Source organism: Lactuca virosa, chromosome 4 (genome assembly GCF_052849685.1).
Source record: "Lactuca virosa cultivar CGN04683 chromosome 4, Lactuca_virosa_CGN04683_v6, whole genome shotgun sequence".
NCBI lineage: Eukaryota > Viridiplantae > Streptophyta > Magnoliopsida > Asterales > Asteraceae > Lactuca > Lactuca virosa.
This window is the reverse complement of record NC_136429.1, coordinates 528,125,402-528,269,580: the sequence shown is the minus strand read 5'-3', so window position 1 is coordinate 528,269,580 and position 144,179 is coordinate 528,125,402. Positions and strand designations below refer to the sequence as shown.

The window sequence follows — 144,179 nt, the reverse complement described above, 5'->3', positions numbered from 1 at the left end:
ATCTATTCGATTATAGCAATGTAGTACATATACAAACCAACTTTTACTATTGTAATTGGGTTGATATTCATGGTATAATGTCCTAATAAAAAAATTGAAATGCAATGCTATAATTTGATAGATTTTTTTAGAGTAAAGTGCCCTAATAAGAACAAAACAACTAAAGTACAATGTTGTAATAGAAAGAAATATAATACACACGTAAATAAAAGTATGTTACTATTTCTTGGGTTTAGTCCTTGGAGAAAATATCATCAACAATGAGTGTCAAACAGTGGAAGTCAATGTTTGAGTTGATACATGGTTTAAGAAAATCGTTTGACTATTTATCAAACGTTTAAATTATTTTTCATGAAGGCACAATAGAATAATCTTGTGGACCCAAATAAATACCACTAATTTACTTGTAAACTTGATAATGAGCAAAAGAATATATTACAGTTTTCATCGGATATTTATAAAAGAGATTCTTGCAAACATGTAAATTCTTCAATGTTGGAATAAAAAAATAAAATTTCTATTCATTTATTGCAATATACCATTTTCATTTAATGTGTCTCATCTACTTGAAGTAAGGGACAAAGAAGATGCTATTATGTCTTATTTATTATTATTTATTTAAAGAGAGGATAAAAACTAGATGGGATGGACCTACACCATATTTAAGAGAATGAGTAATGAATAATGTAATTTAAGATGTGGTATTAAAGGAAGTTCGTCTAAGAATTTTAAAAGAACTTATTTATTGTTCATTGAGTAAATTACAATTTTGGTCCATGTACTTGGTTGTTCTTTGAGTAAATTGTAATTTTGGCCCCGAGGATAGTTGTGTTTTGCAATTTTGGTCCTAAAAATGTTTTCTCTTATAATTGTGGCCTTATTTTCATATTTTATTAAATTTTGGTCTATGTTCCAAGTAAAATGACTATATCACCCTTTATATTTTTTATAAGTTTTCATTATCAAATTAACTATTAATTCCACCTGGAAATGGGAATATGGTTGAAGTTTATGGTTTCCTACGAGGATTAGGAGGAAGATGAAGAAAATGAAAGAGGCAAGGGTATATTGGTAAATTTTATAAAGTTATACAGCTTGCTTGTTATCTCTTAACTTAAATGATCCGGATGTCAAAAGAATGTTACGAAAGCATGACATAAGGACCAGAATTATAATCTTATTTTTGGACCTAAAGAAAAAAAACAGCGAAGCACAGGGACCAAATTTGTAATTTACTCTAATATTTTTGCAAACACAATGGTGTTTAGAAATACATACCATAATGGAGCAAGGTCCATAGACAAGTCAAGAAACGGATACGGCCACCTGGAAATAAGAGAAAATTGATATAATTATAAGAGTAATTTACAAATTTGGTCCCTATACTTTACTCAAAATCACAAGTTTGGTCCATTTTTCAAAATCTTCCCGAAGTTTGTATTTTGTTTTGAATTCGGTCCCTATGTTTTACACAAAATCTGAAGTCTAGTCCAATTTAAGACTTGCATATCATTGTCAGATGGACTAAATTTGTAACGATATGCAAACTTAAGGACGACTTCGAGAAGTTTTCAAAAACCAGACAAAACTTTCCATTTTGAGTAAAGCACGGGGACTAAATTTGTAATTTAATCTAAGTTTGAGATAGAATGGCATACCAAGTATTGACGAAGGCATGGACAACCCATTCAAAGATTACGTAAAAGGCAGTAAGGAAGATAAAGTATGAAATTCTGTGCCAAGGGAACCGCTGAAAGGAGGGATTTTATAAGATTTAAAAAAAAAAATAAAAAAAAAATAAAAAATTAAACATAAGAAAAAAGTAAAGAAAATTACCGAGCTATTCAAGGCTGTGTCTCCAAGGAGGAAAACAAGGTTAAGTGAGTGTGCAAGAACTGTCAACTGTCAGACCAGATAAAAAAACATACAAAATGCCTTAATAATAGAAAAACTGAAAGTACAATATTGTAATAAAAAAGAAATGAAAGTAGAATGCTATAATAAACAAATAAGTGAAAGTATGTTGCTATATCTTGCATTTAGCCCTGATAATAATGGACAACTATGTAATTTTTCACTTGGAAAATTTTTAGAATATTTTTTTGCAATTTTATAGAGACATTGAAAAGGGAAGAATTACTTCTTCAAGGTATGTCACGTGTGAGAAATTAGTAAAAACACCAAACAACAAAAATGTTTGGTAACACCAATATTTTATGTATTTTTTTATCTTGTAATGTAGATGACATGGTGTTGCTTTTTTACAGTGAAATCAATATGGTGTTGACAAACTTTTTTAGAAATCAGAAGGAAAAGAAAAGGATAAAAATTGTGGTCTATTGGGTTGATGCTAAAAGTCAAATTGTCAACACATAGTTTAATCTATAAACCAATTTTGTGAACAATATCAAAATCAAGTTTTCAACAGAGTTTGGTTATTTCTGAAAAATGGTTGCAAACTGTTCTTCAATTCAGTTCACATTTTTATAAACATAAAATAGAAAGCAAAGACAAAAGTGTTACCAAATAATAAATAACTCAAAAATAAAAATAAAAATGAACATTGAGAAGTGTAAGTACTTACAAAATTCATTGGATAATCTACAAGGGTAAGAAATGGGACGATCACAATCCAATAAACAAAATCTGTTAGCATCACTGCCCCTGCAGTCATCTGTGTAACATAAACAAGTAAATATCAAAAAGCAAGAAATAACAACATACTTTTTATTTATTTGTGTATCATAAGATCCTACTTTTATTTCTTTTTATTAGAGCACTCTACTTGCAGTATTTTTCTAATTAAGGCGTTGTAACTTGAAGTTTGAAAAAACTACCTATCTTTTCCATTTAGGACATTATACTTTGAAAAATCTACCTGATTATAGCATTAAACTTCCAAATCTTTTTCTTTAAGGACACCAAACTTAGAAAAATCCACCCAATTATAGCAGCATAAACTGCTTTGATGACATTTCTACAATTGTGCAGAATTTTCAAAGTACACACTTGTAATGGGAATAAATGAAAGTGGGACGCTATAAAAACAAATCACTGAAGCACTTTAATGATTGGAACAGGTTCACGTTCATCTACGTATTTAGGAAAACATAGAGAAAATGTATCTTATTCTTTTTATAAAAAATCAAAAGTTTTAAATGGTTTATGTACCTGGAAAACAATTTGAAATACATAGCCCCAAAATTCAGCACTTAGCAAGAAACAACTTCCTTCCTGCTGATTTGATGCACTTTCCAAATCTTGATGATTGAGAGGGGCATAAATTGCTTGCTGTTCATTACCATATAAGCTATAAGCAGTAAACATCTTGTTGTACCGAAACAATCCGTAGACTGAAAACACTGATCCAAACTGCAAAACAACTTGAGGACATTTGTAAGAACAGATAGGTTAAAATTCATGAACTTCATGTAAATTGAAGTTATAAAAAAAAATGTATGTTTTTTAATGTTATGTGATATAAGTATATAACTTTAAAAAGCAAGAACTTAAGATGAGAAAAAGATATACCGCAAAATAGAAGATAACCAGTGTAAAAGTCCACCTATTCAGAAGACAAAAGAAAAAATTTAGAACCTCCACCACAAGAAAACCTAAATGCAAGAAATAGAAATGTACTTTCATTAATTTATTTATTATAGCATCATACTCTCATTTTTTTCTATTATAGAGTTGTAGTTCAAAATTTCTACACAATTATAGCAGTGTCATCCAAATACAAAGTACATGCTATAATCGGGTGGGTTTTTCAAAGTAAAATGTATTAATAAGAAAGAAAAATCAAAAGTATAATGTTGTAATAGAAAGAAATGAAAGTAAGATGCTATAATACACAAATATATAGGTACTGATTGAAAAAAGAAGATAATGACTTACTGAGTATAATAGTAAAATAAGTCAGTCCCTTGTTGAACAACATCAGCAGTGCAAGCGGTTAAAAGCAAACAAAATGAAATGATTCTGAAAGCCAGTAACCAAGCAGGGTGTATCTCCTTCACACATGGCATCCATGCTTCACATTCATACAAAGAACAAGCCTTTTTTTGTTGGTTTCCCTCTTTGTAAGTTTCTGAATCACGTGAGTTGTCATACTTCCAAATCAGAAAGAATGCTAAAATTATGGAACCAAAGACACATATTGAACATAACAAGAATCTCCAGTTCATCCAGTAATCCAGGCTAGTAGTATCAATTTGTGAAGGAAGATCCATCCTGTAAAAACACATGAAGCTATGCTAAAGTTCATATAATGCTTAACTCCTAGCAACAATCAGCTTTGATTGTTTGGGTAAAAGTGATTATGATTCTCATTTCTGGTTATTTTAAGGTCAAAATAATCAGATGCTGAGTTTCAGGTAAGATTTTACCACCTATCGCAAGCTCTAATCAAGTTTTTGTTATCTTCTGATTCTTTGAGTTACAATTATCACTTTCAAGCGATTCCTAATTTAACCAGATTTTAGAACGGGATCACGATACTAAAAAATTCAATTCTGAGATCGACAAATTGAGAAACAGAAATCTAGCAGTTGACCATATATTCCGAGTCAAATGAAAAGAACACACAAACAGAGCGAAAGTAGTTGCATTAATTGATTTTCCGAGTTTTGTATAAACCTAAAACAAGCATGGCTGAAATCACACATCCAAACCAGTGCCGAACTCAAATAGAAATCAAAACAAACAGACAAACGTCAGATTCTGAAGGATATGAAATATAAATCAACATATATACGAAATCCAGTTGAAGTCATACACTAAAATGCCAGTAGAATACTCGAATTAAACTCAAACAAACAGAGGAATGGCAATTTCTACGAGCTATGAATTAAGACAGATATGCGATTGAAAACACACATAGAAATCAAAACAGCCAAACGAACGGTAGTTTCTACGAGGCACGAGCTATGAAATATGAATCAAGATATATACACAACTTCGCTTAAATCATACACTAAAAACCAGAGAAAACTCACATAGAAATCAAAACAAACAGATGAACGGCAGTTTCTACGATGAAATAATCCAGAGATACATATGAGATGATTTGTCATTGCAGAAGTAGCTGTGAAATTGTCAATAGAAAACTTACCTTTTTTTCCGGTTCTTACGACGGAGAAGATCTAAGATGTTGATGTGGGAAATGCTATGCGGAATCTGAATGGCGTCTCATGATTATTGATTTATTTTTGAAGGAAAAGAGAAAATCTCGGGGATGCTGTAGTCAACGTCTCAGTGAGTGGACTTGTGGCCACAGTCCATTTGGATGCAAGGATTCAGGCCATACACTCGACACGATTGGTTTTGGTTTGGAGTTTGGACCCCACTTACCATCTTTTTTTTCTTTTTTTTTTCTATAAAATAGCATACCATATATATAGTTTTATTTAATAAATATATTTTCAAAATCATATATTTAAAATATATTTTTATTAATAAATTTATCAGACCAATAATTAAGATACATTTAAGATTTAGATAATTGTTTATATATTCATTAAATGCAATTTGCTTAAATGTTACTTAAAAGGTAACCATGTTAGCTACATGCCATATGAGTTTGTTTCATAAAACTAAATTATTTAGTATTACAACTAAATTATTTAGTATCTAAATGAGTTTAATCTATTATAATCTTAAGAGGAAATGGAGTTGGAACCATTTAGATGTCGTTTCTTTAAATCGGTTAGCATTAAATGTGTTTGATACAACATTTGTATCATCTCTAAATAATTAATAAACTCTATTTTCTTATAATCATTCAGACATTCAAATATTGCATCAAACACGTTGAATGTTAACATATTCGGATGTGATATTTAAATGGGTTTAGAGGTTATCAAACCCCTCTCCTCAATGTGTATGGGTTGAGATGTCAATTTAATAATTTTTAGATTAAAATACTACCAGGTGGTTAAATGTATTACAAACATGAATATTCAATTTTAAAGTATTTGCAATATAAGATTTTAATTGTAATAATAAGGCTAAGAGTAAGGTATGTAGTTGCACAACTAATTGGAGCAAATATTATATTATCTCATAATCGTTAATCTTAATATGTTTTATTGTAATTAATGATTTAATTTTGGATATCATGATAATACATTAGAAAACATATTTTCAAGTACTCTCTTAATGTTACTAATGATTTAGCGGTCCCAAACATTATCCTGAAAGTTCTAAATAATTCTTCGATTTGTGAAAGAATGTTTCACATGGATATCATGTATTAGTTGATTTTTATATGTTGAATATCGTAGTTTTTGTGTGAAAATGGTGCAACCATTAAATAAATCGAAATATTTTTGGTTTTTGGAAGACATGCATTATAACCTAAAAATGCCTATTTTCCAAAAGTGTACATAACATATTTATTAAAGAATGATGACTTTTAAATTTGACTTTAAAGGTCTGACACGATAACCTTAAGGACCTATTTTCCAAGCTTTGATGGTGAATTTGCATACCTGCCTTATGTCCTCTTATGAGGAGGATCGATATGATTTTTACTATTGTGTAGGTTCGTTTAAGCCGATGTTTTGCACTTAGAAACCCATTTCAATTTATATAGAAAAATTGCTACAGTTTAGTATTCTTTCTATAAATTAGAGGCACTCAATGGGGTAATGTGCAACGATTTTGAGAGCATTATAAAAGTTTTAGGTTGATTTCTTAGTGTTTTATTCCCTTTAAGCATCATTTTTTCTTTTCATTAGGTGTTTGGGAAAATGTTGTAATCATGTTAGACTTACCTTAGGGTATTAATAGGAACATGTTAGATCCAAACCGATTTGAGGTCCAAAGCAAAAGTAAATATGTAACACCCATAAAAATCATGTCAAATTTGAACTTTTAAAAACATTTCAAAACCATTAAATCATTACAACTTGTTTTCAAAATGTTTAATATCAGAGTTTTCCCAGAAACATAAACAAAACATGAGGAGCTGTACGATCACGCATTCGCCTTGCCGCGATCCCCTGATGTACCTGAAACAATAAACTGAAACTGTAAGCCCGAAAGCTTAGTGAGTTCCCCCAAAATACCCATACCACAACCATACACATATAATCATAAACAGCATACTATGGGTCCAGTCAACCATCGGGTTGGAATACCCCAGGCTCACAACCAACAGGTTGGAATGCCAACATACTATGAGTCCAATCATCCTCGGGATGGAATACCCCAGGCCCACAACCAACAGGTTGGAATGCCCACATAATATGAGTCTGATCATCCTCGGGATGGAATACTCACGGCCCACAACCAACAGGTTGGAATGCCCAGTTCTATTGGCCTCCGCACAAAGCAGATAAGCCTCAACCACCAAACAAACATGTGCACATATAACAGATAATCACATAACAGTCTATAGACAAACAAACCGATCTAACAGATCTTAGCCACATAACACATAATACCATCCTATCTACCAGGATACCGATCTAACAGATCATACTAGCATAACATAACTAGATAACAATCCAAAGGGTCGACCTTGGTGCCTTAGACCCTTGAGTATAGTGAGGATAACTCACCTCGCAACTGTCGAATCGAAAGATAAGCTCAAACTCTCGGATCACCGCCACAAACTCCACCACCTATATTCGCCACACAACTATGTTCATAAATTCCCAAAATGCCCTAGAAGTCAAATAGTCAACCCTTGGTCAAAGTCAAAGTCAACGGTCAAGGTCAACAGTCCATGTTGACCCGACTGGTCGAGTGCAGTCACCGACTCGTCGAGTCCTTCCAGAATTCGAGTAATCGTGAATTCCCCCACTGACTCGTCGAGTTTCCCTACAACTCGCCGAGTTCATGCGTGTCCAATGTCGGGAAAACCCTAGTTGACTCGCCGAGTCACCCCACTGACTCGCCGAGTCCATGCAGAATTCTTGCACGACAATCTTCATCGGACTCGCCGATTTGACCATGCAACTCGCCGAGTCCCTTCAGTCATTCATCCATTCAGATGCTTTTTAAGCCATGTTAAGGTTCCATATTGCAGATCCAATTCTCCAAGGCATGTTTATCACGTAAAGTTGCAAACTTTACGTGCATGCAAGGTTCTAAAGACTCTAAATGAAAAATCCAAGCTTGTAATGGGGTTTTACACCTAGGGAGAGTTTCATACTTGCAAAAACTGGAAGCTTTATGGCATTAGAGACCCTAGAGAGCTCAGAACTGAAGTTGCAACTTCAGATCTTAGCTCATACACAAGAAAAGCTTCCTAATATGCTAGAAAAGCCCAAAACTTCACCCAAATGAGATCTAGAAGGAAATGAGGTCAAGATAACGACTTGATACCTTCAATTGATGCTAACTGAGGTAGATTTCTGATTCCCACATGTTCCTTGCTTCTAGTCACTTGTTCTCCAGGTTCTTCTCACCAAGAATCCTCTTCCAAAGCTTAAAACACACAAATGGAGCACACACACGTATTAGGGTTTGCTGAGCTCTCAAGGGACTGTAAGGAGGCCATAGGAGGCTAATGATCCCTTAAATAGGGTGCAAAACCCCGGAAATTAGGGTTTCATCATCCAACTCCTACTTGTCGAGTCCTATCTTGGACTCGGCGAGTAGGTCACTTAAACACGTGGACCAACCCGCTGCTACTCGACGAGTCAGGGCAACCAACTCGTCGAGTAGACATTGAAATCATGAAAATTTATAACCATAAATCAATATCTGAGAATCGGGGCGTTACAATTCTCCCCTACTTGAACTAGACTTCGTCCTCGAAGTCTGTCGCGGTGAACAACTCCGGATAGTGCTCCCGCATCTCTGCCTCCGGCTCCCACGTCCACTCGGACCATCTTCGGTGCTCCCACTGTACCTTTACCAAAGGTATCTCCTTGTTCCGTAGAACCTTCACTTTCCTTTCCAGAATGGCCACGGGCCTCTCAACATAATTCAGGCACTCATCGACCTGAATGTCATCCAATGATACCACCGCCTCCTGATCCGTAATGCACTTTCACAATTGCGAAACGTGAAAAGTGTTGTGGATCTGACTGAGCTCCTCCGGTAGCTCTAGTCTGTAAGCCACCTTGCCAACCCTGGCAATAATCCCGATGATCCAACATATCGGAAACCCAACTTCCCTTGTCCTGAAGCGAACCCTTTATGTGCTGACAGGATAATGCATCCTTCAGTTCCCGAAACGACTCACGTGAACAACCGACTAACAAATACGAACTCTCATACCTGTTCCAATCAGCCTCGGGCTGGAATACCAGGCATGTCTACGACGGGTCCAGTCATCCCTAGGATGGAATACCCTCGTATCACACACATGTTTGGCCCAGTCAACCCTCGTGTTGGAATACCAAACATATCATGTCCAATCAATCATAGGGTCCGGTCATCCTCAGGATGGAATAACCTAGATTGGAATACATCTATGAACATAACTCGGGTCTACTCATAACTTGAGATCCAAGGATATATCCTTGCGTCTCATCCACCATCCTCTGATTCATCAGAACCGAGTGCAACTACCCCGAATCTCAATAATACATCCAATCCGAACGCGCTCCTACAAGAGACATAACCAACACAATCTCTATGCCCACAGCCTATGACTGGAATACCCTTACATGGTCCTCATCATAGGTTTAGATTGCCTCTGAGCCCATAGCATGAGTCTGGTATGCCCTCTCCGGCCCTCAACTCATGACTGGAATGCTCCCGATAACCTATCGACACTGCTGTCGTCACTTCAGATGTCCAGCACTCCATCCTGGAGGTACTCACCTCCTCCATTGCCCAAGAAGGCCTAATCAATGTCCTTCACAACACCAACAAGTGTCACAGTGCTGAAACCTCACCCTGCTCTATCCACTTGCAGAACAAGTTGCTACCCCATAACACTTATATACTCAGAGCATGATCATATAACTAACAAAACCCATACAAAGTCTTCAGCATACTCATCATAATGTTCAATACTTGGGGACAGACCTACTGATTGCTATAGCATAGCATCATACTCAATACCCGCACATAGATCTACTAACACATAAAGACTCTTCAGCATGAATAAGAAACCTGAAAATAAACGAATCCCTTGCAATATGATCATATTTACTCGATCTGAAACCTAAAGTCTCGAGATGGTCTTGCTCCTTGACAGACCTCTCTAACCAAATCATATTGTTGAGCCCAGCCGCTTGTCTCTTATATAACTATTCAACTCCTGATATCTGGGGGTTCCAACATCTAGATACTTCTCATACGCTTGAAGACCCAACTCGTCAATACCGCCCTAACCACGGAAACTATCTGAACACTGGTCTTCCTGAAGCGAGATGATGCCACATGGATGCTTTCCAAAATCTACCGAGACCTCCCAGGTCTCAAATCGTTCACCAATCGTCTGACATACCGGGTTCCGACCCGATAGCAGAGCTAAAGGACTCCCACATAGTTGCCTCACACGACTTTCGAACGAAATCCTTCACTGGAACTAGTTGCCACCAGTTATCATGTCACTGCGACCCTAACAACCTTCTGATCCAACCGATCGGATCCATGCGTCGAATCCCGTCGTTACCAAATCCACGGCTGAAAGTGATTGCTACATGACCAGTTGTAGCCTCACATCACAAGCAACCTTAAGCAATCCATTGCTTCCTTGATCTCATAACTGTAATGACGTTCCTACAGCCTTATCACTGGCTTAACCAGGTCTAGTCCCTCTGGGGAAACCCATAAACCAATCCGTGGATTTCATATCCTCACTGCTACACCCGAACTGTTGGGTACTATTGTCCATTCCGCGTCCTAACAACGCACTCATGCTATCTACCAACCTAGTGAATGCTGCGTCTACACCCACAGACTTACATCACTCTAGCACGTATCTGCTAACCTTGTGAATGCTACGGCTATACTCGCAGACTTACAACACTTCTCACACCATCTGCCAACCTGGTGAATGCTACGGCTACACCCGCAGACTTACAACACTTCTAGCACTATCTGCTGCTAGCGAATGCTACGGCTACCCCCCTGCAGTCTTACAACACTTTCCATACTACCTGATCGCTAGTGAATGCTACGACTACCCCCCGCAATCTTACAACACTTCCCATACTACCTGATCGCTAGTGAATGCTACGGCTACCCCCCGTAGTCTTACAACACTTTCGCACCTCAATACCTTTGTGAATGTGATGAAATCCATATAAACGATCAACATTAATTTGGGGCCCCCAAACTAGTTGGGTCGTGGGAGGTCGCCTAGGTTTCTCCACTTACGGACCAGTCCTTAATAGGAAATTTAGAGGTGCATACGGTTCCAATATATTTTGTCATTGATTTTAATGTCACAGCACACTTATTGTAATTTAAATTAACACAAATATCGAATGGGAATTTTAATTGTGATCTACATGTTGGATGGTGAGGCGTGCACACTTATATATAAGTTGAATTCGATCTAGAACACGACGAAATAAAGGGTTCAAGGGGCTTCCTTGCGAGGTCCAAGGGGAAATTACTAAAAGACTTCTACATAAAAAAAATTACCTGAATTGTACTAGAAACATGATAAGAAGGAATCAAGGTTGAATAAATAGGTAAATTTGGGTCTCCTTGGGACAACTCAAGCTTTATAACGACAAAGTTGCCATACTGTCTTGGCAGCCTAAGTGGTCTTGACAGCTTGGAGGCAATGTTTCTGTCTGGGTAGCTTTGACAAGTGGCTGAAGTTGTTTCACTGTTTTTTTTCATGAACCCTTTTATAACTACATATTTCATAGCTTTCGTTGATTTTATCCATTTTTCGGATTGATGGTCACATATGCTCATGTTTCCCTTATTTAGAACTCTCTTTTGAAATCTTGCAATCCATATATTCTGTGGAAACATTACTTTATGTTTTGTGCATAAAATAGAAATTGTTCCTTAAGGATTATTTGAAATGGATTTTCTCAATAACCCATAAATAAATGATCAAACAATATTGAAATTGAACATACATGGTCCTTAAAAAATTCCATATTTTTTATTACGAAACCTTGTTTTCGCACTTTTTCTAATATATTTATACCAGCCTCATATATTGCTATTCACTTTCATGTTGATTTGGATCCTCCTTCAATAAAGATATAGTCATCTTCTCAAATGGATGTACAATATCAGGTTGATGGCGGAATCATGTAAATCTTTAATTTGTATGGTTGGTATTTATTTCAGTTGGTTAATTTTGTTAGTTACATTCACCTTAACTTCTCTTTGATCTTGTGCTCGTTGGGAAGCATACAATAGTTGTGTTGTAAGTAGACGCATTCTTGAAGAGTTACCATTCTTGATTGTCTGAAAGGAATAATTTTGTATGTGTGACAACTGGAAAATTTTAAATCACGCAATGTCTAAATCTTAACCGAATATAAGTGAAACCACATTGTAACTTTGTTGCATTTTATTATCTATAGCCATGAGGGCATGTTTATAAGTTTATAATTGTGTGTATATATAGAAACCCATGTTGATTTAAGTTAATATAAGTCAACATAAGTCAAAAGGTTAAGTCTAAAACCATAAATATATATTCTACTTTGAGTTTTCGGTTTTGTGGGGACCAAGACCACAAGTGTGACCGAAATCTCTTCATGGTGGAATCTAGGACCGAAATCTCTTCATGGTGGAAGATAGGACCGAAATCTCAATTGTGTTCACCTTTTAGACCGAAATCAACCCCCCATGTGAAGTATAGGACCGAAGACACTCCAAGAACCAAGCCATAGGACTGAAAACACTTTGTTTAAGGCTCATTAAGGCCGAAATCTACTTCTATGTGTGTGTGTGTGTGTATATATATATATATATATATATATATATATATATACAAAACCGAAATCAAGCCTCACAATTCACTTTTCACACCGAAATCCTTCCCAAATTTTCTCTCAAAACTCATCCATAAACAGCATATCTTCATAAGATTTTACCCAGATTCCTTCAAATCTCCTTATTTCCTCAAGAACATTCATATCCATCTTCAAATCTTCAAGTTTTCACCAAGAACACCTTCAAAAATCCTTAGGAATTTTTGTAAGTATTTCTTACATAATTTAGTGTTGTCTAACACTTTAAATTATTATTTCGCTAATTTAAATACGATATCGGGTATAATTATTATTAGGATACGAATATTCCCACGATTCCTAACCCGAGAATCATCGTTATCACTTTGGATCCAAACGAGGACACACATTCGAGGTGAGTTCATACCCCTACTTTTACATGTTTTAGGGGGAGGGGGGGGGGGAATACAAGTACAATACAAGGAAATCTTGTGTAAAGATTTAAAATATTTCAAACTGTTTCTAACTATTTCAAACTGTTTCAAACCATTTTAAACTATTTCAAACTACATCAAACTATTTTGATTATTTCAACTTTTGTTTCTCCCAATATATATATATATATATATATATATATATATATATATATATATATATATATATATATATATATATATAAGATTTAACAGGCTTAGGACTGGTGTTTCCGTCTTACTTCATGTTCCTTGTTTGGTTGTGGGCTTAGGGTAGAATCATTTGTCCGACTGCCTTTTCAATCTTAATTATATATGTCATATATATATATATATATATATATATATATATATATATATATATGAGTATAAAACTTATTTTTATAAAACTTTAACCCTTTTGTAACATGTTGAGCAAAAGGGTATTTTCTCAAATATTTTATTGACGTTTATACAAATTGTTAAATTACAAAGGTTTTTCATTACATACAGACGATACATATAGGCTATAATAGGTATAGTTTATGGAACTTACATACTATTTTACTAAGTCGGGAAACAATACAAAAACAAACATATAAACTATAATAGGTATAGTTTATGAGACATATCATTATACTAGACAAGGATACAGTAAAAAAATAATTATATTAAAGTATAATTATTTACACTACGATTACACTATGAAAGGAAACATACATACAGTTTATTCATTACAAAAATGACTTTTCATTATTCTACACGTAACCGTCAATATAGCTTTGTGAGACAAACTTCAAGTACTTATCTAAGTACCAACGAAAGCCCTGAAATTATAACCAGAGTCTCCTGGAGGGAGAGTGTGACACTTGTGTATAGATCTATACGGGACTGACAATCCCGCACCTTAACTGTTAGCTACAGTTAAGCCGGCAGGCCTGGGGTGATAAATGTCGTACCAATTCTGACGCCTAAAGAACGTCGTTTCAGGCCATCTTAGGTCATCAAGCATGGTTATAATAACTCACAATTTGGTAATAACAATACGATTAGTATACGAATACATAATAACTTCAAATAGTTTTATTTAATATTAAAACTACAATACAATATTTTACAGTACAGCTGGTGAATCCAGGAACTTAAAAGGATTACATACAAATACAATTACAAAATACTATTTTCTATTACAGTGCAACTTACATTTCTGATAGGACCATTATTGTTCATTCTATGATTACTTAGCGTATACATTATAGTTATATAAAATGAAGATCTGATAGGCATTCGAATGTGTGATTTCCACCTTATTTCATGTTCCTTGTTTGGTTGTGGGCTTAGGGCAGAACCACTCATTCGACTGTCCGTTCGGTCATAATTATGTATATAACTTGTATACACTAAGTGATCATAGAAGGAACTAATAAGGGTTTACACTACTTACATAAATTCATACTTCGTATTACAAATTTTAAACATAAGAAAACTTGTACATTTTTGGTCTTAAGGTCTAAGACTACATTTCATTTACAAAAGAAAATATTGGATTTTCTGAAGAAACACACTAACATTCTAAAGGAACAAAGGACATACCTTTTTATATAAAATGTTTATGAACTCACCAACTTAAATGTTGATACACTTTCAAAACCACTTGTATTCTCAGGGAACCAGTAGACAGGTATATACACAGGTTTTGAGAAGACTGGGCATAGTAGCGTCACGTCTTAGTTTTTGCTATATACTTTTGGAGTCAAACATACAATGATTCGAACACAATGTAAACACTACTTTATCAATATGATGGTTGTTGCTTTGATTACTATTATTCAATTGTTGTGATACTGTACATGACGTCATCCACCCGAACGTTTCTATCGTTCTGGTTTGGGGGTGTGACAGTATGCATCATGAATCAGATGACATGATAGATAAAAAATATTTATATTGAATCATACGGTTATAAATATATGATAAAATCATTACAATCATCAATTTTTTTTTCGCAAGTTAATATTGCAATTACCAACGGAAATGAATCAACATGAGATTGGAGTGATGTTGAATTGTTGATGGAGAAACTATTTAAGGAACGTAAAATGATCCATGTTTTCAACTTCCGGAAAAAAAACATTTAATATTAAATCATCATGTGTAAGAAATAACTTTTTGAGAAACTATAAAATTGCTCATCATGGTTTGCTAAATATTGTGCATAAGATTCAAAAAGTTCCCAACTTACTAGTCCAAAACACAAAACGTTTTGAGAATTAGGTCATGCTAAACTTAAATGAATGTTATATCCTTTAATTTATTTATTCATTGTTAATATTTACTTTACTATTTTAATAAATTAAAAGATTAGACACGGTTCCACAACACCAACCCATCTCTCTTTCTCTTGTTCTCTCCGCCTCTCTTTCTCATTCTGTTTAAGTTTCATGAACTTCATATTTTATGATAATCCATAAATCTATAAATCTATATCATTAATTATAGAAGAAGAATTGCAAGGAACCATTCAAACATACATTTTCCTTTGCTATAAATTGTTTTTTCAGATCCTTTGAGAGGTGTGGTGATAAAGCAATCATATGAAGATTTTTTTTTTTGGGGTTTTATGCTATAAAATCAATTGATGCCAAAATGGGATATTATAAATATATACAAAAACCAAATTGTCATGTGTGAGTACATTATACTATAGCTAAAAGTACAACCTGCAATGCACGGTATACACGTGTTTAATGCGGAAAGTTGAAGTTTATTCTTTCAAATTTGTATAATTCGTCACTTGCAGCCCCTACTTTGTATAATCTATCACTTGCAACCCTCTATTTTGTAAAATGATACTTTCCCTTTACTTTTTAAAATATCACTTTTACCCCCCTCCACCTTCAACTTTGTAAAATGTCACTTTCAATCATTAGTTTTCTAAACTTTCGTGCTTATCCCGTGGTATTATGATTTTCTCTCCTCTACTTTGTAGAATGTATTTTCCGCCCCTTTTTGTTAATGCACAATATACAAGTATGTCAATGCGTAAAGTGCAACTTTAATCCCTTAACTTTGTATAAGCGGTTACTTGCAACTCCTCTATTTTGTAAAATAACATTTTCAATCGTTTTACTTTTAAAAATAATACTTTCAACCCCTCCACCTTCAACTTTGTAAAATATCACTTTCACCCTTTCATCTTTTTTTCCATCAACTTTGTATAATCCGCCATTTGCAACCCCTATATTTTTTGTAAAATGATATCTTCTATCCCTTTACTTTTTAAAATATCACTTTCACCCCTTTTCACCTTCAACTTTGTAACCCTTTCATTTTTTAAACTTTTGTGTTTACCCCTCATCCCGGTAGTGTGTGTGTGTGTATATATATATATATATATATATATATATATATATATATTCGCTCATCTACTTTCCTATTACACAACAAAAACACATTAAAAAAGTCGGGTTCAATTACTAATTAATTATATGTTGGAACATGGAAAGGGTTATAGCCTTATAGGTGTGGTCAAGAAGAAGATAAAATTATATTCTTAAGAACATATAGAAAAATAAAACAAAATTGATACCCCACCGTTTTACCATTCCCTGCAAAACCCAAATGAAACTGATAACTCAGTTGTTTTTACTAACTTTAGCATGCATTTGATTTTAGTTTTAGCATTTTTTATATTTTTTTTATTTAAATTATTTATTGTTTTGGATACTTTACTTGTTTAAGCTAATTTTCTGTAGGTTTGTACAAGCGAGATTATATTTTTGAGCACCGTTGAAGCCATATTGAATGTCTTGCAATCACAACTGAAGTCCCATAGCAAAATCCATTAACGAGAAGAAAAACAAAGGGATATAAAGAAAATGTTGGATTTTAGCAGCACGGTGCGATTTTTTTCTAGCAATCATACTGAGGGGCAAACGAGGGGCAAACGTTGTCCGATTAACCAGCAATTTTATGGGTGTCTTCTCAATAGGTTGATCTTTGATCCGTTCGAATAAAGAACTTATGTGGATTACATTTGTTGTAGTTTTTGGCCTTATGAACAGCAGTGGCAGACGGCTATCCAGCAGCACAATTTGGCAGCCCATTTAATATATAATTGCAGCCCATTTCCATAAATTAAAAAGCACACTTTTGGCGACTTTAGTTGGAAACGAACGCAGGAAAATAAATTCCAAACTATGATAGCCCAATTTTCAATTAAAAGGCACATATGACTTGTTTTTTAGGATAGAGAAACGCAAAGAGCAAAAAATGAGAAATGACATTTTTTTATCACACATGCATAGAGAGAAGAGGGGGGGGGGGGGGGACGGGCTTCCCAAAAAGCCAGCCCGGGGCCCCATTCCTCCCGGAAGAACTGGACGACCAAATACAAGCACTGACTTCAAAAAAGAGATAGCCTGCCTCTCTCTCCTTTCTTGCAGCTACGAACCCCCCGAAAACAAGATTGAGACAGAGTCAGCCAAAAAATGTGAGCGCTCCTGCACTATACGACTTTTTTGCGTCGCCCTATCTTGCTGGAGGCCTCTCAGAGAAAAAAGTGCTAGTTGTAGCGCGCTAGCGCGCATTTGACTAAAAACATGGAAAGTAAAGGCTCTGGGCAACGAGTGGGGGGGAGGCTTGACTTGAAGCATTGTACAAGTGCTTAAGGCTCCTTCGGGCCATGGCCACAACTATCATATAAGGCAAGGCTTGGAAGCAGCATCTCAGCGGCGGGATTGAATACCCGGATCGAATCAGAGTTCACGCCGCCCGCCCTGAACAAATAGGAGGCGTGGGCCACAGGTCGCACATAAGCCGCCTAAAGTGCTTACGTAGCCGGTCACCGTTTGGCTAAGATCCTTGATGACTGATTCATAAACCACTCTAGCTTGATTTCAGTCTAAAAAACGTTGTCATTTATGGACGGTTTATCAGGATACAACCAAAGACAGTTGGCCGAGGTGAATCGATGACCTGACTGAAGCCATTCCTAGCAACCATTACTTTCGAAAGAGTCTGTCTTTACTTTACCAGCTTCTCTAAGATATCAATCACTAAACTAAACAAAGTAGCAAAAATCATAAGAGAAGAAAAGTTCACAGAAGGTTGAGAAGTAGTACGCCCGGTGGGGGGGGGGGGGTGTTCCTCCTTCCTTTTCTTTTATTTGTGGAACTATCTTTATTGATTATTGATATCATCTTTATATTATTATTTTGATGTTGTTATTATCATTTTATTGTTAACTACCTTTTAGATTAGATTATATTATATTTTGTATTAATACCTTGATTTTATTAATGGAGTTTTTGGAACAAAAAAAAAATAAGATTTCAAAAAGATTTCATCATCTTTGTTTCACAATCGGTATTGATGTATCTTTCTATATTTTTATTATTATGAGTATTTATTCATTATTTTTAATTTTCTAAATCTTTATTATTATGAATATTTAATCTTTATTTATAATATTGGATGAAATAGAACAATTAATTGATAATGAATAATCTTACAAGGGTTTTAATTGATTTTTTCACGAATGTAACTTCTATTTGAATTTTTAAGTTAAGTGTTTTTATTTCTAGAGTTTAAATGTTTGAATGACAGTAGTTAGTTGTTTTCTTGATTACGTAATAAATCTTCAAAATAGTTAGTAACAAATGGTTTTTATGAATGTTTTCATCTCATTTTAAATCATGAAATTATGTTCTCCAATATTGTAATGTAAGCTTTTGACTCCTTTTTGGATTTGGTGATTCTCAAATCATAATGCTACTCAACTTTTTGCGACCAAATGTTTATTCATTGGGTAAATAGCATAAAAGACACTCAGTTTACACCAAAATTCTAATTTGACACTGTGTTTTTTTTCTCAAATTTGACACTGTGTTTTCCAATATGTTACAATTCTGACCACTTGACCGGTCAACAATGTTACATGCTGACGTGGCATGATAACGTGTCAGTTTTGATGACGTGACATACTGACGTGTCAAAATTGATTTTTTTTCCACAAAAAACACTAAGTTTTCATTTTTTTCGATTTTGTCACTAACTTTAATTTTTTCTTTCAATTTTGACACTACGTTTTTTTGTTCCAAATCGAACATCATTTTTTTCAATTTTATTCAATGTTGACAATTTTTTATTTGAAACCGAACAAATATTTTTTTTTAATATATTTAAACCGTATAAATACGTTTTTTTCAATTAAAAACCATAATTTTGTATAAATACAAGTTTTTTTTTATATTCTAACCATAATTTTATGTATAAATATGTGTTATATAAAAACCGTATTTTATATTAAATACGCAACTTTAAAATGAGTTTGGAGATTTGGAGGCGTGTAGTCGATCAAAAGCCGGATGTCAAGTTTGCAACCCGTGAAATTTTTTACATCTTATTAGAAGCTTATGGTTAGTTTGATTCTCATGATATAACTAAGGCATATTTATATATTATGTTTTGAATGTAAAAAAAACAAAAAAAATTGTATTTAAATAAAAATATGGTTTTTAAATGAAAAAAATATATTTATATGGTTTAAAATGTATTAAAAAGATATTTATACAGTTTCTAATGAAAAATTGTCAACATTGAACAAAATTGGAAAAAATGATGTTTGATTTGGAACAAAAAAACATAGTGTCAAAATTAAAAGAAAAAATTAAACTTAGTGTCAAAATCGGAAAAAAGTGAAAACTTTGTTTTTTATGGAAAAAAAATTCAATTTTGATACGTCAACATGTCATGTCAGCATGTCACGTCATCATGTCACATCAGCATGTAACCGGGTTAACCGGTCAAGTTGTCAGAATTGTAACAAATTGGGAAACACAGTGTCAAATTTGAGACAAAAAAAAAACATAGTGTCAAATTAAAATTTTGATGTAAACTGAGTGTTTTTTGTGCTATTTACCCTTATTTGTTTTATGACTTTAATTAAGAATGTGCTTGCTTCTCTAACTGAAATTGCAATTTAACCCCACTATTGGAAATTTTGTTATAGATTTTATATTTTTGAATTTTTATCATTTACTTTGAATGAGGTTTTATCGTATTTTGGTATTATGAGAAACCCCCCATATCATGTTATATTTGTTTTGTAGAAACTGAATGCACAATGATAGAAGTGATTTGAGCTAATATCTATGAATTTGATCACTATTACCGCTACTACAATTCATTTTTGTATTGCGTCGTTGATTAGGTTTTTATACTTGGTGGTCTAGACAACGACCAAAAACCCTTAAGTCTCTCCATTTTCTTTGTTGTACCAGACAAAAAAAAATCAATATTGTAAGAGAATAGTTGGAGCGAGAATGGTGTGTTCCTGCCATCTAACTATCTCTTCCTATAGTGGTGACCGAGTTGCATTAAGCTTTAATTGAAAAATATACAAACTCCCACCTTCTGTTCTGATTTGTTTTATTTGCACTGGTTTTTTATTTATAAAGTCCTATTTATTCTCAACTAGCCTTAAACACAAATAGGCAGTATACCTAGTCGTAAAATAATATAGTTTAAAGTAAGAGAGGGCGTCGAACACAGGGAATGAGAATGGTTTAGATCAAATAATTCAAAATGTTAATTAAATTAATAACAGAAAAGCAAAGATGAGGTTTTTGTGTAAACTAAACTTGAATTAACTAAAACAAACGAAAGTAAAGAACTAATTAGAAACAATAGATAAGAAGTACTTCCACTAGAATTCAAATGTCCAAGTTTCTATTTTTGATTTATTAGAAGTGCAATGGATTAATGAGTTGATTACCAAATTGTAATATTACTAGTTATCACATTTTGACTCCTTGGGTTTACCAATTCATGAACTACTATGCAATGGTCAAGCACAAGTTGAATACTAAATTGATTTTAAGGATTATTTGGACTATGAATGATAAGATCTTATGATTACCTATCTATGATCAAGACAAGCAATACAAGCACATAATATCGATAATCAAGGCTCTTATCACAATCAAAATTACTAATTAATATATCCTAACCATAGGATTTGTTCAATCACTAGTCTAACTATTTAATGATCATAAATAGTTAAATATCAAGTTCATGCAATTGGAGTGGTCATCTGACTACACATAAATTGCAGACAATGTTTTAAAAACCGGTTTGAACCGGCCGGTCGAACCGGTTGGACCGGGAACCGGGTTAGGGAACGGTTCAACTATCACCGGTTTTATGTCAATTTCTGAACCGGATTGAACCGGCCGGTTTTTAGAGAAACCCGGTTGAACCGGTCTAAATAAACCGGTTGAACCGGTTAAACCGAATAAAAACACATAAAAAATCATTTACATAATAAACTTTGAAATTTTTTTTTTCCAAATCTATTTAGTTTTCTCTAAATAAAAACATATAATAAATGTTATGAAGTTTTTTGATGTGTTTGTATTCATTTAAACCTATATTTTGTTTCGTTATTATACTTTATTTTCTTTTTGCCGTATATGGATTGATGTAAAACACTAAAACTTATGGTTATGTGTTATTTTAATGTATTTTGATTCGTCTACAACTTATTTTTATGTGTATTTTTAATGTTTGAACTTTTAAACATCAAATTCAAGATTTATAGATGTATATATGTGAAGGAAAATAGAAAAAACGTAAAAAATATTGAAACTGGTTGACCCGGCGGTCGAACCGGTTGAACCGGGAACCGGTCATCATACCGGTTCAACTAAAAAACCGGTTTTTAAAACATTGATTGTAGATAAGAGATAAAAAATCAGAACTTTAACATACTAGGTTGTTGATCTATCAAACACAAGTAAAAACCAAACTCAATTAATTTATAAATAACAAAATCAAAGCATATCAACAAGGGTCCATCAATATCTAGTGAAAGTAAAGGTTTTTACACCATATTCAATCACTACGAGAGATGCAATCAACATAATCTTACTTCTTCTTTTTTCTTCTCAAAACTCTGAAGCAAGTCAAGGCTTCAAGCCTTCAGGCAACGATTTTACTTCACAGTCAAAGATTCAGAGGTTTCGAAATCAGAAGGTTTCGATTTTTGAAATTAGACACAATCAACATACAACAATCTACTTGAGGTTTCGAAATCAGAAGGTAACATTAAGGCATTTCTGATTTTTTTTTTCATGGATTTCTTATTTGTTAATTGTTACTAATAAGTGCTTAGTTTTTTATGTCTAAATTCTTATCAGTTTTTCTTTTTCTTCTGCTTCCAATCAGTAATCAGTAAATCCTAAGAACAAAAATATCAGTTTGACAGTTTCGTAAATCAGAACTCAGAAGAAACAAGGAAGTGAGGAAATTAGTTTCCAAATTTTTAAGGTACAAGCAAATTGTGATTTCTTTTCTGATTCCAGGTTTCTGATTCCGTTTCTGATTTTGGTTTCTGATTTGTGATTTCTAGATTTTCGGTTTTCCTTAGAAGCATGTCATTGTTTTTCTGATTTGAAGTGTTGAAAATCATAAGGTAATTTTCTGATTTCTGAATTTCTTTAGAAGCATATCATTCTTCTTTTTTTTCCTGATATTGAAATATATCATGCTGATTTGGATTATGATTTTTTTTACAGTTTTAATACCCTTTCTTGTTGATTTGAAGTGTTGAAAACTAGAACCAAGAAGAAATCTACAAATCGCAAATAAGGTCGTTTCTTTCTTTCTACAATTTGCAATGCCTCCTAGATTAAAAAAAATATGCATTTGGATATGAAAAACATAAGAAGAAACAAAAAATTGAAGAAGATAATAAAAATCAAGCAGGATCTATAGATACGTTTATAACAAAAAAAACACAAAACTTTCCGGAAAATGAAACGCAAACTGTTAATGAAATTAATCTTGATGATAATGATAATGTTGATGTTAACGTTAATAATAATGCTAATGATAATGTTGATGTTAATGATAATGCTAATGTTGATGTTGATGTTGATGATAATATTGATTTTCACACTTTTGATATATTTGATCCAAGAAATTAGGATGTTCTTGATTTTAACATGATAAATATTTTAGCATTGAAAGGTTCTAAAAGAGATTTATCCATTATAAAATGTCCTAAAGATAAATATTTAAGAAGATTTTATGCAACATGGTATACTAAAACTTTACCAAATGAGGGAAAATGTGATAGAGATTGGCTTGTTTATTCTAAAAAAACTGATAAAAAATTTTGTTTTTGTTGTAAAATATTTCGAAAAGGATGTGGAAAAGGTCAATTAGAAAATGAGGGTTTTAGTGATTGGATACAACACTTGAATTAAAGAGCATGAAACTAGTATGTAACATGTTAAAAATATCAATACTTGGTATGATTTGCGTTTATGATTACGAAAAAAATATAACTATTGACAATGCGGCTCGAAAACAATTAGAAAAAGAAAAAGTTCATTGTAGACAAGCTTTGTTGAGAATTATCTCTATTGTGAAATTTCTTGCTAAACATAATCTAGCTTTTTGTGGTATTAATGAGAAGTTGTATGAAGATAACAATGGAAATTGTTTAGGTTTATTTGAAATGTTGGCTGAATTTGACATGGTTTCTTATGATCATATACAACGTATTACAAATAAAATTGGTATACATAAACATTATCTTGGGCATAGGATACAAAATGAATTAATATTTTTGCTTTCTTCCTAAATAAAATCTATGATTATTAAAAAGATGAAAAAAATGCAAAATATTTTTCTGTAATACTTGATTGTACTCCCGATATAAGTCATCAATAGAAAATGACTATTATTTTAAGATATGTAGATGTATCGTCAAATGTTGTTTGCATTGAAGAATCATTTTTACCCGTTCCACTTTCACTCTTAGGAGAATCACTTCGCTACACTCCTTATGGCCCTTCTCCTTAATCAATGATTGTATCAGCTTACTATAGAAATGAACATAGGATTTATAGGACTAACACACCACAAAATAAAAGTCATTTAGTGGCATAAAAAAAAGTTCCACAAAAAACTGAAAAAGTACCACTAAAGACCATTCTAGAAATTTGCGACACATAAAAATAATGTCACTAGAAGCGCTCCCACTAAAGCACTTTAGTGGTACTTTTTTGATTTGTCGCTAAAAAAGTTTTAGATCTTTAGTGGCACTACTCTTTTTTCCGTAATATAAAAAAGGCTTTTGTGGCACAAAAGTGTCGGTAAAAACTATTTCTATTTAGAAATCATACTACCTTTAGTGGCACATAATTTTTGCCACAAAAACCGCACTATCAATCTAAATGTCATCATATGTGTTTTATTGTATTAATATTAATTAATTAAAATCATAATTTATTTACAATATAAAATAATATATATATATATATATATATATATATAAAATATAGAAATCATAATATCATCAATTCAATTAAAAGTTTCATTGTCTTCCAAAAGTATTCTAAATGTTTAAAAAAAATTATAATAAGTGTGATCATATTAAGTCTAAAAATCAAACATATAAAACACAAAACTAACAAATGTTTAAATAAAAACTCAAAAACTCATTACTCTTTGAAGTTCTTCAGAATCTTCATGCCAATAATCATCATACTAACTTTTTCTTAGCAATGATATTATTGGTTACTTGTTAAAAAATAAAGACCTACAATAAGAATACCATTGAAGATGAAAATAATAAAATATTGTCCATTACATATAAGAAAAGAGAACACATAAAAATGATTAGCATTATTATCATGACTTTTTGAAGGTGAACTTTAAGTACCCTTTAATTTGGAAATTTCACCTAATCGAGAATGGAAAATCCATCTAATTATGATCTTAATTCATTAACACCATTAACAGCATGTAACAAAAACCAATACCATTTGTTACAAATTATTTAAAAAATTGATAGTTCAATGCTAAAATATAAATAAAAATGAAAGATCATTACCCAAACTCAAGGTATCATCCAAGAGCACCAAAATTGGTTTTGCTTCTTCATTCGGCTTCAGGATTTTGTATATCTATCACCAAATAATATAACTCATATAAATTATATCTTAATACATTAAAACCATATTTTGTGATTTAGATGTGTCGTAATCTGATTTATCTTCTTTTATGAAAGTTACTTTAACTTAATGAATTTACTCAAAACTGAAATAATATGTTGCTATTGGTCGATCAAAATATTATGACCATTTTCTACGAAAGTCTAAGATTGTGAAATTTTTAAAAGCGGGTACCTTTGATGGACTATTCATCAAATTGAATTTGGTTGTGTTGCACCTTATACGTGTACATTTAAGATTCCCAATAGTACAAAGTATGCTTTTTAGTCTTTTTTTACTTATAGATGTCCCTAACATTTATCACAACATAAAATTATCAAAATGAAAAGTATTTTTATCATCAAATTTGTAGGTGATGGTTGTTTGATTACCGATCCTGTAACTGTTGGATTTGGTGTCTAAGCCCATAACTATAATTGGTATGTATTTGACCCGAAAGTAGCATGGTCCTTTTGGGTTGCATTCACCAGTGCAATTTGATAGGATTGACGTTTGAGAATAAGGTTATTTGTGATTTATTAATATATTATACTTATAATATATTAATTGAGAAATCATATTATATAATTAGTATATTGGTCAAGAATTAATTTGGAATTAATTTAGTGATCAAAAGAGACTAATTAAATCTAAGGGGTTGATTATGTAAATCAATCATTCTTATAGTGTGGGCCAATGATCCATTAGGATGGGCTAAGACGCTAAGTGGTTCATGGATAGTCCATGGAGCTTTAACCCATGGAGCCTAAGGGATATGGAAGGTCATGGAGCTTTAGGGTTTCATGGATGAAACCCTAACCTTTGCAACACTATATAAAGAGCCCCCTAGAGTCAAAATCGTGCCTAAGTAATTCTTAGAGAGAGAGAGAAATGATTTTATGCAAGATGAACTTATTCTCTCAAGCCTCCTTTTGCATATGGTGTTTGTGACACATTAAAGGCATCACACTTGAGGTGCTAAAGCTTTCAATAGCCAAGAACTACAAGTCCTAATAAGAGGTAAGTCATCTAACTAGTTGAATTGTTCAAATTGTCATATTGTATGCTAGTTGTAGGCTTAAAGCTTTGGAAACAATATTGCATGTATAATTAGAGAAAACATAGATCCAAAGCTTTTAGGGTTGTATGTGCACCATAGGATGTTGTAGTATAAAAAACCCAACAGTGGTAATAGAGCCATGGGTTGTTTTCTGTTATATTTGATGCATGACTTAGTTTCAAAGTTGAAAAAATCGAGTTTTCTGCATTCTGCCTGATGAACTCGCCGAGTCCACTGGGGACTCGACGAGTCCATGTAGAAATGAAGCTACTCGACAAGTCCAGTTCATGGACTCGCCGAGTTGGTTGATCAGAGTGCAGAAATTCGAGTTTTTGGCCAGAAATGGATAGGATCATTACCACAAACTGTTTTGTAGTCATAAAAATTATATTTTCTGAATTGGTAATGATGTTTTTCATCCATTTAAAAGGCAATTGTCAAATGTTTAGATAATAAAGTGATTATTTGTAGTATTTGATATGAATTGTCTTGTTATGAGTTAGTTTAGATCAATAGGAAGAATTATATGATAATTGTGTTTGATCCAAAAATTTGATATAATTATTCATGTTATGTGTTATTGTAACTTGTCCTCAAGTTATATGAAAAGTCACATTCATGAATATTAAAACTCATAATTGTTCATAAGTTATGAATGTGAAAGGTCTTGAAAAGTTTCAAAACTTGCCCTCAAGTTTTGGAATTTGTAAAGTCACACTAATGAGCATTTTAATTTCAAACCCTAGAGTTTTAAAAGTTAAAATTCAAACCTTATGGATTTTATTAAATTAATTGAAGTGTTTAATTAAAGGAGAATTAATAAATCCATAATGACATGGTTTAAGTTTAATTAAATTAAGAGTATAGTTTAATTAATAGATTAAAACTCTAAATATTTTAAATGTGTAAAATACACCCTTATACTATTATAATATTAAAAGTTACTACTTATATATATATATATATATATATATATATATATATATATATATATATATATATAATAAGTCAGTCTTACCGTTAGTAGGCCTCATTCACGAAGCCGGTCTATAAGGGGGGTATAAGGTTACTGCCTATAAAATGGCAGTTTAATGGGTGTCCACTCTCACCCACCGCTTCCTTGACTGGTGGAGGGTCGTTAGCCGAACGGGTAGGACAGGACACTAATCCTCACTATAAGTATAATGATAATTATAAAGTAACTAAACTTTTATTAAATTCTCAATCTTAGTTACTTTAGGAAAAATGTGGAAAATGGTGCTACCCCATGAAATTGCACTTAGCACCTTGTTAAGTCGTTAGTGGAGCTTGTGTGGTTAACCGACACACTAATCTGGGACTGACAGTGCATGGCTAAGGGTAGCTTGATGTTGTTTGTGATCCTCGGCATCCCAGTCACAAACTTGAGAGGGCACAATCGAGATTTAAACATGTCATTGAAAAGTTCAATGAATCTCAAAGGATCTAGGAATTTCAAATACAATTAAAACTTAATAATCAATTTTGTTTTTCATGGTGGAAATTGGTAAATCGTCATTTACCTACCTTCAAATATTTTACAATTGGATTACGACATCCCTTTTCGCAATTGTAAAATATTGTGTTGGGTCCTAGCCTTAATATATTCATTTTGGGTGTTATATTAAGAACTTAAATCAACTAACTTGAATTTCTCCCTCATAGATGTCTAGTTCTGACAACTATGGTCTTCCTTATCCATTTGGAAAAGGGTTTCCTAATGAAGATGATATCCCACATGGCAACCAAGGTGAAAGATTAATCATTTTGTTGTGCATTAATGGGACAGGAAATCATACTTCACTTCCTCCACCTCCTCCAATTATTCTCCCTAACCCACAAGTTTAAAAACTTGAAAAAGTTCAATGTCACTCAATCCCTATTGGCAAGCAAACACAAAGATGGAAATTATGTATGTGCTTACATATTGACAAGTGGGGAGAGTTGGGTGTCGATGTCTCGGGAAAGTTGGCTGTTAACTAGGTTCTTCAGTCACTCCCTGAGTCATATAGTAGGTTATTTAAGGACTACTATATGACAGACCACGACATGACCCTTATTGATCTAACATATTTGCTTGTTGTTGCTAAATCAGAAATGGTTTGGCGTACTGGTAAAGCAAATTTGATTGGAAGATCTACTTCCTAAGTTTCCATGCCTGACTACCTAAAAGATCTAAGAGATGGTAAAGTCAAAATGTTTGACTCTACTTCAGGAAAGTTCACTATCTAACTTTATTAAGTTCCTAATTCTTAATACATGATGTGATAAGATTACATTTTGAAGTTTTGTAGAATCAAAGGAAGCTTAAAGGAAGAGTATGCTGAGTCTAATCGCGAAGAAATGAATTTCGATTGCATGGTTCGGTGATCAGATTTATGAGCTGCTGCTTAAAGAGTTATGATAAATTGTTTAGGAATAGATAACAACATAGTTTTCACTTGTATTTGCATTGTAAAGACAAGTTTTCCGCAGTTTTATAAATAAAAAAAAATTTGTTTTTATCTTATTTTAAAAGTATCCTTACAATGGCATTTGTGAAAAATTGTTGCTTATGTGTTTCCATTGATGGCAATATTGGAAAGTGGATTTGATTCTTTCGTTTGTGGTAGTGTCAAAATTTACCAAATAAGGAAAGATTCTCATCACCCAGATTTCAATTGGATAGAAACTTGGAATCATGCAACTTCTATTGTATGATGAATGAGAATTTTCATCTTTGGAAAATTAAGATTAATTCATTGTTCACATGAAGATGTGAGTCAAGTGAAGGACTGGGAGAGCTGGTGCACTTGGTTGTGTGCTGGTTAGGTCCACCACAAAGATCGATAAGACTATTCGTCATGATTTACTAAAGTTTAGTAAATATGGTTATACTTAAAAGTTTAAGTATAATTCTGAATCATTGAAAAAGTTTCAATGTATAGCAGGACAAATAAGAAGAGTCAAATTAGGTAGAAAGATAAAAGTTTCTTCAATCTGAAAAGATGGGAGAGTACTTTAGTATCATGTTTTATGATTATCTTAATGATTATGGAAAACCATATCACAATTGATCATCTAAGGACATCTTAGTGCATTTGTATGGCTAAGAATAGGAATCGTGAATTGTTGGAATGGTTAAATCTAATAGATGAATCATACTTCGTTCCAAAATCAAATCTTAGAGTTGTACTCCAATATTGTAACTTGAGTGACATAATCTTAAGAAAGGTTTATAACACTTAGCAAATGTAGAGTAAAATGTTTCTTACTATTGTACATTTGAAATTGGTAAGATGTGATGTTTTGGATAAAACAAAAACCAACTAAGACCAATTGTTAGAAGTGTTAGTCTTGATAAGAAACCGCACCAACTCTTGAATATTTGTTTGTCAAGTAGTGTTCCTTGACAAAATGAATCTTATATGTCAAGAGCTCAGTGGGAGTCTTAAGATTTGAATAGTTTCAAGTACTAATCAAGAATAAAACTGTTAGTTAACACTAGCACACAACTTGAGGTTGATAACCTATCGTGTTGACATATTCTTGTTTCTGTGTCCATTCCAATCAAAGTTGAATATGCAGGAGAGTTCTATGAGCTCTCATTTGTTTGCATAAGGCAAAGCACCTTAATCAATGGAAGGTACATTGATCTGTAAGGGTGAGATGCTAAACAACTTGGAAGACATGGTAGGCCCTTGTGCTACCAGATGGCAAGAAACTAAGATTAAACAAGTTCAGTCCATATGAGTTTGGATTTGTCATAAACCTTATCTTGGGATAATGGTTGAAAATGACAGATTTATATGGATAGGAACACATACACCATTAAATCTAAGTGTCATAAGGTTTCTATCTAATTCATGAAAATGATTGTGAGGAAACTCTTTCACTAAGTAGATTTTAAAGGATTAGAGTTAGCAATTGTGATAGTTGCATTCTCAAATTCGTTTATGATTACGGCATCCCTTTTCATAGTTCGAATTGTGAGAAATGGCAAATAGTTTGAAAATTCGGGACTTATTAGGTTAAGTTCTGAAAAGTTCAAACACACACTTTTGATATTTAATCTAAAAGGTGTATGGGCTTAAGAAGTATGTTATATACTTATCAAAGCACCGAGTATCAAAAATCTGAACTTTGGTAAGAAAGTCAATAAGTATTGATTTCTAGAAGTCGAACTGATTTTTGGGTACATGTCAAAGCTAGTGGGAGCATAAGTATTATGCTGGTAAAGATATAATTATCATGTTAGTGGGAGCATGATTATTATGGTAAGTGTTGCAAGTTAGCAATGTTAATTATAGAAAACAAAAAGTTTTAATTTGCAAAGATGCAGGGGTTGAAAGTTGTTTTGCTATAATTAAGGGAGAGGAAATTATACTTCATTCCAATTCTAAAAGCTTAGATTGAGTTTTTATTCAAATTTAGTCAAGTATATATATGAATGTTATGTTGGAATGGTTGAACATAAGGAAATTCTATATATGGAAATGTTAATTGCGTTCTCAAATTCAATTATGGTTACGACATCCCTCTTCATAGACCGAATTGTGAGAACATGGCAAATAGAAACATTATAGCAAAATACTGCTCAAGTATCATGTCTTTATGTGAGACATTATGAGTCGCATCCCATATGCTTCGGGTATAGGATCGATTACATATGCTATAATATTTATGTGTTCTAAATTTTCCAAATGCCTAGGGCATTAAGAGGGAAAAAGGAGCAGAACTGGATATGACTAAAATGGTTAAGTAATTGTCGAGGACAATCTGAGGTTTACCAAAGATTGGTTGCTTATTGACAGTTGAAAGTATAGTATAAGTTTTGGAATGTCCATATTGACAAGTTCTGAGAAGAGGTAACTCTTGTTCAGAAGTGGTAGTCGTATGGAATTATGCAAATGTTCCATAAGTGGAAGTTAATCGTAAAATTTGTGTAAGATTAGAAACCTTAATGCAAGAAGGATGTTCAAAGGAATGTACTTTGAATATGAGACTTCACTCCCGTGGAATTGGTTCAGTAACCAATGTCCAAAGGGAATACTTTGTAATATCATTTGTGACCTTTGTGCATTGACATTACTAAAGGATTATTGCATTTAAGTTTAGAATCTAACATATCATAGTAAAAGGCAAGAATTTGGTATTCTTACACTTACTATAAGGATTTGGAATTGTGAAATGAGCATCATTGAAGTGTTTACAATTGATCTATTTCACAAAGAAAGGACCGTAGATAAAAAAAATAGTGTGCATGCTTGGAGCATGGGATAACTAGTGTTTTAATTCAAGTATAAAGTTGATAATTCGAAACATTATACAATGAAAAATGAGTAATCAATATGGCGATTATTTAAAAGGTGTTTTATTTACACTAAAAAGTTTTGGGGCCATATAGGATTATGTATTATTCTTGTGTTTCACTTTTCATGTTTTGACTTCCCGAATAATAAGATTATTTAAACCATCCACAGTCGATCATACTTTGGAAGTAGTAATGAAGCAAGACTGTCATGAGTTGGCTTGTAGATGTCTAAGGTGTTAGACATAGCAAACGTCTGCTACACCATTCATGAGTGCTTGTGAAATAATATTTAAGCATTGGATCAACCCGCACTTACCTGAATCACTTCATGGAATTTATCACGAGTGATTGTGAGATGATAATATCATATAATCTTCAAACCAAGATATATGAGTTGTTGACTACGAATTGGTTGTGCATTGATGATACAAAAATGCATCAGTAACTTGATGTTCTAAAACGTATCGTTGTGCATGATTTAACGAGTAGTTAGTACAAGCATATAATGTCAAAGTTTATCTGTTCCTTTTATCCCAAGAGGATTTAAAGCGATATCTGGGCCCCTCAATGATTTCTTTTGACCTATGTACCGGACGGTCAGAACTAAATTGATGTGTTCAATTATGTTCTATGTCAAACTAATCGGAAATCGGGAAACAAACTGCATGACAATAAGTATGACTATGTTCCATGTATTTGTCCGCTGATATCTTGAAGAACAGAGGAATATATGATCACTTATCTAAGGACAGTCACTGACTAGGTCAGAGTTCGACAGCGGCTTTTGAAAGCTTATGATTGCTAATCGGTTCTTGAATTCGTACTTGCAGTTATAGTTATTAGACTTATCCAAGTGGGAGACTGTTGGATTTGGTGTCTAAGCCCATAACTATAACTGGTATGTACTTGACCCGATAGTAGCATGATCCTTTTGGGTTGCCTCCACCAGTGCAATTTGATAGAATGGACTTTTGAGAATAAGGTTATTTGTGATTTATTAATATATTATAAGTATAATATATTAATTGAGAAATCATATTATTTAATTAGTATTGGTCAAGAATTAATTTAGTGATCAAAAGAGACTAATTAAATCTAAGGGGTTGATCATGTAAATCAATCATTCTTATAGTGTGGGCCAATGATCCATTAGGATGTGCTAAGTGGTTCATGGATAGTCCATATAGCTTTAACCCATGGAGCGTAAGGGATATGGAAGGTCATGGAGCTTTAGGGTTTCATGGATGAAACCATAACCTTTGCAACACTATATAAAGAGCCCCCTAGAGTCAAAATCGCGCCTAAGTAGTTCTTAGAGAGAGAGAGAGAGAGAGAGAGAGAAACAATTTTATGCAAGATGACCTTATTCTCTCAAGCCTCCTTTTGCATATGGTGTTTGTGACACATTAGAGGCATCACACTTGAGGTGCTAAAGCTTTCAATGGCCAAGAACTACAAGTCCTAATAAGAGGTAAGTCATATAACTAGTTGAATTGTTCAAATTGTCATATTGTATGCTATTTGTAGGCTTAAAGCTTTGGAAACAATATTGCATGTATAATTAGAGAAAACATAGATCCAGAGCTTTTAGGGTTGTATGTGCACCATAGGATGTTGTAGTATACAAAACCCAACAGTAACATCACGTCCTTTACGATGTATTTTGGTGTAATCACTCTGATTGAGAAGCTCATGAATCCCTATTACAAATAACAAAAATGAAAAACAAACTAGGTTAGGCAATTCCTCAAATGATCAAACACCTTATAGAATAATCAAGAACCACGAACAAAAACTTGAAAGCTACATTGGGACAATCAAGAACCTAAAACAAACAAACAAACAAATATCTACTAGTAAACAACATCAATTTTTCAAGCAGATAAATAAAAAAAACATGACAAAAGATACAATTTGTAAATTTAATGGATTTGTATGCTTATAATATGTTATTTTTTTCTTTTGGAATAAGGCAGTGAATAATAACAAAAGCTAGATGATCAGGCGCAAAAATATGAGTAAAGGTCAAAATGGTCTTTTTTAATAAATGTCAAAATTGGTAGGTTTGTTTATACCTGTATGTTGGGATAGTTTTTTTGATTAAAAAAATCCAAAAGGAGAAGGAATGCATGTTAATTTATAATGAAATATGGTCTTGATGGAACAAATACTAAAAGTAGAAACTTTGACCAAAACCCTAAAGTCAACGGAAGTCAACAGTCAAAGCTGACCCTACTCGTCGAGTGCTACTCATGAACTGGTCAAGTTCCTCAGTGCTCAGTAAATCACGAAAACCCGAGTCAACTCGCCGAGTTGCTAACCAACTCGTCGAGTCCATGCAGAGTCCAGGAGATCAGGGAAAATCCTAACCACTCGTCGAGTTGTCCCACCAACTCGTCGAGTTCACTCTAAATCCAAAAACGGGAAAACCCGACTCAACTCGTCGAGTTGTCTTGGTCAACTCGCCGAGTTGCAACGCGTCCAGACTATCGGGGAAAAACCCTAACCAACTTGTCGAATTGCCTCATCAACTCGTCGAGTCCCTTTAGTCCATTCTCTCATTCATACGTTTTTAAGCAGAACAAAGGCCTCATACTCTAGATCTAGCATTCTAAGGCTGAAGTATCACGTAAAGTTGCAAGCTTTATGTCCTTGCATGGCATCTAGGGCTCAAAATGCCAAAACAAGCTCTATAGAGGGTTTAATGCCTGAAATCTGGCCAATAGCTTGATAAATCTTGAATCTTTAGGCTCAAGGGAACTCATAATGTCCAGATCTGAAGTCTCAACTCCATGAAAAGCTCAAACAACTTAAGGACCCAAAGAAAAGATGGAAATGGCCATAATCTCCCTAGTGAAGAGATCTAACAAAACAATGATAAAGGTGATAGCTTTTTACCTCCAAATAGCAGTTAGCACTAAAAGAACACTGGATCCAAGGGCTTCTTCTCGCTCCAAGCCTTTTGTTATTCAATCTCCTTCCAAAGATGCACTAGAACATACAATCTTAGCCTTTCTCTATCTCACAGATGAATACATCTCGATTAGGGTTTCTATCAGTGTGTCAAGATGATAAGGGAGGAGGAAATGAAGGCTTAAGGTCCTTTAAATAGGGCACAAACCCTGAAAATTAGGGTTTTCACACTCAGATCCTACTCGTCGAGTTGGGGTCCTCCAACTCGTCGAGTAGACTCTAAAAATAACGCGGCCCTCTCAACTCCTACACGACGAGTTGGAACCAACCAACTCGTCAATTAGGTCCTATAATGTGAATAAAATGCTCAAGTTCCGCATCCAGGAAATCAGGGTGTTACAATTCTCTCCCACTTAAATTAGATTTCACCCTCGAAATCGCTCTTTATCGACACATAGGTTGGAACAACAATTCGAGAAACACAACCGGAAAGTCTCGTATCATACAACGATCCCCTCTCCCATGACATCCAAAACCAAACAGGAACCCTCAACCCGAAAAAGGACAGACCCCTTTTGTCGTGGCGGTATCAGCTCTGACCCTCCCGACTCGGAAACTGTAGTGGTCTGTCTCCCCGACAGACCGCCATGCGGAATATCACCATGCCAATCGCTCATCGAATCATGGACCGATAAAACACTTCCAACTCTGATTATCTCATTGCGACTGATGAGACAAGTCCCTGACCATAATTGGCTGCTGATCACTCATGTCAGACAGACCAGTCGATCCAGACCGTAGCTCAAAAGGAACGGAGGGGTCACATCTCACCAAGGACCAACCACCAGCACTGCAATCAGAACCAATCTGAAGAATGAACTCAATATTCTGCTCTTAGACAATAGAAGAATGACCATGCCCAGTCGGAAATATCCTCTGATATCCATAACGATAAGCCTCAACTTCCCTTCAAATGTTCCTTCCCTCTTTGAGTACCAGGTCAGCTCCCGACCTAAAAGTTGAACCTTCAAGGCTACCGTAGCACATCCGGCCATTCGACTTCACAGTCGTTCTATCAAACCGAGTTGTTTCAACCAATCACACTTGAACTACAAAATCAGGAAGTTCTCTTTACCCCAAGCGATTATTACAACTGATTTGAAGTCGCACCTCACCTCCGACCTCGGTCGTATGCTACTTGTTAATTCATGCGTGTCGTGGTCCTCCTTAAACCAACGAACCGATTCACCCAAGTCTAAAAACATCAGATGGGAAACATTTCCACTCATAATGAAATCCATCGGAAGAATCTGAATCCTAACCTGATCGTCCTCCACACAGATAGAGCCAAACTCAAACACCAGAGTCTGGTCCGACACAAAATTGGAACCACTCGTATCCAATATGACACTCAACTCATGACCCATGTTCCATAAATCTATGCATGCATTACACCTCGATCCTTCCGATTTACGACAACCCCTCCCTAACTCACAATATAACGGTTCCCGACCATCGCTAAGACCCCATTCTCGCCCCTGTTCACAGAACAGGGGCGAGGTTCCCATAGACGTAATTGGCAAGGCTACACAGGCCTAAGAACCCCTCTGCGTCACACTCTGGCTAGTGAATGCTATGGCTCCCCGTAGTCTTACAACACTCTCTCCCTGACTGATGAGTGCTACGACTCCCCGCAGTCTTATGACACTCTCTCACTGACTATTGAGTGCTACGGCTCCCCGTAGTCTCACGATACTCTCTCTATCACCGACTCGTAAATGCTACGGCTCTCCATAGTCTTACGATACCCTCTCACTGACTCGTGAATGCTACGGCTCCCAGTAGTATTACGATACTATCTCTTACTGACTCGTGAATGCTATGGCTCTTTGTAGTCTTACGATACTCTCTATCCCACTGAATCGTGAATGCAACGGCTCCCCACAGTCATACGATACTCTCTCTCACTATCGTGTGTATGCTACGGATCTCCGTAGTCTTACAACACTCTCTCACTTGCCATGGGCTCATCCCACGATTGTTCCCTGACTGTACTAAGTGATTACTCCCACCCGGATCCACTCACTCTCTTATCACCCCACAATCTCCTCATCAAGTCATCACCACACTGAGTTCACTAACTCATGCTCCGCGGTCCAGCATAGATAGGTACACACACCTACCCAAATTATGCACCACTACTCTTGACAAAAATTCTCGTAGACTAGGGACTTTCCCTCAGTACAGTTTACACCCTTGGACAATCCCTGTCTGGCGATAATTAACTGATGATCTCATATTTGGAAATATAGTCGCTTGATGTTCCACTTTCCGTCTGACAACCCAAGTCTTGTAGTAATCCAACAATTTAGGGAATCATACTTGGATACCTCGATACACCATCACAGAATCTTACGATGTCTTTCCACGACCACTGATCTTCCACTCACACAACTCGAAACTTTGAAGTACTCCAACTCATAATTTGAAGCACAGAGGAATCATCAATGACTGAGAACACGTTGACGACAATCCAAAGCCCCATGTAGGACTACTCATACCGAATCTGAAGTTGATTGACAAATCAACTGCTTCCCTTCCCGGAGTACAGATAACAATCTATACGTCGAACTATCAATCTCTCAGCAATCGAATCTTGACCTCAGCGACCCAACCGTCTTGAAACTCAAATATTGGCACACCCGAAGAAACACTGACCATATTCAGATTCCTGTCCAACGGCCACCTGCCGTGAAGACACTCATTCTCTCCTGAGCATATGTAACATGCATCATCTTGCTCTGTGCGTTGCCTTGAATACCACATGACCCCAGACTCATATATTCGGACCGCAAATCTCCATAACCCAAACTTCTGTACCACGTCAGATTGAGGATCCTCCCCACATAATACTCAGTTCTCCCCCACTTAGGGTTCGAACCATCGTCCGTTGTCATACCAACATACCGCACTTCAGACTGGATCACCAGATGTACCATTCCCGACTCGTGGAACGTACACGCAACACTCGATGTCCTCCCAAATAATTACCAAATAACTCCAAGTATCCCGTATCTCATATGAAAACCTCAGAATCTTCCCAATGTGACTGCCTCTAAGTCACCCAAAATCTCATATCGATACACCATTGGACATCTCGACTGTCCCGAATTAGTTATTACTCTCAACCTGAAAATAATGAACTATCATACACCACTGGACATCGCGTGAATTATCACTGAAGCCAGAGACCTCACTCTCACAGTCGTTATGCAACGTAGACAACGAGGGCCGCCGCCCCGATATTCTCCTCTTGATTACCTGGAACTGATGCTAATATAAGCCTTACTATACTCAACTAAGGCATATCGTTGTCCTCATCCATTTCAGTCCCCTTTGATGACTCTCTCTCATGGTATAAGAAATACCTCGCAACAGACATACCACAACTACTATGGTGAAAATATCACAACTATATGCTACCCCATGGGGTTTACCTCCAAACTCTGAAACTGGAAGCTTGTTATCTCCTTTGCTCCACACGGGAAGCGGAAATAGTGTAATTCTCATCACAGAAAGTGACATCTCAACCATCGGCCGATCACTCAACCCATACCGCAATCCTCCACAAGGCATTATGTCACACCCCCAAACCGGAACGGCGGAAACGTTCGGGGGCGGAGGACGTCATGTCAAGTATCACAACACATGCATTATAGTAATCAAAGTACAAACAACCATTGCATTAATAATGTATAAGTTTTTACATGAGTGTTCAAATATTAGACATTCAACAACAAAAGTAGATATAGTAAAAGACAAAAGACGCAACACGATACTAGGTTGTCTTCTCAAAAGCTCCGGGAGTGTACCTGTCTACTGGATTCCTGAGAATACAAGTTATTTTGAAATAGAGTATCAACATTTAAGCTAGCGAGTTCATAAGTATTAGTTATGGTTGCTTTAGTTTTAAGAAAGTGATTGATTAAGTTCCAGAAAATCCTATATTTTCTGCTTTACAACTGAAAGGTAGTTTTAATCCAATAAAACCGTTCTGTTCAAGTATTATTGTACTTATAATAAAGTTTAACATAATTTTAACTATCCATAAAATTATAAGAATAATGTTTTCCGTTTTGTTTGTGAAAAGTAGTTTTAATCCCTTAAAACCGTTCTGTAAAGTAGTTTTAATCCCATAAACCCGTTCTGTAAAGTAGTTTTAATCCCATAAAACCGTTCTGTTTTGTTTGTGGAAAATGATTAATACATTAGTATTTTTTAAAAATAAACTACTGGTGTAATAACTACCCTATTATTAAACTGGTTAATTAGGGTTAAAATGTGATAAGGTTATAACCATACTGATTGACTAGTGTTTAACACGACGATCTGCTTGCGTCGAATCTAATGTGACATTTGTCACCCCTTGGCTTGTGATGGGTTTTGAGCATTCTAACACTCCTAAGTGTACATGCAACCCTAGAAAACCTTGGATCTATGTTTGTCTAAAATACATGCAAAATACTTTTTCCAAGGTTCATAATCCTATCTATCATACATGGGGAACTTTAATCATAAAAGATGGATATAATTACATACCTTGTAGTTGATTTGATTCCTTGAAAACCTTGAGAGCCTAGCACCCCAAGTGTGATGCCTCAAATGTTTCACACAACACCAAATGCTCTTGGAATAAACTTTGAGAGAATTGTATAACACTTGAAATCGGCCTTGCCCTCTTGTCTCACTAGTGTAGCCGATTTTAGTTGCTATAAGTATGCTTATATAGTATGTTGTAGTAGGGTTACACCATGTAAACCCTAATGTAACATGGCTCTTCATTTCCATGACCCATGGGTTTGTAACTCCCATGGAGCATCCATGGAGCATCCTATGGACCTTAGCCCAACTAGATAATACATGGAGCATCTAGCCCACTATACAAGTATGGATGATTTACACAATCAACCCATATATTTAATTAGTCTCCTTTTTTATCACTTAATTAATTCTAGATTAATTCTTGATCAATACTAAATAAATAATATTATTAATATATTAGAACTTATAATATATTAATAAACCATAAGTGTTATCTCTCTTATTTTAGTCTATCCAATTACATGATGCCATGCAACCCAAATGGACCATGCCGGGTCGGGTCAAGTACATACCAGAAATAGTTATGGACTTAGACACCTTATCCAACAGTCTCCCACTTGGATAAGTCTAATAACTATAACTGCAAGTATGACTTCAGGAACCGATTAGCAATTGTAACTCTTTTCAAGGTCTCTCGGAACTGAGAAGATGATGATATGCCATTTAAGATAAGTGATCATATAATCCTCTGTTCTAGATATCAGCCGGACAAATACATGGAACAATGCCTTACTTATTGTCCAGCAGTTTGTTTCTCGATTTCCGATTTGTTTGACATAGAACTTAATTGAACACATCAACTTAGTTCTGACCGGGCCCGGTACATAGGTCAAAACAAAATCATCGAGGGGCCCAGATATCGCTTCTAATGCAAGAAGGAACAGATAAACTTCAACTCATATGCTTGTTCTACTACTTGTTAAATCACACACAAAGGCACGTTTTATAACATCGAGTTACCAATGCGTTTTCGCATGATCAATGCATAACCAACTCATAGACAACAAGTCATATCTCTAGGTTTGAAGACTTATATGATATTACCTTCTCGCGATCACTCGAGATAAATTCCATGAAGTGATACCAGCGAGCGTGGGTTGAATCCAATACTCAGAACTTATGAGCACTCATGAGTGTTGAGGCCATGTCCAACATCTTAGACCTCTACAACCAACTCATGACAGTCTTAATTCATATATACTTCCAACATATGACCGACTGTGGATAATTTGAGTAATATGTAAAACACAACATAAATATTCTGGAAGTCAAAACATGCAAAAGAAATAAAAGTAAACGATTGACAGAAGATAGCAACACTTTACTCATAAATAAACACAACTTTTACTCATCATCAAATGTCAATTACACTTTACAAATTTCAAGGCTATCTAACTACTAAAACTAATATCATCCTTCAGCCCTATGCTCCTTGCGTGCTGGAGATGCTTAGCCCTACTCAGTCCCTTCGTGAGGGGATCTGATGGGTTCTCATCCGGTGATACCCTATTTGCCACGAGGAGTCCTTCTTCTATTCGATGTCTGATGAAATGGTATTTTCTGTCAATGTGTCTGGATCTCCCATGATCCCTTGGTTCCTTGGCTAAGGCAACTGCACTTTCACTATCACAGAAAATTTCCATAGGCTCCTTTATAGCTGGTACTACTCCAAGGTCTCCAATGAAGTTCTTCAGCCATATTGCCTCCTTTGCTGCCTCGCTTGCCGCTATATTCTCTGATTCGCAAGTTGAATCAGCCACTGTCTCCTGCTTGGAATTTTTCCAAGTAATTGCTCCTCTGTTTTAGGTAAAGATCCAGCCTGAATGAGAGCGGAAATTATCCCTATCAGTCTGGAAGCTAACATCACTATACCCTACAACTCTCAAGTCATCACTCCCACCAAGGGTAAGGACCCAGTCCTTAGTCCTCCGCAGGTACTTGAGAATGTTCTTTATCGCAGTCCAGTGAGCCTTGACAGGGTTACCCTGATATCTGCTGACCATGCTCAATGCAAAGGCCACATCAAGACGAGTACAAGTCATAGCATACATGATCGATCCTACAGCGGAAGCATAAGGTACTCGACTCATTTCTGCTATCTCAGCCTCGGTACTCGGGCTCTGAGTCTTACTCAATCTGGCGTTACACTGGATAGGTAACTCTCCCTTTTTGGAATCCTACATGTTGAACCTCTTTAGCACCTTATCCAAGTAGGTACTCTAACTAAGTCCAATTAGTCTTTTACTCCGGTCTCTCAGAATCCTTATCCCTAGAATATAGGCAGCTTCTCCTAGGACTTTCATAGCGAAACACTTCCCAAGCCAGGACTTCACTTCCTGCAGGGTTGGGATGTCATTTCATATGAGCAGTATGTCATCCACATACAGTACCAAAAAGCTAACTATACTCCCACTAGCCTTGACATACACACAAGATTCATCTTCACTCCTCGAAAAGCCAAACTCTTTCACTTTCTTAACAAAGAAAAGATTCCATCTGCTAGGTGCTTGCTTTAATCCATAAATGGATTTCTCAAGCTTACACACTCTATTAGGGTTCTCTGTACTCACAAAACCCTCAGCCTGACTCATGTAAACATCCTCAGCCAACTTCCCATTAAGGAAAGCGGTTTTGACATCCATTTGTCATATTTCATAGTCATGAAATGCAACAATGACTAACAATACCCTAATAGACTTAATCTTGGCTACTGGTGAAAAGGTCTCATCATAATCAACTCCTGGAGTTTGAGAAAAGCCCTTTGCAACCAGTCGCGCCTTATAAGTGTGTACATTACCATCCATGTCGGTCTTCTTCTTGAAGATCCATTTGCACCCAACTGTCTTACGACCTGGTACATTGTCAACCAAGTTCCAAACTTGATTGCCATACATGGACTGTATCTCGTTGTCCATTGCCTCTTTCTATTTAGCAGACTCGGGGCCTGCCATGGCTTCCGCATAGCTGTTAGGTTCATCCAGACTTACCAGTGTCTCATCACTGATAAGTGTCTCACCTTCCGCAGTAATATGGAAACCATAGTAGTGCTCAGGTGCATTCCTAACCCTTGTGGAACGCCTCAGAGGTACAGACTCGTCAATTGGATCAACAGGAGTTTCCTCCTCAAGTTGACTGCTAGGGTTTGAGGTTCCTTCACCACTTGACTCTTGAATTTCTTCAAGGTCAATTTGCCTCCCACTGTTTCCTTGGCTTATGAACTCTCTCTCTCTCTCGAAAGACACCCTTCCTTGCTACAAAGACCACATTCTCACTAGGTCTGTAGAATAGGTAACCAAAGGATTTCTGTAGGTAGCCGATGAAAATACACCTCTCACTTCGAGGTTCGAGCTTTCTTGGTTCCACTTCCAGTGCTCCTTTTCATGGCAATAGAAGCATTCAACCTCTTTTGGATCAGAAGGAGTGACGAAACCTTTCTTGGTTCCACTTTTAGAGGAGCCATCAAGGGTCTTACCCTTGGTACCCTTCGAAGGGTTCTTCATCTTTTTCCCTCTAACTTTCCCGATTGCCAGGACATGTGCGGAGTTTGGAGTAGGAGTAGGAGTGGTAACAACCAACTTACCTTTAAGACCACTTTAGGCGGTCTTCAAGAGTCCTTGAAGTTTGCTGAGGGTGACTTCTTCCTTGTTCATGTGGTATGTCATGCGGAATTGATCATAACACGATGGTAAGGAGTGAAAAATGATATCTATTGCTAACTCCTCGGGGAAATTCACATTCAGCTTCATCAAACAGTCCACATACCTTTGCATTTTCTGCATGTGGCCCGTGATGGGTTCACCATCTTTCATTTGGGTTGTTATCATGGAGGAGATGATTTCATATCGCTCTTGACGAGCACTCTGATGGTAGCGGTTCATCAAATCCTGGTGCATCTCAAAAGGATAGTAGTCATCATAGGACTTTTGGAGTTCGGCTGTGATAGTGGCCATCATGATGCATGCCACTTTGGTAGCATCTCTTTTATGTGCCTCATATTCAGCAAACTCCTCAGGAGTAGCAGTCGGCTCGGGTACCTTAAGCTCCTTGTCGAGAACATATTCTTTGTTCTCATACCGAGTAACCATCTTGATGTTCCTGATCCAATCTGTAAAGTTGGATCCATCAAAGATGACTCTCCCATAAAGGTTCATGAGAGAGAAGGAGCCGGTAGGGTTTGAGCCAGAAGCAACATTGTTGGAAGACATCTGAAAAGAAGAAAAGACAAGTTTAGTTTAGATATAAAGATAGTCCTTAATAAAAACACCCAAATGTAATATTAAGGCTAGGATCCAATCACAATATATTATAACTTAGAAGAGGGATGCCATAATCTAAGCTAAAACATATTTGAAAGGTAGGTGAATGACGATTCACCAATTTCCACCATGAAAACGAAATATATAAATTATTAGGTTTTATTTGGTTTTTAGAAACTCCTAGATTCTTTTGAGATTCATTGAACTTTTCAATGGCATGTTTCAATCTCGAGTGTGCCCTTCATGTTTTGTGACTGGGATACCGAGGATTACAAAACAAGGTGTGAAGTAACCATGCAAATTACTTGGTACCCTTAATGTTTTTCACTTAATCGATGTGCCGGTTAACCACACGCGCTCCATCGACCTATGAAAAACCTTAAGTCACCCTTTCCCTACCTTGTTAAGTCCAAGTTAGTGTGCCGGTTAACCACACATGATCCACTAACGACTTAATCAAAGTGCAAAGTGTAATTTCATGGGTTAGCACCTTATTCACATTTTCATAAAGTAACTAACATTGGGAATTTATAAAAAACATTTAGTTACTTTATAATAATCATTATACTTTTAATGAGAATTTTAAGTCATTGTCCTACTCGTTCAGCTAACGACCCTCCGCCAGTCAAGGAAGCGGTGGGTGAGAGTGGACACCCATTAAGCTGCCATTTTATAGGCAACAACCTTATACCCCCCCCCCCCCCCCCTTATAGACCGGCTTCGTGAATGAGGCCTACTAATGGTAAAACGACTTTGATCTTATACATATATATATATATATATATATATATATATATATATATATATTATTAACTTATAATATTATAAAGTATAAGTGTTGAATTTTAACTTCTAAAATTCTAGGGGTTGGAACTAAAGTTTACTAGATGACTTTACATGTTCCAAAACTTGAGGGCAAGTTTTGTAACTTTACAAAACCTTTCAATTCATAACTTATGAGTTATTAAAATGAAGACTCTTCATTTTTGTAACCTATGTGTTCTTTTAATGGATTTAATACAAAGTGACTTTTGGTTATCTATAACTTGAGGACAAGTTATGGACTCCATTAAAACACATAAAGATCATGAATTCAACATTAAACAAGTAATTCCTATGATCTATCAAGAACTCATAAGAACATGAATAATCATATCAAAATCTCAAGAACATATGAACACATATAATCATGTAATTTTGATATTAGCCATTGTAAATGGATTAGAACAATAATTACACCATCTAAAACAGGTTTTAAAACACCAAAACAGTTTAGGGTAATGTTTCTAGTCCATTTTCAGCAGCAAAACTCGAAAAACTGCACTCAGGGGCTCCTACTCGTCGAGTGCAAGAACCTACTCGACGAGTAGGATGAGTTTACTCATGGACTCGTCGAGTCCCCCCATAGACTCGGCGAGTTCATGCTTCAGAATGCATAAAAACGAGTTTTTTCCACAATTTTGCATCAAGTATCAAACAAACAAGCCTAGGCTCTGATACCACTGATGGGTTTTGAGCATTCTAACACTCCTAAGTGTACATGCAACCCTAGAAAACCTTGGATCTATGTTTGTCTAAAATACATGCAAAATACTTTTTCCAAGGTTCATAATCCTATCTAGCATACATGAAGAACTTTAATCATAAAAGATGGCTAGAATTACATACCTTGTAGTTGATTTGATTCCTTGAAAACCTTGAGAGCCTAGCACCCCAAGTGTGATGCCTCAAATGTTTCACACAACACCAAATGCTCTTGGAATAAACTTTGAGAGAATTGTATAACACTTGAAATCGGCCTTGCCCTCTTGTCTCACTAGTGTAGCCGATTTTGGTTGCTATAAGTATGCTTATATAGTATGTTGCATTAGGGTTACACCATGTAAACCCTAATGTAACATGGCTCTTCATTTCCATGACCCATGGGTTTGTAACTCCCATGGAGCATCCTATGGACCTTAGCCCAACTAGATAATCCATGGAGCATCTAGCCCACTATACAAGTATGGATGATTTACACAATCAACCCATATATTTAATTAGTCTCCTTTTTGATCACTTAATTAATTCTAGATTAATTCTTGATCAATACTAATTAAATAATATTATTAATATATTAGAACTTATAATATATTAATAAACCATAAATGTTATTTCTCTCATTTTAGTCTATCCAATTGCATGATGCCATGCAACCAAAATGGACCATGCCGGGTCGGGTCAAGTACATACCAGAAATAGTTATGGACTTAGACACCTTATCCAACAGCTTGTCTGTCGGACTGTAGCTAACAGTTGGGATGTGGGATTGTCAGTCCCGTATAGATCTATACACACAATGCCTGATCTCCCTCCAGGAGACTCTGGTTACAAAACGCGAAATAACAAGTATATTGCTATGCTGTGAAGTAGTGGCTCACATTTCTGGTTTATCTAGTTTTAGGTAAAGATTGAATTATATTCTCCTCTTAACAAAGTAGTTTAAACCCGATATACTTATCTAGTAAAAATAGATTTCTCGTTTGTTCATAAATTATACCTATTATAATTTATATGTTCTATCTGGTTAGCATGATCTCTCATGAATGTACCCCTTTGCTCAACGTGATACAAAGGTAATGATATTGACTAAAGTAACCTTTTATATTCCCATATGTATAATATATATATATATATATATATATATATATATATATATATATATATATATAATTAAGAAGGAAACGGACTTCGGACAAATAACCCCACCTTAAGCCTACATCCAAACAAGGAAAATGAAATAAGGCAACTCATTAGTCGTAAGCCCTTTAAGTCTTAATTATATGCTTATACATATATGAACATGATTTTGACAAATATAAGTTTAAAGAGTTTATGAAACATTTTAAAAGAGTTTAACAGTATTAAAAGAGTTTACATGACTTTAAATCATTTTGGAAGTATTTGGTAATCTTTTATTGTTAACACAATATTTAAAAACATAAGAGAACCTTTTGTGTGATTGTTATCACAAGTAAATATTAACACAATATTAATTGTTTTCAACTTGTATTCCCCCCCCCCCCCTTAAAAAGCATTTAAAACCATTAAAAAGGTAGATTATAGAGGTATGAACTCACCTGTTAGTGAGTGATTTGATAGGAAAGTTCGATATAGGATGCTTGATTTCACTAGTGAAGTCCCGAAGCAGAAACGAATTCTAATTAGCATATAATAACATATATATGTATACAATTACTGAATTTAATAACTAAGGTGTAAAGGAAATAGCCAATGAAGTAGGGAACACTTACAAAGAAGTGTTAGAATCGAAATTTGAAGGTGGAAGAGGGGTTCACGACCACTTTGAGGTGTTCACGGCCACCTTGAGGTGTTCACGGCCACCTTGAGGTGTTCACGGCCATAAAAGGGTTTTCGGCCCTTGAAGATTCGAGTGATTCCGACTGGAAACTAGCGTGTATTCTTGGTGGAATGATGAGGATGTAAGTGTTCATGGCCCAAGAAGGGTTCATGGCCAGATGAACACTTGAAGATCTTGATGATTTGGCGAGTGTTTTGAAGATCCTAAGTGGTATACTAAGGAGATTCAAAGGAAAGGGATGATTATAGAGTGAAAATGGTGTTCATGGTATATGACACTTGAGAGAGAAACTCAAGTTCACGGCCAGAAGAAAAAGAAGTGAGGGATAAATGAATCAAACTCATGTATATAAGGTGGAGTTCACGGCCAAGGGAGGGTTCACGGCCGTGAACCTCACATGATGGGGTTCCTGGCTCGGTTGCAGACCTTGGTTCTCAAGTGATTTATTTCCTAAAAAAACAACACTTTTGGTACAAGGTTTAAACACTTAAACCCAGTAATCTAGCCATATAAGACAACAAAAGAATTGAGTTTGACCTTTACACGATATGATTGACTTTTACAAGAATAAAATTTTTGGGGTTGTCACATCATCCCCCCGTTAAAGGGAATTTCGTCCTGAAATTAAGTCTAAGGTATACACATGGACTAAAGGAAAAAAGGTGGACACTTATGTTTCTGATGATCCTCACGCTCCCGAGTGAATTTGGGTCCTCGCTATGCACTTCAGCGGACTCTTACTATCGAGATAGGGATCTGATTAGTCCTATCGACTTCACTGTCTAGGATTTCTACGGATTCTTCCACAAAGTTGAGGCTCTCGATTACCTCGATCTAATCGTGTGGGATAACAAGAGTCTCGTCAGATAAACACTTTTTCAAGTTAAAGACGTGGGAGGTAGAGTGTATGTTATTGAATTCTCGAGGTAGTCGGGGTCTATAAGCTACTGGATCAAATCTAGTAAGAATCTCGAATGGTCTTATGTACCTTGGATTTAGTATTTCCACGCTTTCCGAAGCGTATCATGCCCTTCCAGGGTGAGTCCTTCACATGACGTGGTCACCAACCTGGAATTCCAAGGGTTTTCTCCTATTGAAGGCGTAACTTTTCTGTCTGACTTTGGAAGCTTTACGTCGCTCCCGGATTCGTACTCTCTTCTTGGTAGTCTCTCGGATGATTTCAGAACCAATGAAGGTGTTGTCGGGAAATTGACCTCTAGCTAGTTGCGTGTCACCTACTTTAGTCCAGCGCATAGGGGATCTGCACTTGTGACCATAGAAGGTTTCGAATGGAGCAATTTTAAATGCTAGTATGGTAAAGGACTCGACTAGTTGGTAAATAGGTATCCCATGCCTTACCAAAGTCGATCACATATGCTCTCAGCATGACTTCTAATGCTTGAATCGTTCTCTCATTCTGTCTGTCGGTTTAAGGATGGTAGGCTATGCTCATGACTAGCCTATTTCCCAGAGATTTCTGAAGTGAATGACTGAAGTGGGAGATGATTCTACTATCTCAAACGGAGATAACAGATATTGGAACATCGTGCAGTCTACTAACCTCTCGGACACACGTTCTAGTAGCTTCTCTATTTTGCATGTTTCCTTCAATTTGCAAGAAGTGTGCGGACTTGGTTAATTTGTCGACGATCACCCAAAATGGTATCAAGTCCACTTGTTGCCTTGGGTAACTTAATTATGAAGCCCATTGCAATTCTCTACCACTTCCACTCAGGTATCTCCGGTTGTTGTAGTAAGTCTGCGGGCTTTTGCTCTGAAGTTCATGATAAGAATCATACTTGGCTCATCCACCATCACCTCGTGTATACAAGTCGTATATAATTAAGATTGACAAAACGTTCGGATGGATGACTTTGCCCCAAGTCCACAACCAGACAAGGAACAGGAGATAGGGCGGAATCACACATCCTAAATCTTGTTGAGTCTAAATTATATACCACTCTCGCGTATACACTTAGTAGTGATAGGTTAACCTCATGAGTTCTTAGTCTCTATTCTCGAACTTGACCTGCGGTACATGAGATATTCTTATGAGATATATTGGGGATACTTCGGGTGGTTATCGACTTTTGAGACTTATTTGGTGCTTTTCGCTTCAAGTTTCCTATCTACTGAGTAGGCTAGAAAGGCGTGGTACCCCTCGCATGGGTACTTATGGAGTTTTGAAGTGAGAGATGATATAAGGGTTTGGGTTAGGTTTGTCGTTATAGATTGAAAGAATTTCATTTGACGGCTGATCAAGGGAAAAGTTCTTTTACACAGCAAAGGGATTTTTGCATGGTGAGGACCAAGCCAAACCATGACGGATGATGATATCGGAACACCTCGACGTAATAGATATTAATTCGATTTGGAAGGAGTGATTACTAGGACGATGAACTATCCTACGTACATATGTTTTCAGTACTTTTGATTTTATCCTTGGTATTATTACTACGAACCCTATTGTACCGAAATTAACAAGTACAAACTAAACGAGGGTTCTGATAATTTGAAATAACGAACTTTCATGAAATGATCCCTACTAGGTCTCTCTATAACCGCTTGGTGTACATAAGTCATGTATAATTAAGATTGGAAAGACAGTTGACTAAGTGACCCTGCCCTAAATCCACAACCAAACAAGGAACAGGAAATGAGGCGAAGTCATTCACTCTAAGTCTACAAATCTTAATTATAGATGACCCTAATGTATACACTAAGCCATCATAGCTTACCTGTTAGGGTTTCGAGTTTTATATGAGTGTTGTGATTTGGTTCGAACGAGAGAGTAAGTATGATTATGATTAATTATTGGGGTTTGGAAGCATACCAAAAATATAGAAGGGTTCTTTGATGCCTCCCCATGCTCCGGGGTCAAACTCCTCCTACTCTCCCGCTATTCTTCTCTGTTGGACAGTCCCTCTTGAAATGTCCTATTTCACCACAAAGATGACATATTGGACTGGTTCCAGCATTGATGGTTGAAGTAAGGTGCCGGATCGGAATTCTGCAGAAACGGGTCATGTGCCCGTTCCAGTTGCAGTTCATGCAATGCATCACTCGACAGTCTCCCAGGTGATGGAAGCTGCACTTTTTGCACTTGGGTAGATTTCCAGCATACTGCCTTGCTGGGATAGGGGTAACCGGGACATCTGTAGGAATGGTAGCAGGAGCAACAGATGTCGTGGCCGCAGAGGCTGCCACAGGTTGTTGTCTTTTGGCTAACTTTTGAGATGATTTGCACTTCTTTTTATCCTAAAATATCTGTTTCTTACTCTTAGATTTGAGGTTCGGAGTGTCCTTACAAGCAGGCACTCGTTGCTGTACTTGGTTATCACCGTGATTAGGATTTCCGATAACATTTCCACTAACATTTGCGTTGTTAGCATTAAGGTGAGCCATGACAGCTGCTACGGCTGCTGTTACAGCGACTTGGAAAGTAGAATAGTCTATATGTAGGATTGGGTTTTCATCGGTTGGCCGGTTATTTCCAGGTGAAGACATGATTCTGCTACATAATGAGAAAACAAGCTCGTGAGCAACGATGGTTGTCTCTAGATGTATTCTAATTATTTATATATACATATAAATTTTTCGTTTCGTTATACGGTTCTCAATGTTTCGAACTACATCCCTATGGTGCATTCCTGGTAAAGGGCAGAAGTAAGTTTTTAGAAAGGGTTATAAACTGAGTGTCGTCCGAACTAAGTTATCTTTGACTGGTGGATATCATGTTCCAACTTTCGAAAAGATTTGAAAACAATTCATAATAGAGTCTACAAGGAATAGACTTATGAATTTTTAGGAATAATCACTCTCAATTGAGATCTCGTGATCCGATTTACTGTTATTAGTCGTGACGGGAAAAGGCGACAAGCTTAATACCTAACGTGAGTAGTATAGTCACTAACTCACTAGGTTGCATTAATTTATTAGTTATTAATGTGACGAAAGGCACTCAAACACTTCGCATGAATCACGCGTGGTTTTCCTCTGTTCTCCCTCCTACTCTGGGTGGTAATGATTTGTTCTCTCCTGGTATCTATATGGTGTCCTTATCCTCCGTAGGTATATTGAATTCCTGTGCTATCTTACTTTCGATTCTGACACTGATACCCATTACTTCATAATGGAGAGCTCGGATCCTGGAAGTTCATGCGAACCTCTCATCGGTACCCTTAATAAGGTAAAGGCACTTGGTGGTTTCTATAGTTTCTTTACTCTTCAACTGTTTCTTTCTCAGAATCCTCCTAACGAATCCCTTCTGGATATTCGTTGATTCCTCCATTGGTTGTTGTTGTGGGGTGGTTACATCTATCTAAGTGGTTTATACGAGAATGGGAATGTCTAAAGAATCTATGAGTTTAATAAAACATTTTCATTACAAATACATTTTTACTAGGATAATCCATTCCGGTCTTTCTATAATCACTCGGTGTGTACCGATTATATATAATCCATATCAAATAGACCTTCGAATAAGTGATCCTACTCTGAAACCACATCCAAACAAGGAAAAGGAAGTAGAGTGAAAATCACCTATTCTAAGTCTATAAAATCTCAACTATATATAACTTTAACATATATACTTAGTAATTATAGACCTAACAGAAAGGGTCTTTTAATTTTCCCATAAGTTATTTATGGTACATAAAATACCCCTATAGTATTTTAATTATATGTTTGATTCTAGAACTTCTTGGTATAAGAAGTTGGTAAGTTTTCAGTTTTGTTTTTATAGCATCATAAAATACTCCTATAGTATTCTAAACTTTATGTTTGGTTCTAGTATTCCTTTATGTACATGGTTGGTAAGTTTCAGACTCGTTGCAACACCACTATCACTCCCAAACACATGTTGGTCGTATCTCAAAAAAATATAGTTGATCAGGCTATATTTATCCCAGATATGACTACATAACTGTCCAGGTTTGACTGTAATGTCCAATCTCTAAATACTTTTGTTTTGTTCTTCTTGTGATACTTGTTCTAGTATATATATATTCTGCATGTACTTATACTTTTATAAAATATTGTTATATTTTAAAGTATAACTCGTGGTCAGAGTGTTTTTATCCCAAATGTGTTTATAGTTGTATATCTTTTATGACTGATATATTGAGTTCACTATAAACAACGCTCTGATACCAATCTGTCACACCCCCAAACCGGAACGACGGAAACGTTCGGGGGCGGAGGACGTCATGTCAAGTATCACAACACATGCATTATAGTAATCAAAGTATAAACAACCATTGCATTAATAATGTATAAGTTTTTACATGAGTGTTCAAATATTAGACATTCAAGAATAAAAGTAGATATAGTAAAAGAGAAAAGACGCACGACGGTACTAGGCTGTCTTCTCAAAAGCTCCGGGAGTGTACATGTCTACTGGATTCCTGAGAATACAAGTTATTTTGAAAGAGAGTATCAACATTTAAATTGGTGAGTTCATAAGTATTAGTTATGGTTGCTTTAGTTTTGAGAAAGTGATTGATTAAGTTCCAGAAAATCCTATATTTTCTGCTTTACAACTGAAATGTAGTTTTAATCCCATAAAACCGTTCTGTTTAAGTATTATTGTACTTATAATAAAGTTTAACATAATTTTAACTATCCATAAAATTATAAGAAGAATGTTTTCCGTTTTGTTTGTGAAAAGTAGTTTTAATCCCATAAAACCGTTCTGTAAAGTAGTTTTAATCCCATAAAACCGTTCTGTAAAGTAGTTTTAATACCATAAAACTGTTCTGTTTTGTTTGTGGAAAATGATTAATACAGTAGTATTTCTTAAAAATAAACTATTGGTGTAATAACTACCCTATTATTAAACTGGTTAATTAGGGTTAAAATGTGATAAGGTTATAACCATACTGGTTGAATAGTGTTTAACACGACGACCTGCTGGCGTTGAAACTAATGTAAAATTTGTCACCCCTTGGCTTGTCTGTCAGACTGTAGCTAACAGTTGGGATGTGGGATTGTCAGTCTCGTATAGATCTATACACATAATGCCCGCTCTCCATCCAGGAGACTCTGGTTACAAAACGCGACATAACAAGTATATTTTTATGTTGTGAAGTAGTGGCTCACATTTCTGGTTTATCTAGTTTTAGGTAAAGATTGAATTATATCCTTCTCTTAACATAGCAGTTTAAACCTGGTATACTTATCTAGTAAAAATATATTTCTCGTTTGTTCATAAATTATACCTATTATAATTTATATGTTATATCTGGTTAGCATGATCTCTCATGAATGTACCCCTTTGCTCAACGTGATACAAAGGTAATGATATTGACTGAAGTAACCTTTTATATTCCCATATGTAATATATATATATATATATATATATATATATATATATATAATTAAGAAGGAAACGACATTTGGACAAATAACTCCACCTTAAGCCCATATCCAAACAAGGAAAAGGAAATAAGGCAACTCATTAGTCCTAAGCCCTTTAAGTCTTAATTATATGCTTATACATATATGAACATATTTTTGACAAATATAAGTTTAAAGAGTTTATAAAACATTTTAAAAGAGTTTAACAGTATTAATAGAGTTTACATGACTTTAAATCATTTTGGAAGTATTTGGTAATCTTTTATTGTTAACACAATATTTAAAAACATAAGAGAACCTTTTGTGTGATTGTTATCACAGGTAAGTATTAACACAATATTAATTGTTTTCAACTTGTATTCCCCCCCCCCCCTCCCCTTAAAAGCATTTAAAACCATTAAAAAGGTAGAATATAGGGGTATGAACTCACCTATTAGTGAGTGATTTGATAGTAAAGTTTGATAAAGGATGCTTGATTTCACTAGTGAAGTCCCGAAGCACAAACAAATTCTAATTTGCATATAATAACATATATATATATATATATATATATATATATGTATACAATTAGTGCATTTAACAACTAAGGTGTAAAGGAAACAGCCAATGAAGTAGGGAACACTTACAAAGAAGTGTTAGAATCGAAATTTGAAGGTTGGAGAGGGGTTCACGGCCACCTTGAGGTGTTCACTGCCACCTTGAGGTGTTCACGGCCACCTTGAGGTGTTAACGGCCGTAAAAGGGTTTTCGGCCCTTGAAGATTCGAGTGATTCTGGCTGGAAACTAGCGTGTATTCTTGGTGGAATGATGAGGATGTAAGAGTTCACAACCCAAGAAGGGTTCACGGCCAGATGAACACTTGAATATCTTGATGATTTGGCGAGTGTTTTGAAGATCCTAAGTGGTATACTAAGGAGATTCAAAGGAAAGGGATGATTATAGAGTGAAAATGGTGTTCTTGGTATATGACACTTGAGAGAGAAACTCAAGTTCACGGCCAGAAGAAGAAGAAGTGAGGGATAAATGAATCAAACTCATGTATATAAGGTGGAGTTCACGGCCAAGGGAGGGTTCACGGCTGTGAACCTCACATGATGGGGTTCCTGGCTCAGTTGCAGACCTCGGTTCTCAAGTAATTTATTTCCTAAACAGACAACACTTTTGGTACAAGGTTTAAGCACTTAAACCCATTAATCTAACCATATAAGACAATAAAAGAATTGAGTTTGACCTTTACACGATATGATTGACTTTTACAAGAATAAAAATTTTCGGGTTGTCACACATTATCTCCGCTTCTCCTTGAGTCCTTCGACTCCAACTGGCAGCTCGCCAGTCAGACCCCTCAGGATCTAAACTCAATTTTCCTCACGAGGTACACTCTATTGAAGCTCGACCGACATGGCCCTCTGGCCCCACAAACTAGCATATCTACTCTCAGTCTAAACAACCTCAGCGAGATAACTGGTTAAGACGGAAGCACTCTCTGATACGCATCATGGTACCCGAACCATGTTATCTCCCCCTCAATCTGCTACTTAGAATCTCTCGAATTCTCCCTGTTTCGAGTATGGGTCCTCTTCTTTCATTAGTACGGGCCCATACTACCTTCCACATCTACCCATACTTTCCACACGGATCATCCCAGATTTCGTAAGTAGTTGCTTAACCTTCTCGATCAACCAATCCCAATACACATGCTCGCTCCCCAACGAATTCTCACCTCTAAACAACACACTCATCGGCTAAAAATTACTCCTAGGCTCTCCGCTCTCCTAGGTTCTCACGCTTCTCTGCCATCAGCTGCTGAAGAACTCCTCATGATGCCAACCATCTACCTCCTGAATATCGTCATATTCACTTAGTAGTTGACTCCCACCATTCAATAGTTCCACAAAGCACAAAGCAAGTAGCATTGGGGCATCGAATAACCTCCACCAGCATATAAAAACACTCTAGCATACAACTCCACTTGCTCTATCCACAACTCAAAAGGCATCACCGAACTCAGGCAATCCCACCTCTCGTGGGTATCTAAATACTCTCTTAGTAGATTCCTCAAATGCACATCTAGGTATCTCTCCTAGATTACTCTTCTACTCAAAGCTCTCTTTAAAAGATTCCTACTAGATACACCTACTCAGCACATACATAGAGCAAATAGCAGATAATATCAATCAATAGCATCCCGTAGGCTAAGGCATCATGAATCAGACAACTCTAGCTCTAAATTCCTGAAGTACCTAGCCTAGTCTCTAACATGCAGCTCTAATATCTCATAAGTATCTAATAATATAAACAAGTAATGGTATTTTGGGAAATCACCGTTCGGGCTCTGGCTGATTGTACATACTGCTCTGTCTCGTTTTCTCTTTAAAACTCTTACTCGTTTTAGAAAAATCATTTCTTTTTAGAAAATTTTCTCAAATCCTCAGTTTGAGTCCAGACATACCCGAGAGTACATCTGAATCCCTCAAACCAAGGCTCTGATACCAACTTGTAACACTCTAAATTTTCAAACAAAATTTTCATTTTTAAAACCACATAAAACACAATCTCACATTTCTCAAAACCCAAATGTATAAGTTGTTCAAAACACAAAACCTCAAAATGTTTGATAATATCCCAGAATCCTCAAAAACATAATCTCTATCTGGTGCGTACAATCATGCTGACGCCTTCCCGCGATCCTGAGATGTACCTGAAACACATTTTACACAAACACTGTAAGCACGAAGCTTAGTGACTTCCCCAAAATACCACATACACAAATAATAAGCCTCTCATGGCTATAGCTCGGCATGCACCCTTCGGTCATGCGTCTCGGTGAGGACCCTCCGGTCTCACGGCTCAGTATGGACCCTCCGGTCATCTGTCTCAGTGAAGACCCTTCGGTCTCACAACTCGGTTTGGACCCTCCGGTCCTAACTCAGTAAGGCACATAATAATATATAGCATAAATCACAAAGACAAAATGCATAATATCATATAACTCAATATAAGCACATAAGACCCTCCGGTCATACGGTATTACCACTCAGGTAAGTATAGTGAGAAGACTCACCTCGCCTAGTAAAGAAATATATCCCACACTCGAACTGCTGGTCTAGACTCCGCCCCTCCACAGCCTCCAAAATCCACAGCTTGACCAAAACCCTAAATTCAACGGAAGTCAACAGTCAAAGTTGACCCTACTCGTCGAGTGCTACTCATGAACTTGTCGAGTTCCTCAGTGCTCAGTAAATCACGAAAACCCGAGTCAACTCGCCGAGTTGCTAACCAACTCGTCGAGTCCATGCAGAGTCCAGAAGATCAGGTAAAATCCGAACCACTCGTCGAGTTGTCCCACCAACTCGTTGAGTTCACTTTGAATCCAAAAACGGGAAAACCCGACTCAACTCGTCGATTTGTCTCAGTCAACTCGACGAGTTGCAACGCGTCCAGACTATCAGGGAAAAACCCTAACCAACTTGTCGAATTGCCTCATCAACTCATCGAGCCCCTTTAGTCCATTCTCTCATTCAGATGTTTTTAAGCAGAACAAAGGCCTCATACTCTAGATCTAGCATTCTAAGGCTGAAGTATCACGTAAAGCTGCAAGCTTTACGTCCTTGCATGGCATCTAGGGCTCAAAATGCTAAAACAAGCTCTATAGAGGGTTTAATGCATGAAAGTTGACCAATAGCTTGATAAAGCTTGAATCTTTAGGCTCAAGGGACCTCATAATGTCCAGATCTGAAGTCTCAACTCCATGGAAAGCTCAAACAACTTAAGGACCCAAAGAAAAGATGGAAATGGCCATAATCTCCCTAGTGAAGAGATCTAACCAAACAATGATTAAGGTGATAGCTTTTTACCTCCAAATAGCAGTTAGCACTGAAAGAACACTGGATCCAAGGGCTTCTTCTCATTCCAAGCCTTTTGTTCTTCAATCTCCTTCCAAAGATGCACTAGAACATACAATCTTAGCCTTTCTCTTTCTCACAGATGAATACAGCTCGATTAGGGTTTCTATCAGTGTGTCATGATGATAAGGGAGGCGGCAATGAAAGCTTAAGGTCCTTTAAATAGGGCACAAACCCTGAAAATTAGGGTTTTCACACTCGGCTCTTACTCGTCGAGTTGGGGTCCTCCAACTCGTCGAGTAGACTCTAAAAATCACGCGACCCTCTCAACTCCTACCTGACGAGTTGGAACCAACCAACTCGTCAAGTAGGTCCTATAATATGAATAAAATTCTCAAGTTCCGCACCCAGGAAATCGGGGTGTTACAATAATACCATAAGATGGTGGTTGTGCATCTCCTCTATGCAATACTTTAGCTACTTATGTGTCTCTTATGACCAGTTCAAGTTGTATAGATCATAAGGCATGTGCCCTAAAGTTAACTACACTGATGCTATGCCACGTCAAGATAAATCTGCAGCCTTTGCAGCCAGATCCATGTACCACTTTTTTCTACAACTTTCCTAATTAAAACCTTGAAACTATGAAAACAAATTATTAGATATCAATGAAAGAACGAAAATTTGCTAAGTTATATTTACTAACCACTATCTCATATCATGTTCATGTTCCATGCTCTCTGATTTATGAAAAAAAAAAAGAACAAATCAAATTACACATAATGGGCAAAATAGATAACAAAAGAAGAGATTAAAAAAACATACTTCTATTTCAACTAGATTCTTCTACCGCTATATGGTCTTTCGTTGCAGAAATGCAATTTTAAGTACAATAAAAGGAATGGAAGCTCACATGGTATGCATTTCATCCAGACTCAAATAGATTCAAGCACTCAAAACACAAAGAAATTCAACTTTGGTAGACTGGTTTGTGTTTGGCATTTAATCGAACACATGGTATACATTTCAACAAACAATATATTTAGATGATTAAACATAACAGAAATCAAGCTACATCAATATGTGGATTAGGGTGTAAAAAAAAAGGGTTCTACATACATTCTAGTAAAGATTATTTAATGGAGAAAAACCACAGTAGATAAAAAACACAAAAAGAAGAAAAAACAATTGAATATGAGACTTATATGTGCAGACTGAAATTGATTGAAGGTTAGTAGCCGACGACCAGATATTAATTAAAAATGAGTAGGTGGCGACGAACCCTACTGAAGGTGACATCATACGTGAAGTCCAAATACCGAGGGTTCAATTCTGTTTGAGAGGAAGTAGGAACTTTCAATGGCGAGATTGCAATTTATGCTTGGACAGAAAGGAAATTTCATGGTGTTAGAAATTTTTCGATGGAAGGATCAGTTCATCGGTTTATATGCCTAATTTTTCGTGAACTCTAAACATTACACCTTTTCAAATGATATATAGCTAGTTATTTCTTTTGTGGCATATAGAAAGTGTCATTAAAACTTAAATTAGTGGCACAAAAGCTAAATGCCACTGAAAGTTTGTGCCACTAAATGGCATTTTGTTTGTAGTGACAACACCTACCTAACTCAAAAGATCAAGTGTCGACTCATCCTACTGGTTAAAGCTCTTAAGGTTAATGTTCGAGGTTTGATGGCCTTGACTTTCCAGTTGCAAATTGTAAGCGGAAAGAGGCTAATCCTAATTAGGGTAGGATGAGCTTGACTAAAAGTATGATGAAGGGTCAGAGCTACGGGAAAGAACTCGACTAAAAGAATTAGGGTTTTTAGATGTAAATGACATAATCGGACAAGGACTTTTTGATGTTTTACACAACGAATTGAATTTACTTGATCTTGACATTAACAATATACGTGGACAAGGTTATGATAATATATCAAATATGAAAGGAAAAACATTTTGATGAAATTTCAAACGATACTTCTTGTAGTGCTTAACAATTCGCGCAAGAAAAATTTAGAGTTAAATATTTTATTTATATTGTTGATCAAGCAATTACTTCATTAACTACAAGGTTTGAACAATATCAACAATATGATAAAATATTTGGTTTTTTGTTTAATTCAGAAAAAAATACTTTCATTAGATGTAAGATGATATTACCTTAAAGTCTTGTTGTAAGTCTATTGAAACTTCACTCAAGAAAGATGAACAATCGGATATTGATGGAAATGACTTATATGTTGAATTAAAAGTACTTTTACATCTTTTGCCTAAGGAAAAAATGACAACAATTGATATTCTAAATTTTTTAAAACGTGTTGATTGTTTTCCTATTACATCTATTGCATATAGAATTATGTTGACTTGTAACGACCTAATTTTTACAAAGAAATTTTTCATTTTTGAATAATTTAACACATTTCCAATATCAAGAGATCCAGTTATAATTGTTTTCAAAACATAATTCAAATACAACTTTTATTCCAAACATCATAGTGTCCCACAAAAGTACGAGAGAGTGCACGCCGCGCCATCAAGCTTTGCCCTTGCCCTTGGGCTCCGATGTACCTGAAACAAATCCACAAACTGTAAGCTAATGCTGAATGAGTTCCCCAAGCACACCACACACAACCACATACAACACATCATACTAGCTATAGCAGATATACATATCACAGACGCCATGCATACAACCGATAAGGATGCCGTGGGCTCGTCCCCAGGGTCTTACACTAGGATGCCATGGGCTCTCCACATGGTCTTACACCTAAGTGTCATGGGCTCTCCCATGGTATTTGATAGGAAAGCCATGGGCTCTCCACATGGTCTTACATCCAAGTGTCATGGGCTCTCCCATGGTCTTCCATACAACATACCACGTATATCAATCGCATACTTCCTATCTCATGCCAACTAACACGTCACATAATGCAATCTCAGCTAAGATACTACACATCATAAAATGGGCCGGCCTTGGTGCCTTAGACCCATTGGTATGGTGAGGAGACTCACCTCTCAAAGGCTGAACTGGTAAGCTGAAGTCAAATATATCCCACACGCTGCTCTTTCTCAACTGCCTATAACCATCAAGTGATTAACTTATCACCATCTCATAAATACTCTCAGATCAACCCTAGTCAAAATCAAGGTCAAGGTCAAAGTTCACAGTCACGGTCAACAGTCCATGTTGATCTCGACTCGTCGAGTATAACCATTCACTCGTCGAGTTCCTTTCTTAACTCGCCGAGTCATTTGAGTGATTCGTCGAGTTCCTTAATGTTCGCGGTTTCAAACCCTCAACCGCAAACCCCCTGGCCGTAAACTCTTTGGCCGCAAACTCTTTGGCTGACTCGTCGAGTCGATTAAAGGACTCGGCGAGTTCCCTTAATCCTTCTCGTTTTCGGCCTTCTCCAGTGGGATTCAGGGTCCCAAACTTCAGATCTAGCCTTCCCTAGTGAAGATGTCACGTAAAGTTGCAAACTTTACGTGCATGCAAGGCCTCACATGGCCATAACACCAAAACTAGTCTTCATACAAGGTTTTAATGCATGGAAAGGGATTGAACTGCCTAAAGGAGATAACTTTATGTCATTCGGGATCTAAAGATGTCCAGATCTGGAAACATATCCTTGTGATAAGTTCAGATTCGAGTATGACTCCATTTTGCACCAAAAATGGCCATTTATTCCAAGAAGAGGGATCTAAGTAACTAAAGCTCAAGGTAACTACTTTATACCTCAAGATGGTGGCCAATACAGTGTAAATGTCGGATCTACTGCTTCACTCCTTGCTCCTTCTTCTTCAAGCTCTAAAAATCCTTCACAACCCACCAAAATCACTCACAAATGCTCTTACTCTCACTCAAGGGTGTTCACAGCCGCAAACTGGTTTCTGTAGGGAGATAAGGTGCTAAGGGAGGCCACAAGGGCAGATAATGATCCCTAAATAGGGGGCAAACCCCGAAATTAGGGGTTTCTCTTTACAGCTCCAACTCGCCGATTCGGGCCTTTCGACTCGCCGAGTTGGTCCCGATCCGCGTCCAAGATTAAATGCCCCTACTCGATGAGTTTCACACCCAACTCGCCGAGTCCAAGCACCAAAACCCTGAAATTAACTAAATCAAATAGCTACCTGGAACAGGTGTTACATTACTATTCATGTTATTGTTGCATCTGCAGAACAAATTTTTTCAAAATTAATGATTTTGAAGTCCTACTTACGATCTATAATGACTCAATAACGACTTAATGGATTGGCTTTGATGACAATTGAGTGTAACATGTTGGATAAAGTTACTTATGAAGATGTTATTGAAAATTTTATTTCAACGGATATTAGGAGGATAGCTCTTTTCAAGTAGAAGCCAGTGTCTTTTTTATGTATTATTTTGAATGAAAATTTAATGTTATGTATTTACAATAGAAAAATAAAATATATAATTTTTTGCTTAAATTTTGAGATCTTTCAAAATTTATGGCCTATTTTTGTTAAATCGCACAGGGTCTTCAAAATCTCGGGGCCGGCCCTGATAATATCTTGACCACCAGTTGACTTCGGCATCACCACATGATCAACAAACGATCTTCCATCTCTGAATCTGCCATTAAACAATTCCTCTCCTATTCTTGATGATCGATGTACATGTTCTCTTGTATTGGTAGTATTCGGGGCTTTCCTTGGGTATTTTGAACGATTCACTCCATCATATTGTATGTTGTTCCATACTTTCTTCGACTCACCCACATCGTTAACGCCTATGTATCACACAAAAACCATAGTTCTTGCCATTCCTTCTTACCTTCTGATGTAGATACACGTCTACCACTTTCCCATGTCGTTCAAAGATCTTCCGAAAACCGTATTTCCTCATTGCAGGCGGTATGTTGTTCACATAGTATGTTGTTATTGTTATCTTGTCATTCCTTGAGTTTCTAGCGCCTGCAGTCCGACTTCGGTGAACTTCCGTCCACTGCCCATCACCGTGTTTGTTCATCTTCTAGAGAGCAACTTTACGTACTAGTATGTGCCTATGCAATAATGATATTGATGATAAAGTAAATACTGTTTTACCGAATATTAATATTCTAATCATTTGATAATTTATTATGTTTTATTAGTGGTGCTGTAATAAGAAAGATTTTGTAGAAATAAATTAGTACGATTTTATTTTCACGATTACCAATTTGTTTTTTCATTTACAAGTGCATCATTAGTTCATTATGATATACATCACTAGTCCATATACACAAAAAAAGAAGTTACAAATATGTAACTCATAATCCGGTCGGTTCCTCTTCAGATTCTAGTATGTGATTTTTCTTTGTCTGATGTCATTGATGCCTAGCACATAGATGAGTGGTGGCTGGGGAAGAGAATCCAAGGGAACAGATTTTGTTCCCATTAGATTTGTTATGAGTTCATCAAGAGTGGATTGATAATATTTAGGTATCTACATTAAAACCATTGGGACCATTATAAAATGACTAAACATGCCACCTTTTGTAAACTATAGGGACCGATTGTAAAGTTTTGTCTAAAATTTATTTAGTGAAACAGTTATTGTTTTATTGTTTATGTTGGGATTTTTACTGCTTGGATTTATAATTGATGTAAATCTATATAGTTCGATTTCCTAGTGGAATTTCAAACCTTCTTTTGATTTTCAGTGGAGTAGGTTTTGGAGTTTTTGTATTTTTTGCAACTCAATTTCGGAAGAATATTGATCTCAGTCGTGTTTTAGGGTTGATTCATTGTAATGTTTGTAACATTGGGATGAGATATGAACCTAACTATGATCCTTGCAATGCATTTTATTATGTCTATTGATTTGAAAATCAATGGTCAAAGTCATTCTAGCTAAAACAAAAAACTTCAAATCTAAAAACTACTTCAAGTACCGGTTAACAAAAACTCTTATAGTTTTGCAAATAGACTTAATTACCTATAAAATCATGTTTTAAATAAGTTATTTTATGTAATTTTATATGTTTTAAAAGCTTTCAGCTACCGGTTATCAACTAGTTTTGATGAACACTCCATTAATCGTAGATTAAGTATCTTAATGAGAGGCGATGCTAATTTGTTAGAAAACGAAAAATCTTGATTTATTAATGTCCTATAAAATAAATTGCTACAAATTTCATGACAAATTGTTACAAAATCATTTATGACAAGCTATTAACTAATCATCTCCTCAACAATGTTTGTGTTCTTCCATAACAATCGATATCATTGGTCTCTTGTGGTTGTCCTGGAACATTTAAATCAGAACACAATAAAACAAAAATAATGAGAAAAATATGCAAAGTTGACTTTCAGATAATTTAATGTGTATATATAATAATTGATCAAACTCATTATACATTAATAGACTTACCATTGAGCACGATATTGCTTGGTAAAATAGAACGTGAGTAAGCTTGAAAGAATATCTTATTCTCTTTTAGTAGCTCTTCCCATACTATATTTGTATTTTCAATATTAATATGTACACTTATTAGATTATACAAATAGAAAATTATTTGTAAAAATACTACGTATACGTATAATGAGTTAATTACCTGTAAACGTGACAGTTGGATGGATGTTTGCATGCTTAGCGAGTGTCCTCATGCAATCATCTCGACCCATACGAAAGAGTATACATCTTTCTATTAAATGATGTACCTGTAACATCAAATATTTCGCATATAAATATTATTTTTTCTATAAAGTTAATAAATATAATGTTAAAAGATATAATTTATGTGAAATCTCTTATGGGTACACAACTTTATGTCAAAACCATTTATGGAAAAACATATGTATATATGCAATGTATGTATGTATATGTATACTCACGATTTTAATGAAGCCTTGAGGTTGACAATGTAAGCATGGGAGCTTATGGCTTTGAATCCTTCTCATATCTTTTTTCTCTTTTAAGTGATATCTTTCACACGCATTTATATGTGTGTCAAGTAATAATATCTTGTCGATCTCACCAAAAGTTCAATTAGTTAGATATTTGTTGTGTAGATATTTATTTATTTTAATATAAAGTGGTACGAAATCTAGTTATCCATAGGGATATCTAAGTGAAGGGCCAAAATAGCTCGGGAAATCTATTAGTGATAACTGATAAGTTTCTAGTCTACATTATTTGGACTTTTCTTTGGATGGACCGAGTATGATGATGTCCCCATATACCATGAGCCCAAAAGACTGATTTATAATAGGCAATGTAGTTATTAGTAGGCCCATCGACCTATGATACACATAAGCCCAATAAAGCTTCATCGAGATTTGAGTTTAGACTGTAGAACAGTAGAAGTGAGGAAAACTTGCAATTCACAATTACTTTTTAATAATATAAATAATGTAGTTTTTTAGTTTATCGAAATAATAAATGAAAAAAAAAAGGAAAAAGGGAATAATTTAATTTATCAATTTTGAAGACATAATCAAAAATTTATCAAATGTCTAAAATAGTCACTGATTTAGCAATTCATATGTAGAGATCAATAAATGAATTGAGGACAAGGAAACGTCGTTTTGGTATGTGAGAAGTTTTATTGAGCTGCAAAATGGGTCGCGAATGGTCCCCATAATGTATTTTTTTTTTTTCATCTTTCTTTCATATTTACATTATTTTTTAGATAATATGATCAATATTTAGCAATTCATATGTGAAATCAATAAATAAGCTGAGGACAAGGAAACATTGTTTTGGTACGTGAGAAGTTTTATTGGGCTGCAAAATGGGTCGCAAATGGTCTCCATAATGCATTTTTTTTTCATCTTCCTTTCATATTTACATTATTTTTTAGATAATCTGATTAATATTTAGCAATTCATATGTGAAATCAATAAATAGGCTGAGGACAAGGAAACGTCGTTTTGGTATGTGAGAAGTTTTATTGAGCTGCAAAATGGGTCGCAAATGGTCCCCATAATGAATTTTTTTTCATCTTTCTTTCATATCTACTATTGCAAATCAAACAAAGAATTGAGAAAGAAGTTAACATTTTCTCATTAGATTCAACATCTGAAGAATACATTGCTTATATACATCTTATTAAGCTGCATCATCTATTCTAACATACGCCTAAATAAAACGACGTAGCTTCACATAATAGAATGAATAACTAACTAAACAGCCCTCACACTTCTTAATAGTCCCAATATCCCTCCTCAAGATGGACGCTTAAAAATATTTTTAAGCGCCATCTTGGATAAAATTGGAATCATCTTTGAATAAAGTAGGGTTTTGTGAATATGTCAGCAAGCTGGTTAGAAGTATGAATAGGCATTAGTTTGATGATACCTTCTGTGATTTTTATCTCGAATGAAATGGCAGTCAATTTCAATGTGTTTGGTGCGTTCGTGAAAAATGGGATTGGTGGCAAGTTTTATAGCTGAATCGTTATCACAAAAGATGAGTGTTGGTTGTTCCAATTGAATATTAAAATCACGAAGTAATTGTCTCAGCCAAATGATTTCACTTGTAACAGACCCAAGTGTTCTATGCTCTGCTTCAGTAGAACTTCATGATACATTGCTCTGTTTCTTTGATTTCCATGAAATCAAATAATCTCCAAGAAATACACAAAATCCAGTCACTGATCTTCTAGTATCAATACATCCAGCCCAATCCGAGTCACTAAAAGCTTTGAGTTGAAGAGATTGTTTAGCTGAGATAAAAAGACCTTGACCTGTATTTCCTTTTAAAAATTTGAGCAAATGATTAGCAGCTTGAAGATGAGAACTTTTTGGATCTGAAATAAACTGACTTGATCTGTGTACAGTATATGCAATGTTTGGTCGTGTGATTGTAAGATACAATAGACGACCAACTAATCGGCGATATTGGGAAGGATCTTTAGGAGGCTTTCCTTCAAATTTTGATGATTTTTGACGAAGATCCATTGGGAAAGAAACTGGTTTAGATGCTAACATACCAGTATCTTGTAGCAAGTCTAGCACATATTGTCTTTGAGAAATAACAATTCCTTCAGGAGATCTAGCAATTTCCAATCCTAGAAAATGTTTCAATTTTCCCAAATCGTGTAGTCGAAAATTTGCACTCAATCTTTGTTTTATTTCATTAATGGCATCAATAGAAGAGCCAGTAATGACTATGTCATCAACATAAACCAAAAGAGCTACAAAGTTGTCACCTTTTCCTTTGACAAATAATGAAAAATCAGCTTGTGATTGAGTGAATCCTTCAGAGATTAGTAAACTTGAGAACTTTGCATACCATTGCCTTGAAGCTTGTCGAAGCCCATATAGAGATTTCTCAAGTTTACAAACTAATTTTGTAACACTTCGTTTATTTATTTAATAAATAAATAAATAAATGAACGAATAGTAGCCCTAAAATAAATAATTATATGTCAAAGGTTGGTCTCGAGGAGTTAATTGTCACACTTTAAGAGATTAGGGGTTAAAAGAGTAACATATGGACTTTATTTGAAAGGATCTTGAAGAATGGGGGGCTGTTTGGTAAGTATTACACTCAATTTGTAAGGAATTTTAAGGCTGAGGGTTAAAAAGGTAAAATTTGGATTCTTTTTGAAACGATTGTAGAATGGAGGGACCATAGTTGTTATTATGGGAGAGTGTCTTGAAGGAGCCGTGTATATAACCCTAGCTTCACCGGTTTTAACCCTAACCCTACTACTTTCCCTTCAGCCGTCACCTCCCTCTCTCCATTGCTCAGCCGGCCTTCTTGCGGTTTTGATCAGCCAACCACCACAGCGACCACTGAAGCCAACCACCTCCTTCCATGGACGCCGACGAGCTACTGCCTTGCCTTGAAGCGCCAACCCTAGCCGCCAGTAATGATGTGAGAAATCGGAAAGACCGCCATGAACGCCGCCACCGACGACAGAGAACCGCTAGTTGGCACCATCTCGTTACGGAGGCCGGGGAGCAACACCGTGGTTGTCATAGTTGTTGTTCACGGTTGAAGAAGCATAAACCTCTCGCCTCTCCTCTCGATTTTGTTCGCTGCTACATCGCCACTGCCGCTCCTTAGCGGCCAAAAGGTTGATGTCACCGCTTACCACCGTGGGATGGAGGTTAAGTCCACGAAATCGCGAAGTTGTCGCCGCTATTGTCCGTCTCTTGTGTTGCCGTCTTCGCCACCCACCTCAGTGGGTGTTGGGTGTATCTTTCGGGCAAAAAGGAGCGTGTGTGCGTGTATAGGTTGTGTCCGTGATGGGAGAAGGTCGTCGGAATGTTCCTTGGCCGGGGATCTGAAGAAAAACCACCGCCACCACCGTAGGGTGGTGGCTGCCACCATGTTTAGCCGCCTGTCGCCATAAGGTGGCTATGTGTGTGTGTAGCTTAGTGTGTGTTTGGGTGTGTTCGGATATCGCGTTGTAAATTGTAACAAAATGGAATAATGAAAAGAAAATCTGTGACCACCACCGGCCGCCGTGTCGGGTGGCAGTGTGCTTTGCCTCGTTGTGTTGAGTCGTTTGGGGTGCTTGAAACCCTAATTGGCCCAAAGGAGCCCTAATGGGCCCAATGAGGCTTAATGGGCTTAATAAACCCTTATGGGACCAATAAAGCTTAAAGGACCTAAAAGCCCAATCATGTGACTAATGAGCTTAGTAAAACCCTAATGGGTCCAGTGAACCTTAATGGGCTTAAGGACTTGATTGTGGGCCTATTGGGCTAAGATGGGTTGGAAACCCTAATTAGGGTTTGGAAAACCCTAAGGCAATGAAACCCTAATTGAGATATTAAATAATAATCATTGGCAAAGATTAATCTAAGCAATATTGGACTTAATGGATTAAGTCCTTAGAGGATTAAGTCCTTAATGGGTTAAGTGAGAAACACTTAACCCTAATCGTCATTTTATGTGAAACCCTAATTTCACTTGGGTTTATTGTTGGGCCTCTTTATTGGGCCTTGATGATTGGGTTATTAATGGGCCATCTAAAGTCAAGCAATTGGACTAGAATAATTTAATGGGCCTAGGGTAAGGCCCATGTAAGGGGTTTGGGCCCAATTTGGAAAATTGGGCCATAGATGGGCCATAGTTTGGGCCTTAATGATTATATGATGTTGGGCCTTAGAATAAGACCATGTATAGGCCTGGGCCCAATTTGCAAAATTGGGCGATGTGTTAGGCTTTGATTCCTAATTGACTTTGGGCCTATGGATTGGGCCTTGGACTTGAATAAGCCAAGCTTGGGGTAATGTAGTAATTATCCAAGGAATGTACTTATGGTTATGTGTTGGGACCCAATTATTAATTGGGTGATGTTTTGATATTGACAGATCGGGATTCTGTCATCCAACAGCTGGGATTGTGTCTATGGGACTTTAGCAGTGTGAGGTGAGTTACCTTCCAGTAGAAGTGGGTCTAAGGCCACAATGCCGGCCCACTATTAGAGTTGTTTGGTAGATGACTGTCTTTGTGATAATCATCTAGGTTGTTACTACCTGATATGTTTATATGTTAGCATGATATGACGTTATGTGTTAGTAGTAGTAGGGGTGAAATAGTCCCCGGATACCGGTTGCAAGACACCGAAGGGGTAGTTAGTATCCATGCATGCCTAGCAGTATGTTCATGATATGTTATTATGTGGTAGTAGTAGGAGGTGAAATAGTCCCCGGATACCGGTTGAAAGATACCGAAGGGGGTAACTAGTACCCATGTATGCTTGGTAGTATGTACATGATATTTACTATGTTGTAGTGGTAGGGGGTGAAATAGTCCAGAATGGCTTGACATGGGTAGGTCAGTACCCCAGAATGGCCTGACATGGGTAGGTCAGCACCCCAGAATGGCTTGACATGGGTAGGTCGGACACCCCATAATTGTCCGACAGTACGTATGTTGTATGGTATGTGGTACGATAGGGGAATTCACTAAGCTTCGTGCTTGCGGTTTACAGTTTTGGTTTCAGGTACTTCGTTTCAAGGGAAAGGAGCCGGCTTGGTCGTAACGCATCACACTATGTTTTCCGCACATGAGATCTTTGGGATTACACTTTGATATTAATTGATGATAACATGCTTTGATTATTGACACTTTGGCTTTGACATGGAATGTTATTACTGACAGATTTATACTTATGGTTTTATAATAACTTATTTAAAAATGAAAATTTCGGCCTTGAATTTTGGGATGTTACAAATTTTGTTGTTGAATTAGTTGAAACATAAGGATTATATCCTTGAGGGATCTGCATATACACTTCTTCTTCTAATTCTCCATTCAAAAAAGCATTGTTCACATCAAGTTGAACAAGAGGCCAGGAATTTTGAGCAGCAATTGTGAGCAGCAATTTTACTGTGACTAGTTTCGCAACTGGAGAAAAAGTGTCCAAAAAATCAACCCCTTCTTGTTGATTGTATCCTTTTGCTACTAATCATGCCTTATATCTCTCTATTGTACCATCAGCATTCCTTTTAATTTTGTAAACCCATTTGCATCCCAAATTAAGGCTTTCGATCAGGAGGAAGGGGTACAATAGTCCATGTATTGTTTAGTTCCAATGCATGTAATTCTTCATCCATTGCTTGTTTCCATTCAGAACGTTGAATAGCTTCTTTAAAAAATGAAGGTTCTTGTTGAGTGGTTATGGCATAAATGTATGCTTGAAAAGAAGAAGACAACTGTGAATATGATAAAACATCAGATAAAGGGTATTATGGGGATTTTGCTGTTTTATCAACTTGAACAGAATTGATCAGTTGACAATGATAATCATGAAGATATGAAGGAGGATTTATGTGTCTTTTGGGTCTTGATATGTGTTGATCTGATTGTGGAATGGGATCAGGGGTAGTTTGGGTATTTTGGGTATTCTGTGAGTGTATGGGTGAATTTATGGGTGGATCAAATGTGGAAATAGATGGTAAAGGATTTGGAAGAGTATGAGAAATGAAAGGGTTTGTATGTATAAGGTTTGAAGCATTTTTGAATGGAAATATATCTTCATGAAAAACAACATCTCGTGAATTAAAGATTTGTTTTGTTTCCAAATCCATTAACTTGTAGGCTTTCATCCCCTGTGGATATCCAATAAAAACACATGCTCTTGCTCTTTGATCAAATTTCTTTCTTTGGGAAAATAAAGTGGATGCGAAAACCAAACAACCAAAAGTTCTAAGTTGTGAATACTTTGGTTGTTCTTTGTATAGCTTGAAAAATGGTGAAACATTACCCAAAGACTTTGAAGGAGTTCTGTTTATCAAGAAAGCAGCTGTGGATATGCAATCAGACCAATATTCAGATGGCATATTAGCTTGATAATACACTATCAAGATTCTTGATTTTATTTGAAGACGGATGACCTAATCTTTCATGCCACCTTTGAAAAGTAACAACATTAGCTCGAATTTGTGATTCGCCCCCTTGTAAAATGTATAATCCAGCTTGAACATCACCCTTGCCAATCACATTCTTGGTCTTGATCTGTCGAATCATAGCATGATTATAGTATAGTTCTACCATTAACTGCTTATTGTTATCAATTAACATTGTGACAGAGATCAAATTTAGCTCGAATTGGGGAACAAATAATACCTCCTTAAGCAACAAATGCTCATTTATTTTGATATCTCCCATTTGATTTACTGGTATTAAAGATTGATTCGGTAATCTAATTCTGGTATTAGTAATGTCCTTAATGTTTGTAAATAACTCTTTGTTATTACATACATGTCTTGTAGCTCCTGAATCCAATATCCATACATTTGATTAGAAATAACCAGAATTAAGAGTCATGATGTAATGATTACCTGTTTGAATCGAATGAGAGGTAGAAACAGTATTAACAGAAGCCAATTTCCCAAATAATAGAGCAATGATTTGTTGACATTGATCATTTGTCAAGCCAGTTACAACATCTTGCACCATTTGAGGAGACTCGTTGGATAAATTTCCTTGTGAAATTGAATTGTTATCCATAGCAGCATTAACACGAGAATCATTTGAAGAGTTGTTTTGTGACCTATATCCAGGTGGAAAACCATGAAGTCGATAACACTTTTCCTGTGTATGACCAGTTCTTTTGCAATGAGTACAGTATGGAGAATCCTTCTTGTTATTTTTGTAATTGTTCTGATAGTTGCGATTCTTGTTCTGTTGATTGTTAGCACGGACATTAAAAGCAAGAACAGGTTCATTTGTTGAAGAAATACCTATGTCTCGCTACCTTTCTTCTTGAATGATCAATGAAAAGATCTTGTTAACAGAAGGTAATGGCTCCATAAGCAATATCTGACCTCGAATCTGAGAATAACTATCATTCAATCCCATAAGAAAATTCATAGTTTGTTCAGCTTCTTTTGCACCTCCACATGTACATTTACCACAAGTGCAATGATGATTATAATTTGCCAATTCCTCCCATAGAACTTTCAATTTTGTGTAATAATTGCTGACTGAATCTTGACCTTGCATAAGATTCATAAGAGTTCTCTTGATCTGAAAGATTCTCGGACCATTGCCTTGTTGAAATCTCTCATGAAGTTCTTTCCATATGTCTGAAGCAGTTTCGAGATAGATGATTGAAGCAAAAATTTCTTTTGAGGCTGCATTTAGAATCCATGAAATAACGATGTTATTATTTCTAAGCCATGACTTCAATCGCTCTGCATCTGCTTCATTAGGTTTAGGCAAGGAATTGTCAACAAATTCAAATTTGTTTTTTGCTAACAGCGCAATCTTCATGGATCGACTCCAGGAAGCGTAGTTATCTACAGTTAAAATTTGTGATACAAGTATGGATCCAGGATTATCATTGTGATGGATGAAGTATGGATCATTCGAGAATTGACTAGAATTGCTTGAATTAACAACTTCTTTAGCCATTCGATCAATTTTAACAAAACAGGGTATGATGAAAAACGAAGAAGAAAGAAAAAAAAATTCAGAGAAAAGAATGAATTGTAAGAATCAAAGTAATCGAAGCATAATTTCTCTCTGATACCATATTGCAAATCAAACAAAGAATTGAGAAAGAAGTGAACATTTTATAATCTGATTATTCAACGAACATCATATCATCTATCATAAATGATGAGAAATGTTTTAACTTTAACTTCATGTTTATTAATGTTTGTAGTTTAACAAATCTATTTGTTTTGGTTTAGTTGGTTAAATTCTAGACTTCTGAAGGGTGAAATTGTCAATTGTCAGTAGTGTGAGGGTCAAGCAGTACATCACATCATCATGAACCCTAAACCCTAATATTTTAGGAGAAAGAAGAAAAAGAACGATATCAGTCCTGAAAGAGTGTTTGAAATTGCTATTGACTTATTTACTTATTGAAGTTCAAATGACCTATATACCCCCAAAAATATAACCCTCGTTAACAGCCCCCTTCACACACAGCTCGCACAACGTTCACCTGCATCTTTATCGCCGACCCTTCTCCGCTCCAGACCTCCGATTTCCGGCGCCGGCTGTGGTCTTCTCCTTCTCCGATCACCTGGTAAGTCCCGCATTCTTTTTCTGGTTTGGTAAGCACATGCTTTTTTATTTTCTGGAATCGATGGTGCACATGATTTCTTGTTAGATTTGAATGTAGAGGTTAATTTCTGTCTGACTCCTGGTTTCTGGTTTAGTTTTAATCCCAATGTCTTTTTCTGTGAATCGGTACACCTTCTGTATTCAAGCTAAGTTTTTTTTTTTTTTTTTTTTTTGGGAATCAATGTAAGCACAGGTTACTCTGGATACTGCTAAGATATTTTTTTGGTCGATTTCAATTATACACAACCCATTAATATTTAACTATAATTGATTTTGTTCGTTTACAAATCACAACGATTGAATTTTGGAATTCCATTAGTAGCAATTGATTTTGCACAAGTATCGAAGGTATTACACCATTTTTTCTGAAAACAGAAGCAAGAAATTTACATTTTACTTTATAAGAAACGTAAATAAGTTGTTAGACTATTATGAACAGAATCAATCTAAGTTTCCAAATACTCCGTTTAACATCAATGAACTTCAGCTAGTTTTCGTTTTCTTTTGCTTAGCACATAGAGGGAATCAATCATCATTCATCACATTAGGATTCAGTTACTAGTCTGTTTCACAATTTCAAAGGATGTTGCCTACTGATCCTATGAAGAAGTTATCATTCAAGCGACACATTAGTGATGGAGATTTGGTTATAGTATACGAAAAACACGACAACATGAAGGCTGTAAAAGTATCAGAAAAGTCTGTTCTTGAGAACCGATTCGGTGTTTTCAAGCATTCAGATTGGATTGGGAAACCATTTGGCTGCAAAGTGTGTAGCCACAAGGGTGGATTCGTTTACTTATTAGCTCCAACTCCTGAGCTATGGACATTGGTTTTAAGCCACAGAACTCAAATTCTTTACATTGCTGACATCAGCTTTGTGGTCATGTACTTAGAACTGATTCCTGGTTGTGTTGTGCTTGAATCTGGAACTGGAAGTGGATCTTTGACAACTTCACTAGCAAGAGCCATTGCTCCTACTGGACATGTCTATACATTTGATTTCCATGAACAGAGAGCTATAGCTGCTAGGTAAGACCTTTATACATTTTGTCACTTATACAGGGTCTGTTTGATAGTTGCTGATTGAGTCAGACCCAACTCTTATCAGACTCAGTAAGAGGCATATCATATCAGAGGCTTCTAACTGTGGTATCAAACAGTCTGAATCTGATTGAGGCATATGGAACAGGCCCATAGACTCTTAATTTCTTGTTAGACTTAAGATATTTTTTTTGTTGCAAAACAGAGAAGATTTTGAGAAGACAGGATTGAGTGATTTGGTGAGTGTGGGAGTGAGAGATATTCAGGGTGAGGGGTTTCCTAAAGATTTAATTGGAAGGGCAGATGCTGTCTTTTTGGATCTACCTCAACCTTGGCTTGCTATTCCTTCTGCTGGAGAAATGTTGAAAGAAGATGGAGTTTTGTGTTCATTCTCACCTTGCATTGAACAAGTGCAACGATCATCTGAAACTCTTGCATCAAATTCTTTTACTGGTATGCTCTTGTACAATGCATACAAATATAGCACTTTCACTTCTTTAAAACCTTAATAAATAAGATTGAACTTTTTATACAACATTGCACTTTTAATCTTATAAGTATTAAAGCATTGTACTTTGAAGAATTACCCGTTTATAACATTGTACTTCCAAAAAAAAGTTATTATTAAAACGTTGTGCTTTGAAAAGTCTATCCGTTTGCTTTGTATTTGGATGACATTGTTGTAATTGGGTAAATCTCTCAAAGTACAATGATGTAATAGGAAATAACAAAAGTGAGATGCTATAATATTAATAAGCAAATAAATGAAAGTACGTTGCTATTTCTTGCATGCAACCTAAACATACATGTTGGATATATGCAGATATAAGGACATTTGAGGTCTTACTACGCACATATGAAGTCCGAGAAGCAAAAATGGATCAATGTCAAACTCAAACTGAAGAAGGGACTCCTGGGGCCCGCCCATTTAAGAGAAAGCAACGTGCAAGTGAAGCAAGTCATTGGCAAGCGGATAATTCGGGTTCCCCTATGGTCATGGCTAGGCCTTCGGGTGAGGCAAAAGGCCACACGGGGTATCTAACATTTGCTAGACTTAAATGTATTGCATGAATCATGATGGCATAAGCCTAAGAGGCTTTTTCTTTTTGACTTAATGGAGTGAATGAGTTATGCTTTTAATCTGGACAACCATGCATGGTTGTTTCTTTTTTACTTAATCTAGACATATGGGTCAAGCCAAAATTCAAAAACTTGGCTTATTTTGCCGGCTACAGCTATACATGGTTGATTCTTTTTTACCTAATCTAGACAGAAGGGTTAAGCCAAAGTTCAAAAAGTTGGCTTATTTGGATAGTTATACATGGTTGTTTCTTTTTTACTTAGTCTCGACATATTGACTAAATGGGTTAAGCCAAAAAAAACTTGGAGTAATGTATCGAGACACTGACCCTTTGCCTATTTGTCCGCCTTTTTTTTCCGAAACTCCTCTCATTTTAACATTGATAAATATTATGAATAAAATTGTCATTTAATCTTATTCACATGATTTATTCGATCAAGAAATATACTTTATGTATACAACATTTTATCCATATACTTCACACATACATGACTTAATTAGGAAAACAAACCTTACGACTAAGTTAATAGATACATGTATCTAAATTTTTGTAGTGAGCAGTCATTTTTCAGCTTTATTCGATATACATTACAAAGTTCAAAACTTTATCTAATATAAGTTCAATAAATATCATAAAGTCCAAAGCTTTCTTCAATACACATCACAATGTTGGATTTTTTATTTGATATTACTTGATCTTTGTCAAGTTTGCTAAGAAAATAAAGGATTTCATTGTACAGTGAAGGCAACAATTTATCCCATAGTAGTAGTTGCATTGGTAACAAAATGAACTTCAAACACAATCTTTTATCCCACCAAAAGGGGATAAAGACAAAAACAGAAATCCTAATATGTTAATGAAGTCCAAAAACAAGAAGTTGAACTAAACCCCAAAGAAACACTATTGATATAGCATCTCCAAAAAATCCATCTCCTTCTTCAAATCAAATTCCAAATGACTAGTCAAATGAGAGGACACCTGGTCAAAGTCAAAGCTACTCTCGTTGACCATTGACCAACCCGGCACATAACCCTGCATAGCACCTAAATTATAGTCCTCTAATGAAAACGATGGCATGGCATTCACATCGGATGAAAAGCCCATCTGCATAGGGGCAATTTGGGCATCAACATTTGTGTCGTTATTTTGTTTGATGTTGTTGATTTGATCATCAGATGAAGAAGAAGAAGATGAAGGGACACTTCTTATGTATTCTTGCAAAAGGGATTGGTATTTAGGCTTGCCACGTCTTCTAGAAGATAATTGTCTTCTTTTTGTTGCATTCCAATGATTCTTAATGGTGTTTTCACTTCTTCCAGGCAATCTTCTTGCTATTTCTGACCATTTGTTTCCAACTTCTTTGTGAATTGCTATCAATAACTTGTCTTCTTCCTCAGACCATGCATCTTTCTGCAAATATTTGTTTGTAACATGGTGAAACGATACCATAATAACTCATTTAGATGCATTTGACATCCCAAAAATTTGTTATAAGCAAGAAATAACAATGTACTTTCGTTGATTTGTTTATTATAGCGTCTTACTTTCATTTTTTTATTTAAGTATTGTACTACTGATAATCACAAAAATAACCACTTTATGATGTGACATTTAAAAATGGTCCTTTTATGATGTGACATTTAACAAATTGACAACTTTATGAATTAAGAAATACCTCCCCACCACAATAAACCTTAACAAATTAAAACAAATTTAAAAAAAAAATGCTAGAATGTGGAAGGCATACCGTGATATCTGGCCTCAAATGGTTTTGCCATCTATCTCTGCATTGCTTTGCAATCCTTCCAGGAAGCTTTTCAGCAATTTTAGACCATTTGGTATCCCCATGCTGCTTCACCAACTGCACCAACAACCTGCAAATGTATTTAAAATAAAACTTTATGAGAAGAAATTTAAATAAAAAGAAAATAAAGGAAACCAAATAAGCCTTCAGGGTTGCCTCATAAAAACATTTGTTCACCTTCATGGTGGTAAAACAGCTTTAGTAAGAACAACCATTGGATCTATAAGTTAGTTTCTTGTCAATTTTTTCATTAAAAAAATTATTTTTATTTATAACCAAATTTTATATTTTGAAGATTATAGAAAGTATAAACACTATGGTTTATTTTTTATTTTTTTTAAAACTAAAATTTCAATAGTCTTGTTATTTTTTTTATTTTAAGATTATAAAAAATATCAAATATATATATATATATATATATATATATATATATATATATATATATATATATATATATATGGAAATATCAATCTAGTAGTGCCATGTGGAGGAGAGGACGATTCGTCTGCTGCTTTTTCTTTTCTTTTTTATTATTTTAATTTTTTTGTCTTATTAGTTATTTCTTTGGATGGGTTTGATGTTATCAACAGGGTCTATGCGATTTGTTTGTAGAATGTTTTTGGAAAGAATGAAATCAAGGTAGAATCAAATAATGAAAACTGAATCATTTTATATTTTTAATTATATAAAAGGGTATTTTGGTCTTTTACTTAGAAAGAAAATGGAATCCTAGGAATGGTGAAACCATCAAACATGAAATTGGAAGTAATATGACGGAATTGAATTCCCTCCATTTGGCAACCAAACATGTCAGTGGAATGGAATCTCGAATTCCAATTACATCCACAAACCAAACATGCCCTTAAAGTTTTACATCAACTAGTTGGATCAAAATTCAAAAGGTGAGGGGAAGTTACCTGTCTTCATCAGAATTCCATTGTCCTTTAATGATTACAGGTTTCCTCCAACCTTTATTACTACTCTTCCTTTTTGCCTTGTTCTTCCTACAATTTCCTTTCTTTTGTCGCCCACTTTCACCACTTGAGTTCAAGCATGAAACCTCTGTGGGTGAGTTTCCAAATGTTGTTTCAAACATCTGAAGATTGAACTGCTGAACAAATGTTGCTTGATCCATTGATTCCAAAGACTTCAAATTTTTTGGGCTATCAATATCATGTTTGAATCCGTCTTCGACTTGTGAGGGGTTGAAGCATATAAAGAAGAGATCAACTCTTTTAAGTAACAATTAAGTGATGAAGCTTGATATGGATTAAAATTAATATAAGAATGAGTAGGTTCCAAAAAGAAAGGATTTTGGTTGGTTATTTGCATTGAATTAGGAAATTTATGATACAAATTATATGTGGTTTCTATAAGAGAATTGTTAACTAATTTATTTTGAAATATACCATATTCATTATGGTGTCAAAATTTGCATTCAAGCCCTAAAACAATTATGATAAGTTGCTATGACATCAACACTTGTTTATAATTCATTATCATTTCTACCTTTGATGTCAACCTGAATTATGTCCTCGTTTACATGTGGACTAGTTTTTAAAACTGTATTTAAATATTAATTTTGTTTATAAAGTTTTCAAAAGATCTTGGACAGAGTATTTCACATCAACACAACACGACGATGTGTTCAATATCTACTCCAAAATAGCCTTTTTAACTTGTTACCCAACTATCTTTTGCCAATGCTAATGTGCTTGGTTATGAAACTAGAATTTACTTTTAAGCTACTTCTAATTTATCTATGACTTGAACCAAAGACCTGACTAGTTAGCATGAGGATTTCAAATATACATCAGTCACGTCAATGCATGCATTAAATGTAATGTGAATATCTGTGTGACAAGCAGACATGATTAACGGTGTAAGTAACTCCGTCTTTAAGAGATTCCAATCCATTCACTTGGGTTTTGGCCACTTTCATTCTCTTCATTTTAGACCGAGAGAATATTGTACTGTTTATAAATATATTATAAGGTTTCATATTAAAGGCTAATCTGACTAATCGTCAACCAACTATTTTATATATTCGTATTTCGTATTCAGTCACTTTTGTATCATTATGTCTTGATATAGCCGACCCATCAACTTGAGAGACTTGTTCGCTAAGAAGCTTCACATTAATAACAAAGTGCTTAAATTGGGCATTAATAGAACAAAAGAAAAGTGGTGAATCTATCTATTATTACATTCTCATCATTTATATAACTTCATAAAGCGTAACCTATTTTATGTAATAAAATAAGACCAACCAAATTATTTTTTTTTCATTATTTTCTATTAAAATAAAAAAGATACAGAAATATGGAGACACACAATTGACAATACAACAGCATCCAACAGTTGCCTATATATATGTATGTTATATCGACCAACCAACCATCGTTATAAAAAACTGATACATACTTTGGCTAAAAAACTTGAACATCATCCATCTACTGGAAAACTACAATAATCTTCTCTTTTCTTTCCTCTAATTCTTTTTTTTTTCTTTTTACCATAACAATACACATAGCAACACCCATCCAAAAAAATAAACAAAAAATAGAAGAAAAAAAAAAAAAAAAAAAGGAATAAAGTTTGGTTGTCCACATGACTACATTACTCTCGAATCATACCTTCCTCCTCTTCATCAACACCGGGAGCACGAAAGCGAGGCCGGAATCCATTTTTTGGTGCTAAACCAAACCTTTCAGGGCTACGGCTTCTGCTGCGGGCCCTACCACCACCACCACCCACATTGCTTTCATCAAAACGTTTATGACTATTATTATTATTGTTATATCCACCACCAATCCTGTTGTTGCTGTAATCCAACAATAACAAAAACACATTACCAAACAAGTTTACATTTTTCAGTTTTGGTCGCAATAATCTTTTTTCTTACAATTCTAGTGTAAATTCTTATGCAGTGTTAATTAGTAATAATACCTGTCACGGCCTCCACCACCACCACCCCAACTACTCCTCCCACCAAAGCCACCGCCACCGCCACGGCCACCACCACCACCAAAACTAGAACCAGAACCCCAGCGGTTAAACCTGGCGCCTTTACCACCGCCACGTGCCGCCATATTCCGAATCTCCACCGGGACACGTTGATTGGAGCCTTCCAATAATTTCACAAGTTCCGAAGCATGCTTTGAATCTTGATCACCAAAAAACGTATAAGCCTCTCCAGTGGCCCCCGCCCTCCCAGTCCTTCCAATCCTATGCACATAGTCTTCAACTCCCGTCGGAAAGTCGTAGTTAATCACCACCCTGTTACAACAAGGGTAAAATTGGAAATAAGTGCATATCAATTAAGACAATCCCGACTTCTAAAAGAGTAAAATTGGAAATAAGTGAATAACCTGATGTCTTTGATGTCTAGTCCACGAGCGGCAACATCGGTGGCAACAAGCACGGGGGACTTACCGGATCGAAACTGATTCAAAACATAATCGCGCTCGCCTTGAGATTTGTCTCCGTGAATAGCAGCAGCAGAAAACTGGCGGGTCAAATTGCGTGCCAGCTGGTCACACATCTTTTTTGTTGAACAAAAAATGATGATTTTTGCCCTTGGTTCTTGTGATCGAAGTATTTGCTCCAATCGTTTGTGTTTCTCCATTGGTGCCAATACCTCAATATGCTGCAACCATAACCATATAAAAATATTTACAGGATATGTCTTTTTTTGACTAAATGGGTTAAGAAGAATATTATAGTACCTGTGTAATAGCTTTGTTGGCAACGAGTTCATCTACGTTTCCGATGTTGACTTGGATAGGGTTGACCAATAAATCTGCTGCAATTTTGCGGACCTCTTTTGGCCAGGTGGCAGTGTACATGAGGGTTTGACGGCGTGTGGGGACCATGTTGACTATTTTTCTTATTTGAGGTTCAAATCCCATGTCTAACATACGATCAGCTTCGTCCAAGACTAAGTAAGTAACCTGACTTAGGTTTATTCTTCTCATTTCTATAATGTCATTCAAACGGCCAGGTGTCGCAACCACAATGTCTGTCCCACGATCTAACTCCCGTAGTTGTGGTCCCTTTGGTGCTCCTCCGTACAAACACTGGAAATTCAAACATTTAACAAAGGTTAACATATGCATCAAAATTAATCACAATCAAGTCAACAATAGTGTCTGTTTGGTTAGATGGAATGGGTTAGTATTAAATTTCATGATCATGATTGTTCAACAACTGTTCATTCCATTCCATCACACAAAACAATCTGAATGACCATTCCTTCCCTGAGATTATTATTTGACAATTTTGGAAACATACCGTGCATAGTATCTTTGATGATTTCCCAAACTTTATTGCTTCAGCTTGAATCTGGGTAGCCAACTCTCTTGTAGGTGACAAAACCAAAACAGTGGGACCCATTTGACGATTCTTGTAGACCCTTTTAAGATGAATAAACCCCGGAATCAAGTAACCCAATGTCTTCCCAGAGCCTGTTTTTGCAATGGCTACTATATCACGGCTTTGAAGAGCAACAGGCCATGATTGTGCTTGTATTGGAGTGGGGGATGTAAACCCTGCCTCAAGTACCTGGAATAAAACCAAAGAACCAGCAACCTCCATAAAGATATCTGATTTCATAGCATCTGGAAGAATCCAATAAGATTCCGGAAGTTTCCAGAAGGATCCGGAAGGAGGAGGCCTCTTCTTTCAGTCGGACCAAACTGGCAAACAGAATCACCACCATCCACGACCATGGATGATTCGGAAAGCCCTTTTCAGAAGATTGGTCCACCGTATAAGAGTACTCCACATTACACCAGATTATATGCAATGCAACCCCTTTTCAAGAGAATAGGGTGGCATCGCGTACGACATTTAGCCCCTTCCTGGAGCTAATATCGCACCTGGGAAAAAAAAGTAAGAGATGGAAAAAAGTGAACATGAGTCTGAAAGTTTATGGAACTTCAGAAATCACAAAAACATTGCAGTGTACCTACTACTTCAAATAGGTTGCACAAGATAATGCTTAATCACCATGGACTGCATAAAAGTAACATAAAACATACCTCTCTAAGTAACTCAGATGGAAAACCAGTATCTTCAAATGATGTAAAAGGTGGAGGCACATCAGCTCCCTAAAAGAAAATTGAAAAATAAAGTTAATCGCTATGAACCTGAGCAGATAAACAGTGAATAAGATTTTATGTTACTTACAGTTACAGTTATCTCATGGCGCTTACGATAAGCATCAGGTGATAAACCACTTCCACCTGGTCCAGCAGCAACTGTCCCATTTGGGGCATAAGACCCAGTTCTTGCACTCTGACATAAGATGAAAACATGCCATTCATCAGTTATCTAGATTCCAGAATAACACAAGATAACAGACTCACTACATGAGTAAAAGATGATGTGTGTAACATTAAAATTTGCCATACCTCGTAACCTCTTGTTCCAGAAGAGAGCTTTGATCCACCATTGCTGTTTTTACCATATCTATCATCATCAATAAAACCGTTCTCTTGTTTTGAGGATTGTTGGACCTGAACTGAAGAACTTATAGCTACTGAAGATGACTTCTGTTGCTGACTTGAACCCTTAGACCCTGCTGAGGGCTTCTCATATTGGGTAACATTAGTTACTGGATTCCAATAGTAGTGATACCCAGTGGTTCCATCAACTAAACCTTTCCAAGGTTTTGGAAGGCTGGGGTCTTCTGGGGCATAGCGAGGAGCTGGAGTAGGTTCAGTTGTGGTAGCAGCCATATCACAAAACCAATGTCACTACTCACTACACCAAACAAAATTCTTGATAAGAAACCAGGTTGGAATTAATAGCATAAAAAAAAACACAAAGTTATATTTAGTCACATGCTGATGCTGCACAAAGACTCGAGAAATCAGGTTAAAATTCAACACAAGCGTGATTTCTAACACAAACTTCACTCACGAAGTAATATTGCACGACTAACATCTCAAATATATTTTTCCAAACTCATCAACGAGAAGACATGGAGTTATACATGATATGTCAGGATGAAAATCTTAATGAGAAAAAGGGTTTATGTCTGTAATAAAACGTATTCAGTTTTAGGGGTTCGTGGAGTTATACATGAGTATATGACATGTCAGGATGAGAAACTCAAGGAACCAGGTCAGAAATCCGTACAAGCATAAAGTTTAAAACCGTAAGACTAATACCTTGAAGATACCAGAATCGCTATAGAAACATGCAAAGTTCAGATAAAACCTAATTCGGAAAAGTTTGTGGACATAATAAACCGTATTCCGTTTAGGAGTTATCCAAAAAAAAATCAAAATCTGACATCAGATCTGAGACGCGTTTGTGAACCCTAATATGAAATTAAAACAAAATTGAAAGTACCTGAAGGCGTATCGATAGGAACGGGTAAATCAGCGGATGATTAGGTTAAGGATTAAGAGACGCAAACCTCCTTTTCTGCGATAATTTTCCTCTCTCGTATATATATGGAAATACGAGGCAGGAAGAGAGGAAAACACGCTTTGAATGGAGGAAAAGCGGAAGGAAAGAATCTGGCTGGGAAGGAGGAGATATTTATAGCGATACTATATAGTAAGTAGGGTGTATCAAGCCAATGCAAAGCACTTGACTTTAAGTCGGTGGGATACAAATGAAATTCTATGACCTACCGCATTTACCATCTGTTAGGCCCCACAAATGTTTTTATCCGGCTTAAAATTGTATTTTTGTTTAAAATTGTTTGGACTGAACAAATTCAAAACATTTACTTATTCCAACATTTAAAACACACACACATTCATAAATATTCAAGAGCATTTTCACACACATTGAAGAATAAACACTTGTTGTCGCCATTATTTGTCACTACCACCACCGTCGGCCACCAGTGTCTGCCACCACTACCACCGCCAACCACCACAATCCTCCACCATCGGACATGGCACCACCGTCAGAAAACCCATCGCTGACCACCATTTTCCCAGTCGATCTCTCTCTCTCTCTCTCTCTCACACGCACACACACACACTCACACACACACACACACACATCTCCCGGATCTATTAAAGAACGAATGTTGTTCTTAGCTGAAGTTTTTCATTGGCGGCGCCAGCGGCTAGGGTTTTGCTAAGCGTTTCGTCACTACCATTTCCATTAGGGTTAAGTTTTTGAGCGGTTGGAGGGTGGTGGCGGTGTCGTATGTAGGAAAAAGATAAGTGAGAGAGATAGATCTTCATAGCAGCGAGGTTTTCGCAATGGATCTTCATAGCAGCGATAGTGAGGGCTTTCACATCGACGGAGAGAGAGAGAGAGAGAGAGAGAGAGAGAGAGAGAGAGATCTGAAGCAGTGATGAAACCCTAATCAGAGCTAGGGTTTGTTGCAGCTTCGGTGACCTCGAGCTTCATCTCTATTCTTTTTTCGTCTTTTCTAGATTTCCCCCGTATTGATTATTCAAGATTTCTCCCGTATTTTTAGTTCCCCTTACCAAGTTGACAAGAAAAAGAAGTGAAGTTTGTTTGGGGACAATATCAAGAAGAAGAATTTGAGATTTTGAAAAGGAAGTTATGCGAAGCTCCGGTGTTAACTTTGTCTGACGGGACGGAAGATTTTGTGGTGTATAGCGATGTGTCGGCTAAAGGTCTTGGTTGTGTTTTGATCCAACGTGATAAGGTGATTACCTATGCTTCTAGGTAATTTCAAGAGGTTGAGATGAGGTATACGACACATGATTTGGAATTAGCAGTGATAGTTTCTGCCTTAAAGATTTAGAGGCATTATCTATTACGTCATGCAGTGCAAGTTATACACTGATCATAAGAGTCTACAACATATGTTTTCATAAAAAGATTTGAATATGAGGCAGCGAAAGTGGTTAGAGTTGATCAGTGATTATGATTGTGAGATTATTTATCATGTTAGTAAAGCGAATGTTGTGGCGGACCGTTGATCTGTAAGGCGCCAGAAGTCCGTATAAGAGGGAGATCTATGAGAATTGAGTTAGTGTCCAATCTTTTATAGCAAGTTAGAGTGGACCAAGTGGAGGCGTTGAAACCCGAGAATGTTATGGAAGAGAAGTTGCAGAAAATTATAGAGTTTAAAGAGAATGACTGAGGGTTGAAGACGTTCAAGAATAGAATTTAAGTTCCTGCTTTAGGCGATTTTCCGAAAGATGATCTTGGAAGAAGCGCATAATTCCAAGTATTCCATTCATCTGGGGAGTACGAAGTCTTATCGGGATTTAAAGTTATTACATTGGTAGCCTGGTGTGAAGGCAGCAGTTGCAAAGTTCATATATGAATGTTTGACTTGTGCTCAAGTCAAGTTTGAGCACCAAGCTCCGTATGGTCAGTCAGAGACTATTCAAATTCCAAGCGAAAAGTGGGACAAGATCACAATGGATTTTATTATGGGATTGCCGAAGACGAGTCGAGGTTATTATGTCATTTGGGTTATTGTTGATTGTCTAACGAAGAACGCGTTATTTTTGGCAACTAAATAGGCAGCTACTTTATAAAAATTGGCCAAACTGTATGCTGATGAGGAAGTAAGATTGCATGGAGATCCATTGTCGATCGTGTCGGATCGTAATCCAAAACTTACCTCAGTATTTTGCCTTGCATTGCAAGATGAGTTAGGGATAAAGATTCTCATGAGTACAACGTACCATCCCTAAACCGATGGCCAAAGTAAAGGGTTATTAGCCAATGATTACAGCAAAAAACACTTAATCAAAGAGTAAGCTAAAGTAAACATGATACAACTTATGCAAACTAAATGATTAATTGTAGATCTTCGCTCTAATATCTCTAAATCTCTTTCTCCAATCGAAATCTGGTCTCCAAGGGTTTCTCAGAGGTTCTCGGTTGCTTTCTCTCGAAAATCTCAGCAGCTCTCCCCTCTTTTTGACATAATTATCAATATTTAAACTTGCCAAAATCTATCCTCCATGTCGTGGACACATGCTTGCCACGCCGTGGAATCCACTTAAAACGCGTATGCAACAAGTCACCAAAAATTAGCTGAGAATCTTCTATAACGCCACGATGTGGACCATAGTTAACCACGTTGTGAAGTTTCCATTAAGCACGTTCGTCTTCTATCTTTTCTTCTTTATGCATGCTTTAACCTCAACATGACCATTCTAGACATCTCTCCCATAAGTAGATCAATCAGTATTTTGACTTAGAATTACTGATAAATCTTATTTATAGTCCATTATGACGACTTATGACTATAAATATAAGTTACACAGAAAAGACTAGAGTGTAGCTTAACTTACAAAGGTTCTTCCTGACAAAAGTTAGGAAATTGAGCTGGCAGAGCTTCTACTGGCTAGCTACTACTTCTTTAGGGATTACAGGGCTTCGCCGAAGGCTAAAACTAAGGAAAATAGGCTAAAATCGAGAGAATTTTGAGAGAGGAGGAGGATGGGGGAGTGAGGAAACTAATGATCAGTCGATGCCTATTTATAGTACAACTGCGCATCGTGCACACCTGAGACGTTGTTCCTCTCGTTTTCTGCCATGTGTCGCAAATATGACGGTACACACCCCACCTTCTAGAAGGTGCGCGTCGTGCAACCCACCTGCGCGTGACGCTTATCAGAAAACTTCATAAATTTGCATCTTCTTCATACGAGCTATGTTTTTGACGTTCTTTATATCCCCGAAAAGCTCTCGACGAGATCTACAATTTTCGTTTAGACTCCGTCAGCTAATTTTGACTTTATTTTTAAAGCTATATTTTTAACAGACTTAGACTGTTAAAGTCTGTTAAAAACTCATAATCTCCTCATATGATATCCGTTCTCGATTGTCTTTATATCAACGAAACCATATGGATGAGATTTCAACCCTCATTTAGATTGTTTTTCCTAACAATCAACCGATTTCTACTTCGGTTTCTAAGTGGTATACTGCTATGCTAAAACTTCTAAAAATCCTAACTTCCTCTTACGAAGTCAGTTTGGGGCGTTCTCTCTATATACGCTCTCGGTTTAACGACTACTACGACTTTCGTTTAGATCACTAGGGGTAATAAGTAACCTATCGTCAACTCACTATTCAAGACATATACTATAACTCGGTTATGATTATTTATCCTAAAAAATCTTTTATTTAAATGTCATTATTATGGCTTATAATAACTTTATTGCCTAGCCCGAATTTACGGGTGTTGCACGTGACCACATAACATGCAATGACAAAGGTTCTAGTGATCAAAGCATTATCTGCTCAATCAACAAAAGAATTATAAACAGTCGATTCAAATTAGAAATAAGAAAGGGTATTTCCAAAAAAAAAATAGTAGAAAATACATACCGAAATCAGATGGGATGTCGTTCATATTGGGATTCATGCTTCGACCACTCATTCATCTCCTTAGCTTTGGATGGAATCAACTTTGAAATCAAAATTAGGGAACATTGTATATAAGTGATTAGAAAACAAAACCTTATGATAATTGGCAGGATTGACATTTTGCTTCCTTGAAATTGAGTTCTCTAAGATTGTTTTGAAGCAACCGAATCAATCCAAACTATCAAAGCAATTGATGAAAGGAATGAACCGAATTTAATTCAAAACTTGAGTTTTTTCTTAAATGTATGGGTGATTTGAGATTTTGGATAGGATTAGGATGAAAGATCGATTTTGGATTAGTAAAAGAGAAAAAAAAACAAAAAACAAAAAAAACTACAGAAACTGAGAAAGTAATACCTTAAATAAGAAATTATCTGGATCCCTGGATGCTTGTTCCTTTGAGAGATGCAAATTAAGTAGATTTTTTTTTTCAAAAGTTGAAACCAGAAGAGAAATACAAAAACAGAGGATTACTGGTACAACTGAAGCATTTATAGAGAAATCGAACTCAATTGTTCAAACGATGGAAAAATTAGAAGCAATTGATGAAATAATTGAAGCATTTATAGAGAAATCAAACTTAATTGTGGATGATTGATGTCTACCATGAGAATCACCTGGATCTAGAAAAACAAGACGATTTAAGAAATCCAAACGAATCAAGAGGCGGTTTTGTTCTTAGAGATTGATCTGCTTGTTCCATTAATGTTGAGGGGGGATAATAAAGGTATAATAGGCCGATTGTTCTCCCTCGATACCTCTATTTATATGCAGAGTTTGAAAAGATAAGGTGACAGTTGTGGGGTGATGAACTATAGTGACCCAAATATGATGACAATGTGAGGAATAATAAAGATCAAAGTGAATCAAACATAATGGAAGAACACCAAGAGTAAATAAATCTGTTTAAGCTCTATTAGATCTAGTAAGCTATTACAGAGTGGGTAAGTAATAATTCTATCACTAGTCTAATCTCACATCAAATGGGTTCTACACATAAATGGGAGTCACTCACTTCCTATTTATAGGAAAGACTCAACCCATTACACATCAGAAGAGGGTAAGCCACATCCAAAGAGAACTTTGCACCCTAACATTCTCCCATTCAAAGTTAGGATTGGATGTCACTGCTTCAATTTCTAAAACAAGCTCGCGATCAAGACCAACTCCCCCTCTAAGTAACATCGATCTTCAAATCTGCTTTGAAAAGATAATCTTCGAATACCCATTTCAACATTCTCCTCCTTTTTATAATAAAAAAATGATTATAAAACCCACAAGGGTATGAGAAGTACTCGAGGAATAAACGTGACGAAACTCCCCCTCGGTGTGTGAAAAAAATGAAACCACTAAAATCTTGCACGAAAAACAATCACTAAAAGTCGATGAAAAAATCTTCAAAAGTTGGAAAGATTTCGACTTTTGGGTGAGAGTTGCAAGAAATTCAAAAACTGGGTAAAAACTGCCAGTTTTGCAAATTCTGCAGGGACCCGTTGCGACAAATCAGCTTTAAAGGCGAAACTTTACTCCAAATGCGAAAATGGGCATAAAGTGTCAATTCGCATCAACTGCAGGGACCAGTTCGAAAAACATTTCCACTTCACAGAAAAATACCCCCATAGCGATATTGGGTATTTTCTGCCAAAATACTTAAAGATTAGGGACCAGATTCGAAAAGTTGTTTTCCTCCCTAATTCGTTTCCAATACGCGAACAACAACATCACCGGTCGAAAACAATTCTTAAACCAAGCAACACATAGTCGAAATTGATTTCGACTCCAAGCAAGTACGTTCGATTCGGACTAGAAATTTAACTCTTGACTCGAACGAATCCAATAATCAACAATTTCAACTTCCAATTCATTCCCATTTGACTTCAATCAAAACCATACAATCGATCAATAATTGACTTTTGATTATGTGTGTTTCGATTTTGCAACTGACTTCAAAACACTGTCGACTCAAGCAAACTGATGAAAATCGAAACTGCAAACTCTTTATTCGAATTGTATTCTTCCCCACTTGGTTCTGGATGCGAAATGAACATATCACTGGTCAAAATCGAATTCGACTCTAATCAAAGAACTTTTGACTCTTCATCTATGAACCACAATCCCAAAATCCGTTCCTGATACAAACGAAAATAGTCGAATTCGCATTCTCCATATAAGCACAGAAACCAGTCTAAATCGACTCCAAACATCTTGAAACAAATTTCAACTCCATCAGTGGACACGATGCACAACTCAAAAGAACAACCAGTATATTCAAAATTGATTTCGACTCCAAATAACACCAATCGAACACCAGTCAAATTCGAATCCAAATCAAGTGACTTTCGACCATTGACCCAAAATACGTTCATTCAAAATCATTGTTCAACTTAACAAAATATGTTTGACTCAAAGCATAAATATCGAAAACGTACGACTTCAAAATTCTTTCGATTCATGCACTGTGTGATGTTGGACTATGGACAAGCGAATCTAAATCGAACTCTTTCGATTATTAAATCTTTTTGATACTTTTTCCCTTTCAATTTCCATTGTTTGAATCGATAATACTGAATATTTATCCGAGTTTACCTTTTTTAATTGACTTCTCATCAAATCAATGAATCGTTTCGGACGAGTTGAATTTAGAGATTAAATGAACAATATCGGATGAATTGAAATTGGGCTCAAGAGGAACAATATTCGAAGGACTTTTGGGCTCAAGTTGATAAAAAGATAAACAGTAACCGATAGAAGTTTTGGATCGAATGAATAGTGACGAGAATTAGTTTGGACTTGATCTAAAAAAAATTATTGGATCATCAATGGGGATTGAAACAAATTGGATCCAATGAGTCAAAATGATCAAAAATCAAAAACAAAAAGCACGAATTGAAAATATAATTGAATTCGAATTTCGAGAAAACCTGGATCGTTCATCATCAAATTTTCAAAAATAAGGTATCGATCTCAACATGAATTTTTTGGAATCCATTTGAGAATTTGAGAAACGTTCTTGATAATTCTTTTTCCATTTTCAATGCTCAAATCGATTATGGAAGATCTCGATTTTTTGGTTGGAACAAGAAAATCTCAAAATTTCACATTGTACCACCCACGATGCACATTGTATAATCCATTCTTCTCATTTTTTAAAGATCTAACTTCATCTTCATAACGAACTTGAGAATCTTCAACAATTTTGGGTTTGGAATTTGAAATCATTGCAACATTTGATGATTGCTGCTTAGGAACCCAAATTTGCTTCATTGATTTCGGATTTACAACAACATTTGAAGAATTTTGTTTAGAAACCCAAATGTTCTTGTTTTTGATCTTCTCCTTCTCCGTCTCCTTCTTTTTCTTCTTATTCTTCTTCTTCTTCTTCTTCATCTTTTTGGATCTTGAAGTTTTGAATTCAAGAACAACTTCATTCTTCACAACTTGAACTTGACAACTTTGACTCAAATCTTTTGGAGTTTGATACATTTGAACTTCTTGGATTGAAGGTTTTATATATGTCACCATTCCTTCAAACGAATCACAATAATTAAGTAATCATCAGTGTGAACTCCAATTAAACGAAAAACTTTCACAACCTCATGAAAATCACATTGAAATCCCTTGTCTTGAACTTCAAGAACATCATGAACATGATGAACTTCTTAAAGAACATCTTCAACAAATTCAAGAGCATGAAGATCATTTGGGTCTTTAATAAGAGAAACATATTCCTTTTTGAATAATTCTCTTTCTTTTCCTTCCTTTTCATTACCACACCAACATAACATATCCATGGAAATTTCAACCAAACTTTCAATCTTCCAAAGAGGCTGAAATATCAATTTTCCAAAATCATCTTTCTTATTTCCATAAGAGATTAAAGAATCCAATGTAATAAACCCGCCTTTCAACAATAATCCATAAAATTGCATCTCACTGACTTTGTATTTGACATCTTCAGTTATCATGATCCAAGAATCATAATCCAAACACACCATCTTTGATCAGTTAACCACAAAGAGCACAACAACTTGGATATTTCTAGAGAGAGAAATTGATTATGAATGAAATCTCTAGAGAGAGAAAGTGATTTCGAATGAATTTCTAGAGAGAGAAAACAAAAAATCACATGAATTTTAGAGAGAGAAAATCGAATTTGAATCAAGATCAAAGAACAATTCGATTTCTAGAATCAAAAACACTCTAAAAAACGAAGAACTTACAACAATCTATGATTCACCAAATCCTGTTGTCATCATGGATCAATTCAAGAATAGTTCATAAAGAACGTGGGGGAGAGTGTGACATCCCCATTTTCACGGCCAGAAAAGTCCGATTTTGTTTATGCTTTATAAAAATCAGAGTACCTCTTTTAATAAAAATGTTGCGGAATTTGTTCCCAGAAAAACATGATAAATACGTTATCAAAGCATTTCCGAAGAAATGTATTTTTATCAATTTTAAAGCATTTGAGATGTCATCGTTAATACAGAAACATAAGCATAAACAGAACTTACATTCATTTACACTAGTGATCTACATCTCTTTAAATCTCTCAGTGTAAAGTAGCTTCGTATCGACACCTGTGATACAAATAAGCTTGAGTGGGTCAGGTTGGGAAACCTGGTGAGTACATAGGGTTTTCAACCCACAATAATATAATTAATTTGTTTCTTCACATAATACATGTCAAACAATTAACCCGATTGCCCATCCCCATTTTCTTCATTTAATATTCCCTAGAGAATTATCTTAAGGGTCATCTCCTATATCGTATTTACCTCTCATCTCTTTACATCACATTTCCTTATATGTTCGTTCCTAAGGACTTTTCCTAAGGATCATTGCTTACAACGCATAGACAGTAATGATTCGGGGATTACCCCCCTCAATACGCGCTTAGTAAGGGTTGGATTATCATCGCATGAATACGTAGTTACAACATCGCCTGAACTCGTAATTCATAATAAGGGTTAGAGTATCATCACATGAATACGTAGTTACAACATCGCCTGAACTCGTAATTCATCACCTACAGGTTATGAGCCTGCTAGTGTTTCCACGGGGTTGTCTAGAATAGTCAGTGGTCGCCATCTATACTCTGGTAGATGACTACATCTCCACATTGTCGGACAAGGTTATGGTATCTTTCATCCTACATCATCGATTCATCATCACCTATCTATCCTCACCTAATTATCATCACCTTCCTATCATCACATATCTCTCATCATTTTATTTCATCACACACCAACTATTTCATCTACCCATGTTTTATCCCAACATATTTGTAGATATAAAATAAATATACAGTTTGAATCATTTAAAACATGTATAAAATCATTCATCCAACATAGACAACAAGTATTCAGATAATATGCACACATAGCACGTAATTTATATAAAATACTTCATATCTATGTGTAAGATGAAAGTAACTATGCACTCACCTGGTAAGGTGGTGACTCGGTACTCGGACAACACTTCGTTATCTCAAAACAATTTTTTCCCTTGACAAAACCTAGTATCAATACCACTAGGGTTTAGTCTAACGTTAACCGCGACTAATTAATAGTCTAGCTATTATTACTATTATATAAGCGTTAAACAACACTCTATATAACTCATAATAATAGCCCAAATAATTATTTTAAGGTCCTAATAATGTTACTATAATTAATTAGAAGCTATATTAAAGATAGGTTAGGCGTAGTTCACTTACAACAGGTTTTTCTCAAAACCGGGCTCCGCTGGAGCAGCGTTCCCGAGCCGAAAGGCTCTTCTTCTTGGAGCCGTCGGGCGCTCCGGGGCTTCCGCCTCGTGCTAGGGAGGTTCCCTAGGCTTTTCGGGGGGTTTCGGGGCTAGAGAGAAGTTCTAGAGAGAGAGAGGGAAGTGATGGGAGGTGTGAGGAATGAAGAGGGCTTCACTTTTTATTTATAGGAGGCTGGAGGGTCACTCACGTCGTGAGTTTTAATATGCTCACGTCGTGAGCCAGCTGGATACAGCCAGGCACAGCCTGGTGCTGACACGTGGCATCGCACAAAGTGTGGAAATCAGCCGATTTTCAAAAAATTCATAACTTTCGCATACGATCTCTGTTTTCAACGTTCTTTATATCCACGCGTAGGTAAAAATAAGATCTACAACTTTCATTTTGACTCCGTCGGCTAATTCTCGACCGATCTTAAATTTAACAGTAGGAGGAGATTAGATTGTTAAATGACCGCGAAGAATTCGTAACTCCTTTATACGGACTCCGATTTCGTCTGTCTTTTTACCGTTGAGTTCCTATTAATGAGATCTTCAACTCTCATTTAGGTCGCGTAGGCCAAAAACCGCTCGAACTAAAATTCGAGTTTCGGGCCGTGCACTGCTAAGCCAAATCTTAGAAAATTCATAACTTCCTCATACGAAGTCAGATTTGGGCGTTCTTTTTATGGATGTTCTCGGTTTAACATATTCTACGACTTTCGTTTAGATTACTAAGGCCAAAAAGTCTTCTATCGTAAATTCACTATTTACGTCTCCCGATGCCGTGCCGGTTTTGTCGTAAAACTTCGACGGTCCATAACTTATTTGTTATAACTCGGATTTCGGCGTTCTTTATATGTACGGAACCCTTGAGACATATTCTACAACTTGGTTAATATTATTTATTCTAAATAATCTTTTGTCGAAAAGTCGTTTTCGACCCCTATTATCTCTAAATTGAGTAGCCCGGATCTACGGGCGTTACAATTATCTCCCCCTTATGATGATTACGTCCCAGAATCGTCAACGAAACAGGGCTCACATGATGACTCCATACGTTATCTCTTCATCCTAAGTAATAATCGTAACTTATTTGTTCCTTCGAATAAGTATCTAACTCTTGGACTCCTTGACTGCAGGCGGTGCTCGATCTTGCACTTGCTCCTTATCTCACGTTAGACTCCAAATTATGACCTTCAAGTCACAATCTTGATCCTCTCCGGATACGAACTTAAGATAAGTTCTTTTATTACTACAATGGAACGACTTGTCATATTCTAATGACCTATCATTGTATGTTGCAACGCTTAGACTCAGGTCTCTTGGAGTCTTCCATAACAGACTATACATTCCTTCATGTTCTATTGTGATATAATCACATCTTAAAAGGTAGCATTCCTAGCTACAAGCAACTATCGCGATATCTCTACTGATCGCTTTGATTGTCTTTCACTTCAAGCTTCTAGCTTAAGTCAGATGCTACATCGGACTTGGTTCTCTGAACCATTTAACATACTCATCTTGGGCGGGCTCGATATGATAAGACCACTAGGGTCGAAATGACAATCATCATTTTAATCATTACCGAAACAATGGTAATGGCATACTTCAATAAAACGAAATCAATTACTAGCTTCTTGGTATCCTTGTGACTTTCCCTGATCCAAGCGTGAGCCCTGTGCTTCCGGTAGTATAGGCCTCTACTACCATTCACACCTACTCATACTCGTCCCAAGTATTGTCTCGCAGTTTATCCAAGTCACCATACATGAAAATCACATAAAAGCTTAACACCACAAGTAACTAAACGAAGGTTTTATATTATTTCTTGAAACTATTACATAGGTGTTCAAGTTCACCCTATACTATGCCTCTAATTGTAACACCGTAAATTTCAAAACGATTTTTCACTTTTTTTAAAATATAATTTCATTCATAAATATTCTCGAATTCCAATGTATCACATATAAAATCCATAAAAACACATCCCAAGATCATAATGTATAAAACTCCAATAGTGTGTACTGATCATGCCGGCGCCTTCCCGCGATCCTCACTGGTACCTGAAACACATAACACAAAACACTATAAGCATAAATGCTTAGTGAGTTCCCCAAAATACCACACACAACACATATTAGCCACTCGAGGCTATAACTCTGTTTGATTCTCTGGTCAATGTGTCTCAGTGGGACCCTCCAGTCCCATAACTCTGGGGGCCCTCTGGCCCTAACTCTGTGGACCTTCCGGTCCTAACTCTGTAAACTCTGTAACATACATAGCATAAATCACATAGAAATCACATCATGCAAAAGCATACAAAATACTCTGTCACATAACTCTAATTACCACCCTAGGTAAAGTGTAGTGAGAAGACTCACCTCGAGTAACTCGGTAAACCTCGAACTCTGAAATACTGCACTAGCCTTCACCTAATCACACAAATACATTCTCTAATTAATACAACTTCTAAAGGCTAGGCCTACTCCTCTCTATAAGTTCTCTAAGAAGGGTAAAAGACCATTCTGCCCCTCTAATGGCTCATAAGTCCAAATACTGTCTAATCCCTAAAAGTCAACAGAAGTCAACAGTCAACATTGACCAGACTCGCCGAGTGCACTAGAGTGACTCGGCGAGTACATGCCTGCCTCCTCGTCCCTGGTCCTCACTTGACTCACTGAGTCAACCCTATACTCCCCGGGTCGTTACAGATCGCGAGTCACGGGGCAACCCGACTCGACTCGTCGAGTCCCTTATGGACTCGGCGAGTTCCTCCCATGGAAATTCTCAAAAGATCTCTTGAGGTCAGATCTGCTTCACCAAACAGTAGATCCATCCTTCTAACATTCAAAAGTCACGTAAAGGTGCAACCTTTACGTGCATGCAACCCATATCAAGCCTCAAATGGAGAAATATCACTAGAAATGTCAACCTAGTCTCCAATTGCTTATTTGCTTGCAAAAAGCTAGAAGGTAGTGACTCTATGGACCTCTCAAGGTCTAGATCTAATATCATCAACAAAAAGGGGACCTCATACTCACTAGATCTTATAAAAAGGGAGGTAAAAACCCTAAAATCATGAAATCTATCATATCAACACGAAATAGAAGGGATTATATCTCCAGAAACAATATCTCAAGATGATTAGCTCCAATCCAAGCTCCCTTCACGTTCTAGATGGATCCTCTCTTCTTTCTCTAGCAAAAATCACCCCAAAATAAAGATTATAAGCCCTTTCTTGCACTCAAGCCTTCCTCACTCTCTCTAGGATTTCTATGGAACAAGGTGGCCTCAAATGACGGCCATAAAGGCCTTTAAATAGGGCACAAACCCCGGAAATTATGGCTTCATTAAACAGCGCGAACTTGCCGAGTCCACGCATGAACTCGCCGAGTCCCTACATTAAATCCAGGCTGGCAGAAGCGCGATTCCACTCGGCGAGTCTGAGCGCCTACTCGCCGAGTCCCTTTCTAAAATTCAACAAAATACTTAAAATAAGATACATGGGTATCCGGATGTTACACTAATAGGCTACACTTCCTAACACTATCCACATGGCTACTTGTAACGCCCGTAGATCCGGGCTAGTCAATTTAGAGATAATAGGGGTCGAAAACGACTTTCCGACAAAAGATTATTTAGAATAAATAATATTAACCAAGTTGTAGAATATGTCTCAAGGGTTCCGTACATATAAAGAACGCCGAAATCCGAGTTATAACGAATAAGTTATGGACCGTCGAAGTTTTACGGCAAAACCGGCACGGCACCGGGAGACGTAAATAGTGAATTTACGATAGAAGACTTTTTGGCCTTAGTAATCTAAACAAAAGTCGTAGAATATGTTAAACCGAGAACATCCATAAAAAGAACGCCCAAATCTGACTTCGTATGAGGAAGTTATGAATTTTCTAAGATTTGGCTTAGCAGTGCACGACCCGAAACTCGAATTTTAGTTCGAGCTGTTTTTGGCTTACGCGACCTAAATGGGAGTTTAAGATCTCATTAATAGGAACTCAACGGTAAAAAGACAGACGAAAACGGAGTCCGTATGAAGGAGTTACGAATTCTTCGCGGTTATTTAACAGTCTAAACTCCTCCTACTGTTAAATTTAAGATCGGTCGAGAAGTAGCCGACAGAGTCTAAATGAAAGTTGTAGATATTGATTTTACCTACGCGTGGAAAAAAAGAACGTCGAAAATGGAGCTCGTATGCGAGAGTTATGATTTTTTTAAGTTGGGAGGCTGATACGCGAGTTTGGGTGACGTGGCACCACCAGAAAGAGGACACGTGGCACCACCAGAAGGCTGCCACATGCACCAACTCGGCGAGTCTGTGTCAAGACTCGGCGATTCCATCAGCCAGCCTCCCTATAAATAGAGGTGTCGGGCATTCCAACTTCCTCACACCTCAATCCTCTTCTTTCTCTCTCTAAACTCTCTCTCTAAGCTCCCTACCCCCCTAAAAGCCTAGGTAAACCCCCTAGCACCCGAAGGAAGCCCCGAGGCTCCCGGAGTCCTGAGAAAAGAGCCTTTCGGCTCGGGAACACTGCTGCATCGAAGCCCGGTTTTTGAGAAAAAACCGTTGTAAGTGCGCTACGCCTAACCTAACTTTAGTATAGCTTATGTTTTAATATAGTAATGTTATTAGGACCTTATAATAATTATTTGGGCTATTATTATGAGTTATATAGTGTTGTTTAACGCTTATATAATAATAATAATATCTAGACTATTAATTAGTCGCGGTTAACGTTTGAGCTAAACCCTAGTGGTAATGATAGTAGGTTTTGTCGAGGGAAATTGTTTTAAGAAGTAACGAAGCGCTGTCCGAATTCATAATCACCACCTAATCAGGTGAGTGCATAGTTACTTTCATCTTACACATAAATATGAATTATTTTATATAAATTACGTGCTATGTGTGTATACTGTCTGAATACTTGCTGTCTATGCTGGATGAAACGTTTTATACATGTTTTAAATGATATAAACTGTATATGTATTTTATATCTACAAAATGTGTTGGGTAAAACATGGGTAGATTAGAGGTGAGATAAATGATGAGCGATGAAAGATGAGATAAATGATGAGCGATGAAAGATGAGATGAATGATGAGCGATGATATATGAGTGATAAAATATGGTGCGAAGCGATGACCTAAGCAATGAGCCAAAGCGATGACCTAAGCGATGAGCCAAAGCGATGAGCCAAACGATGACCCAAGCGATGACCCCGTCATCTAGCAGAGTATGGATGACAACCACGAACTATTCTAGACAGTCTAGTGGAACACTAGCAGGCTCGCAACCTGTAGGTGTTGTGAACGATGTGTTCACCCGGTGTACTCTAAAAACCCATTGACAGGTATTACGAGTGGACTCTTAAAAACGATGTTGTCAATAAACGAGATAAACCCTGGTGACTATGCAGACTTAGTGCCGATTCCTTAGGATACTCCTTAGGAATGAATGAATGAGGAATAACTGAATCTTAGGGTAGATCCTTAAGAGTAAAGAAGATAATGGGGGATGGGTAACTGGGTTGATTGTTTGATGTTTAACATAATAATTATATTATTGTGGATTGAAAACCCTATGTACTCACCAGGTTTCCCAACCTGACCCATTCAAGCTTATTTGTATCACAGATGTCGATATGAAGCTACTTTACACTGAGGGATTTAAAAGAGATGTAGATCACTAGTGTAAATGAATGTAAGTTCTGTTTATGCTTATGTTTCTGTATTGACGATGACATCCCAATGTTTTGAAAATGAATGAAATACATTTCTTCGGAAATGATTTTGATAACGTATTTATCATGTTTTACTGGGAACAAATTCCGCAACATTTTTATTAAAAGAAGTACTCTGATTTTTATAAAGCATAAACAAAATCGCTCTTTTCTGGCCGTGAAAATGGGGATGTCACACTACTTCATATCTTGATCTTTAGATATGAAGTCCTCATCCTTGGTTCCTCGCGTTGTTATCTGCTTCATCGAGGATCATGTGGAATGCCCTTGGCTTTGGCGGTGCATTTGGTCTTGCTACTTCGTTTTTCTTTGGACAGTTCTTCGAAATATGCCCATCGTTTCCACATTCGTAGCACTTTTTGTTGTCGAATGTACAATCTTTGGAATAGTGACCGGTCCTACCACACTTATAGCACGCCACTTCTCCATCGCATCTTCCGAAGTGCTTCTTCTTACACTTCTCACACCACTTTGTTTCACCTCCTCCACCTCCAGACTTTGAGAATTTTCTTTCTTTGTTGGATTTTGAAGATCCTTCAAACTTCCTATTTTCTCCCGCCTTATCCTTTTCTAGACCCTTTTCTGTTATCTGGGTCTCTACATTCTTAGCTGCTCTAACGACTGTCTTTAAAGTAGTTGCCATTTTAACCGTTGGGCCAAAGTCTATTGGCAGTCCGTTAGCAAACCTATCTATCTTGGAGAGTTCAGTAGGCACCAAGTAGGGGAATAGCTTCATCCTCTCGGTGAATGCGATGGCATACTCATCCACACTCATCTTTCCTTTCTTCAGGTTCTGAAATTCATTGTTTAGGTCTATCATATCTATCTCTGAGCAGTACTGCATTTTCAACTGCTCCACGAATGCTTCCCAAGACATTCGCATGGCTTCTCCTCGTGGCATTGTATCTGCCAACAACTTCCACCAACTTAGCACTCCAGTCTTTAGTTGTCTGACTGCAAATACGGTCTTTTGCTTGTCGCTACAATCACAGCTCTCAAACACCATCTCCATTTCGGAGATCCAGTCCATAATCTCAACCGGCTTCGGGCTTCCGGAAAGGCTTGGTGGCTTGGCACCCAATAAGTTCTTATACATTCGTCCATCCTTGTCGTTTCCCCTCTCCGGGCCATTCCTTCGTTCTCCTCGAGTCCCAACTTGACTCACATGGCGGCTATAGTTCCCTTCCTCCGATTGCTCGGCAATCAGCTCAGGTTGCTCAATGGGCATGGTAGGCTCGTCCCTATTTTCATGCAACATCCTCCTCATTTCTTCCCTTTGTTCAGCAAACATAGCCCGAATCATGGCTTGTACTCCAGCCATGGTGATTGGTTCAGGTGCAGCTTCTACTACAACAGGTATTTGCTTAATCACTGGGAGTTGATTCTTGTTTCCGTTCGCATTCCCGACTCCGCTTCGGGTTCTTGCCATTTCGATCTATACACCAAATCAGACGTTCGGTGTGTAATGACGAGAATTAAGAGAAGGAAGATTCGACGTGTAATTCTTCATATCACTCAGAAAAGTTACATGCCAGTTCTAATACCGTAATCAAACGTTTAGAAATCTGAACACATAAAATTTCCAGATTCGGTCGGCAATAGACCATAGATCCGATCATATAATGCATATCATAAACCATTTAGCACATAAAAGCATGTTAGGCATTTTCCCTACATAAGCTAGCGCTTGTGTCTATTCATGTGTATTTATTAGACACACTCCTCACAATCATCGCTTAGCATTCTAAGTTTAAGTCTAGAAATAAATCCTTATTCCTAGTTCGCTTAAACTAATGCTCTGATACCAACTGTGACATCACCATTTTCACGGTCAGAAAAGACCGATTTTGTTTATGCTTTATAAAAATCAGAGTACCTCTTTTAATAAAACTGTTGCGGAATTTGTTCCCAGAAAAACATGATAAATACGTTATCAAAGCATTTCCGAATAAATGTATTTTTATCCATTTTAAAACATTTGGGATGTCATCGTCAATACAGAAACATAAGCATAAACAGAACTTACATTCATTTACACTAGTGATCTACATCTCTTTTAAATCTCTCAGTGTAAAGTCGCTTCGTATCGACACCTGTGATACAAATAAGCTTGAGTGGGTCAGGTTGGGAAACCTGGTGAGTACATAGGGTTTTCAACCCACAATAATATAATTAATTTGTTTCTTCACATAATACATGTCAAACAATTAACCCGATTGCCCATCCCCATTTTCTTCATTTAATATTCCCTAGAGAATTATCTTAAGGGTCATCTCCTATATCGTATTTACCTCTCATCTCTTTACATCACATTTCCTTATATGTTCGTTCCTAAGGATCATTGCTTACAACGCACAGACAGTAATGATTCGGGGATTACCCCCTCAATACGCGCTTAGTAAGGGTTGGATTATCATCGCATGAATACGTAGTTACAACATCGCCTGAACTCATAATTCATAGTAAGGGTTAGAGTATCATCACATGAATACGTAGTTACAACATCGCCTGAACTCGTAATTTATCACCTACAGGTTATGAGCCTGCTGGTGTTTCCACGGGGTTGTCTAGAATAGTCAGTGGTCGCCATCTATACTCTGGTAGATGACTACATCTCCACATTGTCGGACAAGGTTATGGTATCTTTCATCCTACATCATCGATTCATCATCACCTATCTATCCTCACCTAATTATCATCACCTTCCTATCATCACATATCTCTCATCATTTTATTTCATCACACACCAACTATTTCATCTACCAATGTTTTATCCCAACATATTTGTAGATATAAAATAAATATACAGTTTGAATCATTTAAAACATGTATAAAATCATTCATCCAACATAGACAACAAGTATTTAGATAATATGCACACATAGCACGTAATTTATATAAAATACTTCATATCTATGTGTAAGATGAAAGTAACTATGCACTCACCTGGTAAGGTGGTGACTCGGTACTCGGACAACACTTCGTTATCTCAAAACAATTTTTTCCCTTGACAAAACCTAGTATCAATACCACTAGGGTTTAGTCTAACGTTAACCGCGACTAATTAATAGTCTAGCTATTATTACTATTATATAAGCGTTAAACAACACTCTATATAACTCATAATAATAGCCCAAATAATTATTTTAAGGTCCTAATAATGTTACTATAATTAATTAGAAGCTATATTAAAGATAGGTTAGGCGTAGTTCACTTACAACAGGTTTTTCTCAAAACCGGGCTCCGCTGGAGCAGCGTTCCCGAGCCGAAAGGCTCTTCTTCTTGGAGCCGTCGGGCGCTCCGGGGCTTCCGCCTCGTGCTAGGGAGGTTCCCTAGGCTTTTCGGGGGGTTTCGGGGCTAGAGAGAAGTTATAGAGAGAGAGAGGGAAGTGATGGGAGGTGTGAGGAATGAAGAGGGCTTCACTTTTTATTTATAGGAGGCTGGAGGGTCACTCACGTCGTGAGTTTTAAGATGCTCACGTCGTGAGCCAGCTGGATATAGCCAGGCACAGCCTGGTGCTGACACGTGGCATCGCACAAAGTGTGGAAATCAACCGATTTTCAAAAATTCATAACTTTCGCATACGATCTCCGTTTTCGACGTTCTTTATATCCATGCATAGGTAAAAATAAGATCTACAACTTTCATTTGGACTCCGTCGGCTAATTCTCGACCGATCTTAAATTTAACAGTAGGAGGAGATTAGATTGTTAAATGACCGCGAAGAATTCGTAAGTTCTTTATACGAACTCCGTTTTCGTCTGTCTTTTTACCGTTGAGTTCCTATTAATGAGATCTTCAACTCTCATTTAGGTCGCGTAGGCCAAAAACCGCTCGAACTAAAATTCGAGTTTCGGGCCGTGCACTGCTAAGCCAAATCTTAGAAAATTCATAACTTCCTCATACGAAGTCAGATTTGGGCGTTCTTTTTATGGATGTTCTCGGTTTAACATATTCTACGACTTTTGTTTAGATTACTAAGGCCAAAAAGTCTTCTATCGTAAATTCACTATTTACGTCTCCCGGTGCCGTGCCGGTTTTGCCGTAAAACTTCGACGGTCCATAACTTATTCGTTATAACTCGGATTTCGGCGTTCTTTATATGTACGGAACCCTTGAGACATATTCTACAACTTGGTTAATATTATTTATTCTAAATAATCTTTTGTCGGAAAGTCGTTTTCGACCCCTATTATCTCTAAATTGACTAGCCCGGATCTACGGGCGTTACAGAGAGAACCATGGAAGCAACGTAGGAGAAGAAAGAGGAGAGTCGTCGGCCCTGTAGGAGAAACCGATTACTGGGACTGCCCTAAGTAACTTAAAATAGCTAATTAGAACGGTGAAGGTGGAGAGGAGTTAGATGTAAATAGAGGGTGTTGTGGGTGAGGGTTGCGATCTTCAGATCGTGAAGAAGAAGGAGATCGTGGACAGGAAGGAAAACCAGAATAAAAACCTCCGTGAAATAACCGTAAATAAGGAGTTTATGTGGTTGTAATTTAAAGTTGAAGAGATCCAAGGGTTCAAAATGAAATAACGGTTATTTGTGACCCGATGTTAGTAATAATAATAATTACTTTTGACTTAAAACACACCGAACTAAAATTCTTAATTCATGAAAGAAGTCTGAAACATCAATTTTTTCTATTTTACCCTTTGACTCCAAGACACAAACCAATGCTTCAATCACTTATCCAACATTATCATCATCCAATAAGGTCTCAACCCCATTCCCTTGAAGCCCAAGGCCTTTACTTGATCCATATATTGTCCACAATCCTGAAATAAGAAACTTCTCGAAACAGGATGTTACAGGGTTGATGGTGAATCAACTATCAACTGAGAGCCAAAGATACCAGTGGGGGGGTTGGGGTGAACAACCAAGATTACTTAGGGTTGATGGTGGATCGACTATCAACTGAGAGCCAAAGATACCCGGTCGGATCGGTGCGTGCGCTAGGAGCCATTATTTGTATGCATTGTATGTGTATTGTGGTATGTGGTATTTTGGGAAACTCACTAAACTTTATGTTTACAATTGTGGATTTAATGTTTTTCAGGTTGTTCTCTAGATTTTGGGTGGGCTCTAGCTTGACTATACAGTACACGCATCACAGATGATTATGACTTCCACTATTTATAATTGATATTATGTTTCCATAACTTGGTTTTAATATAGTTGACACTATGATTTCACAATGTTTTGAATTAACTTATCACTCTAATCTTTTATGAAAATAATTTGGATAAACTACTTATTGTTTTTTTAGAAGAAAATTTTGGTTTGAAAATTGAGCTGTTACATTGCAGTTTTACATTTTTTAATGCTAGAGAAACCTTTCTGACATATTGCATCAAGCCTCTGCTGAAAATATGAAAATCAATTTTTTATATCATTAACAATGCGTAAAAATAATTTTGTCCTCATTCGGAATCGACATCTAAATTTTTCAGTGTAGACTGCATCGTCGTTAAAGTAGTCACTCACAAGTTGGTTATGTCTGACTTCATGATTTCTCTGTAAGGAGGATTTCTAATTTTGGAATGTGAACTTGAGGCTTCATTTTTTTGTAAATAAGCTAATGTTGTTCGCATAACGTCCCCGCTAAATGTGGTTTCCCGCAATGCCAACGTATCCGACGAAGCGGATGACGGTGAAGACATTTTGGGTTTGTAAATCTAAGTATATAGAAGTGTTCGGTTTTTGTTTTGTGGTTTAAAATGTGAAATGTTTGTGTTTATTTATAAAATAGAAAAAAATAAACAAAAAAAATTGAAATATACTCATTAAAAAATGAGGTAACGGACATGAAGAAAGTGCGGTGGAGCTTTTTCATGCGGTACCATTACTGTGCCTATCCACCTCAGACGGTGTCGTGTTCACCGCACCACTGCGGTGACACGTCACCTACCGCAGTGTGTGGAAACCCCATACAGGTCTAATAGAAGATACAGTAAATTACAGTTTTTGGTCCATGCGGTATACGCGAATCTACATCTTTAGTCCTAGTTTTGGAAATTTAACACCATCGTAGATGGAAGGATAATGTAATTAAAGACCACATAGATTGATGAAATCGACAACCTTTGGATACTAATATAGGGCTGTTAATCTGGTCAACCTGATCGAGTTTCAAGTTAAACGGGTTTGTTAGTTGGGTTTTTTTTTTTAATATCTTTTGGACCCTAACTGTATTATGGTATGGGTTAGTCGGGTTAAAATATGAAATGAATTAATGTTGTGCCACTTGTATAAATAACTAACATGTATAGAAACTTAAAATGTAAGTGTTAAAAATTATACGTGGTCACATTCATATAATCACGTTCACATACACCATATCGTACTTTATATACATAAAACCATAACTATTAAACACAAAATAAAACCAATAAAATAACTTGCATTTCATGCAATAAATGTTATACTTTTTTTCTTGAAATTACTTGAAGTAATTACATTTCCATTGTCAGAGCAATAATAGATAAAATTATAAAATTAAGTTGGTGTGCAATCATATATGTAGCCTTACAGTAAGAGTAATAACATCAAATGCTTTTTTTGCATTGCTTTAATTAATTGACTTGTAGTTGGTGTACAATTACATATGCATGAGTTTGTGTTTGCGAATTGCAAAGATGAGAAAAAAAAATCACCGCTTTCGGATATGCTTGAAGGAAACATAGAGAAGGGAGTACAAATTGATAAGGCATATACATGGGGCTTAAACGTTAGGTTAATCCGAAATCGAAAAGAGTAATGAAATCTACCTAAAACCCGACCCTATGTATACTTCGGGTTAACCCAAATTACATTTTTGACCCTATTAAACCCGACCCTATTTGTCTTATTCGAGTTCGAGGCGAGTCAGATTAATCGGGTTCGGACATTTTACCTAGATACCATTAGTGATAAAGCAATAACACTGCACCAACAATAATCAAGAGTGTGACTCCTTGCGTGTATAGAACACTCAAACTAGTTTCATAAACTGCAACATTATACAGAGGCTGGAAATTCATTCCCAAAGCAAACATCTGATTCTAGATTTGAAAAAAGAAAAAGACTAGGGAATGAAAAAGAGTTGGCAAACATTAAAGAACTATAAGTTGAACTCATAACTCAAATAAATATCAAACAAATGAGTTTAATATGTAAAAGATTTGGTGATCTTCATGGGCTCTAAGATGCCCTGCATGATATGACATGACAGACTGTACTGCGTTTGGCGAGCACCGGACACAGAATGAGACTACTGTAAGATTTAAGGTGGAACACGATGGGACAAATATTCACTCTCGATCTCTCATGCATGCAAAAGACGCAAATGCCCTCTCCTCATCCTCATTATAAATAAAAAAAGCTCGAGAAAGCTTGTCATGCTTGAGGATGCATTGGAAGCAAGATTTAACTCATTGCTCTCTTCGGGATCTTTCATTGAACTTTCATAATGTAAAGTTTCTTCAACCCTAAGCACAAGAAAATCAAATCAAAACAATTCAATCAGGAACGGAAGAATCTCGGGTAGAAGCAAGAAATAGCAATATACTTTAGTAACTACAATATTTTTTTTAAAAAAACTTTAGTATAAAATTATAGGTTGAAAGCCAAAAATAGCAATATACTTTTGTTGATTTGCTTATTATAGCATCCTACTTTCATTTCTTTCTATTATAACATTGTACTTTGAAAATCTATCCAATTATAGCAATGTTTATCCAAATACAAACAATTTTGTATGCTATATTTGGATAGACTTTTCAATGTATAATGTCATATTGGAAGGACAATGCTTTTATTAGGTAGATTTTTTCAAAGTACAATGTTTTAATAAAATAACTTAATGTACAATATTGTAATAAGAAATGGAAGTACGATGCTATAATAAACAAATAAATGAAACTATGTTGCTATTTCTCGCATTTTAATCCTACTATCATAACCTACATAATTTTGAACCTAAGAAAAGGAACAAAAATGCTTGGCTTTTATAGGAAAAATGATCTAGCAAAGAGTATGCATAATAGGCTAAATGCAAGAAACAACAAAGTACTTTCATTTATTTCTATTACATCATCTTACTTTCAAAAAAATACATATTAAGACATTCTAATTTAAATAATTTACCCTCTTATTATACTAACAATATTTTCTTATTAGCACATTATACTTTGAAAAAGTCTATCCAGTTACAGCAGTCGACTCCTTTCTATTTTGATGAAATAGCTTTAATTGAGTAGATTTTCAAAATACAATGTTGTAATAAAAAGAAATGAAAGTAGGATGCTATAATAAACAAATCAGTAAAAGTAGGTAGCTATTCCTTGCATGTGTGTATAAATATATATATATATATATATATATATATATATATATATATATATATATATATATATATATATATATAGAATCTATTAAGTAGAGAAAATTACCCTTCATGAGCAAGACAACTTCTTGTTCTTGCCTTTCACAACATTGGTATTCACCACATAACCTTTTAACTTCATCTCAATATATAAAAATTCAAGCAATTTATAAATTTCTTCTGAATCAATATGTAAATCATCACCAACACGAAACTCTTGAATTTGACCATGAACTTCAATCCAACTAGAACCAGGAACTTTGGTGACACCCTTTTCTCTCATAAGTAATCTCATTTTAGCCGAATCATCCCACCTATTTGAATTTGCATATATTTTTGATGAAATCACATAATTCCAAGAATTTTTAGGCTCAATCTCTAATAAAACCTTCATCACCTTTTCACTAACATCTAAATTTCCAACTTTCTGACACGCTCCAAGCAATGCACCTAATGTAATTTCATCCGGTTTTTCAGGCATTTTTTGTATAAAATCCCATGCTTCATTTACCAAACCTGCCCTTGATAAAAGATCCACCATGCAAGAATAATGCTCGATTTTAGGAACCAATTTATAAGATGATGTCATCAAGTCAAAGAATTTACGCCCTTCTTTCACCATTCCACCATGAACACATGCAGATAAAACTCCCACAAATGTTACATCATCAGGGAAAACCGACATTCTGTTAAATAACAATATTGCCTCTTTTGCCCTTCCATTGAAAGCAAAAGCAGAAATCATGGCGTTCCATGTGACAATGTTCTTGAAAGGCATGTTTTCAAAAACTTGAAATGCATGGTCTACACTCCCACATTTAGCATACATGTCAATTAAAGCAGTGGCTACATATATGTCTTGTTGTAGACCATTTTTTGATGCATATTCATCTATTGATTTACCAATATCAAGAGCACCAAGCGATGCACATGCGGATAGAATTCCACTTAATGTGATATTATTTGCTTTTACGCCTTCTTCTTTCATGATGTTGAAGATTGAAATTGCTTCATGTGATAATCCACTTTGCGCATACCTGTCATGTAAAGATTAAAAAAGTGAGATTAACGTTTTTTGTTTCTTAATTGAAGAAGCATAAATGAAAAACACTTACCCTGTAATCATGGAGTTCCAGGTCACTAAATCTTTCTTTGTCATTTTATCAAAAACCCTCCTTGATGACACCAAATCCCCACACTTTGCATACATACCAATTAAAGATGAACCAATAAAAGAATTCACCTTCATTTTATTATCCACAACATAATCCTCAATAAGCCTCCCCAAACTCAAATTTCCCAAATCCCCACAAGCCCCAAGAACACTAACTAAAGTCATTTCATTCGGCTCAAATCCTTCACCTTTCATTTTCTCAAACAATTCCAAAGCACCCGTTGGACAACCCATCTGTGAATACCCAGAGATCATTGAGTTCCATGACACCAGATCTCTCTCATGAATTTCATCAAACACCTTCCGTGCACAACTCAACGCACTGCACATGGAATACATGGTGATCAATGAATGCCTCACGTGACAATCCACCATTAAGCCACTTCTCAACGCCATACAATGACCTAATCTACCGTGTTCAAGCGCCAATAGATTTGAACACGCGATAAAGAAAAACGGGTACGTGAAATTATTGGGCTTTATGCCTAAACCCTTCATCTTATAATAGAGTTCTAAAGTAAGATCAAACTTCTTCCAGGACGTTGCTAGGCCACGAATCATGACATTGAAAGCATAGTCATTTGGTTCGTGCATTGATGTGAATAAATGGTAGGAGTAATCGAAATCTTTTAGATCAATAATCTTGGCAAGTAGGAAATTGAGTTTGTCTACAGAGTGTATGAGCATTTGGGTGTGAATTTGTTGAACTGTTTTGGTTGAAACACATTGCTTTAAGATGATCAATAGTCGCTCTTTAAGAGGCTGCTGTTGCTGCTGCCATTGCAGTTGCTTCTGAAAGCTGAGTTGGCGGGAAAAAGTGGTAGTTTTTCTGAGCATGTTTTTCAAGCAGATGTGGTTGATCCGAAAGAGAAAGCAACTACAGAATAAGCCTTGTTCTATATGATCTTTCCTTTATTGCTTACGATCTTTACATGCAACAACAATACTAGAATCTTTCAAGTTTGAACGATATAAATAGCAAGTAATTATGCACAATTTTATTTACTTTTAATCTTTCGTTATGAATTTTATAGATATATGAAATTTAGGGTTTGTTTTGTACTTTTTAAATGTTCAATGGTATCAACTTTGAAAATCTTAAACTTATTATTTTAAGCAAAAATTATAAGGTTTCCAAGTAATCAATTTTGTAAATGTCTGTCTGTGAAATCACCCAAAGGCGTCGTTTTTAAGAAAAAAATCAATTTATTTTTGCAGGACTATGGAAAAGCAAATGCAAAAATCTTCAAAGACCTTTTCCACAACAAAAAAAATTGTTTTATGTTGTACTTTTTGACCTACAAAAATAAAAAATAATAAAAATTGAATGTTTTTATGGTAAAAGTCTGATTAGCATTTAGCTAAATTCTTAAGTTCTTAGCTCTGACCTGCGGGAATTCAAAAAAAAAAAAAAGTACGTTTTTATGGTAAAAGTCTTCAAAGAATACTACACAGCAAAAATAGCTTTAAATGGTGTGAAATGAAATTATTATGAAGTTGTTTAGAGAATTTTCATCCAAAAATAATGTAAAAGTGAATAAAATGAGAAAATTATGCCTAATATATGGGGAGCTGGGGAGCATTCAAGGCCCATTTTGTAGCCTAATAAGGTTTTCTTCACAGCTCAATACGACCTTTCCTTATATCTAGAGGTGCACAAAAAAACTGGTTCATGATCCGAAACCTGTTTTGAATCCGAATCCGATCCGCTCCTAAACCGGTTCGGTTCCTATCCAATCTGGCGATTTGAACCGGTTTGGCAATATTACCTTTAACACCGGTTTTCCAGTAAACACAACTAGCTGTGATGATTTCATGTGAAATAGACATTTAGCATCAAACATCATACTCACACAGTGAGTTTTGTTTGAAGAAAATATCCTTACTTACAAAACCATATACAACAACTAATGCACACATTGAGTTTTGTTTGGAGATTATATTTATATGGTTACTTACATAACATCAATTTCCAGCCATGTAGTTGGTATACTTGGTGTCATAATGTTCAAAGTCCGAGATATAAGCAACACGAAGGGAGCTGTTGGTTAATATTGTTAAGCTCAACAAAAGGATTAATGGTTGTTTTTAATTTGGAGCATCTTATTAGAAGTATCAAATGTACAAAAAGATGAAAATGGCCTCCTTTGACATGTCTGCTTTCGGGTGAAGGTTATGTTGGTGTTAACTTGGATCATGTTGAAATACAAGCAAAAGAGATGGTGAAGACCTTGAAATGCTGCCAGAATCTCATGATCGGTTCCACATTTGGTACAATCTACCGGTTTCACCCAAACCGCTTATGATCCGGTTCGTATAGGTTCAGCTATTTTCCGGGTTGAAACCGATCCGGTTCTTGGTCCAATCCGGTTTTGACTTCGTTGACTAGAACCGAACCGGTTTCTGAAATAATCTGGTTTGTTCACCTCTACCCTTATCCATTGATGACTATTGTTGGTATTTGGCTTTTTCTTTCTTGAAAGTGGTAAATGAAAGTCATTTTGGAATGGTATTTATATCGGCAAATGCCCAAAAATTAGGTCATTTTCCAATATCTTCCAAAAGCATGTAGTTATTCTTTGAGGATAGGATTAAAATGTAATTAAAACGGGGGATAGAGAGCAATACTACAAAAGATAAATAAATGTTGATGAATAATAAATAAGTAGTTGATGAATAGTAATTAAAAAAAAAATGCACTCCAAAATTATTAAACGGATGAAAAAATAGTAGTAAGTTCTGAATTAAAGAATTTCCATTCCAGAACTATAAAATATAATAAGTTGCATATTTTGTTTGGTAGATTCATTATGAATCCTCATTTCGATTAAGACTTCAACTGATATCTGACCCAAAAAATATGAGACAGAAACCTGCTCTCTATATCTCATTCTACATAAAAGACATGAATACCCTTCTCAAAAAAAAAACCAAGAAACTTTGTTAGCCACATTGGAAATTGTTGTTTCTTATAGCATACAGAACAACAATAAAAAAAACATGGTACAAAAGTTGAGGAACACAAGAAACGCATGCATATCCAGCTTCAGATTTATGTCATCATCTACTTCTAACAAATCACATCAATGAAGTCGTGTATTATATGTGCATGTCTTCAAAATTTTCCACATAACATGAAATGAACTACACGACAGATTTTTTTAAAAAAGAAAAAAGGAAAAAAAGGTTTGTGATTTATGTTTTAGTTATCATAATCAAAGTCATCATCCCCATCAGCATCCACTTCGGTATCATCAGATCCACCAAGAAGACTAAGAAAAACTAAAACAGCAACCAGCTGAGTCACCAAGAAATACTTTGCTTTTCTTCTGAAATTCTTCTCTTCCTCTGTCCTCTCCCTCTTCGGTGGTTGACTTTTCGGCTTCGAACCTAGGGGTAAAAACGTCCACATTTTAGTATTACTACAAATCAAACAGATTAAAAAATAAAAGTAGATTGCAAATTTGGTCCCCTGTGTTATACTCGAAATTGCAAGTTTTCTCCATCTTTTATTATTCTTCCCAATGTTGGATTTGGTCCCTGTCTTTACTAAAAATTACAAGTTTGGTCCAATTTTTAAAATCTTCCCGAAGTCGGTATTAATTTTGCATTTCATCGTGGGCTTAATCCCTCTGTGAATGAAATGCTAGTCTTAAAAGAAAGAGTAAATTACATTTTTGATCCCTGGCCCTGAGTATAGCTGTTTTTTTTCTTTCAAATTTGGTTCTAAAAAGTTATCTCTTGCACTTTTGGTCCTTATTTGAAGTTTTCATAACGTTTTTGGTCCTTGCTTCAAGTAGGACTATATTTTTAAACCAAAATTGCATAAATCAGCTATACTCAGGGACCAAAAGCGTTACAAAAACTTTAAATAGGGATCCTCATTTAAGTTGGTACTTTTACTTGAAACAAGAACCAAAAACGTTATAAAACTTCAAATAAGAACCAAACTGCAAGAGAACTATTTAGGGCTAAAATTGGAAATTTTCAGCTATACTCAGGGATCAGAAATGTAATTTACCCTTTCTTTTAAGAATTGATTTCACTGTCAAAGGAACTAAATCCACAACGAAATACAAACTTAGGGACGACTTCGGGAAGATTTCAAGAAATTTCTCTTGCAATTTTGATCCTTAGTTATGGTTCTTGTAATGTTTTTGGTCCTAAACAGTCTTCTCTTGAAATTTTGGTCCTTACTCCTTATTTGGAGTTTTAAAACGGTTTATGTCCTTGTTTCAAGTAGAAGGATTATACTTTTGGGACCAAAAACAGTGATTTTACCTGAACAGGGACCAAAAATGATACAAGAACCTTAATAAGGATCAATATTGCAAGAGAACATTTTTTGGGATCAAAATTCAAAATAGTAAAAATCAGTCAAGCTCAGGGACCAAAATGTAATTTACTTAAAAAGAAATAGAATCGAACCAAACTTGCCAACTAGCATAAAGCACAGGGACCAAATCCTCAAGAAAATAGACAACTTCAAGAAGTTTTCAAAAGATGGACCAAACTTACAATTTTGAGTGAGACAAAGGGACCAAATTTGTAATTTACTCTTAAAAGAATTAGCAAAAAGAACAGGCGAAACGGATTAAAAATCACCCATTAGGACTCATGTCTTTACAGCTTCTATATTGCTTTATTAAACAATGGATCATTTTGTTAATGATGGCTTTTTTAATCATATTTAATGTATTAACTAATTATGAAATTATATTTAAAAAAAAACTTACTCCAATTTGAAGGTCCTCGTTTGGGTATAGATGATGATGATGATGATGATGGATCTGAAGAAGATGATCCAGAATCCAAAAGTTCAGCTTTATGTTTGTCAGCATATAACACAAGATTAGGTTGTTCCAACAGTTTGCCACGAAGCATTGATGTTTCCTAAAAGTAAAAAATAATTGATATAAAATTACAAAATTTGAAGCTAAAAAATGCGTTGTGAACATGAATTTATTAAATAATGGCAACTTTAAGTGAAACTAAATTCATTAGATTTGGACTTGTACATCAGTAAAAGAGTTATATAATTGAAGAACAAAAATAAAGGAGAAAAAACAAAACCCAATCATATATAAACACCAAATAAGTTGAAAATCAACACTTTCTTGAGGTATGAAAGATGATAAGATTTACTACCTCCGTCCCAAATTAATTGTACACTGATGAAGCATAGTTGATATAAGAAAAACAAACAAGAACATAATAAAATATAACTACTAAAGGTTGATACTAACCGGTAATGCATAAAGTGTAATAAGTGCATGCCCAAGAAAAATAGCATCCAAACTAGTTGGCCTGCATTACATAACAAGGCAAAAACATTAAAGACTTGCTGTTGTTGCAGTGATTAAGTTAAAATGAAAAGATTTTGGATAAAAAAGTAGGATGTGAAAACTCAAAACTTGCCTGTTATCAAAGAAAAATGACTCTTCACCTAACTTGGTTGATAAAGCTTGGTAAGCAATGGTAGCTCTCCTATATATCTGTCACAAAAAGATTCATCAAAATTGAGTATTAGTTATAATTATAAACACAAAACAAGGAAGGAATGATTAGATAAAGAATCATTACCTCTTCTTCCCTTCTTTCAGCTGTGTCTTTTGAAATTCCAAGTAACTGTTTCACATTGTATACTTGTTTAAGATATAACAGCTTTCCTATTGGCCATGGGAGATCAGAGTAATAGATCTTGTTTGCAGAAGTTCCATCTGAACCTACCCAGAGCTCGTACAAGATTGCATCTAAAAGCCATGAATTAATCATTGCAACTATGGATACCCATTCGGGAAGGCTTTGGACTTCTAAGTCCAGATTGACGATATTATCTTCTTTTAAACTTTCAATTACACCACCCTTCTCATTGTTGTAAGCAACGTATGTATCGGAGTCAACATAAGGAATTTGATCTGAATGAAACAAAAACACGTCTCAACTGAACATCAACCAGCATCGTTCCATATGTAGCAGCAATTTCATTATTCACTTATGAAGTTTGAAATCCATATATTAATTGTGAAGTGAAAACGAATGTTATGTTGATTGAAAAAGTGAAATGCACCCGTTTTGACCTAAAAACGCAATGATTTTTTTTCATTGATTCGATTAGAACAATAAAATCAGCACATTACAAGCATATAAAGGCCACATGATCATCCAGAGATGTGCATATAATAGATTGGAATTGAAATTACATACCGGAATCAGGATAAGTGAGATTGTAACACAAATCGAAAGGAACATTGGCGAATTTGAGATAGATGTAGACAGGCAAGCACGAAGGACAAGCTGTTGGCAGACTAAAACATGGTTTTCTAGTGACTAGAGTCAGATGTTGCCGCTCTTTTTGAATCACTTCATCCATCAGTAACCAGAATCTATGAGGAAGAAGACGAAGTGTAAAACCCTAATTTAATAAGGTTGCTTGATAGGAACCAGATTTAGATAATATCATATTCGGACCCTAAGAAAACAACTGCGTCAAACTGGCCCTAAAATTGTTAAATCTTATAAAAGATCTTTTTTAGTGTTTAAACTAACAAAAAAAATCAAGAAAGCGCCCATATTAATTTAACTTTTTTTTTTCTATTTTTATAATAAGTTTATCCATGATTTTTCGGTAATTGACAATAATAAAAAATTTGAAGAAAAAACCTAGCTTTTTCTTTTAAAAAAAACCACCATATTTAACAACTTTTTGGTTTATTTTGATTCATAATTCTCATACTTTTTGTTCTTATCGTTATTGTAGTGTTCTTTGTGGGGTTCAACATTAAAGTCGAAGAAACCATTAGATTGTTTTCCAAACAATGAGAGAAGTTGTTGAGATTAGATCAATAACAACCTCAATATATGCATTTGAGATTTAATTTTTTTTCCCATCAATAACCATATAATAATAGCATAGTTAGCAATCTCTTAACTATTGCAATACATTCATTTTCAAATTAGCATGTGCAAAACTTCATTTAGCAAATGTTTCACCCTCTACACTTACTAGTGGACATAGAACCTTCGGTCTTCAAATTAGCAAACATGAAACCATTTGTGATATGATTTCATCCAAATTAACAGACACGTTTAGTAAACACATTTACAATCAAACATTCATCTTCCTCACGAAGAACACCATAAGCAACAATATAAAAAAAATAACATGAGAATTATGAGCTAAGAAATGGTCAAAAAGAAAAATGTTTGTCACATGTAAGGTTTTTTTTTTAAAGGTTACCTTTTTTAGAAAAAAAATCTATCAAATACTGACAATAAATCTACTATAAGGGCCAAAACGAAAAAATTGAAAAAATATGAGGGTTTTTATAATAAAAAAGTTTAGGTTTTTAACAAAGGAATCATATATGAAAGGTGTTTTTTTTTAATATTAAACCTTCGAGTAATTTCTAAGGTTAGGTTTTAAACAGTCGAACAAATGATCCTGCCAAAAAACAATAAATCAAACAAGAACCATGCAATTAGGTCATATCAAATTTCTAATGGTATCTAATTTATACTATGTACGACCCTACGACATTCACTCAACGATCAACCAATACTAACAATACCACATCCAAACAAAATATAACATCCCAAAATTTCCGAGTAAAAATTTCATTTTAAATAAGTCAAAATCATTCATTCATTATCCCAAAAGACGATTATAATAAAAGTATTCTAAAAACATCACAGTAAAATCATAAACAATCAATGCGGAATAAATCTCCAGGGGATGTAGTGCGATCAAAGCGACCCTTCCTTTTGAAACCAGAAGTACCTGAAAATATTTTAAACATAAACCATAAGCACGAAGCTTAGTGAGTTCCCCAAAATACCACATACAATACATATATCCATACATCGGGCCCCGCTCTGCATCCATCGGGCCTCGCCCGGTATTCATCGGGCCCCACCCGACCTCCATCAGGCCCCATCTGGTACAGACTTGTCAGTAACATACGATGGGCCCCGCCCAACACACTCATCAGGCCCCGCCTGACAATTGGCATCGGGGCCCCGTCCGACATACATACAAGCACATACACTACATGCAAGAGTCACATAGACAGCTAGCATTCTAGTAACAATAATCTATGGGCTGACATTGGTGCCAAAGTGTGGTGAAAAACTTTTTGATCAGTCAAAGACTTAAGGATGTCAAGGGTAACGTTTTTGCGAAAAACTTTATGCCACAGTGTGGCGGGTTGCTGGCCACAGCATGGCCACGTCAGTTAAATGAAGAGCGTGCCTGGTTGATCACCACGACGTGGCAAGAAGGTGACCACGACGTGGTCGCTTTTGTAGCTCAAGCCCAAGATTTTAGGGTTTCTTCTATATTTAAAGGCATTAATCCTTGGATTAGGTCATCCCTTCATCCTCCATCTTCCCATCTCGAAATCCTAGCCTCTATTCATGATTATGAGCGTGTTTTCTTGGTTTTAGAGCTTGTTCTTTAGATTTTATGAAGCTTGAGGAAGAAGGGACTCCATATTGGTGCATAGAAGGAAGGAGCTAGCTTAGATCCATCATCTCCTTCATATTTCTATGTCTTTTGAGGTATAAAACTTGCACCTTGACCTTTGTTCTTTTAGATCCAAGTTTATGCTCTTTTTGGATGGTTTTGATCCCTTTCATGGATGCTCTTAGAGTTTGAGGAACTCTAGAGCTTAATATGACACTCTTGAAATCAATGGACTTCTTTTAAGTGAGAAAAAGGTTAATGTTTGGGAGTTCTTGATCCCATGCACAAAGACTTAGCCTTTAAGAGAGCTTATTGGACTTAGGGTTCAAGATTTTGCTTTGTGGTGGTGTCTTAATGGATAAAGTTGTAAACTTTATCCATTAAGTCCTGAAGAAGAACCAGATATGAGGTTAAGAGCTTTGATCTGTAAAGATTAAGCTCTTAATCAAGAAATAACTTTCTGGCCGAAACCATTAGGGGTATTGATCGGGTAAATTTTTCGGGTTTCGGGTAATTCGGGTTTTTCATATAAAAAAAATTACCCGTTACCCTACCCAAATTAAATTCGGGTAATTCGGGTTTGGGTAATTCGGATAATGGGTCGGGTAAGGGTAATTAGGGTATTACCCAATTTTTAAATTTTTTTTTTAATTTTTTAATGGCACCTAAAAATAAATGTAATGAAATAAGTATGTCGTGCTAAACTTTGAACATTGAGATTTTTTACTCAATAATATTTGAGATATCAAGTATCCGTTTAACAATTTAATCAAATCTAATAAGATGTTAAAATAACAAATACTTAAAGAAATAATAACAACCAAAGTCTACCATTTAAATTACTTGATATCAATGTATATGCATGTATTTTGCATTTACCAAAAAACTCACGTCTTAAATCTAGAAAACATAGAAAACAATATTTCAATACCAAAATTGCCCTGGTGACATTCTTTGAGGATAAGTTGGAGTGTTTCAGTACCATATTTGATTCACCCATCCCTGATGACATTCTTTCATGCCATTTACAGTCTGCAATTTCTCATTTTACATTGCATCTAACAGAAGCAGCCTCTTAAATCTTTAAATTTTACACAATACCAAAATTGCCCTCCCTCCCTTCCTTCCTTTTGTGTGTGCTGTTTTTGTAAACATGATTTGGTAATTAATTATTGGTATCACAGTGAACTAGGTTTTGCCCATATAGCATGACTTTGAATTAGATGATATGTTTTGTGATCAATGTAAGTTGTTGGTGCTCTGTTGAGATGAGGTGACGACTGATGCAAAGTTTATTATCATGTGTGGCTAAGTCATTAGAACTCCACATTGTAGTTTATTCTTCTTATTTTGATTCACGTATTTATTTGAAATTCCAAACAGATTCTGATTCATGAATAATTAAGTAAAGGGACGAAATCACGAAATTTAACTGTAAAATAAAAGAAATTGGTAGTTATCACTTACATTCAAGCCAAGTTTGAACTTCAAACTTTGAATTCCAAATATCCTGGAGGTGACGAATGGTGAGGATGACTGCGAGGTTGCGAGGCTGTGACGAGCGACGGGCGACGACCAAGACCGGCGACGAGGCGGGGTCGACCGGCTTTCGGCTGGAGTTGATCGGTGATGAACGAAGATGCGATGCGACTTGCGAGGGTTTTTTGACGAGAAAATAGAACGAGGGAGGCAAGGTGCTGGGATTTGGAGTTTTGGTCTTTTGGGAATCGGATAATTAACTCATATAGAAAATAAAAGATATTGGGTCATCATTATTTGTTTAATAAATTTTCGGGTAATCGGGTATACCCGAAACCCCAAACACTTACCCTTTACCCGACCCCAAAAAAACCGGGTTACCCAAATACCCGAAAACATTTACCCGATTCCCGATTTACCCGACCCAGTTTACCTGATACCCGAAAAAATCAGGCGGGTAATTCGGGTAACGGGTATTTTCGACGGGGCTAGAAACCATGGCGTGGCCAAGGAAGGCCCATGGCGTGGTGGCGAACTACATCACGAATGTTTTGCCTGGACTTGGCCACGACACGACCAAGGACTTACCACGGCGTGATGGTCGTTGACCGTTGACTTTTTACCGATTTAACCTTGGGTTAAAATTGAAGGATTTGGGTTGTAGACCGAGGTCTTATCTTTATTTGGCGTTAGACTATTCGTGAGACTAATCAATGTAAGGAGTTGAGAATGTTGTTGTGTTTTTATGGTTTTGCGATTCAGGTGGGTTTCCTCACTTTACTATGTGTTACGATGTATATCATTGCATGGTAGGATATAAGGGAGTAACTGTATGTTGGTTAGAGTACTAGTAGGTTGGTGAATGTTAAATTGAATGCCTTAGTGGTTTATGTAGTCATGTAGGACAATCTGAGAACTCTTGATTTAGGCTTTCTTGCTTGTTACTTGTTTGGTTGTGGCTTTAGAGTAGGATCACCTGTTCGACTGTCTATCCTACCTCTAATTACATAAAACTATGCATCCATTTTGTGATTTTCCAGTTATAGTGTAGGGTGTTGTATGAGACCCCTGTATGTTATGGTGGGTTGTTAGACAAATTGATTAGTGTGGACATGTGCTTGTGTTGTTGGATTGTTGTTTGTTATATATGTCGACATATGTTGTAGTAGGTTGAGCGGTCCTGTTTTTTACGGTAGGCCAAGATACTCGGGTGGACCAACGATGTGTTGAAGGCTAGGTGCGGACCAGTTGTATGCTGAAGGCGAGTAGGGCGGATCAAGGACTGAAGACCATTGTGTGTATGCTTGTATGTATATTATGGTGTGTGGTATTTTTGGGGAACTCACTAAGCTTTGGCTTACAGTTGTGGATTAAATGTCTTAGGTACTTCAGATTAACGTGGGAAAGCGAATACATGACTGTACACACATCGACAACATCCACAACTTGTGATTCCGCGCTTATGATCATACGTTGATTTTGGAATGTATAACTTTTGGAACAAATGGTTTCTTTTATATGAGATTAAAATTGAAAATTTTGTCGTGAAAATTGGGATGTTACAGAAGTGTTTATTGACTTATTGCGGTTTGTCACCGGTAATAAAGAGTTTTAAATGTTTGGATAGAAAGTTTCATAATTATTTATTGAATCAAATAAGGAGTTTTTGATATATTACTTTTTCCTTACTTATTGACTTATTTAAGGAGTTTTTAATAAGTTATTTCTTAATTACATATATAAGCACCATTTGTCAAAGTAGTAAAAGTTAACTTATCAGCTTATTACGTTTTGGTACCGGATAATCTAAACCAAACACTTTTTTTTTTTTAAAACTTCGTTTTAACACCGAATAAGCTAATACTCATTTTATTAAAAATCGAAAGTTGTTTTAAATAAGCAATCAACACACGTTTATACCCTTTGCATTTGATACTTTCGGTTTCCTTGCGCAAAAAGCTATGAAGTTACTCAATCGAGTCCAACGGGTCATGCATAGTAATGTTATGACTCCAATATCTATAGATTTTGTTTTTAAAAGAATTAGTTTTGCCATCCAAAAAGGGGTTGCAGCACAACTTATTGTTCATTTACCCGCTACGTCTATGTAAAACTTTATTCTTAAAAAAAAAAAATCCCAAACACCCCCCCCCCCCTAAATGCAAACCTACAACCTGAATACACTCAAAATCCACACGTCGTGCATAGTACAATTACGGCTAATCACCATTGAAGTCGCAACTCGAGATCGAACCTAATTGATTTTGGTTTGATGTCAAGTGTGCCTTTCGATCTCTATAAATAATTGTACACTTGTTCATTACAAGTTATCACCTTTAATCTGGCGTAATCTTGTCCTTCTTAGCTATTCGGTATTCTCAATATAAGTGAGTTTGATTTTTGATATATAAATTATATATGTAATTGTTTATTTTTATATCGTGTTCACTCGGACTTAGACATTTATGATTTGTATATTTGGATTTTTAAATTGGTTTCGACCAAAAACTAATTATAATTTGGCATTTCAAATTGGTTTCGGTTACTAATTATTTGATTTAAATGTTGTATATATTTGAATATAATTTTGTGATGGGAACAAAATCTTTCGATTACTCTTAACATTTTAATTCATTCTTATTTGATCCATTGTATCAAATAGATTATTCGTTTGAGATATTGGGCATTAATCCCACACATGTTATGTCATTTTCACTGCCAATGATCATAAATTTCAAACACAAAATTCAAAATTCCAGAAAACACAAACTAAATCTTAAGCAACATTTAATACCAAATTTCATCACAAGTACCATTCGGATACGTAACAATTCACATGACGCACATTATAATCAGTTACCAAAAATTCACAGAGAACAATCTCCGCTTCCTAACTTATTTAATCAAACATCTTATATTATAATATTACTACCGAGTCTTGATCTAAAAGTCCACTAAAAATAAAAACAACAAAAAAGGGGCCATGAAGAATTCAAATTAGGTACAAATTAAACCATGATTTTAGGCCCTTTAGGAGACTTAATTTTCATTTTGCCCATTCATTATACACTTAACTAAGTCTAGAATACGCGGAAATTCATAAAACAGAGCGGAATGTTCACCTTCAAGTCCATCTCTGCTCACCCTATTACTCCCTGCAAGATTATTACACGGACTTCCACCAACCACAAGATCAAAACCACCAAAAGGTCTCATAAGTTGTTCAAGTTTGTCCGGATTCAATTGTTGGACATCTGCCAAATGGACCAAATTGCCCTTTTGATTCGTCTGTTCCCACCAACTTCTCACAATGTCTCTGTTGGCTTCCGAGAGTTCAACTGACACAACGTTTTTTAGAGGAATCCCGAGCCTGTGGAGCGCCACCTCAGCACCACCAATGCCAGAGAAGAGAGAGAGCATGTTTATACCGTTTGGGAATATGTCTTTTAGTACAGAGAGATGGTATGCCACTGTGTCAACCTGTGAAATAAAAGATTTTGAAAAAGAATGACAAAACAAGAAATAGCAACTAACTTTCGTATAATCAGGTATATTTTTTTAAGTACGATGTTATAATGAGAAGAAAATAAAAGTAGGATGCTATTTCTTGCATTTAAACAGGTAAAGATAACAAACAAGAAGTAGCAACATAGTTCCATATTTTTGAATATTATAGCATCCTAAATTTCATTTCTTAACATTACAGCATCGTTACTTTCATTTTTTTTATTCTTATTAGAGCATTACAATTGGAAAAATCTTTTCCCAACTATTGCAGTTAAAATTGATTTGTATTTGGATGACATTGCTATATTCAGGTAGATGTTTGTATTGAACAAATTTTTTAAAGTACGTTATTTCTTCATTTTAACCAAAGTAAAAAAATAACAAAATTAGAAATAGCAAAGTAATTCCATTTTTATAGTGTAGTATCTCATCCTACTTTCATTTCTTTACATTACAACATTGTACTTTCAGTTCTTTTCTTATTACAACTTTCCATGTGGAAAAAATCTACCCAACTATAACAGTGAAAATTGCTTTGCATTTCGATGACAATATAACATTTGCTATAACTGGTTAGATTTTTCAAAGTACATTTTATAATAAGCAAGAAACAAAAGTAAGATGTTATAATGAACAAAGGGTTAAATATCATAAAAGACCTTATATATTGGGTTTTTTTCCGGATTAAACCTCAACTTTATTTTTATTTATTTTTTCTGAAAAAGACCTTGTATTTTTCTATTGAGTAAATTACACGAATGGTCCCTATGGTTTAGGGTAATTTGCACGTTTGGCCCCTAACTTATTTTTTTAACTCGAAAGGTCCCTACTGTTTGTTTTTGTTGCACGCTTGGTCCCCGTCTTACATAAAAAGACTATTTTGCCATTGATTTTTTAATTTATTTAAATAAACACACCCCCAACCCCACTTCCACCTCACATTACCTTAGCTTACCTACCCCATCTTATTTAAATAAATTAAAAAATCAAGGGCAAAATAGTATTTTTAGGTAAGACAGGGACCAAGCGTGCAACAAAAACAAACTGTAGGGACCTTCCGAGTTAAAAAAATAAGTTAGGGACCAAACATACAAATTACTCCAAACCATAGGGACCATTCGCGTAATTTACACTTTTCTATTTTTTTCAGTTTGGTCCTTTTAGCAGTTTTTTTTCCAAAAAAACTTGTCAAATGTGAGGGTTTTTTCAAAAAAAAAAAAATCGGAAAAATTAAAAACTTTAGGGTTTTTTAGGAACAAATTATAAAATAAAATGTCTTTTTAAAGAAAAAAAGATAAAGTAGAGGTTCAATCCGGTAAAAAAAAAAAAAAAAAAAAAAACCAATATATAACATTTTTTAACGATATTAACCCATAAGGCATAAACAAATCAAGAAAAGTACAGTGCTATTTATTGCATTTAAGCCTCACCTGAAACGAGTTCCCAAGTGACTTGTATCTATCCGTTCTACTTATCCCACCACCTCTCGTATGATTCCTAGGAAACCCCAACAACATTTCCACCTCATCCGGCTCCAAAGGCGCAACCTTATTTTTCCCAACCCAAACCAAATTCCACTTCCTACACTCATACATAACATACTTCCTCACATCTTCCGGAACATTCTCACTCTCCCCCCACTTTTCTAGAGCCTTCCGGATCCTATCTGTCAATCTCGAACTCGCATAACTCGTTTGCAAACAATTAAGTTTCGTCCGTGGGTCCCACTCGGGCCACCATCTTTTAGTCATGGGTAACGCGTCGTGGATTGTCCGAGGTGGCAAGGGCAAAATCGGAAATCTATTTTTTATAGGGAGATTATGGACATATCCTCGTTTTCTAGCGGTTGCACAAAAATACTGTGAGTCTACAAATTCGGGTTGGACATCGTATAGGAAACGGGAGATTGTGTCCCACACGCCTTTTGGGGCTAATGCTACGTTTTCGTAGTAGAAAAAAGGTGGGCCCACGGCTGCATCGGGAAGCGTGCGGTGGGTTATGGTGGTTGAGCCGGATGGGACCCCGAACCCGATCATTGGGTTTGGGAGGCGGATCACTTCGTCTTCTTCTGTTAGTGGGCCCTTTTGCTTTTTTCTTTTATGTGCCTCGAGCTCGTAAAATTTCTTTCTCTTGATTTTCCCATTTGAGGTAAATAGTTTTTTCGGTTTCTGGATTGCAAGATGGAAAGTGAAAAAAAAAATGTAAGTATTGGATAACGTGTTAAACAAATATGATAGAGAGTTGAAGCATAATTATCGATAATAACAATATGTAGAGGGTGTTTGGCTTAGCTTTTGAAAGCAAAAAGTCTTTTTTGTAAAAGTTGGAAAAGTCAGGATTACGTGACTTTTCAAAAAGATGTCATTTACTCTATTGGAAAAGTCAGGATTACCAAACATCTTTTTGACTTTTAGAAAAAGATAAAAGTGAAAAGTCACTTTAAAAGTTATGCCAAACACCCTCGTAATAACCAGAAAGTTGATTAATAATTTATTTTTTTGCCATAAGAACAATTTGAGATGTATTTATTAGTTTTAAAAAAAAATGAATTTCAAGGAGAGTATTTAGTAGTTACCTCTTCCTCATAAAATACAGCTTCTGTCTTTGCCATTTGAGCAGCACAAATAAAATCAGTTATTTCTCCAATTGAGGCATCAGGACCTGCAAAATTCATATACAACTTGAAAAACTAAATGTGAACAAACAGCACTTGTATTTTCATAATTTTATCAATATTATACTTTCTTTTACATTTTTCCCGAGTTTCCTTTCCTGGTTTTGAAAAAGGACAAAATACAAAAAAGCACACCATATTTTAACCATTCAATCCATTTATCCACTGAAGTATTATTACTTTATGATGTCTTTTTTTGTGTATTTTGACTTGATATCGAAACTAGATAACAAAAACATGTTTTTTTTAAACGAGAATAAACGTAATGGTTTAATCACTACAAAAAATAGTTTAAAAAAAATGTAAAGACCTAACACCATATATAAAAAAAAACAAATACACACCACATCTCTCCACAGCTGCTGAAGCCTCTTCTACTGTATATCCCATACTTGTCAAAGATAACAATGCTTTCTCATGTTTAGGCAACAATTCGTAATTCTCCTGTCCAATATGCATGTCAAATTCCATAAATGTTTGACAATTTAAACAAATACTTCAAAGGATAGAAATAAATAAATAAACTCGCATTGCCATGAAATACTGATCCTAAATCATCACATTATATCCTTCACAACTGTTTATCGGCCATATGTGTTTACAACATCTTTTGTTTTCCAATCAACACTGCTAAAGTAGCACCCCAAATACTTTGTTAAGATCACAATGAGTATGCATTCATAGTTAAAATAAAGAAAAAAAAACAGGAACAACCATTAAAGAAAGATTTATGTTAGTATTCAAGCAAATACTCACAGGTATTTCATCATCAGACCAGCTGTCAAACTCAGATAAATCATCAGGAACAGTCTCATCATAGTCAGAAGAAAAATCATCATTATTTACACATTGTTGTTGCTGATGAGAATCCATATCAAATGTCATGTTTCCTTCCGGAGACTTTTTAAGAACGCGAAAAACATTAACAAAATGTTAGTAGCCAAAATACACAATAACTAAAAAAAAAAAAAAAAACGTTCGCTTACTGAGTATGTAAGTAGAGCTTCCAGTATGGACTCTGCGTTATCTTCCCCTAAGTATATGTAAAAACAGAGTTGTAAAACATGTTTTACCTGTTAAACACAATATTAATGAATAATATAATATAATATACCATTTTCTTTAATTGCTTTTGTAATCTGTTTTTCAGAGAAGCCCATTCCTAGGAAATGGTGTACAAGATTGGAGTTTGAAGGACCTGCTGCTGATGTGCTTGCCTTGAGACAAAAAGCAAGGAATTTAATAACAAAAGTTATAAAAACAATAAAGTATAAGGCAAATAAATCTATAATTAGCATAGGAAAATACCTCCCCATTGCTAATAATAGCTTGAGTATTCCTAGTTACTAAAGTTGAACAAGAGGGTGAGTAGTTCTCTATATCAAGATCATCATCAGTATTCCAATCAAAATTCTCATTCTCCTCACTAGAAACATGATCATCCTGTAAAAGTAAAATCACCAAAAAAAAAAAAAAAAGAAGGTTAAAAATAACATATAAGAACAGGTGAATATGCAAAAAATGGTACGAAGGAAGAAATACCATTTCTTTATAACCTTTAGCCTAGTAGAAGAACAAAGCTCTAAATCTGTTCAACATAAAGAAGAAGATTAGGGTTTACAATCTTATTTTTAAATTAGTGAAGCATGTACTTCAAAGGTTTACAATCTTATTTAAGAATATTAAATGAACAGTAATTCACATATATTAAAAGTTTCAGATAGTGAATTCAAGTCAACATATCATCATTTAAATACTCAAAGCTAGAAATGATAACAACTCTTTCAATGTCTTAACAAATATTGAAAAAAAAAAAAAAATACAGTGGCTCTCCCTTCCAACATATTAAAAAAGTTTCAAACAGCATAAACAGTTTGTGCTTTGAACAAACAATAAACGCAGGATATGATCTATCTGAACCATAAATATCAAAATTGGTAACAGAAAAACCCTAGCCAAGCCTAGACCTTCCGTTTTTATTTTAACCACACCCAAAAAAAACCATCAAAATTAGCTGAACAGCCTAAAAAAACTAGCATTTGCGTGCAATTTCATTAATTTAACACAAATTAACGTCAAAATTAAACTGATTTCAACAAAATTTACCCAACTTGTCTAAAGGGTGATGATCCGTATACAACATCTAATGCATAAATTGTTGTGTAAGGCTGAAAAATATTGTGTACAAATCACTACCCTTGTCTAAAACCCCAGTGATTTTGAAGCGAACACCAAAATGAACAAAATTAATCGAACAGTGTGACAACAATTTTGGGGGAATTTCTTCGCATAATAGAATTGATTATAGATTAATTAAAAAATAAATCGCTCATGCAATGATCGTTACTCACCTAATATAAATATATACGTACAAAGATAACTACATTTAGAGATTCGCAAGAGGAGCTTTCGGTGAGAACCCCTCTCACGAAAAAGAAAAAGATCCGAAGCATACATTTCTATACAGATGTAGAAGGTGAAAGGCACGCGCCTATGGCTTGTTTCTTGCAATTACACGCGATTATTTATTTTCATTGTTCAACTCTTTAGCAACATGAAAAAACAATTGTTCAACTCTTTGACTAACATGTATAAAAGAAACAACACAATATGTATAAAAGAAAGGAGGAGATAATTGTAACGATCTGACTACAACATCAATATATTTATTGACTTAATCACTATTTATTGCTTAAACGTTTGATATAAGACTCATTTAAACAACAAAATTAAAAATTATAAAAATTACCTAAAACAGGTCACAAAATATCTTGAGTTTTATGTAGGATGATACCTTGTTACTGGGAACAATTTTCATGAAGAACTCATAAGCCTCCAAGAAAAAAAAACTCTAATTGTGGTTCTCTCACCTTTCTAGATGAGCAAACACAAACAAAAATAATAAATTTTGCTTTCTCTCTCCTTATTATACTAAATTTTTGTAAGTTCATTACATAAATAGTCCCTGTGTTATGTCATTGTGTCTGTGTTTAGTCTAAGATTTAAATATTTTTGGAAATTTTGCCCTTATTTTTAGGATTTATATCGATTTTGATCCTTATTGTTTGTCTACTTTGTCAAATTCGGTCTTTACAGGCGCCCGTTGCCAAGAAGTGTCCTTATTGATAGGTTTTGTTCCATGTTCTGTTCCTCATTTTAAAAACCGTTAGTTAAAATTTGCCAAGTATATGTTTAAAAAAATTGTTTTGGCCTTTTATTTTAATTTTCTAATTAATTTTTTTTGAGATATTCACATAAATGACTATGGATGAGATCCATACAAAAATTAGACCGAACCGTTACCAAATAGGGGTGAGCACGGATAGCTGGTACTCGCTTTTGGAATTAGAATCGTCTCGAAACCATCGGTTCTGGAACCAGAAACGAGGTTATTGGTTTCGGTTTCGGTTCCTAAAAGTGGAAACCACCAAGGACCAATTCCGATTTACATTTGTTAGAAACCGTTACCCGTCGGGTAACCGTTGGAACCGGTTCCGAAATATTAAAATATTAAAATAATATAATACTTAAACTAATTAGTTGTAATAACGTTGATGATTAAGACATTTGTTTGGACTTTGGACTATCTAATTGGGTCATGGAGGTAACATGTCAATAAGTCATATTTGCAACATTTTTTTTTTTTCAAAACGAATGGTCTGATGTGAATGTGAATTCATGACTGTAAAACAGTTTGAACATACATGATGGTAATATCTTTTGTAAATATATGATGTTAAATAGCATTAACAGGTTGATGGTAAGAATATGAAATTTGGTTTATGACTTATATTTAACAATTTGGATTATCTTTTAAAATGATTTTTTTTGTTGTTTGTAATTTGTATCGTAATAAACTAGTTATAGTATTTACTTTTGTTTCAATGGCTAAGAATTATTTTGTATTAACGAAACTAAAAAAACGACGTAACCGAGTTACCCGGTCTCGGAACTGGAACTGTCGGTTCCGGGACTGGTTCCAAAAATTTAAGAAACGCCTAAACCGGTTTTGGTTCCGGTTCCAAATTCACAAAAACCACCGATTCCGGTTCTAACTTCACAAGAACCGTCGGTTCCAGTTTCGAAGAAATGAGATGGGTACCTGCTAGGGATGGCAAAAAAACCCGAACTCGACGGGGAAACCCGAAACCCGATCATTTCGGGTCGGGTTACGGGTCGTTATCGGGTTTTTTATCGGGTTCGGGGCAGGGAGTGGGTTCTCCTCGCCCCGCCCCGCCCCGCCCCGATTATATATATATATATACGAATCCTTTTGATGTTAATTGCACGCATTCAAAGATAAAATACTTACCGTGGACAATCTTTTTAGTTTTTAAAAAAATATGGTGTGAATGATCATTTTTTATATTTTGACGTATTACACTAAACTTAAATCAAATATTCTTTTTAGTTATTAACAATTATTTATGTTTTGATGTACTATACTAAACTTAAATCAAATAATTTTTAATATAACGTCCAGTTTATTTTATTAAAGTGATGCATCATATTTTTAATTTAAAAGGGAAGCTAGAACATGTATTTTTTATAAGACATCGGGTACCCTAAAATGGAATAAAGATTTTGTTATAAATTGTTATAAACCCGATAGGATACCCGAAACCCGACTGGAAAACCCGAAACCCAATGGGGCGCCCCGATAAGATACCCGAAAAATATCGGGGCGGGTTTGGGAAACCATGCCCCGCCCCGAACCCCCCCGTTGCCATTCCTAGTACCTGCCTATGCGTATCCTTAATACCGAACATAAAAGTATCGAAACCAAAAGATGGAAACTGTAGGAACAGAATACAATATCGATGGGTATTATATGACATTAGTTTCGTTCTAATATCGGTACCAATACTTCAGTACCAATCACATTCTAGTATCGATTTTGAACAGTACAACTTACAAAGCCAATGTGTTTGTGTGTACCAACCCATATTTGAGCTATAGAACTCGAGTTTAAGTACAACAAACACATGAGGTTCTTGATTATGAGATGAAACTAAGACAACAAACTGAAATCTCCACTTGTCTCCAACTCTCATTTCCATCCGTCCTTCCTAGCCGAGAGGACCACCTGGCTAACATTCAAGTCAAAGCCGCAAGTAGGACAATAGTATCATCACATGTGACTATTCCAGGCTGAACACCGATCACCATTTTGCCACCTATCTGCAACAAGATACTATAATATAAATAGGTGAAAGAAGTAAAACTTAATGTCAATTGTAATGACCCCAAACTCCATATAAAAGTTTCAAAATTTTGAAAGTAAATAAACCATTCCAAACATTTAATTAAAATATAGTTTGAAAATCATTTTAAAATCAAATACATTTAATCCAAATCAAATGAAATAGCAGAAGTCTTGTTTGCAAATGTGTGTGTACAATCATGCCTTAGCCTTCCTTATATCTGAAGAATTACCTGAAAAACATTTACATTCCACTGGGTAAGTATAAAGCTTAGTGAGTTCCCCAATATATCATATATCACAATACATATACATGCATACAAACAAATGGTTCTCGTACATTTATCGTTCCACCATTAATAATTGTATTTAGACTTAAGGCCTACTTGCCATTTCGTCATCAACAATTGGGTCTATAGGCTCCCGACCAATTTGTCGTTCCAACGACAACCCTTACACTACTATAACTAATATAACAACATATATACACATAGATACACATAACATACATGAACACATATTGGAATACATAATATAGTGAGATAACTCACTTGGTTTGCAGAACAACAATCACAAACTATTGATACTTCGATATTTGAACTATGTATTATACATGTATATGATAATATAGTATAGTATTTGAATGTGTGTATAATAAACTTGTATTACTTCGATTCCCTGATTTCTCATACACAACATGTGTATTTATACTTAAGGATTAGGAATTAAATAAGGTTAAAGGTGTATTAGTTGGATTAAATGATGATTCTTAGACATCAATCATGTTCTACACGTTCCTGTCAGCTCACTGTGCACATGCATCGACTGGGACTGACATGGCTAGAAAGGAAATCGAATAAGCTTTCGAACGTGACCGACCAGGTGGTCTGGGACCCAATCACGCACCCGATATGCGATTGGTGTTCCAGCTGTCGGCTAGATGTCACAGTTTGAGATGTTAACTTAAAAAATTCGTAACTTCTTCATACGGGCTCCGTTTTCGACGTTCTTTATATCCACACGTAGGTATTTCCGAGTTTTCATTTAGATAGTTTCAAGTAAAAATGAATATATTTTTACGCATCGTTTTATGAATAAGAGTATATACTTTTATTTAATAACAAAACTTGATTTAATGCAAACTACTTGAACTATGAGATGTCCTACCTTCAAATACTTGTATAATTATGTTTTCTTAATGTAATACGTAATATATTATTGAATTATATAAAATATATAATTATTTATGATTTTTATAACAATCAGTTTTATATGAAAATACTGAAAACGAATGTTACAAATCTCCCCCACTTACAATGATTTCGTCCCCGAAATCTTATTCAAACAACTCGGGATAATTCTTCTTCATTTCCTCTTCTGGTTCCCAAGTACATTCTGAACCTCGACGATGTTTCCATTGCACCTTTATAATATTTATTTCTTTGTTGCGCAAAGTTTTTGTCTTGCTATCCAAAATTACAATTGGTTTCTCTACATAATTCAGACGTTCATCCACCTGAATGTCATCAAATGGTACTACTGTATCCAGGTCGGTTATGCACTTACGCAATTGAGAAACATGTAAAGTATTGTGGATCTGATTAAGTTGATCTGGTAGATCCGAACGGTAAACAACTTTTCCCACTCGGGCAATAACTTTAAAGGGTCCAATAAATCTTGGGCCCAACTTTCCTTGCTTTCTGAACCGGATAACACCCCTCCATGGTGATACTTTCAAAAGTACAAAGTCCCCAATCTGGAACTCAAGGTCTTATTGGCGTCGATCTGCATAACTCTTCTGTCGACTTTGAGCAGTCTTTAGTCTCTCAAGTACTTGTTGAATGAGCTCAGTAGTTTTGATTATCACGTTAGTGCTTCCCATAACTCTTTGACCGACTTCTCCCCAGCATATTGGTGTTCTACATTTTCTTCCATAAAGCATCCCAAATGGAGGTCTACCAATACTGGAGTGATCACTGTTGTTGTAAGGAAATTCAGCCAATGGTAGATACGAGTCCCAACTTCCACTGAAGTCAAGTATACATGCCCGAAGCATGTCCTTTAGGGTCTGTATTGTTATTTCACTTTGTCCATCAGTATGAGGATGATAAGCTACGCTAATATATAGTCGTGTGCCCAGTTGTTCATGAAACTTCCTCCAAAATCTGGAAGTACAACGGACGTCCCTATCAGAGACTATCGAAACTGACACTCCATGCTGGGAAACCACCTCTTTAACATAAATGTCAACAAGTTTCGCTGCCGAACAGCTCTCTCGAATAGGTATAAAGTGGGCACTTTTGGTTGACCTGTCGACAATCACCCATATAGTATCTACTCCCTAAGGATTCTTTGTGTAACGTCCCCAAAATCTTAAATAAAGTTTTCAATTTTAATTTAATAAAAAACCATCAAGTACTCATAGCAAACCCAAACTTAGTATATCGAACGAGTATAATCATCAGAGTACAAATCCAAATCATAAAGAAAATACGCAACATGGGTGGATGTGCTGCGATCATGTCGGGCCCTTCCCTTTTGTACCGGAAGTACTTGAAACCACAAACCTAACTGTAAGCACAAAGCTTAGTAAGCTTCCCCAAAATACCATATACAATGAACATATACATATAACAACAAGTGGCTGTGTCAGGTCTGTATCAAACAAAATACTTTTTAGCCTTAGTGATCTAAATAAAAGTCATAGTATACATTAAACCGAGAGCGAACATATAGAGAACGTACAAATATGACTTTGTTAGAGGAAGTTATGATGTTTCTAAGATTCAACGTAGCAGTACACAACTCGGAAATCGAATTTTAGATCGATTGATTTTTAGCCGACACAACTTAAACGAGAATTGAAGATCTCGTTAATAGGAGCTCAACGATATAATGACAGTCGAAAACGGACGTCAGATGACAATGTTATGATTTTTTAACGGACTTTAACTGTCTAAGCCTGTTAAAATATAACTTTAAAAATAAAGTCAAAACTAGCCGACGGAGTCTAAACGAAAGTTGTAGATCACTTCGCTAACTACGCGTGGATATAAAGAACGTAAAAAACGGAGCTCGTATGCGAAAGTTGTGGATTTTAGAAGATAATTAATTTTTGGATTAAACCTCGAAGTGCCACGTGGCAAGATCTGGGCCACTACATCTTCCCCACGGCTTGACATCTGATCGCGACATGTGGCAGGAGTACGCCCAACGTAACATACAGTACGCCCGCATACTCGGTGCTGACATCCTATAAATAAAGCTCGTTTTTTCACTCATTTCTCCACACCTCTTCACCCATTTCTCTCCGAACACCCCAAACCCTCTAAACCTTTCCCTAGCACCTCCTAGGTGTTAGAAGTGAAGCCCGGAGCGCCAGAAGGCCTCGAGAAGAATAACTTTCGGCTCATAAGTTCTGCCCGCACAGATCCCGGTTCCTCACTAACAAGTGAGTGCATAGTTACTTTCATCTTACACATAGATATGATGTATTTAATATTAATACATGCTATATGTGCTTATTATGTGTGTTCCTGTTATCTATGCTAGATGAACAATTTATACATGTTTTACGTGATTTAAATTGTATATGTATTTTTATACATATAAATATATTAGGTAAAGATGGGTAGATGAATGATGAGAGATGAAAGATGATATAGATGATGAGAGGTGAAAGATGATGAGAAGCCTTGACTTTAAAGCCGATCCAGTCATCTAGCAGAGTATAGATGACGACCACAGACTATTCTAGATAGTCGAGTGGAACGCTAGCAGGCTCGTAACCTGTAGGTGTTTTTGAACTATGTGTTCACCATATGTACTATAAAAACCCTAGCAGCTATGGACTTAGTGCCTTATAAATGAACATTGGCAGTTATGGACTTCGTGCCTAATAGATAACATTGGCAGTTATACCTAATAGATAACATTGGCAGCTATGGACTTAGTGCATGTTGGATAAACCCTGACAGCGATGGACTTCGTGCCTACTCCTTAGGACAATCCTTAGGAATAAATAAATTATGAATATATGATTCTTAGGGTAGATCCTTAAGAATAAAGAATATAATGGTGATGAGAAATTAGATTAACTGTTTGATGATTAAACATAATAATTATATTATTGTGGGTTGAAAACCATATGTACTCACCAAGTTTCCTAACCTGACCCACTCAGTTTATTGTATCACGGGTGGCTATATGAAAGATACATTCTACTGAGAGATTCAAAGAGTATTAGGCCACTAGTTTAATTAATGTAAGGCTTGTAATATTTTATTATGCTTATGTTTTTGTATTGACGATGACATCCCAATGTTTTAAATAAAAATACATTTCTTCGGAAATGCTTTGATAACATCTTTATCATGTTTTCTGGGAACAAATTCCGCAATACTATTTTTCAAAAAGGATACTCTGATTTTTAAATAGGCATAAACAAATTCTTCTTTTCTGGCCGTGAAAATGGGGATGTCACAGTTGGTATTAGAGCATTAGTTTAAGCGAACTAGGAGTAAGGATTTATTTCTAAACTTAAACTTAGAATGCTAAGCGATGATTATGAGATGAGTGTCTGCTATATTTAGGATGTATGTCTGAATAGATTTAGATTCAGATTCAGATTTTGAAAGTAGTCGTCCATCAAAGAAGCCAAAGAAAAAGGAGTCACCAATTAAGAAAGAAAAGAAAAAAACATGTGGTAAAGGAATTTTATTCAATGAAAAACAAATGTTCACCAGAGTCATTACTCTCTATAATCCTTGGGTTTAGCACACAACAAAAAGAATCTGTAAGATCTATGGGTTTTGGAAGTCTGTTAAGAATGACAATGACTGATATACCACTGAAGTTGGGATTTTATATTCTTCAAAAATTTGATTTTGAAAGAATGGTCAGAGATGTTGAAGGAAAGGAACTGAACGTAACATCACAGTCTGTTCATGACATGTTGGGGATCCCAACTGGTGTAACCATACTTACATAAATAGATCAATGGCCTAAAGATAATACATGTTATGATGAATGGAAGGAACAATTTCAAGAAGGAGCAATCATTAGACTGAATACAATCAAAAAAGTTATTGTCCGTACCACATAAGCTGATTTTAATTTCAAATTGAACTTTTTAGTTCTTTTGTTAACATATTTTGTGAGTCAACATCAATGGGAAGATGCAACCTGTTCCCTTTGAGTTATATTCCAATAAAAACATATATCAGCAACATAGACTGGTGCAACTATGTTTTGGATTGTCTCGTTAGAACAAAGAACTCATACATACCATACTCGGATACCAGCTACTTTGTTGGACCTTCATCTTTCTTGGTGGTAAGTTATTCATAAGTGAATATATTATAATGTTTAATTCACTTTTTAATACTATTAATTATTCATAACTGAATAACACATATTCATATATGAATAAGTAAAAGATAGTATTACTTGTTCACATGTAATGCTTTGCATTACTTATTCATAAATGAATTTAAACAAATAATACTATATTTTGTAAAAATTCATTTATGAATATGAATTAATTATCATTTATCGTCAGTTGTTCTGTGCTGATAAAATCCACTCGGAAGCTCTAACAGTAACACATAAACATCTAACAATTTGTTATTGGAGTTTAGAGAAGATTAGATATCGAGAGACATTTGAACAAGAAATAGGTAAATTTGGCATTGGATAATTAAATTAGGAATTTGTTAATGAACAAGTTGAAGGAGATATAGATCTGGAAGACAGTGATTGTGATAGATGAAGTGATTATGTTGAGGTAATTATTTTGAATATGTTAATCATATATGATTACACTAATTTATTATATTAATTTCTAATTATATTTCTTTTTATTACATAGGAATATGAATCAAAATTATCTAAAATGCTTAATAATTTTGAGAGGACGAAGGAAAAGTTGAATTCAAAGCTCAATGATGCAATAACAAAGTTTCTTGAAAAGGAAAGTTTCAGGATTTTGAAAGAAAAGATCACAAATGTAATTGTTGAAGATAAAACTGAAAGCACATAAATTTTTGAATTTCCAAGTAATGAAACTGGACTTGAAGGTATCAATTTAACACTAGTTATGGGTGACAAAAGAAATGATGAAAAAGAGAATGAAGATAAAGAGGGCAATGCTGAAGAAGACAATGATAATGATGGACCCGAAACTGAAGTAGATTATTTGTTTGATGAAAACGAAGTGGAGAATGAAGGAACATAAAATGATGGAGAGACCAATAAAAAAGAAAGTGATGAAAAGAAAAAGGAAGGTGAACTAAAGCAAAAGAGAATGATGGAGAGATCAATGAAAATGAGAATGATGAAGAGACTGAAGAAACAAATAATGATGAAGAGACTAGTTGAAAATGAAACAAATCAAAATCTGTTGGATAAAGTTGTTGAAAACATTGTGGATAATATCTTTGGCATTGGATTTTCAAGTTTAAATAGTCAAGAAGATGAAATCTGGAATGACCCTGAAATGAAAACTATTTTGGATAATATTGATATAGGTAAATTTTGACTTACTTTTTTCTATAAAAATATTAATACACAATAACAAACTTTTTTGTTAAATTTTGAACAGGTTCAGCATTGACCGGAAGTAAAACTAATACTCTGATCAGTCAAGTTATTCAAGGTATGTATTCAGGGGCGATGCTACATGTATGCAAGGGGTGTCCATGGACACCCCTTGCTTTGGAATTTCTTTTACAGAACATGTAATTTTTTTATAAGGACACCCTTAAGTTTTTAGGATTGACACCCTTAGATTTTTGAATAAACAATTTTGAACCATATACAATTCTAAGTTGTAAAAAAATAACAGATTAGGAGATGGAAAGTGAGAGAAAATAGGAAAAAAATAAGGATATATAAAAAAACCCTAATGATTTTCACAAAACAAACTTTAATAATCGATATAACTTGTATTTCGACAATAGAACACCATCGGCTGCGTCTTCGCGACTCTACATCCCTGTGGATCTCCGGCCGCCGCAATTGCTTGTGCCTTCGCCAGATCGATCATGTTTTACATGCCTATTTCTTTTTGCATGTCTCCCGTGCATCGTCTACCATAACCAAAGTCCAGTAGATTTGTTCTTGAAAATCAGGTGGGTTCTCTTCCTATCAAAAATCCGGTAGTTGCTCTTAAGTTTTAAGTCAAAAAAAGGGGAAAAATGAGTCTTTCTGATTCGGTGGTAGCTTTTAGGTATATGAAAAGGTTAAAAAGAAATTTTGGAAGTGAATTGACAGCATATAGCAGTGGCATAAGTTATTGCCTACTGCCTCACAACTACTCAAGTAGGAACTGCCTATTAATTTCATTTGAATGTATTAATCAGCTAGAGTCCATTTAAATTCAATTTTACTGTCTTACTCAAATCCAATTTTACTACTTAGTTAATTTTGCTACAGATTTTAATTGTGTTTAGTAGAGTTTTTTTTGTTTGGTCTTTAGAATAGTAATATAGAATATCTTCGATCTGTTTGTTTTTGAGTTTTAATTCATTAGCTTTATAACTAATATAGAGGTTTGTATGTCATATATAGAATAAATGTTTAGTATAGTATTAACAATGATATATTTTAGCTTGTTTTTTGAAATATGAAAAATCATTGTGAGCAACTGTAAGATATCTAGAATTATTTTTAATATTACGTTGGATCTCATAATTATACTTAAATGCTATTATTGATAACCCGACCTGGTAAAAAAAATCGACCATTTTATTTTGTTATCTAGTTAGAATGGGACACCTGTGAATTTGAATCTTAGATTCGCCACTGTATATATTTGTTTTTCATATATGAATGAATATAAAAAAATGTTACTATTAACTTATAAAATGTTACTATTAACTTACTACTTATTTACAAATAAAAATTGTTATTATAGATTCAATAATTCATTAATTAATTATACTTAATATATAATATGATATGAATCTTGTAGGGAACGGAAACTCAGAAGGTATACATAAACAAGGAGGAGAAATTGAGAAAGGAAAGGGATATGATACAGGTAAATGGATGATTCACTATTAAGTGAATATATCACAATGCTTATATTGATTTTTTTAATAAGATTGCTTATTCATAAGTGAATAAGACAATATATGAATGAGTAAAAAAGATAGAATATTCATATATGATGTATATCTTTCAGGCAAGGGAAAGTCTGAACATGGAAATATAGGAAAATGAGAAGCTGAGAAGATAAAAGGAAATGATGGAGGTGGAGATAAACAAGGAGAAGTTGAAACTACTGAGGCAAATAAAGATGAAGGTGGAGATAAACAAGAAGGAGAAGCTGAGAATGGAAATGCAGATGATAGAGGTAAATGGATGATTCACTAATAAGTGAATATAATACGATTGATTATTCACAAGTGAATAAGATAGTATATGAATAAATGAAAAAGATAGTATTACATGTTCATAAGTAATGATATGCATTACTTATTCATAACTGAATATATTATAATGCTTACATTGATTTTTGTAATAACACACTTTTCATGTATTAATAAGTAAAAGATAGAATTACTTGTTCATAAGTAATGTTATGCATTACTTATTCATAAGTGAATATATTAAAATATTTATATTCATTTATGAATAAGTAATGCAATATTTTGAATATAGATAGAATATTCATATATGATGTGTATCTTTCAGGCAAATGAAAGTCTGAAGATGAAAATAAAAAAGGAGGAGAAGTTGAGAAGACAAAAGGAAATGATGGAGGTAACAATTTGGAAAAACATTTGAAAATTCATATATGATTGGAATGATCAATAATCACATATGAATAAAATATAAATATATATATATATATATATATATATTATTAATAGATAATTATTTATATGATTCAATATTCATATATGATTTGACTTTTGAAGGTGATAAAAAAGGGGTTGAAGCTAAGAATAAAAAAGCAAGTGATGAATCAAGATCGAAAAAGCCTGTTGATCCTTTCAAATCACCTTACAAATGCAGGATAATAGACACAAAACCTAAGCTGACACATCATGTGACATCCCCTAATTTCTCGGTCAGAAAAGACCGATTTAATTTATGCTTTTTAAAATAAAAATCAGAGAAATCCTTTTAAAAGATGTTGCGGAATTGGTCCCCAAAACAAAACATGATAAAAGTTTATCAAAACCTTTCTTTAAGAAATATATAATTTCATTTCATATCAAAATCTTGGGATGTCATGTTCCGATACAGATCAAAAGCATAAACAAGACATTATAAGCCTTACAACAATTATTTACAACTACTGGCCTATAATCCAAAAATCTCTCATCATCCTCCGACTATGCTCGGGGTCCACTACCTGTAACATAAAAGCTGAGTGGGTCAGGCTTGGGAGCCTGGTGAGCATATAGGGTTTTCAACCCACAATAATAATAAACTTATTAAGTTCACCAATCAACAATAACCCTGATTACCCATTCCCGTTATCCTCACTTTACGTCCCTAAACACCTATCACAAGGGACCTAGCCTAAGGAATATCATCGGGATGGACACTACTGCTAAGGGGACTCCTCAGCCATACATGTCCTAAAGGAAACCATGAGGGGGATGAAGTACGCCAATGAACATTTAGTTCATCAACACCTACAAGTTGCGAACCTGCTAGTGTGCCACTGGACTATCTAGAAAGGTCTATCGTCGTCATCTATACCCCGCTAGACGACTACTACTACTACAGCAACAACAACAACATCGAGGCCTCTCACCATTTTAACACACATCGACTATTTCGTCTACCCATGTTCTACCCAACATATTTGTAGATAAAATACATATACAGTTTAAAACTTGTATAAAACATCTGTTCAACAGTCACCTCAAATAAACACTTAATATAATTACACATAACACGTATTTTATAGAAAATACTTCATGTCTAGGTGTAAGATGAAAGTGACTACACACTCACATGATTTGATGATAATCGGCAGCACTTTGTTTCCTAAAACGATCGTTTCTAATAAAACCGAGAGTTTTATTGAGAAGTCGGGCTCTGCGAGGGTCGGGCTTCAAAACCGAAAAGATAAATTTCTCGGGCTTCTCGGGCACTTCGGGACGTGTTTCGGGTGTTTGGTATAATATCGGGGCTTTGGGGGAAGTTGGAATGAAAGAAATATTGAAAGAGGGGTTAAAAATGACAAGTTTTCAAAGTATCCCCGGGTGGTCTCACACCCTTCTATTTATAGGGGCGAAGCTCCTGATCCAACAGCTGAGAAGTCTCCACGCGTCAGCAGATCCGAAGCGAGGGCATATGGGTTGCACGTGCGAGGGCCCTGCTGGAGGCTTCTGATTGGACCGAAGTCTAGGGTCCGGGGAGGGGGGGGGGGTTCGTGGCGCACCTGCGAGGCTCAGACACGTCAAGAGGGCACGCGTTGGATGGAGGCGAGGCGACTTCGGACAGCTCTCCGGATTCGAACACGCGTCTGCCAGCTGCTCGGATGACTCAGCAATTTCGGACACGTGGCACGTTTTGAGCGAGGGTAACGTGGCCGAAGTCCACCTATGCAAAATTTCTCGGATTTGATATTTTTTCTCGATTTTTGTGCAAAACTTCTAAAATCCATAACTTTCGCATACGGGCTCCGTTTTTGACGTTCTTTATATGCACGCGTAGGTAAAATTACGCTCTACAACTTTCGTTTAGACTTCGTCGGCTAATTTTGACTTTAATTTTTATATTATTATTTTTAACAGACCGGGACAGGAAATCCGTTAAAAATTCATAACTTCTTCATCCGACGTCCGTTTTCGTCTGTCTTTTTACCTTTGTACTACTATTGACGATACCTTCGATTCTCGTTTAGGTTGTGTCGGCTAAAAATCACTCAATCTAAAATTCGAGTTTTTAGTTGTCTACTCCTAAGCTGAAACTTAGAAAAATCATAACTTCCTCATACGAAGTCAGATTTGGGCGTTCTTTTTATACATACTCTCGGTTTAACGAACACTACGACTTTCGTTTAGATCACTAAGGCTAAAAAGTAGTTTATCAAAAACTCACTTTTTACGACATTCGGCACCGTGCCGGTTTTGTCGCGAAACTTCGACAGGTCATAACTTCTTTGTTATAACTCGGATTTCGGTATTCTTTATATATCCGTAATCCTTGTCACGACCACTACAACTTTCTTAATAGATATCGGCTTTTTCTAATATTTATTTTCGACGCTCATTTTTATTCTTAATTAATTAAATTCTAGTAATTAAGCATAAAACACATAATATTCACATAATTCCTTTTCATTTCTTCAAAATGAGTTACAAAGGTTAACCTAGACTATCACATCAATATTAATGCCTAGCCTAGAAACACGGGCATTACACATCTTGAGAGTATTGTCTGTGAGTGGTTGTTCAACTTGCAAGGGAATACATCATAATTAATTTTATTTTGTAGACTTATTCATATATGATTATTATATAAATAAGAATATATGATATTTTGATTATATATTTGCAGATATGTGGTTGTCCAGACAAAATATGATCAGGTAACACAAAGAGCATTTATGGAAAGTCGATATGGAAACACGAAGATTTTTGCAGAAGTTTTAGACACTTCGGCTGATTTACTTAACCACTAAGACATGAGAAGAGATGTCGGAAATTCACCATACAGACTTTTCTTGAAAGTTGAAGTTCTTGTAAGTTTGTGTTCTAACATTAATTTCTTCTTTATTGATAAATGAATATACCAATATGATGTATTCATTTATGAATATTAGATTTATTTAGTATCATTTAAGATAATTATGTATATGCAAGTGAAATTCACATATGATTATAAGAAAATAATGTATTCATTTATGAATATAAAAATAAAAAATAAATATCTTTAGCATTCACTTATGATTAATATACCAATATGATGTGCTCATTTATGATTAAGAACTTACTAATCCTTTAAAATTATTTTGGTTATAGAATGCTTATGTATCTTCAACATTGTCTGGTGAAAGAAAGTATGAAAAATTCAAGGAGAACTTTCATGAGAGCACTGATGGGTACAATTTTTTTTTGAACATAAAAGATATTGACTTGGTATATTAATTTAACTTGTTTATTATATATATTTTATCAACAAAATACTTACCGTTATATACATAAAAAACAGGTATTATCTCCGGTTGTTAGAAGTGCTCACATTTTTGTGATTGTCTTCAACTTAAAGAAACCATCAATTAAAATTATGGATAACAGTGCAGTTGACGGGGATTATGAATGGAAATATGGAGTACTATTGAAACCTTTGGTAAGTACTGAATTCACAACAACGTATCAGAACCGCTTTATTTCATATCTAACTTATATTTTATTTAATGATCAAAAAAATTTGTTTGTGAGATACTTTAAAGAAATAAACAATACAAGAGCCAATGTCATCTCAAAAGAAACTATCATACCACAACGACTTGAAATGTCATGGAGAATAGTTAAAAATAAAGTTGATCGTGGGGTCTTTGCAATGAGACATAGAGAGACCTATATGGGACAACCAATCTCAAAGTGGAAACCATATCTTTATAAAGAAAGTGAAATTCAATAAACAACTTTAGAGAAGCTCAAGAAAAGGTATGTGCACCGAATGTTAACTTTTAAAATTAAAATGTTGAAGGCTAAGGTGTTGGATCTTGCCGAAAATATCAAAATATGGAATTCACAGTGCGTACCGCTCATGTATACAAGGCTATACAAACAATTCAAAAAAGGATAAAAGAATATTGATGATTCTTTGTGATGAAATGTGATAGTATGGGAGAACAGTTTCTGATGAAGTTAAATGCTTTTGGAGGACATGTAAGATGGTTTTGTGAAACAAGTTTGTGAACAAGTTTTAAATGGTTTGTTAAGTGTTTTTGAACATCGCTTAAATAGTGTATGAAATGTTTGTGAACAAGTTTTATTATTTTGTGTTGAATGATTATGTAATAAAAACAAGTTTGCTTTTTCTGTTAGTTTTTTATATTTCAAATATTTTCAAAGTTTATGATAATGATTTATAAACAAGTGTGATTGTTTCTGATAGTTTTCAATTTTAATTTTGTTTATTCAGAAGTGAATACCAATATGATATATTCATTTACGTTTAACATGTAAATAATAACGTCTTCAATCATAAATGAATACAAATATGATGTATTCATTTATGATTAAGTTAGGAATAATATGTGAATTTAACAAAGTTCACATATGAATATAACTTTTTTATTAAAAAATTAATAAACAAATATCATGAATATATCATATTTGTATTTATTTATGATGGTTTTCAAATTTATTTATGTTTATTCATAAATGAATACTAATATGATATATTCATTTACGTTTAATATGTAGATAATAACATCTTCAATCATAATGAATACAAATATGATATATTTATTTATGATTAAGTTAAGAATAATATGCGAATTTAACAAAAGTTCAGATATGATATATTTATTTATAATTAACATGTATTTCACATATGAATTTTCCATATCAATATAAATGTCTTAAGTAGTAGATTCTGATAAATCGATAATGGCACAAGAATACTGTATTATTCCAACATGAATATCACTTTACAAAAACACATACAAATATGCATGTCTTTACTAAACATCCTAAAAATATAGTCCAAAATTTCTTTTTAAAATCATTTACAAAAAACCATAAACCATCAATTTCATAATAAAATCACCAATCATGTATCCAAAACATCATATCCAATTAGTGTATCAAAACCATATCAAAATATCAGAGTCTAAAAACATCCCAGGCTAAAACTGTGGTGTGTGCCATGCAGTCATCCCGAGCTATTCCCCTTGTTAATGGAAGTACCTGAAACCAAAACTGAAAACTGTAAGCACGAAGCTTAGTGAGTCTCCCTAACTACCATATACCATACACATATCACATAAACATATCTTGGGCCCCGCCCCTGCTACATCGAGTCAGGTTTGGCATCGAATTTCCCGGCATCGAACCCTATTCGGCATTGGGCCCCGCCCGACATCGAGCCCCGCCTGGCATAGAGCAGATCTCGGAATACATGTGAGCATAATCAAATAATACACATATCCCTAAGCATATATCATTAACATTTAAACATTTCCTCGGGCCCCGCCCGACATCGGACCGTAATCCGGAAACATACTAACATTCCTTGGGACCACCCCGACATCGGATCGAAGTCCGGAAACATACAAGCACAAACACATACAAGAATCACGAAGACATCAAGCATACAAGAATTCCTCGGGAACGCCTCGGCATCGGATCGTAATCTGGAAAAGCATATAAACTTACATCGGGCCCCGCCCGGCATCGGACCGTAGTCCGGAACTACTACTACCTAAACGAGCCGGCCTTGGTGCCTTAGATGCGTTCCTACTGGAGGAAACTCACCTCGTATGCTAGCTGTGAAATCTCGTGTGAGGAATCTCTGTGTAACATCCAAAAATTTTACGCCAAATTTAAACTTTTTCAGTCATAAATAAAACCAAATACTAATTGTTTACAAAAATGTTTTCAATCATTATTCATTAGAGTGTTCCAATAATCAGATCATAAGGATGAGGAGCGGTACGGTCACGCCTTCGCCTTGCCATTACCTCCTGAAGTACCTGAAACATTAAACTGAAATCTGTAAGCCCGAGGGCTTAGTGAGTTACCCCCAAAATACTAACACCACACTGATAATACCATATCCATAATAATCAATCAATCATCATGCATACTGAGCCATCGGCCTGACTGGACCGCCCTACAGGGCCTTCAGTCCAACTGAATCTATACCGAGCCTTCGGCATGACTGGACCGCCACGTGGGCCTACAGTCTTCCCGGACCGCTCATAGGGTGTGTTGGCCTTCAGCACAAAGCAGGACCGCCTCAACCCAAGCAACAAGCAAATAACCATGTGCGCATAACTAACATTT

The 144,179-nt window shown here is 35.6% G+C and overlaps 8 protein-coding genes and 1 pseudogene across 10 annotated transcripts in view; 1 reads left to right on the top strand and 8 right to left on the bottom strand.

Annotated features, from left to right (window-relative positions):
• LOC145109508 (plant/protein) overlaps positions 1 to 5,282 on the bottom strand; it is a 5,849-nt gene extending 567 nt beyond the window's left edge. The window contains exons 1-8 of one of the 3 annotated variants that reach the window (XM_079046680.1): positions 5,114 to 5,282; positions 3,898 to 4,233; positions 3,532 to 3,565; positions 3,172 to 3,372; positions 2,585 to 2,674; positions 1,837 to 1,902; positions 1,659 to 1,750; positions 1,279 to 1,326 (exon numbers count right to left, since the gene is read on the bottom strand). In XM_079046680.1, coding sequence (XP_078902806.1) covers positions 1,279 to 1,326; positions 1,659 to 1,750; positions 1,837 to 1,902; positions 2,585 to 2,674; positions 3,172 to 3,372; positions 3,532 to 3,565; positions 3,898 to 4,232 — 866 coding nt within the window. In that variant the 5' untranslated portion in view covers position 4,233; positions 5,114 to 5,282. Of the gene's footprint in view, positions 1 to 1,278; positions 1,327 to 1,658; positions 1,751 to 1,836; positions 1,903 to 2,584; positions 2,675 to 3,171; positions 3,373 to 3,531; positions 3,566 to 3,897; positions 4,251 to 5,113 lie in introns of those variants that run through there. The other 2 variants (XM_079046681.1, XM_079046679.1) reach the window with 2 other exon arrangements.
• A 57,894-nt stretch (positions 5,283 to 63,176) lies between these two features.
• Positions 63,177 to 64,047, bottom strand: LOC145103735 (uncharacterized). Its single transcript, XM_079041007.1, has 4 exons — positions 63,905 to 64,047; positions 63,625 to 63,730; positions 63,441 to 63,524; positions 63,177 to 63,314 (listed from the first exon to the last, which is right to left on the bottom strand). The coding sequence occupies exons 1-4, from the start codon at positions 63,968 to 63,970 to the stop codon at positions 63,250 to 63,252; spliced, it is 321 nt and encodes a 106-aa protein (XP_078897133.1). The 5' UTR covers positions 63,971 to 64,047; the 3' UTR covers positions 63,177 to 63,249.
• A 6,269-nt stretch (positions 64,048 to 70,316) lies between these two features.
• LOC145107155 (uncharacterized) lies at positions 70,317 to 71,891 on the bottom strand. The gene is made up of 3 exons (XM_079044011.1): positions 71,271 to 71,891; positions 70,817 to 71,159; positions 70,317 to 70,750 (listed from the first exon to the last, which is right to left on the bottom strand). The coding sequence occupies exons 1-3, from the start codon at positions 71,889 to 71,891 to the stop codon at positions 70,317 to 70,319; spliced, it is 1,398 nt and encodes a 465-aa protein (XP_078900137.1).
• A 418-nt stretch (positions 71,892 to 72,309) lies between these two features.
• On the top strand, positions 72,310 to 74,835 carry LOC145109507 (S-adenosyl-L-methionine-dependent methyltransferases superfamily protein). Its single transcript, XM_079046678.1, has 4 exons — positions 72,310 to 72,513; positions 73,064 to 73,583; positions 73,801 to 74,048; positions 74,419 to 74,835. The coding sequence occupies exons 2-4, from the start codon at positions 73,135 to 73,137 to the stop codon at positions 74,664 to 74,666; spliced, it is 945 nt and encodes a 314-aa protein (XP_078902804.1). The 5' UTR covers positions 72,310 to 72,513; positions 73,064 to 73,134; the 3' UTR covers positions 74,667 to 74,835.
• A 742-nt stretch (positions 74,836 to 75,577) lies between these two features.
• Positions 75,578 to 77,616, bottom strand: LOC145107154 (transcription factor MYB98 pseudogene; annotated as a pseudogene).
• A 1,201-nt stretch (positions 77,617 to 78,817) lies between these two features.
• On the bottom strand, positions 78,818 to 83,025 carry LOC145109505 (DEAD box RNA helicase family protein). The gene is made up of 9 exons (XM_079046677.1): positions 82,842 to 83,025; positions 81,896 to 82,247; positions 81,672 to 81,779; positions 81,524 to 81,592; positions 80,775 to 81,044; positions 80,210 to 80,560; positions 79,853 to 80,130; positions 79,431 to 79,760; positions 78,818 to 79,305 (listed from the first exon to the last, which is right to left on the bottom strand). The coding sequence occupies exons 2-9, from the start codon at positions 82,220 to 82,222 to the stop codon at positions 79,101 to 79,103; spliced, it is 1,938 nt and encodes a 645-aa protein (XP_078902803.1). The 5' UTR covers positions 82,223 to 82,247; positions 82,842 to 83,025; the 3' UTR covers positions 78,818 to 79,100.
• Positions 83,026 to 105,325: 22,300 nt separating this feature from the next.
• On the bottom strand, positions 105,326 to 108,835 carry LOC145109504 (Pentatricopeptide repeat (PPR-like) superfamily protein). Its single transcript, XM_079046676.1, has 3 exons — positions 107,807 to 108,835; positions 106,759 to 107,728; positions 105,326 to 105,795 (listed from the first exon to the last, which is right to left on the bottom strand). The coding sequence occupies exons 1-2, from the start codon at positions 108,700 to 108,702 to the stop codon at positions 106,762 to 106,764; spliced, it is 1,863 nt and encodes a 620-aa protein (XP_078902802.1). The 5' UTR covers positions 108,703 to 108,835; the 3' UTR covers positions 105,326 to 105,795; positions 106,759 to 106,761.
• Positions 108,836 to 110,877: 2,042 nt separating this feature from the next.
• LOC145109503 (metaxin-like protein) lies at positions 110,878 to 114,338 on the bottom strand. The gene is made up of 6 exons (XM_079046675.1): positions 114,073 to 114,338; positions 113,449 to 113,783; positions 113,284 to 113,360; positions 113,112 to 113,172; positions 112,602 to 112,758; positions 110,878 to 111,255 (listed from the first exon to the last, which is right to left on the bottom strand). Exons 1-6 carry the CDS (start codon positions 114,236 to 114,238, stop codon positions 111,068 to 111,070), a joined length of 984 nt encoding a protein of 327 aa, XP_078902801.1. The 5' UTR covers positions 114,239 to 114,338; the 3' UTR covers positions 110,878 to 111,067.
• A 6,240-nt stretch (positions 114,339 to 120,578) lies between these two features.
• On the bottom strand, positions 120,579 to 126,885 carry LOC145109502 (DNA (cytosine-5)-methyltransferase DRM2-like). The gene is made up of 10 exons (XM_079046674.1): positions 126,784 to 126,885; positions 125,532 to 125,577; positions 125,298 to 125,432; positions 125,104 to 125,206; positions 124,976 to 125,022; positions 124,746 to 124,889; positions 124,334 to 124,433; positions 123,891 to 123,976; positions 122,746 to 123,483; positions 120,579 to 121,288 (listed from the first exon to the last, which is right to left on the bottom strand). The coding sequence occupies exons 2-10, from the start codon at positions 125,532 to 125,534 to the stop codon at positions 120,848 to 120,850; spliced, it is 1,797 nt and encodes a 598-aa protein (XP_078902800.1). The 5' UTR covers positions 125,535 to 125,577; positions 126,784 to 126,885; the 3' UTR covers positions 120,579 to 120,847.
• Positions 126,886 to 144,179: the final 17,294 nt, after the last annotated feature.

Bases quoted from the DNA above. Each gene is read 5' to 3' on its own strand.
- LOC145109502 (XM_079046674.1), bottom strand. The intron at 125,207-125,297 runs GTATTTTCCTAT...TTTTGTCTCAAG, and splicing joins CTATTATTAGCAATGGGGAG to GCAAGCACATCAGCAGCAGG. The intron at 124,890-124,975 runs GTAAGCGAACGT...GTTCTTAAAAAG, and splicing joins AAGCTCTACTTACATACTCA to TCTCCGGAAGGAAACATGAC.
- LOC145109505 (XM_079046677.1), bottom strand. From the start codon at position 82,222: ATGGCTGCTACCACAACTGAACCTACTCCAGCTCCTCGCTATGCCCCA. The intron at 81,593-81,671 runs GTAAGTAACATA...ATTTTCTTTTAG, and splicing joins GCCATGAGATAACTGTAACT to GGAGCTGATGTGCCTCCACC. The intron at 80,131-80,209 runs GTACTATAATAT...TTATGGTTGCAG, and splicing joins CCAACAAAGCTATTACACAG to CATATTGAGGTATTGGCACC.
- LOC145103735 (XM_079041007.1), bottom strand. From the start codon at position 63,970: ATGAGAAGGATTCAAAGCCATAAGCTCCCATGCTTACATTGTCAACCT. The intron at 63,731-63,904 runs GTGAGTATACAT...TTGATGTTACAG, and splicing joins CTCAAGGCTTCATTAAAATC to GTACATCATTTAATAGAAAG. The intron at 63,315-63,440 runs GTAAGTCTATTA...TAAATGTTCCAG, and splicing joins AAGCAATATCGTGCTCAATG to GACAACCACAAGAGACCAAT.
- LOC145109504 (XM_079046676.1), bottom strand. From the start codon at position 108,702: ATGCTCAGAAAAACTACCACTTTTTCCCGCCAACTCAGCTTTCAGAAG. The intron at 107,729-107,806 runs GTAAGTGTTTTT...TTTACATGACAG, and splicing joins TGGAACTCCATGATTACAGG to GTATGCGCAAAGTGGATTAT.
- LOC145109503 (XM_079046675.1), bottom strand. From the start codon at position 114,238: ATGGATGAAGTGATTCAAAAAGAGCGGCAACATCTGACTCTAGTCACT. The intron at 113,784-114,072 runs GTATGTAATTTC...TGTTTCATTCAG, and splicing joins TCTCACTTATCCTGATTCCG to ATCAAATTCCTTATGTTGAC. The intron at 113,361-113,448 runs GTAATGATTCTT...TTTTTGTGACAG, and splicing joins CTGAAAGAAGGGAAGAAGAG to ATATATAGGAGAGCTACCAT.
- LOC145109507 (XM_079046678.1), top strand. From the start codon at position 73,135: ATGTTGCCTACTGATCCTATGAAGAAGTTATCATTCAAGCGACACATT. The intron at 73,584-73,800 runs GTAAGACCTTTA...GTTGCAAAACAG, and splicing joins CAGAGAGCTATAGCTGCTAG to AGAAGATTTTGAGAAGACAG. The intron at 74,049-74,418 runs GTATGCTCTTGT...GGATATATGCAG, and splicing joins TGCATCAAATTCTTTTACTG to ATATAAGGACATTTGAGGTC.
- LOC145107155 (XM_079044011.1), bottom strand. From the start codon at position 71,891: ATGGCTAAAGAAGTTGTTAATTCAAGCAATTCTAGTCAATTCTCGAAT. The intron at 71,160-71,270 runs GTTAACAAGATC...AACAATCAACAG, and splicing joins TTATGGAGCCATTACCTTCT to AACAAGAATCGCAACTATCA. The intron at 70,751-70,816 runs GTAATCATTACA...TATTGGATTCAG, and splicing joins CTCTCATTCGATTCAAACAG to GAGCTACAAGACATGTATGT.